This window comes from Phascolarctos cinereus, unplaced genomic scaffold (genome assembly GCF_003287225.1).
Source record: "Phascolarctos cinereus isolate Bilbo 61053 unplaced genomic scaffold, phaCin_HiC Scaffold_4;HRSCAF=312, whole genome shotgun sequence".
Taxonomy (NCBI): Eukaryota; Metazoa; Chordata; class Mammalia; order Diprotodontia; family Phascolarctidae; genus Phascolarctos; species Phascolarctos cinereus.
In genome coordinates this window covers 392,006,026-392,150,204 of record NW_027555847.1, presented here as the reverse complement: position 1 = coordinate 392,150,204, position 144,179 = coordinate 392,006,026, and the positions used below count along the sequence as shown (strand labels likewise).

At 36.5% G+C, this 144,179-nt stretch overlaps 2 protein-coding genes across 5 annotated transcripts; one reads left to right on the top strand and one right to left on the bottom strand.

Moving 5' to 3' along the window:
* Positions 1 to 22,331: 22,331 nt before the first annotated feature.
* RMP24 (ribonuclease MRP subunit p24) lies at positions 22,332 to 32,869 on the top strand. The gene is made up of 5 exons (XM_020985689.2): positions 22,332 to 22,564; positions 22,760 to 22,782; positions 28,037 to 28,236; positions 29,735 to 29,949; positions 32,267 to 32,869. Exons 1-5 carry the CDS (start codon positions 22,488 to 22,490, stop codon positions 32,418 to 32,420), a joined length of 669 nt encoding a protein of 222 aa, XP_020841348.1. The 5' UTR covers positions 22,332 to 22,487; the 3' UTR covers positions 32,421 to 32,869.
* A 14,821-nt stretch (positions 32,870 to 47,690) lies between these two features.
* RPRD1A (regulation of nuclear pre-mRNA domain containing 1A) lies at positions 47,691 to 135,451 on the bottom strand. 4 transcript variants are annotated; one of them, XM_020985691.2, is made up of 8 exons: positions 135,135 to 135,451; positions 100,475 to 100,604; positions 99,376 to 99,482; positions 99,195 to 99,292; positions 96,852 to 96,978; positions 96,579 to 96,754; positions 51,796 to 51,891; positions 49,264 to 49,342 (listed from the first exon to the last, which is right to left on the bottom strand). In XM_020985691.2, exons 1-7 carry the CDS (start codon positions 135,283 to 135,285, stop codon positions 51,817 to 51,819), a joined length of 864 nt encoding a protein of 287 aa, XP_020841350.1. In that variant the 5' UTR covers positions 135,286 to 135,451; the 3' UTR covers positions 49,264 to 49,342; positions 51,796 to 51,816. The 4 variants fall into 4 exon arrangements, with proteins under 4 accessions (XP_020841349.1, XP_020841350.1, XP_020841352.1 ...); XM_020985693.2 differs by lacking the exon at positions 51,796 to 51,891 and adding an exon at positions 82,681 to 82,720 and having other exon boundaries at positions 49,266 to 49,342; positions 135,135 to 135,449; XM_020985690.2 differs by lacking the exon at positions 51,796 to 51,891 and having other exon boundaries at positions 47,691 to 49,342; positions 135,135 to 135,449.
* Positions 135,452 to 144,179: the final 8,728 nt, after the last annotated feature.

Below are 144,179 nucleotides of genomic sequence, written 5' to 3'. Positions count from 1 at the left end.
AGTAACCACTTAATAAATGCTTGTTGACTAACTGACTTCTTTCATAGTTCTTTCTGAATACTTTGAGTCATCTTCCCTCTCTTACGGCATATCAAAGTTTCTTTGATAATACCACATCAAGGGGGGCAGAGGGCAGTATGTAGAAGGAGCACTTTTAATATCAATTTTTATAAATGTTCGTATTTCAATGCCAAAACATTCCACTCTACATAGCACATAGATGTATTGGTTAAGTCACGTATACTACAGTGAAAGTTCAAAGCCCCCAAGCATTCCCAGGGGACACATTTTCCCAACAGAGCGGATCATTTTTGGGTGTCACATAGGGAGCACAGATGTACGGCCCTCACTTTTTACTATTTGTCAGGCACTGAACTTCACTTTTAGTGCTGGAAATGAGCTGCCCTTCCACCTCCTGCCCCCTTCCAAGAAGAAAATGGCAGAATAAAGGAGAATTTCCTAGCAAGCATGAGCTGGAATGAAAGATAAGAAATATGACAAGATAAACACATACACACACATAGACATATAAATTTAAAGAACTACACCATTAGATAAGGGTGACCACTTTTAGTAACATAGCTAAAATTTCATTGGTTTGGACATGTGAATGGGCTCCCAGTTACTGGTGGGAGCTCACCCAGAGCACTCAGATAATTCAAGGACCTCTAACACTGTAACTCAAACTAGGTATCTCTACCCCTCTTTCTTTTTACCTTGTCTCCAAGTCCTTTCTGACTCTGTGACCCTTAGATTCATACTTCTGTAGAGAGGGTCACTTTAAGTTAAAGGTGCAGTCACTCACAGGTGGCATTCCAATTTTTGGCTGATTTCTATTATTCCCAACCAAGAATCTGGGTAGACAAGAAAGGCTTTTATCATAATAGGGTAAAGGAAGGAGAAAGGGACATGTCCCAAAATGGAATGAGGTAAAAGAAAGGGATGGGGAAAGGGACATTCCTGAAACACCACCTCTAACATAAAGATGACTTTTCTTCCATCCCACCCTGCATTTCTCAACTTTTAAGACTAAAATTGCTTGACTCCAAACTCCATGAAGGCAGGGAGTAGAATTATCTCTGTAGCTCCCCAAGTGTAATAGCACAGTACATTAATTATACTAAGTGCTTAATAAATGATGTTGGGTGTTTTTTTTAATGATTTCATTTCTCCTTTTTCTCTTCTTCCCATCCTCCCTCTCACCCAGGAAAGAACTATTTGGTTTTTCAAAAGCTGATCTAAAGATAGCTGCTCCTCCAAGCAGGCTTATCATTAACACCAGTAGCCCCAGGGAAGGAAGAAGAGGTAGGCAGCCCTGTATGCCAACAGGGGTGATAAATTGCCCCCTGACCAAAAAGATCTCCCTCAGTAGGCTGCAAAGCAATTGGAAATGCCTCAGCTAGATGTCACTCCTGGAGGAACCTTATTAAGAAGATGGGCATTTGAGCTTGGTTAAGATACCATGTGCTGGAACAGTAACATATGGTTAGCACAGCTTTTCTTTATCTAGTATTAACATTATCACCTACTGTCATTTTGATGATGCCGTTACTTAAAATTCAGGATCTCCCTGAATTCAAACCTTTCACAAAATAATGAGTTGGTATTCTAGCAGTTCAAACTACTTACAAGTCTTTGCCAGACGTGTGGGACCCAAAGATGTCAGTTGAGCCAATTTTAATTACCATAGGATCATAGACCTAGAACTGGAAGGTCCTCAGAATCTATATAATCCAAACCACTCATTTTACAGATGAGAAAACTAAGACCCAAGGGATGGTGAATGACTAGCTCGAGGTCGTCTAGGCGGTAAAGCAACACAGGGTCCTCTGACTCTGAAAAACTATGCTCTATTCATTATAACAGGCTACCTCCAATTACCATAAAAGCCAACTGCTACTCACCCTGCCATATCCCCTTCTTGCCCTTCTTGCCACCTGTTACCAGTTGTGTGTCTTGGTGGCAGGTGAAGACTCCCCTTCACTTGTGCAGAATCAACCCTAGGCTGGCTGAAAATCAACATTGCTGTCCTCATACTAAGCCTCATTCTCCAAACTTGAAGAGCCAGCTCCTTCTTCAGCAGATCTCTTAAAAGGTTGCTGAACCCTACCTAGTCTGTGCCAAGACTCCTAGGAAACTATTACTTTTGCATCTATTTCAAAATTATTGGTATAAATTCCCTCCCATGTTCTGAAGTATCTAGACAGGTCTAAAATAAATGGCTATGTTCCAGCAATACTCTAATGTATAATAATAGTTCTGCTGCCACAAAGTTCTATAATATTACTTCTACTTAACAATAAATAATTATGATTTTTAATATTCCAATCCAGAAGGCTAGCCATATCACTCTCTTGCTTTCCTAGGCACTATATTTGGAAGGTTCCCCAGAGCATAAGAAAATCACTAGGGCCCTTCCTTTTAGTTATCTCCTAAACCAAGTGAGTATTTGTCTTATTTCACCATCTTTATCTCAGAGATTGACTATTAAATCTCTACAGGGTTTTCATGTTTCTGCATTCATAATCTTCAAATACACATTTACTTATGAATGACTTCCCCCTGACCCAAATGGTCTTTCTAGGGTCACTTCGAACACAGCTAAGGTCAAAGTTTATCCCTGGATAATCTAAGGCATCCTGCTGCTCTCTAGCACAGCCACTAGCTTTGAGGTTTTGTTTTGGTTTTTTCCTAACAAAAATTTTTGCTGGTCTTAACTGGAAGAAAGAAAAAGGCTTTAAAAAAAAAACTTTTTCTTCCCATTGGATCTGTTAGTGAAGATGATCTCTTTTCTTTCCCTACAACTTAGTTCCTTTGACTTTTCTCATTTTTGCTTCTTCATCTTTTCCTCCTTAGTTGTCATCTCCTACTGCTTCCTTAACACTAATTGCTTTGGCATCTACTGGTCACCTTTCTACCACATTTCAAATGTGGCAGCCAACATCCCTAAATCTGCCAGTCATTTCTATCCAGGCACTTATTCAAAAGGCTTTTTCAGATCGACTCACCAATATAATAGAGCCAGGCTAGCAAGGGACCAGCGCCCTCGGGAGAATGACTAACATCCACGTGGCTCTAATAACATATTCCAATAAAACCACATACACTGCCTCATCAGCTTTACTTGTTTTTATTCTGTATAGAAGCAAATATCTGTAAGTGCTTACCCTTCTGGAGGGGGCTTAGCCTGACAGTGGATCCCTATATACACACAAAAACCCACTACGTCAATCAATTTCACTCAGTCTTTAATTGACTTGTTTCTAAACTGAGAGAGAGCAGCTGTACAGCTACTTACCTCAGGTACCTGCAGGATGTGGACCTTCCTCCTCCCCTCCCTCCTGTCTCTGAAGGAAGCATCCTCATCCGGGCATGCTCCACTCTGGTCCTGAGACCCTCCAATGCGCAGCAGTAACTTTCCGTGAAGTTATTACATGCGCCTCTGGAGATAAGAAGAAGATAGCTTTTCCACTGCTTCGGAGTATTTTGCTTTCTTGGTGATCCTTCTCAGCCTGGTCTCCTCTGGTAATTGCCTAAAGCTTTCCTCCTGGCTCTCGATTTCTTCTCCTTTCCTTTTGGTTCGCATAGAATCAGACGCGGCTCAATTCTTCAATGAAGAGGAAATGCGCATCTTTGTTGCCCTCTGCTGTTAGCTATTTAGAACAGCACATCTGGGAATACCTGGTAGCAGACGTGAGCAAAGTTTTGTCTTGGGAGGCAAAAATATCAAGCCCACAATGAACATCAAATGCCACAGAGGTGAAGTTTTCTTTGTTTTAGAAGGAGATAAATATAAAATGTTCCATCCATCCAGTCAATCAACAAGCATTTATTAAATGTCTCTGGGGATGTAAAAACAAAAATAAAAATGGTCCTCACTCTTGAAGAGCTTACTTACATTGTCAAGAGAAAGGAAGTGTATATATGATGGAATTTTGATTTCACTGATATGGGGAACTCCTAAAGGAGGAAACTCCCTCTACAATACATTTAGCACTTTTTTCTGCAACTCAAAGTCTAAACTACTTGAGAAGGTTGAATGACTTGCCCCGGGTCTCACAAGCAGTGTGTGTCAGAGGCAAGATGAAAACCTAAGTTTTCCTGTCTATTCCGACAGCTCTCTAGCCACAACATTATATAGCCTCTCTCTTATGTACAAGTATATGCAATATGCATACATACATATATATATATATATAGATAGATAGATAGATATAGATACAGATATATAGATATAGATATAGATATAGATAAATACAAGGTAATTGGAAGGGCAAAGAACAGGGATAATGTTTCATGTAGCAAGTAGTGCCTGAGCTTTTTTTTCTTAAGGAAATTGGGGATTTTAAGAGATGAGGAGGTGAAGAGGCAATGCACTCCAGGCACGGGAGAAACCCACCACAAAGGCATCAAGGCTAGAGATGGAATGTCCTGTGTGAGGAACCATGAGAAGGTCAGTTTGGCTGAACCATGCAGTGTATAAAAGAGAGTAATGCATAATAAGGCTGGAAAGGTAGATTTAAATTCACACTTTAAATTTTAAAAAGAAAATACAAGCAGTATAAAATTGACCCCAAAAATTGAATACTATCCTAGTCCAGGGTCTCACCATACCTGGATTGCCACAGCAATTTCCTAGCTGCCGTCCTTGATTCCAAGATCTTCTTCCATTAATCTGTCCTGTGTAACAAAAGTAGACCAATCTTCCTTAAATATCTATTTCATCTTGTCACTTCTTATCATGAAATACTAATTATTAGGGTAGAACAACATGGATTTTTGACTCAGAGCATCAAAGTAAGAGGGCATTTGTAGTCCTCTAACAACAAAGAAGTGATAGAGTTTAGTATCTAGTTAGTAAGAATAGTTAAAATAAGAAGCTACCAGATGGTGGGCTGGGCTGAGCCCCTTCCTGTTCTTCCCTTCCCTTCCTCCACTGAATGTTTCCCAGTAGTAGCTTCAGTTGCTGTGCCAGGGTGGAATTCATGTCATGTCACTTGCCCTGGGCATGGTTTTTCATACTTGTTCCTGTGCAAAAATTCCTAGTTTCTATTCTGCTTAGGAGCTTAGGGTTTAGAGTTGGAAGAGACTTTAAAAAGCGTCTAAGCCAACTCCTTCATTTTACAGATAAGGAAATAGAAGCCAAAAGAATCAGTCAGTCAGTCAATGAACATTTATTAAGTACCTACCATGTGCGGGGGACTGTGTTAAGTACTGGGAATACAAATTTAAAAAAAAAAAAGACCATTCTTTCCCTCAAGGAGTTTATAATCTAATGAGGGAAGAAAAAACACAAAAGGGAGAGGGGTGGGGTGAAGAATGGAAGGTATTGGCAGAGACCAATTCCAAAGGAGTTCAACCATGGGAAATGAAGAGATGGCTGGTCCATAAATGGAGGTTTGGAAAGGAACTCCCCACTCCACCCTCCATTCAGAGGTCCCAGGAGCAGAAAGTACTGATGAAGTGTGAATCCCAAGACTGAAGTGATCTTGAAGGATGATGAAATTCCTAAATTCAAAGGAGAGATGAAGTGATTCACCCAGGGTCACACAAATAATAACAGAAATGGAATTTGAACCCAGGTCCTTTGACTTCAAATCCTTCAGTAACACCTTATTTCCTACCACACTGAATCTTAAGTCAATCTGCCTGATTTTCAATGGCTTCCATAACCTGGTCTTATTCTGCCTATCTAATCATTTCTTACCTATCCAAGTCTTCAATATTCTCTCTCTTGTACAATCAGATCATTCATCTCACACCAGGCTCATAGACCCTTCATGTGTCTTTCTCTCCCTACCTAGAATAAGTTCCCCTTTCCTGACCATTTATCTATGTCCTTTGAAGGACATTCAATGCCCAAGTGAAGTCCAACTTCCTGCATGAAATTTTCACTGGCAGTTCCTGTTAACCTTGCTTTCCTCTTCCTCTGAACTCCTATAGCATTGATACCACCTGACCAGGCACTTAATCATGTACTATCTTGTATTGTACCACTGTTGTTTCAAATGTGTTAGTCTTGTCACCTCAACTACATTATAAAATCCAGGAGAGCAAGGGTCATCTCTTTTGCTTTGGTGTGTATTCGTGATTTAATAGTGAAAATTCTTGCCCATCATCCAGGAAGACCCAGGTTCAACTCTTGGTACTTTAGACTATATTAATAGAAGTATAGCATGGTGGCCAGATCATGGCACTTGATAGTCACACTGTACCCTGAGATGCTCAGATTCCATCAGCAATATAATAATAAGCACTAACAATAGCTAGCATTTATAGTGCTTTAACGTTTGCAATGTTTTACAAATATTATCTCATTTAATCCTCACAACAACACTATGCTATTATTATCCCCATTTTTCCAGATGAGGAAACTGAGACAAACAGAGGTTAAGTGACTTACCCAAGTAAGAAAGTAAGCAACAGGAAAAAATCAGGGGTGGAGAAAAGACTAAAATAAACAAAGATCTCAGAGAGAAGAAAACTCAAGGACCTTGAAAATAAACAGAAAAAAACCAACTGGGAAAACATTAACAACAGAATGAAATATGGCCTCGAGAACTAGTAAATGAGATTAGGCATCTATGAATAAACAAAGGAAAATGATCCAATACTTCATGAGACAGAGGACCCGAGGACCCTGTGAAATTTGAGAAGATGGAACCACAATGTGCTGTTCTTGAGTGGTTCAAAAGAGAAATGAGAATTATGAGAGCAAAATTTATGGTCTGCACTGCAAAAATGATGGGCAAAATAGAAAGATTGGAATCTATAATGACAAGTTTCACCACGGAAAGAAAATAGAGAATAATAGATTGGGAATGTAAATTCACAGAAGTGAAGGACAATCTAGAAGAAGAGAAGCAAAAAAAAATTTAAGAGAAAACATCTCACTACGCAAGCAAAATATAGTGATCTCAAAGACAGGGTGCATAGAGACAACCTGTGGATCATAGGTCTCCCAAAAGAACATGATAGAACAAAAACCCCCAAACCACAATGCAGTAAGTAATAGAAGAGAACTACTTAGAACTTCTGAACATAGAAAATGAAATATAAATTGGAAGAATTTATGGACCACTTCCAGAAAAGAAAAGAAAAACCAAGGCTGCAAATTCCAAGATACATAGTGGTTAAATTTAGCCATTCAATTCAGAAACAAGTTCTATAAGCCATCAGGAGAAACCGTCAAATGCAAAGCAAAGGAAATGTTCTGCACTCATCAGAAAACATAGAAGAGAAGAGAATATTGTGTTCCAAGGAGCAATGGAAATCAGTCCAGAGTGAGCAACAAAATCTAAGCTTAAACACAAATGTAACGCTCAATCAAGACAGAAGCTAAAGCTGGTAAAGATTGTAATGACCCATTCAGGAGTGAGGCCAGGGATTCCAAGATGCTGAACTTGTCCAGCAAAAATGCCACACCTTATGAAGGGGCCAGCAGCTAAGAAGCTGCCTAGAAAATCAGAAAATAAACACTCATTAAGCTCTTATTATGTGCCTGTCACTGTGCTAAGCACTGGGAATACAAATATCTGTTCCTGCCTTCAAAGAATTTATAATCTAATGTCCAGCCCAATCCAAGTAGCCACAGCCCAGTGGCAGAGCAATATTCCCAGCTGAGTCTGGCAGTAGCTGCCCAACAGGCCAGTGACCTACTCTGTCTAGTCCAGTATCAGCCCAGTTGCTGAGCAACTTGCCAAGTCCAGCACAACTGCAGCTAAGCCACCTCTCTGACCCAGGTATCCAGTTGCAGATTTGCCCATACAGCCAAAATGCTGCTCCTTATGAGGAGTCATTCCATCTGAGCAGGGGAGCAACTCGTCCATCACCCATATCCTGCAGGTACCTCCAAAGAAATGTCTGTTAGCTATTTGTGTGCCTCACAACTATTGTACTATAAACTTATACCCAACCTCTTCCATCTCCACCACAGACTCTGTGTGAATTTATAGAAGAGTATGTCCCAGTTTGGGGGGAAAATCCTTTATAACTCCTGTTCTTGCTTTACCATTTGAGCAAATGCCTTTCCTAAAAAAGTAACTGCACCTACTGCCTGATTGCTAAGGGAAGTACTACGGTGTTAGGAGGAGAGCCACCCTGAAGCTTGCCAACCAGAGTCATAACTAGCAGCCCCTGACCTCTGTGGAGCCAATTTACCAGAGCCAATGTGGATTTAGGGAATGAGCCTAGAAGGGTTGCTACACAGCTATGTACAAATTAATCTCATAAACTAATATATAAAAGCAGAAATATTAAATACAGTCTTTACTGAACCCAATGCAATAAAAATTATAATCAATAAAGAAGCTTTGAAGAAAGGGTTCAAACATATAGAAACTAAATAATCTAATCCAAAAAATGTTAGTGAGTCAAATATCAAATCATAGAAGCAATATATAATTTCATTAAAGGAAATTATAACAATGAAACAATATACTAAAACTTTTAGAATGCAGCCAAAGCAGTCCTTAGGGGAAAATGCATATGTCTTAATACTTTCACTAACAAAAGAAAGAACAAGTCAATGAATTGAGCATACAACTAAAAAAAAAAACTTGAAAAACAACAATTTTAAAGCCTCCAACCAAACATAAAAATAGAAATTCTGAAAATCAAAAAGGAAATAAAATTGGTAACAAAAAAATCTGTTTGATTAAAATTATCAGATGAATTGGTATAAATTGGGCAGAATAGTTAATAATTTCTTTTATGTTCTTTTTTTGAAAATTATCCTTTTTCATTTTTTGAAATTTACAATTTGGTTTTCCTTTCTCTTCTTTAAATTAGCTATTTTATTAGGTTTTTTTTTTTAATTATAAGCTTCTGCTATGACATGTATTCTGTGCTGTATATATGTATGTAAAAGAAATCTTGAAATGTCCTTTTAAGGAATTTCCCCTTTTATAACGAGACTTTATTTTGGGAGCTGCAGGAGCTAGTCTGGTGTGGAAGGAGCTGTGAAAGAATTTTTTTTTATGAGAAAGAGAACAATAGCCCTAGGCAAACCAGGCTAATTGTAATTTGGAGCGAGTTCACTTCTAGATTAGTTCCATTAAGAGGGTATTAACTGAGAACTGTTAAAATCAAGTTTCAAAGCCCAGGGGTTGATCATATTCCAGGGCTTGGAAGGAAAGTTTTGGAGATGGTATTATCAGAAAGCACCAGTTTATATTACCCTGGGTCCGAGGGGCACTGAGATAGAGCATTTTACCCTATGCAGAGCTAGCTAATTACAAGGTGAGGCACAGTTGTGATTTCTAGCATTTCCAAACTTGTGCATCTAACTCCCAGCAGGTGATTGGGGGATACACTCCACAGGGTGAGAAGATTTTGAAAGGAAGATGGCATGAGTGAATTTTCAGGAGGAAGTTGCAGATGAGGAGAGGAGGGGAGAGAGACAGAGACAGAGAGACAGAGAGAGACAAAAAGACAGAGAGAGAGAGAGAGAGAGAGAGAGAGAGAGAGAGAGAGCAGAGAGACGGAGAAATAGAGACAGAGACCGAAAAGAAAGAAAGAAGGAGCAATGGAACAGTGGGCTTTCCTTTCATTTATGCAGTGTTAGCACTTTCATACATTGAAGCAACAGTACATTTTGCACCATGTGGAGAGTACCCACCCATGGAGAAATTGACAGCTATAGGACCCTTCGGCATTATTGTGCTCATGGTAGGAGTCAGTGCCATTCCAGGTATTGAGATTCTAGTGTTTGTCCAATGGGCAAGTTAACACCTATTTGCCGTTTTCTAGATTACTGCATCAAACTAATAAGCCAATACTTGGAAATAAATAGCCTCATACTATCCAAGGAAAGAAGATAGGGCAAGAGGTAGTTTTGGGTGATAGAGTGTTCACTGCTTAATTTAATTTCTTGTTATATACCTTGCATTCTATTTTAAGTAAAAGTCCTTTAAAAAACTTTTGGCTGTCCAAATTTCCTCCACAAAAACCCCCAGAATATCACCTCAGAGCAGCAGAAATAAACATGAGGTAAAGTAGTTGTCCTCCTAAGACAATTTAAGAAGACCCCAGGAAAAACCTGACCTCCAGAGGTGGAGGTTCTGCCTCAGTAAAGAACACCTCCAGACTGATTCTGCAGAATCAACAAACAAGAAGCCCTGAGGGCAGTTAGATTGAAAAACAGCCTCAGCCTTAGAAACTTTCTTCTCAAGGACCGTGTGGGTGTCTGACAGCTGAGTAGGAGAGGATTGAAGGACCTTCCACTCTAGAGGGGCACCATGCATGGCTGTGACAACCAGACACATCCCAGGCTACAGCTGTGTGGAAAGGAGCTAGCACACACCTGGTGAGTGCAGTAGCAGAGGGGTAAGGACCCTGGTGACTGTGGGAACTTGCAGGAGAGTAGAGCCTCTGGTTTCACTCCCAGGTCAGAGAGGATGGCTATAGTTTGCAGCCACCAGAGGAATCACAGGGAGCAAGATCATTTGTGGGACAGTGTGCCTGAGGGCCCTACCCATGGCTTATGAGTGTAAAGAAGTATCCAAGGTTGGGCCCCAGAATAGATCCCAGAAAATAACAGTAAGAAGGACCAGAGGCTTGGGGCATCATCACTCCCCATACCTTGGGACTAGAAATTGATTACACTAACAGCTACCAAAAAAAAAATAAAACAATAAATAAATAAACAAAAATGAGTTAACAAAGGAGAAAGAACCCAACTATAGATAGGTACTATGGGGACAGAGAAAATCTGGGTTCATATTCAGAGGAAGATAATGGAGCTTTAAAAGCCACTCCTTTTTCAATGAGAAACATTAAATGGTCTCAAACACAAAAAGAGTTCTTGGAAGAACTTAAAAAGGGCTTTAAAAGTCAAATAAAAAAAATTTTTTTAAGTCAAATAAGAGAAATTTAGGGAAAAAAATAAGAGCAATCCAAGAAAATCAAGAAAATTCTGAAAAGAAAGTCAACCAACTTGAAAAAGAGAATTAAAAATTTAAGGAAAAAAATAATTCCTTGAAAGCTAGAATTGGGCAAGGGGAAGCTAATGGTGTCCTGAGACACTAAGAAAGAATAAAACAAAATCAAAAGAATGAAAACATAGAAGAGAAAGTGAAACATCTCATCAGAAAAACAACTGATCTAGAGAACAAATTGAGGAGATATAAGAATAGTCAGACTACCTGAAAATTATGATTAAAAAAAAGAATTGATACAATATTACAAGAAATTATCAAGGAAAATTGCCCTGCAGTTCTAGAACAAGAAGGGAAAAGAGAAATAGAAAAAAAAATCCACTGATCACCACCTGAAAGAGATCCTAGGAGGAAAACTTACAGGAACATCATAGCCAAGTTTCAAACCTCTTGGGTTAAGGAGAAAATATTGCAGCAACAAGAAAAAAACAATTTCAATATCATGGAGCTACAATAAGGATTACACAAGACCTAGCAGCTACTATGTTGAAGGACTGCAGGTCTTAGAATACTATGTTCCATAGAGCAAAAGAGCTGGGGTTACAACCAAGGGTAATTTACCTAGCAAAGTCAAGTATAATCCTGAACTTAAGGGGAAATTTGACATATAATATCAGGATAAATGTAAGTAAACATTAAAGACCAACTATAAGGGACTCAATAAGGTCAAATTAACTTCTTATATGTGAAAATATTAGCAGTACTCTTATGATTGTCATCATCCTATGGGTAATTTTGAAAGAAAGCTTGAGCTAAACTGAGTATGATGGAATGATGTTAAAAAAAAAACTGTGTCAGGACAGATAAAAAAGGAGTAATTCTCTCAGACAAATGAGGCATAAAAGGAAAAAGTGATACAGAAGAAGCCAGTAGGGGGAAGGGTGGATAGTGCTAAAACCTTACTCTCATCAGGAATGGGTTAAAGGAGGAAAAATGTGTATACCTAGAAGGGCACACAAGTCTTCTACATTTAGAAAGAAATAAGACGGCAGGGGAATAGGGAAGGGGAGAGGATAAAGGAGGGAATTTTGGAGGGGTGGGTAGGTTAAGGAATGGGAGGGCAAGGTAGCAGGTAGAAGTAAAGTGGGGGCCATCCACAGTTGTCCTGATTTATGCCTTGCCACTAGACCCAGATAGCTCCAGAGGATGAAGTGAAGCTGGCAACTGTTCACAGCCTCCCTCACTTAAATCCAATTCACTTGCATGTCATGGCATCATCTTCCTGATGCCATGATCCTCTTCGAGAATGAAGGACGAAGAACAAATGACAACAGAAGTAAAGCAGAGGAGTGAGAAGGGATAGGGTAAACAGGGTGGGAAAGATATTGAAGAAAAATAGGAAGGAGGAAAATACACAAGTAATTGTAGCTTAGATTGTCAATGGGATGGATTCACCCATAAAACGGAAATGGATAGCGGATTAAAATTTGAATTCAATAATATGTTGCTTTCAGGAAACACAATAAAATTGAGAGATACACACAAAGATAAAATAAAGGACTGGAGTAGAATTTATTAGGTAAAAAAGCAGGGGTAGTAATCACGATCTCAGACAAAGTTAAAGTTAAAATAGATTTAATCAAAAGAGAAAAATAGAGAAACTACACTGTGTCAGCAATATTATTTAATATTATTTTAGACAATTTAAAATAACTAGGTAATATAAAACACATAAGCATATTTCTGCCCAAAAAGACAGAGGAACTACATGCATATACATATAAAATACTTTTTATACAAACAAACTCACATCTAAATAACTGAAGTAATATTTATTGTACATGAGTAGGTAAAGCCAACATAATTTTTAAATGACAATTTTACCTAACTAATCTATTTATTCAGTGTAATCCCAATTAAATTACTTTAAAAAATTACCTTACTGAGGGGCAGCTAGGTGGTGCAGTAGATAGAGCACCAGCCTTGAAGTCAGGAGGACCTGAGTTCAAATCCAGCCTCAGACCAGACACTTGGTACTTACTAGCTGTGTGACCCTAGGCAAGTCACTTAACCCCAATTGCCTTTAAAAAAAATACCTTACTGAGTTAGAAAAAATAATAACAAAATTCATGTAGAAGAACAAAAGGTTAGGAATTTCAAAGAAACCAGGGGGAAAAGATATAAAGGAAGTAGATTCAGCAGTATCAGACCTTAAACTATATTGTAGGGTGAGAGTATTGTTGAAGTGTTAAAAAGATAATTTTGATTATTTTAAATTAAAAATTTTTTGTGTAAATAAAACCTATGCAGCCAAGAATAGAAGGAATGCAGAAAATTGGGGAGAAACTTTCATAGACAACCTCTCAGATCAGATGTGATTGGGTTGGAATATTGCTGTGGTGTAGGAAATGATGAGCTGGTTTAGAAAAGCATGATAAGACTTGGACTTAAGAATGAAGTTACTATTCACTTTCAGAGAAACAGATGATAAGTAGAAATAAACATAGTATGGTCTTACATATATGTGTATATATGTCTATGTTTATAGATATCTATGTATGTATCTATACCTATATATCTACATACATATATTTCCACACTGAATCATAGCCTTCTTTAGGGTTGGGAAGCAGAAGGGAAGGGGAAAAAAATAAAGTAAAAAGTGCACAACAGAGAACAAAAGAAAATCTACAAGGAAGAAAAGAAAAGCTGGGTGGCTTTGAAAACAAAGTTTTATTATATATATTATTTTTTATATAGATTTTCTTTGAAATGGAAATTTATTGTTTTATATTCAATCCTCTCTTATCTTCTGCTGTGTACATGGCAATTTTTTTTTCTTTTCTCATTTTGTATTTAAGTTTAAATTTAAAATTTACCAAAAAAGTTTTTTTAAAAAACTATGATGTCATATATGTAATTTTGATTGATAGGGCAGGGTGAGATCCTTTGGGAAATCACAACTAGTGTTTTGAACTCTATTCCCCTCTTTATTTCTTCCCCTATCTAGAAAAGTTTAAATTATAGTCTAATATTAATTTACCCAGTGTTATTTATTCTCCCTGGATCTTTCATACAAAGTAGGCCTTCTAGAAAAGAATGTAGGTTCAAATCTTGCCCCAGACACTTACTACCTATATGTCTTGGGGCAAATAATTTAATTTCTTTGAGCCCCAGTTTTTTCATCTGCAAAAGGAATTGAGTTCTTAATTTGTGGGGCTAATTCAAAGGGTTGGAGATGTAATCAGGCTCTCCTGCCCAATATTTGGTAACTAATGTTGACTAAACAAATAGCTTGTACAAATATTACCTCTGTGCTACTAATGGGAGAAGGTAAAACCTAACATACAATTCATTTACATTCCAGTAATACTTATCAAAAGATATTACTATAAATATAAATTACAGTAGTCTATATCTCAGATGAACAGCAAGTACAGGAAGCGTGGATGCTGACTATGGCTCTCTTGATTACTTCCAGATTCAGGACACACTCCTTTGGACCTGGAGAATTTCTTTTGGTCATACGGCAGCCTTTTCAATGCCAATACAAGCACCAGAGTCTCGTGGTTTCAAGATAAAACTAAATGATTATCCCTTCTCTCCTTGCACCCAGGCCAGGTCAGAGTGTATCTCCAAGTCCTGTCTGCTTCTTGACTACTTTTCTACTCACACAACTTTCCTCTGTGTTACTCTCTCCACCTCATTCTGCAAAAATATTGATTCATTTATTACAGAAATGATTTTTAGTCCATGGAACAATAATTCAATTCTTCCTCCGTTTCTCCTCCTTAATCTTTTAACTTCTTAGATCTTCAGCTATTGAGATCCTTTTTTCCCTTGATGATCTTTTCTGGACCTCCATCAATTTTTTTAAAGCTTTGTCTTTTCCTAGAAGCATTAAAGAATTTATTTCATTGTTTAGTATTTTCTTAACTGTACTCATTTACCTTTCTTGTATTTCTCTTGTTTGAAGTGTTCACAAATGAAATACTTTACTAACTTCTAGGCCATTGCCGGTCATCTTGACTTTTATCTTGCCAATGGACTCTGACAACTCTGGAGGAGAGAGTGAGGCTGATGACTTCCTGAAACTCTGCCTCACTTAAATCCAATTCATGGGCAGTTCAAGATATCACCCTCTTGATGACATCGGTCCTTTTCTAGAACAATGAACAACAACTCTACTAACTTCTAGTTTCTTTTGGAGAAATGGCTCTGATGCTTCTCTTTTGTGGGAATTCCATCTTTTTATATTGATAATTAGTGGCTCAGTAAAAAATGCTCTTAGTTTTATAGGATTTGTTAATTTGGGGTGTATCCCAATCTCCTTTGCTTCTTGGAATATGATAGTCCAATCTCTTCTGTGTTTTATCATAGCTGGAGAGTAGTTCTGGTCTATATAAACTTACTTTCCTTGATGGCTAAAATCTCTTGGTTGTTTGCAATATTTGCCATTAGGTACTGAAATTCTAAAACTTACAAACTACATGCTTTGGTGTTTTAAGCCTGAGATTTTTCACAGCCAGCAATTTATGGATAGTAATAATAAATACTTTGCACTCTTTTTAATAATTCTGGGAAATCATCTTGTATTATTTCCTGCAATATGGAATTAAGGCTTTTTAATTTATTGTGTTTCTCTTGGAGACTTAAGATCTTTAAATTATCTACATAAATACTACCTTCAATGTCAGTAAGTTTGGCTTCTCTAGGATTCATGTGCTCTTCCAAAGTTGCCTTTTGCATCTCTTCTGTGAATGTGTCTTCTCTTTGTATATTTTTTTAGTTCCAAATTTGTTATTCTTTTTTTCAAAGCTTTCACTATTTTGGAGAAATTCTGTACTAGATATTGTATTCTTTCTTGTTAATTTTATTGAGTTCTTTCTTGATTACTCTGATTTCCATCCTTAGGACCACAATAATTTCTTCTTTTAATAATTGTATTCCTCTTTTGAACCATTCCAGAATTTATTTTTCCATCATTTCTGGAGATCCTGAAGAATTTGTGGCCTTGCTTTCAATCTAATTCAATTTATTAAGCACATATTAAGTGAAAAACACAGTGCCTTCCAATGGTACTATAAAGACAAAAATGAAAGAGCTCCTGTCCGCAAGAAGCTTACATGCTATGGGGGAGATACAACACATGCACATTTAAGTAGTAAATACAAAGTAATTCCAGGAATGGAGAGAGCTCTAATAACTGAAATGATCAGGAAAGATGTTTTTTTTCATTTGGGCTTTTTAGTTTACTTTTCTTGACAACATAGGATTTAATCATTTAATTGTGATCTTTTCTGGAGTTTTTACATTTCTTCCTTCTTGATGAGTTTTTATATTAATATCTGCATAAGCCCAGCCTTTCTTAGCCTTTGTGTCTTTTATCCTTTCTCTTCTATTTCTGATAGGTTTTATCCCCCGTTTGCAGACCCCTTCTCCTTCTTTTTCTGTGGTTTCTCTTTTCTCCTTAATCCTCCTTCATTTGAAGCGCTTGGAGATTTCATTGGTTTCCTCCATGTGGCCACGCCATAGAGAGAAGACCACAACTGCATTTATAATCTCCTTTACCTCAGAGGGGCAAAAGTCCTCTTCTCCACATCCAGCACAACATAGCTCCACCTTCTTTCACACCTCACATTTGTATCCCCTTTGTAATACAAAGCTGAATGAGCTCAATGTTTTCCATCTGTTACAGGTTCCAGTAGGTTCAGACTGATTTAATGCTGTAATCCTGTAATGCAGGATTGAGGACACCAGAGCCAGAGCCTGTAACACATGTCTGTCAGATTGTTTGCATTGAGTACTGGGTAGGCTGGGAAGACTCTGAGCTTTTAGGCTTGGGGTCTCTCTGAAGAACTTTGGAATCAATGGTGTGGCATGGGAGACCCTGGCAAAGGACTGCCCTGCATGGCGTGCCCCATCAAAGAAGTCACTGTGTTCTCTGAATGAAGCAGAATTGCAGTAGCTCAAAAGAAACGCAGGATGCTCAAATTTAGAGACATCTCCACTCTAAATGTTCACATGGATCATTTGTGCCTCACCTGTGGTAAAACATTCCAAGTTCATATTGGTCTGATCAGTCACGGTTGAACATACTGTACCTTGATTCCAACACAGCGATGTCATTTTGGTCTTCTTTGAAAACGAAGGACAACAACCATTATTTCAGGTGATGGTTTCTTTTGTAGAAGTCTTTTCCATCTTTTCACCTTGCTTATGTTTACTTCATTATATATTTGGGCATTTCTTGTTGTTGTTGGGTTTTTTTAGGTTGTTGGAGAGCAGTATGTTGCTGAATAGAACTTATGCCACCATCCTCCCCAGCTCAGTTCTATCTTCAAGGGATTATACACGAATCCCATGGATTTTATCCATCTTCCTAATATTCCAATAACCAGAAATAGAGTGAGGATAACACAGTTATCCGCTGAAGGTATTAAATCAAACACTTTGACAACAGCAACAATTTAGTATTAGTGAGCACAGCTAATACTGGGTAGCAGCCATATTCTGATAGTATAGACTCACAGGGCTGCATAATTCATTTCTGAGAGCATATCCCAGAAGTAAAGAGTAGTTTTATTATTACTTTCATAACTTTGTTCTAAAAGGTACATTTTATTCATTGTATTTATATTGTATTTACTTAGTGTTATTTGATTACAAGTATAGATATTTCTTATAAGGTTTAAATTTTTATTTATGTTCTCTCTGAATTTATATTCTACATTCCTGAGGTCTCCACAGTGTTCAGTTAAAATTACCAAAATAGCTGGCTCCAGGGTTTTGCTGAAGCCAAATCAAACTGACTCAAGAAAGCCAACTGTTGAATTTTCAGTTTGAGCATTTGTGCTTCAGAATTTAACAAAAGATACAAATCAGGGCTTGATTTATTGTTTTGTTGGTTGTCTAAACTTAAGAAAGTGATGGAGAAAATTAATGCAAATTAAACTTAAAAGTGTCATGTGTACATTTTTTCCCCCAGAGAGCTGGCTGTTGAATATTTATCAGCACACCTGACAGTAACTTGTACCTCCTTTCAGCAAAACCCAACAGCTGAAAAAAAAAATGCCTCAACTGAAATTTGCAAAGTCTAGTTAAGTATTATCTCAAACTCATAAACTATAATTAGGCAATACCTGGGATATCACACAAGCATTCTTGAAATCCTTGATTTTTCTTATTTTTAAGAAAAAACTTTTCCTGTTCTAGAAAGTGAAGAGTATAAGGATAAGAATTTTCAAAGGATAAGAATATCATTTTGTGACATTGCCACTAAAGTGTTTTAAAATAGTGTTACAATTTTGTAATCATCATTTTTTGTAGGAAAATAAGCTGAGAACCAAATCTAACCCATAGTGTGGAGGTTCCCAACTTTTAGCCTAAGTCAGCAATGATATTCCATGACCAACAATCACTACAGACCTCTGGATTCTAATAGTATATTATTTAACTTACAAATGAAAAGGCAAAACTAATAAAATTCAATATGAGCCTGGTAAGATTTCATTTCCAAAATTAATTATAAACTGATGAAGGAATTATGGCTATCTTGAATACTTGACCTGTCAGACTTATTCTGTATCATTCCAAAGGGTAAAATTAGGACCAAAGTATGGAAGTTACAGCAAAGTATCATAGTATATTGGATATTGTACTGGATGACCTTTCCAAGTCCTGGCTCCACTAGTTACTAGTTATATGACATTAAGAAAGTTTAACTTCTCTGTGTCTCAGTTTCCTTATCTGTAAAAAGTAGATAGTCAATAGTCAATAAATGTTTATTAAGCATCACTGTGTGCCAGATACTATGAAAAAGAAAGATAGTCCCTGCTCTCCAGGAGCTTACAATCAATTGGGGGAAGAAACACGAAAAAGAGGAGAAGGGAATGCTGGAAAAACCAAAATAATACAAAATTAGTGCAGCCAGTGGGAAATGAGGACATGTTTGTCTTGTCCTCTCTCCTTAAATGCAGGAGTTCATCGCTCCTCCCTCTAATCAGAGGGACAGAGGAAACTGATGAGGCGTGAGCAGCAAGACTGATTGGACCTTGTGGGATGATGAGATTTCCCAGTGATGGGTTTAGTGGGGGCATAGTGGAAAAGCCAACTTGTACTAACTACTGCACAGGGCTGTTGTGAACATTATATGAGGTAATGTACATGAAAGCATTTTTTATAAGTTGTAAGGCACTATGTAAATGTAAGGAGTTGTTTTTGTTACATCAGGCAATATAAAGAAGAACCTTTAAAGCTATCCAACTATAGAAAGTCTAGCTTGCAAGGTAGTGAAAGAAAGTATAGTTTGGTGGGGGAAAAAAAAGGTTGAACTTGTAGTCATGGAACCTGAGTGTGAATCCTGACTCTGTAACTTACTACTACCTGTGTGACTTTAGGCAAGTCATTTATTTGCTGAACTTTTGTTTCTTCATCTGTAAAATGAGAGTGTGGGACCATATGACCTCTAAGGTCCCTCCCAGCTTCAGATCCAAGTATGGTGACCACCATCAAATCTAAGCGACCACTGATCATGGATATAGTAGAGGAATTACTGCCCGAGGTAGGAAGTTAGGCTAAATAACCTGTAAGGTTCCTTCCAAATCTGAGTTTCTGTGACCATGGGAAAATCAATTCACCTATCTGGTCCCCCGTAACTACATATGTCAAGTAAGAGGCATTACCTTAGCAGTCTTTAAGGTCCCTTCCAGCTCTGACCTTCTATGATTCAATAATTTTTTTTTCTACATGAAAAGCCACATATGGTTAAGTACTTCCAAAGGACTTACCTTTCTCAATCAAAAGAGTTTTTCAAGTCATGGACAGATCCATTTGTGGGCTCAGCTGAAGGACGAGTAGAAGAGAAAATTTGAAATGTCATTTCAAATATGAAATATGGAATGTTAAATGTAGGATGTTATACTGTCTGGCTCACTGACTAATAAACATCTTTTCTCTTCAAAAAAGAAAAAAAAGAAAAAAATGCTCCAAGTAAATTTGAATCATTTTAAATACTAGAAAGGACAACTAGGTGGCATGGTGGATAGAGTGCTGGCCCTGGAGACAGGAAGATTCTTCTTGAGTTCAAATCTGGCTTCAGAAACCTATTAGCTGTGTGACCCTGGGCAAGTCACTTAACACTGTTGGCCTCAGTTTCTTCATCTGTAAAATGAGCTGGAGAAGGAAATGGCAAATCACTCCAGTATCTTTGCCAAGAAAACCCCAAAATGGGGTCACAAAAACTGAAAATGGCTAAAAAAAATACTACAATTGTTGTGTACACACAAAAATTATTTGATAAACTAGTGCCTTTCAACACTTGTTTTGAAACAACCTAAGCATTTCCAAACATCTCAGGGGGATGTCATGATATTTTCAAATTCTCAAAACAGAATTTTATCTGACTTTAATTTCAAAAATAAGTATGTGCTAGACAGCATATTTTGGAGAGGGGTGTATTATAATATCAAACAGTAGGGTGTCATCATTCCCAAAAGGTGAGAAATCCCTCTGATAAGTATTTGATGGGGATGAAGAAGATGGAAAGAAAGTGAGAGTCTAGAAATTTAAATGAGAAGATAATTTATTTTAAAACCATCTGTGGGAAATTCACCTTTTAGAAAAGGTTATGCAAATAACTAGGGAAACCAGATTTTGGCAATGTTTCTCCATGCTAATAAAATATTCACAGATTTATTTCTCATTTAGATCTAGGTCTCTCAAAGTCATCAAAACTACTGGATGACATAGTAATTGGTCCTTCAGGTCCAAGGTATAACATCACTGGGGTAAATCTTTTGTTTCATTTTAAGATGAGATACATTTTTACTTTCTTTTGACTCTGTGGCTATGTGTGTCAGAAAGGGTGCTCTCTAACCAACAATTTCATATTTTGTTTGCCAAATGTTTTGGTTTTAACAGGGCTTACTAACTTCTTATACAGATAGCACAGGTCTCAAATGACTATGAAACCCTTTACAATCTACTCAAGTTTCATTGTGGATGCTTTAGGACCTAAAGATTACCTAAAATTTAGGTAATCTTAAAGCAAGGAGTTTCGATTTCATGGTTAGTACCTTCTGGAACAGATGAAGTCATGTAGTGAAAATGGTTTTTGAAGTCTTCTTATTGAAGAATCCAGTGTTTAAAATTATATGCACTTTACTATAATACTATACTACATTTATATACACTTAATCCACCTTATGAGAACCTTAACTCCTTCATTCCAACTACTGACCTCCTTGGCTTTAAGTCCCAACTAAAAATTCACCTTCTACAGGAAGCCTTCACCAACCTCTCCTCTTTTAATTATTTCCTATTTATTCTGTATTCTGTTTGCTTCCTATATTTTTGTTTGCATGTTGTCTCCCCCATTCATGTGTGATTTCATTTGAGAGCAGGGATTTTTGCCCCTTTTTGCATCTCCAGAGCTTTGCCCAATGCCCCTTTCCTCTCCACGAATTATTCTTTCCTTTCCATGAATTCTTACAATACTTTCCCTCTCTTATTTCCTATTTATCCTGTATATAGCTCACTTCGTATATATTTGTTGTCTCCCCTGTTAGATTTTGAGCTCCTTGAGGGCAGGAACTCTTTTGCCTCTCTTTGTATCCCCAAGCACTTAGCACAGTGACCGGTACACAGTAAGTGCTTGAGAAATGTTGACTGACTTACTACATCATATAACTCATATGGTTTATTTATCTTATTTTTTTTAAGGCAGTTGGGGTTAAGTGACTTGCCCAGGGTCACACAGCTAGTAAGTGTTAAGTGTTTGGTCTGAGACCGGATTTGAACTCAGGTACTTCTGACTTTAGGGCCGGTGCTCTATTCACTGCGCCACCTAGCTGCCCCTCTATCTATCTTATATTTTGAGAAGCAATATGGTATGGTTTATAAAAAAGAAGACTGGATCTGGATCAGGGTTCTTCGGGATCTTGGGTTCCTCAACAGCAAAAAAAAGAGGTGGACTTAGGTGATTTAGGGGGTTCTTTCCAAAGATAAATCTGTAACTGTGCAGACTTGAGTTCAAATTCTAGCTCTGTTAAGACTTTCGGCAAGACAATTAACCCGAGTCTTAATTTCTTCACCTGAAGAAAAAAAAAAAGAATCCATCTCCACTGGGTCCACTTGCCTTTTGTTACTCTGGATGATAGGTACTGGCGTGCATGTCTTAGGTTTTGCGTGTTAGCTTGATGACTGAACCAATCTCCCCGATCTGGGCTTGGGTGGGCAGGGGCCATGTCTCCCGTCTGCATCCCTCCCCTACCCCAGTGCTTGGTACAACGTAGTGCCTGCGGGAAATGAATGGAAACCCCTGACACCTCCAGCAACACTTCCATCGGATAGACCGGGCGTGGAGGGAGGCGTGACATCCCAGGAGGCGGGGACAAAAGAGGGAGGGGCTTAGCGCGGAGCCAGAGACGAGACTCCGCCCGGGATGTGCTAAGTCTTCCAGCCTAGAAAGCCGGAACTTTCCCACCTCCGGTAGTTGTTTCCGGACGCCGAGGCCGGAAGTGAGCGCGCAGAGAGATTCGAGTTCCTTTTTCCCTCTGATCGGCGTGCAGTTTGTTTTGCTCTTGTCCCGTGGCGGCGGCGGCGGCAGTTATGAAGAATAAGCATTTCCTCAGAATGGCTGCTGAGAAGCTAATGGAAGCCTGCCCGGGCCAGGCCCGGTATCTTCTGTAAGAGGAACCGAGACTTCAGGGGAGAGAAGGGGGAAGAAAGGCTCCCGGGATGTGTGGTGGGAGGGCGGAGGGAGCATGCGCAGTGACCCAAGGGGGCGTGGCCAGAAACACGTTCCCTCCCCCAATACATCTCCATTCAATTTAGTTCAACAGTAAATAAGCTTATTTTCTTTTTCTTTCCTTTTTATAAAGCTGGATGTACAATTCCTCACACGGTGAGTATATAGGAGAGTATTCAAGAAGAGGGTTGGGGAGGATGTTTTTCTGTATGAGTTTATATATCTTAAAATTAGCCGATTTTCGTGCATAGTGAAGGGAAGCAGTGATGAGGTAATCAATAACGTTTGTGCGGCACTGTCAAGTCGATTATGGACCGCAGCAGTCCAATAAAGAAGGCAGCGCAGTGCAGATAGCAACTTCCATTCCCAAGGATGCAGAGAGGCCAGGCAGCTGGGTGGTACAGCAGTGGGTGGTGGAGTGGGCGGGGGGGGGGGCACGGCTTTCTTCGCCAGCCTCTGTGGGAGGCACGGAATAACCTGACAGCTTTGTTTCTTATCCCCCTACAGACAGAAAAAGGGACGTTCTAACCTCCCCAGGACCCCAAAATCCTGGGCATTTGTCTCTGGGCCAGAGGTCCTTGTTCCCTAACTCTCACCAGCTTCTCTCTCCAGCGTGGGGGGACTAGTGCCCCCCTATGACAAGAGGGTTTCAGTGCCTGAGCACCCCTAAATCCCTTGTGCTCCGTGCCCCACACCCCCACCACTGGGCTCTGTTAGCTCTGCTTCCAAGGTTGCTTGCTTCCATTCTTCTGGTAGCCCTGTCACCTTAACCAGGCTGTAGTGCCCAGCGGCCTCCACTGGATGGCACCTCCCTCTAATACCAAATATGTCAAGAGGCTGCCCTGGTGGTGCCTGTTTCTTCCTGCCCACTCCACCCTAGGCCCACTGGGTTCAAATGGAAATTCCTTAAACTGAAGCATGGGAAAGAGCTTATTATTCTCAGGAAGTTTTTTTTCCTTCTACTACTCCTCTCCTCTGTGGGCCATCCCTCACTTTCCTTTCTCAACAGCATCAGAATATGATTATCTGATCCTTCCTGCTTCCTACCCTATGTCTGCTGATAGAGAGGTCAGGCAGGAAGAAACCAGGTTAATCCTGGTTTCTGTGTCCATTGGAGCTGGGGTCCCTTCTGGGCCATCACCCCTCTCTAGCTCATACTATCCTGCAGTAACTGGTCTTGCTGCAGCTGGCTCTAGCACCAAGCCAATTCTGGGTGCTGTGCTGTCACTAAGCCGCTGACCATCTTCACTGTACAAGGCTGCCCCAGGGGATAGTCAAGGGACAAAGAGCAGTAACAGGACCAGTACAAAAGCCATAGTCATGGGAAGGATAAGGATTTTCCTGACCTAGAACTAGTCTTTATAAAAGGGTCCTGTCTCTTCCTTTTAACTCCTCCCTGCCATTAAAGCCAATTATTCCCCCCACCCCCCAAGAGCAACCTAAACTTGGAACACTTTTTTAGAAGGGGTAAATGGAGCTTGTGCTGGGGTGCACTGTCCTTCTCTTCACCCCCCCCATTTCCACATTCTGAGACTGTCGTTCCCTAATTCCAGAGACGTCCTTTAGTCATCCCACCTCTGGGCCACATGAGGTATTGAGAACCACCCTGGGGCTGGAGTCAGGAAAACCTGAGTTCAAATCCATCTGAAAACACTTGCTTGTTTCATGACCCTGGTCAAGTCACTTAACCTCTGGCTCAGTTTCTTCATTGGTGAAATGGAGATGATAATAGCACCTACCTCCCAGGGTTGTTATAAGGATCAAGTGAGATAAAAATTGTAAAGTGTATTGTAATAAAGTACCGTACCTGGTAAGCTCTATATAAATGTTAACTTATTAAAAGGCTAGTGTTCTCCCTCTTAGAGATTTAGAGGGTTGCCTGGAGCAAGAAGTGGTTAAGCCACTTGCCTTAGGTCACATGGCCAGCATGTGACAGAATCAGAACTGGAATGCAAAGTCCAGGGACTTCAGGCACATAAGTCATGCATTAATTTATTTAGCAAATAAGAATTATACAAAGTTCAATTCAAAAAACATTTAATGTGGCTCTGTGAAGTACAAGGGTCTGTCTGGGCCCTTAGGGAGATAACAAAGATAAATAAGATACTTGATTTTAAGAAGCTTTCCATTTAGTAGGAGATAAGATATATTCACTTAACTAATAGAAAGTACAATATCACAAGTGCAGACAAAAGATATGAACCAAAATATTATTAAAATTTAAAGGAGATCAGGATTACTTGTAGCTCAGTGGAATGAAGAATGCCTTCATGGAGTGGATTTTAAAACATATTTTAAATGTAATAAGATAGCTACATACTTTAAGGGAAACCATTGATAAATTTTTGTGGCTACATTTGTTTATATATCAGGTTTTTAAGAAATAGAATATACCTTATGTAATATTTTTAAGCTGGTAGTTTGCCTTTCTAATTATGATTTGCCATTTAAACTAATTTTCATTTCTTGAGCTTACCAATATGTAGCAAGGAAGGAAGACTTAGGAGCAGTTGAGTAGAATTGAGAAACCAGTTTTTCAGTCTGGTTGTGTTTTCCTTTTCAAGTAATATGTCTTCTAAAGATAACCAGTTTTCATAAATGTTATCAAACCTGAATAAGAGCACCTGGTATTACCTCCAGGATGGAATTTGTTTTCCAGGGTGCTTTTCTGTGGGGTGAAATCAAGCTGCAGACCAAATGAGGCACCAGTGGTATAGTAGTTTAAAAAACAAAATTATAAATGCAGAATTTCAAATCAGAGAACCTGGTGTTGTATCACGGATCTAGTACTTAATACATGTATGATATTGAACTTACCCTCTGACACTCAGATTTTTCGTCTTTAAAATAAGGGGATATGGCTAGGCCATTTCTAAGATCCCTTCCAGCTCTGAATCCTATGTCCTGGTCCATAAGATAAAGATTCATCATCCCTGGGATTCTTTAAAATCTTCGTTTTATTAACTTTAGTGTAAGAGAAATGTACCAGATTAGAGCTCATAAACCAATGTTGTGACTGAGTTGTTAGCATTGCATATTATCTCATGTGTGGATGGCAATGATGTTCACCTCCAAAATGTTCTAAAGAGAAATAAGAATGATCTAGGTTTATGTTACTTTTATTTCTCAGAAGATCCCAATATGAGTCCTCCTGATCAAGTATATCGTATGTGTTAAAACACATATAAGCCCAAAGTCACACAGGTGGTAAATGGCAGAGCCAGGATTTGAACTCAGTTCCTCTAATCCCAAATTTGATGAGACCCCTTTGAATTCTCAGCTTTATTGTACCTGCTAACATGTCATTCTGTACTGCTGTCATGATCTGATGGGGAAAAAAGACATAGAAGAACATAACTATCGATTTCGAAAATCTTATTTGTGGTAACATTGCATGGTACCTTAGACAAATCTAATACCTCACTTTACAAAACAGGTAGATATAGGTAGTACTTGGTTTTGACTGCATCTGATTATCACTAATAGGGAGGAGCTGGTTGCTGGAGTGAATGGTAGAGACACTGGAGGAAAGTAACCATTTATTCCTAGAGTTTGTGGCAGAGAAGAAGAAATCTACATGTAACCAATAATACTACTAGCTAGAATTTGCATAGAACCTCCTGTCTTGTGAGCACTTTACAAATTATTTGGTCCTCACAGCAACCCAAGGAAATTATTATTAGCCCCGTTTTAAAGTTGAGGAACTGAGGCAGAAGTTAAGTGACTTGCTCAGGGTCACTCATCTAGTAATTTCTCATGTGGAATTTGAATCTGGGTCTTCGTGACTCCAAGTCTAATGCCCTATCCTCTGTGCTATGAAATGTCTTATATTTGGGTACAAAATCAACTTCTTCACCAGTATTAGATAATGAATACGTTTAAACAGCAGTTTAGGGTTTGTTTTTTAAATTCAATTTTATTTTCTGTTCTGAATTCTCCATCCTCCCCCTTTCCCACTCATTGAGACGGCAAAAAAGATAAAACCCATTACAAATAGGTATGGTCATGCAGAACAAATTTCCATTATTAGCCCTGGCCGAAACAAAAACAAAGAGAAGAAAATAGGCTTCAGTCTGGACTCTGAGTCCATCAGCTCTCTGTTTGCAAGTGGATAACACATTTCATCATGACTTCTTTGGAATTCTGGTTGGTAATTATGTTGATCAGAGTGTTGGGTGATCTCTTTGAATAGACAAGTTTTGGAAAAAGATCTGGACATTTTAGTGGACTGGAAGCTCAGTATGATTCAACAACGTCAGATGGTAGCCAGAAAAAGCTGATGCACTCTCAGATTGTATTTAGAGAGAAACCTACAGTACTCTGCCTTGGGCTGAACTCATCTATGCTGCAGTTTCAGTTCTGGGTACCACAGTTGAAGAAGGACGTTGATGTTATTGTCTGGAGGAGCAAACGCAGGGTAACAGAGGCTTTGGTTCTTTGTCAGATGAAGATTAGTTAAAGCACCTGGCGATGGTTATCCTGGAGACGACTCCTACGGGACTGAGATTTCTTCTGCTATTAGAAGAGCTAGAATGTTGAAGAGAGTTTAAACTTGTTTGGCCCCAGTGGGTACAACCAGGAGCAAGAGCCAAAAGCTACAAAGAGGCAAATTTAGCCCAGATGGCAGGAAAAGTTTTGTAATGCGTAGAGCTGCCCAGAAGTAGAGTTATTGGAAAGATGATGGCTTCCCCTTCCTTGTACATGTTCAGACTGGATGCCCATTCGTCACGTATGTTACATATAGTCAGGACGCCTCTGTTGTGTGGGCTGGACGAGATGGCCACTGAACAACCTTCCAACTCGCAGATTTTCTGATTGGAATCTTACAGAAGATTGCCATAACTGTGTATTCCTTATGACTGCGTGTACTCCTGGGTTTCAACATTAGAAGAAACTGGAATTAGTGTAAAGGATGACTTAAAGCACAAATCTTTATAAGCAGAATAACAAAAGGCACTTTCTATGCATTACTGAAATAGATAAATTGAGTCATCTTGTGTTTCAATTTTATCACCCTCTACTTTTTTTTTTGTAAAGCTAGATTTTCATTTGTTGCATGTAGTTCTTTACTGTTCATGTTACCTGTTGATAAGCCTCAGATAAATATTTTTGTTTGAATATATTTGTTCATATTTCTAGTTTTGGTAAAAAACAAATTGTTTAAGAAGTAATATGTTTGGGGGCAAGTAGGTGGTGCAGTGGATAGAGTACTGCCCCTGGAGTCAGGAGGACCTGAGTTCAAATTAGGCCTCAAACACATGACACTTACTAGCTGTGTGACTCTGGGCAAGTCACTTAACCCCAATTTCCTCACCAAAAAAAAAAATAGAAGTAATATGTTCAAATTAGGTGTGACTTTAGCTAAGCCTTTTAAGACTTCATTTTTAAGTTTTCATTTTTTTATTTATAGATGAAAAGTTGGTTTCAGAAGGCCAATGTCCATATTGTTACCAGTTTCTGGTGCTGGATAGATACAGAGTTCGCCTCAAGCCCAAGCCTAAACTACCACCAAAAGTAAAGAAACTTCTTAATCGAGAATCAAAAAACTGTACACTCACTTTTAAAGAAATAAAGATTCTTAAAAAGTACTGGGACTCCAGAAGTATTCTGGTAAGATCTTAATCTTGTGTGACTAAAAAGTATTTTCCTTTTTTTTTTTTAAACATTTTTCTAAAGGAAATATTTGCATGTTGAAGAATATTTTTATTTAGGCTTACTCTTACTGTGATTGTTAAATTATAGAAGATAAAGATAATTTTTCCTGAGACTGACTTTATCTGAAATATCAGAATTATGTTTTAAGGCTTAGGTGTTAAAAATTCTCAATGATTCTCATTTATCCAGGGTAGTTTTTATTTTGTAATTCATGATTATCTAAAGTCAAGCATCTTGAGCACTAAAAAACAACAAAATCATTTCCAGAACTGAATAGTAGAAAGTTATTTTCACATATGCTCACTAATACTAACTTTTAATTTTCACTTAATTTATTTTTCATTGTGTCTTCCTTTTCTTGTAAACAGTAACAGCTTGATTATACAGGTCCCTGAATTTTTCTGTACTTTTATTTAGTTTTTTCTATCATGCATGTGTTACCTTTTGTCCATAAAAGAGTAGAATAAGTAGATATGCTTGTTTTGACATAACTATTTTCAGCTTAATGGTTTGTTTACTTACTAGGGAACTACCAATACAAAAGATAAGGGATATAATATGGTCTAATAATAACTCTAATACATAGGTGTCTGGGATGCAATTCATTTACTTTTATAAATGGCTATGTTTATACCACCAGAAAATTTTAAACTGCCATTTGTTTTGTGTTAAGTCTCCAAGTCTCATGTATCACAAAGGCTCAAATCCTTCCGTGAGCAGTTTTCAAACTTTATCTAGGCATATAAATATTCTGTCCTGCCTTTGCCAAGAGGACAAGTTATATAGTAGACCTCGTTTCAGGCTCCCTACTGAAAATTGTAAACCTGAACAGAAGGAAACAGTGATGCCAACAGTCGAGAGAGAGTGTTTGTTAGGGTTTCTTGATCATCAAATCCTTTGCCTCTTGTAGTAATATTGAGACAGGATCATGGAAGATTTCCTTGCCTAGAAATGAGGAAGTGATAAGTTACATAGAGGGAAAAATAGGTGTCGAGGTAGATTTTTGAAGGCATTCTGACAGAGAGGCTGAGCTCTGGGCTCAGGACCAGGAAAACCTGGGTCTCTGGTCCCACCCAACATAACTTCTCAGTGTTCTAGGCACCTCTCTGATTCTAGGTTGTAAAGAACATTAGTAGTGGGAGTTCCCTGTCCCTTAAGGTAGCTTTTAATGCCATCCAAATGAAATTTAAAAGCCTGCTATGATTTTCTCTTCTCTGAGAATTGTTAACAAAGTACATTGTTAGTTTTGAGGATCAAATTGAGAGAACATGTATAAATGCTAGCTTAATTTTAAAACATAAATATGTGGAGGATAGGAGTTAAACTGTTTTCACATAATTGTAGGATAGTAGATTTGGAGCTAGAAGAATCCATCCCTTTTATTTTACATATAAGTACACTGAGGCTCAATTTGTACATAACATTGATTTTATGTGTCTTTTTCTCTTTGTAGTTGGTTACCTGCAAAGCATGCAACAAAACAGTGAGATATAATGGTAAAAGCAGAAGCTTCCTGGCAGAAATGAAAAATAATCTTAGCACTCCCAAGATCAAACCTGACATGAAGACACCAGATATAAAAGCTTCAGGATCTACAAAGAAAAAGAAGAAATCCTTCAGCAGTAATAAATCTGGTTCCAGAGACAATAGTCCAGCATTAATTTTCAGGTATCTTAAAACTTTATTTGAAGTGCCAATATTAAATATTTTAATAGACTAGATAGATTGCTTAGTCCCACAGGGCTTCTCAGAGAAATCTTAAACCTTAGCTTTTACAAAAGGGAGAATGAGAGAAGGTATTCCCTTGAGCAGAGACAATAAATTCAGCAGAGATTTGGACTATCTTCATTTCAACTCAAGGTTGAAATTTTTATGTTGATGTTTTCAAAACCAAAACAACTTAAAATGTAATTCTCTCTACACTGTAGCTTGAAGTGGGTGATAGCATAAAATGTGTATTCTGGCCCTGAAATCACTTGATTTGATTGAGAATTAGAGTATCTAACATCATTTTGGATAACATGGACCTAACAAATAAAGTCCAAATTCCTTTTTCTGGCTTTTAAATTCCTATTCAGCAAACAATTTACAAAGTGCTTGTTGTTTGAAAGACACTGTTGCATGCAAGGTCTTCTGCAGGCTGGCTCAAACCTGTCTTGGGAACCTTCACGTCATTGCTCCTGTGATATTTTACTCTCCAGTCAAATGACTGTTTGCCAATCCTGAGCACATGGCATCTTTCCTCTGCTTCTTGTCTTTGCCTGCACTATGTAGGTGGCATGGCTTAGTGGGTTAGGCCGTAGCTGGGAAAGTCACTGAGCTTAGTTACCTCCTAAGTACAATGAGAGAGTTAGAATATATGGCCTCTATGGGGCAGCTAGGTGGCACAGTGGATAGAGCACCTGCCCTGGATTCAGGAGGACCTGAGGTCAAATGTGGCTTGAGACCAGACGCTTGACACTTAGTAGCTATGTGGAGACACACACACACACACACACACACACACACCCCCTCTCTCTCTCTCTCTCTCTCCCTCTGAGTTCCCTTCCAGCTCTGGATCTGTGATTCTATGCTTCTGAATGCCTTCCCTCCCCCATTTTCCGCTTATTAAGTTGGACAGTTTTCATGTTCCATTACTATCATTTCCATTGGCAGAGAACTTGAGAAATGCCCTGGCATGTTGGGTGGACTCCATCTTGGGAACAAGGAGAAGACATGGACACAGTCTTACAGGATGGGCAGGCGCAGATGAGTTGTGTTGTCTATATTAGCGGAGGGAATGCAATTATGAGATCGTAGGTCTATTTATTATACCCAACTCACTTGCCACTTTTCTCCCAAAAGCTCTTCCTGATTCCTACCCTGCTTCTCAAAGCCAGTCATCCCAAAGCCCTCCCCAGAGCATCAGGCAGCCGGCTGGTACAGAGGATTCAGCAGTAGACCTAAGCCTGAGTTCAAATCTAGCTTCAGATACAAGCTGGGTGACCCTGGGCAAATCACTTGTGTTTGCCTGTCCCTTCAACTGTAAAATGGGGATGATATTAGCACCTAGCACACAGAGCTGTTGTGAGGAGTAAATGAGATAATATTTGTAACAGCATTTAGCCCAGTGCCTGGCATAACAACATGCTGTATAAATGCCCATTTCCTTCCCTTTCTTTGTCACATCTTACCACCACAGACATGCCTCTTGAGTTCATTCTGTTTTCTCAGTCCCAGCAGACAGCAGTGAGCTAAGGGACCTGGGGGCAGGGCCTATGCTCTATGTCAGGGGTGGGATACCACATACCTGCATCAAGTGAAATGTCAGAAGCACTCATGCATGGAGACACACGCATGTACGCGCGCGTGCGCGCACACATACACACAGATACAGCTCTGAGGGCCATAAAGATGATTCATTGACACACGACCATTTGTGTACTGTTGGTTGTATTCCCTAACATAGTGGGAGTTAGTCAGGTACTGAGCAAAGAAGGAGAGACAATGTGGTTTTGAGGTTGTCATCAAGGTTTCTCTTTCCACATTGACATCATCATATTTTCAGAGGAGATGCCGCTTAAAGCATGCTATTTATACCAGCCAGCCCTTTGAAGTGTCCTAGAGAAGCTGTAAGGGGCATCTGATTAGTTGAGACTATTAAGACAAAAAAGAAGAAAAGCATTTTCTTGTGAAGTAAGGATACCAGCATATACCTGAAATAATCATTGCTAGAATGTGCAGTACAGGGTGTCCCAAAACTCTTAGTGCAGTTTTAAAGTATTAAAGCTGAAAACTTACTAAAACTTGGGACACCTGGATAAGACTGGGGTTTTGTTTTTTATATGGGAAACCTAAAGAGTAACAAACTTCAGAGTCCATTGCCCATACACCTATGGCATTTTAGCTATGCTCTAGGCTGAGCAGAAGGTAGACTTTTAAAAGGAAAAAAAAGTCGTTACCCCTTGACCAGTAGTAATTTGCACTTTGTTCTTGTTTTCTTCAGAACACCTACATCTGCTCAGTCAACACCCGGTTCCTCCTCAAAGAGTCTCAGTAAAATGAAGCGTCATTTGTCTCAGCTGAAAATGATGCTTAATAGTGAAGAAAGCCAAAAGACCCCATCAAAGGATTTCAGAAATTTCTTGTCCTCACTCTAAGCAGTGAATTTGGTGATGAACGTCAATAGTTGTTGACATTGGAGCAGTTGCTGAAGGAAGGAGGCCTGCTTTGTCCTCACAGCAGCAAACAATTCTCTTTGACGTCCTTTTCAGTACTTTTTAACTGGCATTTCTGGAGTGCCTGGCACATAGTAAGAACTTCATAAACACCTATTGAGTTGTGCTTGGCCACCTTGGGAAAGATAACACCATGAGAGTGGGTAGCTGACATCTTTTCCAGCTAAATGAAATCACACACCAACTTTAATATGTTATATATTTAACATGTGGTAAGGTGGGGGCATTTATTAAAATTGTGATGTCAAATCAATTACCAGCTTTAGTCATTTATACACTTCTTGTTTTTAAGAAAATTGAGATCTCCTACCAGAGTGTCTACTCATTCTTAAGCAATTCCTCCAAGAATTAAATTCAGCTTTCCTCATCCATTCTACTGCATCTGTGGTTTGTACTGAAAATACACAATGTATTTGTTAACTTTGGGTAATCTCTCTTTTCTGAGTATAGAAACATACTGTTTGCACATTTGCCTTTGGAGAGAGAGATGTAAATACATGCAACTTTTAGTCATATCTCTCTTCCCACCCCCTAGTTTATTTTTGGAAAAATCTATAGTAGTATTTTACCCAAGAAGATATTTTAATTTCTAGGTCTAGACTTAATTTCTATGTCTAAAAATTATTTTGTAACATAATATAGTAACGTCTAATTTTTTTTTTCAGTAAAATTTATCCTAGGCTAAAATAGTACTGAAGCTTTCTTTTCAGGTTATTTACATGATTAAACAGCTTTGGACTGTGTGCTGCTTCTTATTATCTTCTTATGGTTCAAAACCTCAGTGCTTTTTATAATTCAAAACTTTCTAGATAGGAATTAACAGGCTTTCTGAAGGAATTTCCTGAGATTGGCTTTGCCCACAGTCAAATTTTTACAAGTTTGGGGATGTGTGTGCACCTGGCTTTTAAGGCCAAGGTGGCCGATTCTCTTACTCTTGAGATGGGAGAGGCGGCAATTGATTCTAAGTGGGAGTAAATTGTGAAGACTCCCACAACTGGAGATGAGGAAATTTTCCTCCTTTCTGAGAAAAAGAAATTCTAAAATAAGGCAGGGGAACATGTATAGATAATTAATGTGAAAATGTTATGCTGGGTTTGTGTTTGTTTGGTACAAAAGTTGGGATGTGGCAGGAGAGAATGATCATTAAACTTTCCCTTTAGTCTTTCTTGAAACTACAGCCAGCCAAATCGTCAGAGCCAGCCAAAGCTAGATAAACCCAACCTGTTGGTTTGCAGGAGGGTCTCTAAAGTGAGGCTGGGCTGCATCAGCAGGAATCTTTCCACTTTTCCCAAAAAGCAAAGTAAAGAATAACTTCCCAGGGTGTGGTTAGGCCAGGACCCAGAAGCTCTTGCATTTTAACAACTTGCCTCACCTGTAGAGCCTGAGTACATATCCCTTCATCAGAAGAGTCCTCAATCTACGTATTACCATCTGTGCTTGTCAGGTTAGATCCAAGTGAAGGTAATTGGACGTGAGTATGGGCAGTCATTTCTCTTGTTTGTCCAGACCAAATTCTACCCAGTCTGAGCTAGCAGTTCCCACCCTGTGCTTAATTTTAAGAATCCAGGATATAGGATCTTGGTTAGCTTTTATCCCCCTTGATTAGCACAGATAAGGATAAGAAAGCTATGAAGCCAAGGAATAGAAACATAGATCTTAGAACTTGGATCATCTAGTACAGTGTTTTACAGATGAAGCAGTCCTAAGTGGGTAAGTTGACTGGTCCCATGTGTCACCTAAGTTCCCTTTTTACTAAATAAGCAGTTGAAAGGGACTTCAGAAGCCCAACTTATACCTGAATAAGAATGTTATGATTTCCTGAAAAGTCCAGCTTTCACTTAAAGGCCTTGAGTGAAGGAGAACCCACTACCTCCAGAGGCATCTTGTTTTACTTTGAAGATCAATATAGATTGTTAGAGAGTTTTTCCTCACAGGCCTAAATCTACCTCTGTAACTTTCACCTAGCTCTGCCTGCTATGGCCAAGCAGGATCAGTCCAGTCCTACAGAATAGCCCTTATGATACTAGAAGTCACTTCTCTTCTCTTCCCCCCCCCCAAGTCTTTTCCAAACTAAACATCCAGTTTCTGTAACCAATTCTTGTAGCTTTAGATCTTGAGGCCCTTCATTCCATTCAGGCCCACTAAACAAGTAAGCGGCTACTATATAGTGGTCCCTAGGAATTTTTTTTTAAGGTAATTTCCTACAATGAACTTAACGTTCTTCTGGGATGGGTGTGGGAAGCTACATGTGTCCAAATATCATAATTTAGTACAAATCACCTCAAGGTAATTTGAGGAGGAAGAGGGTGTTAACCGAGTCAAGAAAAGTTTCATAGAAAATGCAACACTTAGTTTTATCCGTGAAGAAAGACAAGGAGTCCAAGAGAGATGAGGGAATTCATTCATGTCCCCTGGAGGCCTGTGTGAGTACACAGAGTTGGGAATTGTTGAATTCAGAGAACATCTAGTAATTCAGCGTGTGAAGTCTAGTAGTAGCACGTGTGAAGGGAAGTAATAATTCTTAAAAGTGATGGAGGGGGTAGGGAGAGGAACTTAATGCCAGACTGGAAAGTTTATGTTGAGTCTAGGAAAGCGAGGAGTTACTGAAAGTTTTGAGGCAAGGCAAGTGATGTCATCAGACCCATACCTAGAAATGCATGATTTTAGCAGGTGGGTAAAATAAGCACAAAAGGAGAAATTTTAAAAATCAGAGGAGAAATAAACTGGAAGCTAAATGATAGGATTAATAAAACTAAAAGCTTCTTTTAAAAAAAAGGCTAATAAAATTGATAAGCCTTTAGTTTTTAAATGATTACAAAGAAGAGGACTGAAAATCAGATCAACACAATAAGAAATGGAAAGAATAACCATAAAATCAAAAGTGAATGTAGGAAAATTATAAAGAATAATAATGGGGGAGCAGCTAGGTGGCACAGTGAATACAGCTCTGGCCTTGGGGTCAGGAGGATCTGAGTTCAAATCCAGCCTCAGACACTTAATACTTACTAGCTGTGTGGCCCTGGGCAAGTCACTTAACTCAGGTTGCTGCTTAAGCAAAAAAAAAAGAATAATCATGGCCTGAAAGAAAAGGTATGAGAGGATATTCTTAACTCATCCCTTTGCAAAGATGAGTGATCCACAGGCGTTGCACACAATGCACTTGGTTTTTCAGACTTATTTAGTGTATTGATTGATTTTGCTGATTGTCCCCCTTTTCTTTTTCTTGTTATTTTTTTCTTTAAAAAAACCACTTCATTATTTGGGAGGAAAAGAGGAAGATACATTAGGGAAAACCATAATGGTGTGGAAAATTAAAAAAAAATCAATAAAAACTTTTTTTTTTTGGCTAGGCAATGGGGTTAAGTGACTTGCCCAGGATCACACAGCTAGGAACTGTCAAGTGTCTAGACCAGATTTGAACTCAGGTCCTCCTGACTCTAGGGCTGGTGCTCTCTCCAATACACCACCTAGCTGCCCCTAAAACATTTTTTTTTAATAAAAGGCATTAGTGGTTATGGCACTTTTCATGGAATAAAGGAAACAAAAATTGGAATACATGTTCTTCCCTGTAGTTACTTTTGAGGAGAGCTCAGAGGCAGAACAAGGCTCTCGTCCTTCAAGTCAACTCTGCCTCCCTTTTTAAGTTATTTGCTGAAGAGGTCACCATCCCTGGTAGGGAGTCTTCAGTCCAGTTCTCTTAAGTCATTTTTCCATTTATTAACTCAACAAATATTTGTAAAGAGTCTATTATGTGCAAGGCATTGTACTAAGTGCTGGAGAAGACAGAAAATTAAAGTCTGCCTGCTCTCAAGGAATGTATAACCCAGACTAAATCTTAAACACTCTCCCATTGGACCAGATAGCATCTGTATGCTTAATCACATCAAAGATGGAGATTAGGCTATCTCTGTGTAGCACCCCTCTCCCCAAAGATTTAGAGATACTTAGATAGAGCCTACTGGTCAGTATGGAAATTTTGTTTGTTAAAATACACCACCATAGACAATGCTACACCACAATACATGGAAAGTTAATCTGAAGGCTTTCAGATCCATGTGGCTGACATGAAATGCATTCATTCCTTGAGACTATGAGTTCCATGTCCCAAAGAAGCACAAAGGAATTTCCACAGTCAAGGAGCTTAACTTCTTTGGATAACCTAGTGTTAGAAGGTATTATGCTATTAGTTTGGGAAATGACAAGTTTTTTGTAACAGGCCCCACCTCCAGTTGGATCCTGAGTTCTTACATAAAGGTGATTAACATTCATTTGGCAATCACATGGAGAGATGGATGAGAGACAGTAGAGACTGGAAGCAGAGAGAGCAATTAAAGGTTTTGAGATTATTTCAAGGAGTGGAGGGAGAATTGGGTTCCTTGCATATGTCTATAGCCTAGAGGACATGATATTCAAGAAAGATGCCTTGTGTCAAGTAGCCAAAATTTGCTGGTTAGGGCTTGAGTAGTCCAACCAATTTCAAATGCCTGTGAAACAAAGGTATAGGTCCATCTAAGGAAGAAACAGCTCTAAGACCAGGAGGATCACTAAGGACTTTACTTTTGGGGTCACTTTAAGAACTCCCTTATCAACTTAGGAAAGAATAACTCTTTCACAACTGTTAGTTAGGCTTTTATCAGTATGTTGCCTGATAAAAGTAAATCATTGTACAATATAAGAAGAGTCTTAAAGGAGGTCAATTCAATAAATCAACAAGTATTAAGCACCTACTATGTGCTAGGAACTGTGCTAACCCCTGGAGATACAAGGACAAAAATATCTTAGCCAATTTATAGTGTGTAAGGTGAAATCTTAGGGTTGTTTTGCTCTGTATTTCTCTTGTGATTTGGTGAATTTTATGTAATTGTGAATGCAGTTCTTTTGAGACATGTTTGTTCCTATCCTTTCACCACTTATCTATTGCAGAATGGCGTGTGTGTGTGTGTGTGTGTGTGTGTGTGTGTGTGTGTGTGTATTCTATCCCTTGTTTGGTTAAGAATATATCTCCTACCCATAGCTGAGAAGTCTGCTTTAATCTGTCTTCTAATTTTTTTTAAAAAAAAGTATAACCTTTAATACTAAGATCACATATCCATTTAGAATATATTGTGGAATATGGTCTAAGATGTGGGTCTAATTCTAATTTCTGCCAAACTGCTTTCTAGTTGTTGTAGTTTTTATCAGATAGAGAGTTCTTAACTAGGTATTAGATATTTTCTGCTTTATCAAACGATGGTTCATTGACTTCCATTGTTTTAATTATACAACTTTGCATACTTTTCTGTGTTTCTCTTGGCACCTACATTTCCATTTCCAGATGTCTACTCATTACTGGTCTTTTCATCAGGAATGCTTGGAATTCTTCTGTTCCATTAAAGATTCATTTTTTTCCCCACGTAGGAGTATAATTTTGTGGGATTTTGTGTAATTTTGTGGGATAGGTTGTAAACCTTTATCTCTTGCCCTTTGGACAATCATTCTAAGCTCTCCTCTTGTTTAAAGAAGCAATTACTAAGTCTTGTGTAATCCTCACTGGAGTTTTTTAGTACTGGAATCCTTCTTTCTAGCTGTATAGTACATTTTTTCTTTCACCTGGAAGTTCTGGATTTTGGTTATGTTATTCATGGAAGTTTTCATTTTGGCATTTCTGTAAATGACCAGTAGATTTTAATTTTCTTCTCCACTTTCCCCTCTGATTCTAAGAGTTCTAGGCAATTTTCATTTGTAATTTCCAGAAATATGGTGTCCAGACTTTTTTTTTCCCCCTGATAATAATTTTTGGAGAGTCCAAAAATTCTTCCTTTCTCTTCTTGAACTATTTTTCAGGACAGGTTTTTTTAAAAAAAAATACATATTTCCTAGATTTTCTTGGGGGTGTGTGTGTGTGTGTGCTTTGATGTTGCTTGTTTTGTTGAATCATTGTTTTCTATCTGGCCCATTCAAATATTCAGGGTGGTGTGAGCTAGGACTGCCAGGTATTGAGTATAATAAGTCAGAGCAGGCCCTGTCTTTTAAGGCTAGGGAAGCGTTGGGGCCATCAGTATTGGCCTGGTTTCAGGCTCAGTTTCCATTTTACATCAAATGAGATATTTCTAAAGTCCTTAGCCCTGTGTCTGGCACAAAGGAAGTGCTATATAAATGTTTGTTCCCTTCCCCACTCCTTTCCAGGAATGCAGTGCTGGACTACTCAGAATGGCCCAAGGTTGCTCCCTCAAGCAGAGAGCACTGGGACTGTCCCAAGAGTCTAGGTGCTACTAACTTGCTCAGCCCTTTGCACTAGGCTCTCAACCTGCCAGGCAATTTGTCTATCCCAGGAACTCCACAGCGGGCTGCACAGGACTCTGATGGCCCTTCTGTGGAATTTTGGGTTGGGTGGTTGAGCACAGAAGTGACTCTCTCCACAGCCTAATAATGTGGTACATCCCTAGGCATCAGTGGAATGCTTTCAGAGACATGGGATCCTCAGTGCTGTAACATGCCACCATCTTCCCACAATCCCCTACCACTTCATTTTATTTTTTAAAACAAAAGACTGATTTTAAAAAATTTTTGTATCACCTTTACTTCTTAGTATATCTGTTCTCTACCCCCCACTCAAAGAGCCACTCCTTATAACAAAGAATAAAAAAAAGAAAAATAGTATTTCAGCAAAACTAACCAACATATCAAGTTTGACAGTACATAGAAATGCACCCACAGTCCTCTACTTCTGCAAGGAGAGAGGAAGGTATCCCCTTCACTTTAAAACACTGTCAACAAAATTATTTCCTGTGGAAAATAAATTGCGGCAACAAGAGACAGCATGAAATAATGAACGCATATAGTGAACTAACCTCACAGTCTAAAAGATCCAAATTCAATTTCTGCCTCTGACATAGATTTCACTGGACATCTTTGGGCAAGTTATCAAACTTCTCCCTACCCCTAGGAAATTCTCTGGGTCTATAAATTGCTGAGGTGATACAGGACTGAACTGGCCAGGGGAATGCCAATGAAACAACAGGTCCAAGTTTTTTAAAAATCCCACAATTCACCATCTTATGTATTGATTCATTCAACATTAATTGAAGTTCCAAACAGGTTCATGGCATTGGGCTGGTTTTATTTCAAATATACATGTTCACGTAGATACTTACTTTTTATGGGTCAGTGTTAGTGATCATTTGCTTGCTTATTTAAATCCAAAGAGCAGGAAGAAGAAAGTATTAAATAGGTATTTTTAAGAAATGACAAACTCTGAAGGACCCTTTGCATTGGTCAGCTGGGTCACCCAAGTGATTCATTATTTTAGTCACCTATTATGTGACTCATCAAACCTTTCATCTGAAGGGAAAGTGAAATAGATACAGATTGGATCACAGAATATTAAAGTTAGCAAGGACTCGGTGATCATTTCGTATAACCCCTACCTGAAATTCAAACACCTCCCCTACCTCCCCAACATCCAGCCTCTTCTTAAAAATCTCTATGGGTGATGGGGAAATTCATTATCTCAAGAAGGCAGTTCATTCCATTTATTTAATTGCAACTTCCTTCTCTGTAATTTTTGCTCACTAGGGGCATCCCCTTGGGAGGATTTGGCCTTGTACTTCCCAGGACTGTACTGAATTGGATATAACTCATTTTAAACAGATAATGCAATATTACTAAGTTATGTTGGCATGTGTTGACAATTGCAATTGCAAATCTGCTTGGAGGGTAATATTTTTGCTTTGCTTTTCCTCATAAGAATTCTGAAGGCAATTCTTGAAACATCACTTTTTTTTAAAATTTTATTCTTTTCAATATGAAAAACCATTATACAGAAGTGTTCTTAAAGGACATGAAATACACAACAATCACAAATCCAGGGAGTAGCATATGATGAAACAATAGTCTGTACATTTTTAATATTGTGTCTCCTTTTTTTAACAACTTGAAACAAATGAGATTTGTTACAAAGAAGTTACAAAGCATTGCATTATATTTGTACAGACTGCAACCTAAAAACCATGCTATAAGTAGGGAATTATTATAATAAAGATTGAAATGATACTAAAGTCCAAAAAACATCACAATGGGGCTGAAGAGTCTTAGTTAAAAGATGCTCATAATTGGATTACTCATCTCAAAATAAAGTTAGAATTTTTTTTCTATTAAAAATTGGAGAAAAGTTTCTTTTGGTTAAAAACAAATTAAAGCCAATAAAAAACACTTCTACTAATAACCATATTAATTTCTATAGCAATAGAAAACAAGCACTTAGAGACTTCTTCATCTTCTTTGATCCCATTAGCATTTCAAGACTACAATAAATTATTACAAGGGCATCATCTGTCATTTGTTTTTGTTTTACAGTTCTCTAAAATAGGAGTGCCATCAGGTAGAGCCAGAAACATGAAGCATCAACCTGTTACCTCTTCTTTTAAAAATTAGCCATTGTCTTATTGAATAATTTCAATCTTTCAAAAGACTCATGATTGCAGTGATATGGGTATAGTCCCTCCATCAGAACAGATTGCACCCCTTTCATGCCTTAGTACATGATTTCATGATTTTTTTTACCAAAATTCACCACCTGCCAGACATTTAGACAGTGACAATTAAGTTCTTATTAGCTCAATCTTAATTATCCCATGTCACTTAGTTAATCCTTCATTATCAAGAGTTCAGTTTGCTGATGGACCCTTCTGTATGTAGCTAGCCTGGCCCTTGAATGGCAATCTATCACCAGGAAAGTACTCAGAGACTTTCTAGTTTGGGGAAAGCTGCTAGATTCACTTCTGAACCACTGGCATAGTCTTCAACAGCCTAGGTCAGCTCCATCAAGATGAGGCACTGGAGGAAGTCTTTACACAATAAATATTAAACCTAATATAAATTACATATCAACTTTTTAAAATTTTGTGGTGAAAAAAATTTTATCTCTTCATTTACAAATCCAGTCAAGTTTTCCTTTCCAAAGTTATTTTCAAATAGTTCACTCTGGAATAATTATTGGCCCTCTGGAGAAAGAGGAAGAAAAGTGTTTTGGTTTTTTTTTGCTAGAAACTGCAATATTCATAACTCCAAGAACTATACCAAAATTTTGTTTTAAAGTTTCTAATTGCTAGGGGAACACTGTACATGGTGACCCAAAAGTCTTAGTACAGTTTTAAACTATTAAAACTTAATAATTTTTCAAAGACTTTTGAGCTACCCTGCACTTATATTAAACAGTGAAGAAAAGGATCAGCAGTTAGATTCCGGTTGGAATGAAGTAAAGCTCCTCCCTCATTTAAAAGGGGAAAATTACTTTCCCCTGAATAGAAAAAGACACATAAGATCTTTTTGTAGAAATGCTACATGGATGTAATCAATCATTTTCTTTATGTTTCTGCTGATGGATGAAAAAGCAAAAAATGTTAAGGGCAGGGAAATAGGGAGGAGATACAATTCTTTCACATCACTCCCAGTTTCTTGTCAGAATACCCTTGCTAGGGAGCTTAGAGCTATCAGCTAAAAGAGGCTATGAGAACATTTGATACCAAGCTAGCACTAAGCCCTCAGTGACCTTGGATGAGTCCCAGGAAGCATGTCACTCTAAGACAATAGTTCAGCCACAATTACTGCTCACATGGCCAGAGCATATCTTAATCACAAAGCAACTAAGAGGAAATAAACAGACTCTTGAGTACTGAGCTGGCACATCTAACTATAGTGTGGTGAGGGGCAATATCATTACAACCTAAAATATTAACAGCTAGGAAAACAAGAAAATAACACCTGTTTAAATGTACTTTAATAACCTTTGAAAATCTTTCATCTCCAAATTTATACTTCTCTAAGTGAAATGCAAATGTAAATTCAACACATATGACCAAATGAAATAGCAACACAGGGAAAATTGACAGTAAAGATGATCAAAACAATACCTCATTTGCAGGGATGACCTTTGATAAGGAAGGATTAAACTACTGGCTTTCAATAATGAAGATTTAAGTTAACAAGCACTTGATTGTCATTGGCTAAAGACTTTTCATTTTCTACATTTTGACCAACTGACCATGTTCAGAAATGTGTGTGGTTCTAAAATTCATTTTTAATTCTTAGGACTAAGCCCTCATTAGCCAGTCCATCCCTGCTTCACCCCACACTCCTACCCCCCACCCCACCATTACACCTCAGTCAACAGTCAATCTACAAGAGAAATTCCAAAATATAGAAAAATATAGAATTTAGGGATGGGAATTGGGGACAATGCCACTTTGGGATTTAGCTATTTATTGTGGCTAAAATTTTTTCGAGTGTAACTGTTAATGAATACAGGGAGACTATTACAAATGGGGGGGGTCGAGAATGGAATGGGGGAAGGAGACAACAACGAACCCAGGTTGTAGGACCTTGAACAGTTAATAATTCTGTGTCCCTGAGCCAGCCCCTTCCCTACTACCAGGGGTAGTGTTATCATACCTGCTACAAAGTGAAATCTAACTACATTCCTATCCTAGGAAAAAGAAGGGTTGCAAGAATGAAGAGAGGCAAAGATGGGTTAGGTACAAGAGAAGGTCTCCTCTGGGTGCCCGGGGCTAAGGAGGTATGGCCCAATGGCAGGTATGGAGCGTCTTACTTAAGAAATATCAAATTTGTATTCCCTCTGCATCAGTATGTATCTCCCTTTCATAAAGAGATTTTTTTGAGGTACATAGTTGTATGTCTAGAAAAAATATACAAGTTAAACAAAAAGATATTTGAACTACTATAGCAGAAATTGGGCTCCTTTAGAAACTGAGGGCATTTTTAAGTCACTACTCTGCTATGTGGATACAAAAAAGTCTTCTGAATGAGAAATTCTTGTCTGCTAACGAGATGGTAAAAAAAGATGTTGTCCTTTTTGGCATAGTATGTACTATACTGTAACATCTGAATACCTGTGCAATGTTTAATTTGTTTATTATAATTTTGTTTTCCAAAAGGTTGTGTTGGTGATTTGGGGTATGTGTACACAAATATATACATGCACATACATATAAAGAGAAAGAGATGTTGAGAGTAAGTGTACTTCTTGCTGATGATCACAAAATACTGTGAATTATTTTGCAGGGAAAAGATGAGGTATGATTTGGGACTGCTGGATTTGGATTAAATGATTGGTATAAACCAGCTTTGTATAATTTCCATCAGATGGACATAAATCCCCAAATTCTGCATTTAAAGGATCATCACACTGATCTCTAATATCCCACAGAACAGCTTTGAGTCCGGTGGGTGAAAGATGTCTCCAGTCCAGCATAGGAAAAACCAGGCTCAAAGCTGAATAGTCAACATGTCTTTGTTGTTCACGTACTACGTTCCTAACACTGTGTTAGGTGTTATGGGAGAAAAAGGAAGTATAAGACATGATGCCTTCCACAAAGAACTTCCTCTAAGCAAAAGACAGATGTCTCAGCTAAAACCTCATCATCTGTGGATTCACCATTAGTAAACAACCTGAGGAAAGAGAAGGCAAGGCTGGGATGGGTAGAGACATTGCCTTTCACTATCGCCTACTGGACTGGAAGCTTCCTAAATAACTTCCAGTGAACATCATTATTACACATAATCCCCAATAGTTTATATGAGGTAAAGTACCTCATGCACTTTACTGTGTCCACAATTATGAATCTCTTTCAAAGTCACTCAAGAATGATTTAGAAAACCTTGAGTACCAACAGACCTCAAGCATCACTAGAACTACAAAACCAAAAACACAAAACCCACATCCCAACTTAGAAGACTTTTCTTCAAGTCACCAGCACATTTATTAAAAAAAAATCCACATGTAATTTTACTAAGAACATTGTATATTGCATTCATATGCAGTTATGACAGACAAGTTAAGTATAGGCAGAGAATTCATCCTCAGATGTTATTGCTTTAGAACAGGCAAAACATCTTAATTTTTTACAGCACATAATTTGTTATTGGCTTAAAATAGCATACATCAAACATTTCATTTTCTACAAATGTATTTTAAACCAATAATTAATATACAATGTCTGTCCACTGTAGCAATAGGCTTCCATCTTAATGAGGTTTTGATCTAATGTAGCAATTCTGACATCTGAAGCAGTTAAAACAAGGCTGTATAATAGGACTTACCACAGCATTAGAGAGCTTTACCTGTGGGCACTGCATAATCATTTATCAAAAGAAGTCCCTTTATTGTAAGTTCTTTCATCCTAATGGTATTTTTGACTGGAAAATCCAAAAACGATAGGGTATAATTTTAAAAGAATTGGCCAATTAGAGCTTCTGATTTTTTTCTTTACAGAGACTTCTTAAAGAAGCTTGATCCCAAAAGTGAGGCCGAATTCCTAAACTGTATTAATTACTGCTATATCATCTCTTTTAAGAAGAGTCCAGGTGACAAGGTCAAGGCTTGATGTTGGTTCTGATTAATTTCTCACAGAACTGCCCTCCCTGCGAGAACCCTCTCCCAAATTGTTGAGGAGGGAGGACAAAATGATTCCTTATTAGAAGGATCAGCTGGAAAAATTTTGTCTGAGGGGTGAAGTATTGCGGCAGAACCAGGCTAACAATTCTCTTATTCCATTCCAGAACCTCAGGTAGTATTTTTACTGCAGGGCTTCCCCCTCCTCACCCCCCAGCAGCTAGGGGGCAGCTAGATATCTGCTAGGATCACCATACTCGCCAGGTTCTTGCAATTTTCACTTCAGGATCTATAATTTAGTCTTTTGACAGGCTGGACAAAATTAGAGATGGCTAAATGTAGGGTAGGAAGAGAAATGATCAGGATCTAAAATCAATGTCTACTCTCTAAAAATTCTATTTTGGCAAATACCAAGAAGACTACTAGCTATTAGTGATTTGTACTAGTCCTAGCAGTAGTACTACAAGTCTGTAGTACTACAGACTAATGTCTCCAAACAATCTCCATTTCTTGGGCAAATGGAGTCATTAGAAGACTGTCCATGTGACACCCCATGTGCCATAACACTGTCTCCAAAAAGGAGTCTTACTGCCTTCTCATGTACAGATGCTTTCCCTGAGCAGTGCGAGGGCAGGGATTTCAAGCCTCAAAACTCAGTCTGTGGATATACCCTTGGTAGGACTATACAATAAGGACTGGGAAAGGTGGGGAAAGGCAAGGAGAATGGGGAGACATCCTTGATTCCTTAGCACTACTGCTAATCACAAGTTCTTACTTTTCCTTTTTCTCTTCCTAAAAAAAAAAAATCAGGTCACTATTGTTAAAATACAAGAAAGCAGATGTCAACATTAAAAGTCATACCTAGGTCAGAAACACATTTTGAACAAATGAAAATATCTTACTGAACTCTCCTACTAAATAACAGACTGGGAGTATTTTTGGAGTATTTTTGTACACAAAAATTTTATGAGGAAAAATTTTTTTCTAAACAAAATCACTGATTTTTAGTAAATACAAAGGAAGCTAAAAAAGTTGAAAATATGCTAAGATACATACTTTGCTGTTTAAACAAGAAGACTGTGTAAGTAAGGATTGTAAAAAGTACATCAATCTCTTTTATTCTTTCCAAAATTCCTCTAAGAAGTTTCTTTAAAAAGATTAATTTGCCTAGAATACTTTTCAATCCTCTCCATAAACCAAATTTTGGTAAAAATAATTAGTTTTTACCCCTCCCATTATGTTCCTTCATCCTAATGGTATTTTTGGACTGGAAAATCCAAAAAGGATGATGCATTATTTTAAAAGAATTAGGCCAGAAGAGCTTCTGATTTTTTTTTCTTCTCCATAAAGGCTCCTTACAGAAGCTTGATTCCAGGGGAAGCTAGGTGGCGCAGCAGATGGAGCACGGGCCCTGAAGTCAGGAGGACCTGAGTTCAAATCCAGCCTCAGACACATAACACTTACTAGCTGCGTGACCCTGGGCAAGTCACTTAACCCCACTGCCTAAACAAAAAAACAAACAAACAAACAGAAGCTTGATTCCAAAAGTGAGGCCCAGTGGCTAAACTGTATAAATTCCTGCTATATGCTCTTATTAAAGAAGAGTCTTGTTCTGCCAAAGTTCTCTGGTTAGCATTTACAGTACTACAGGTATAGCTATGCTGGGGTTAAATACATGAGGTTTCCAAGCAGGCTTTTGTGGGCTAGCCTGAACCTAAATATTTATAGCATCATTTCTATGAGAAAATGCGTACCACATCACCTTTAGGCAGTCATCACCTCACCTGGACCCCACCAACAGAACTGGATTCCAGATTTCTCCTTCTTCTAGCCATCCTTCACATAGCTGCCAAAATGATCTTCCTAAATCACATGTGACCATGCCACTCCCCTGCTAAAAAACCTTCAAAAGCTATTGCCTCTAGATAAAATACAAACTTCTTATCTTGGTATTTAAAGGCATGGACATGGTGGCTTCCAGCCTACCTTTCTAGGTTTGTTTCACAGTTTCCTTCATACACTCTGTGTTCCAGTCAAGCTGGCCTATTTGCTATATCCTAACTCTGACATTCTATTTCCCATTTCCATGATTTTGCAAAGGTAGTCCTCAAAATTTGGAATGTACTCATTCCTCATTTGCGTGTTTGTCTCCCTCACCTTCACCAAGGTCCAATCCACGTGCCACATCCTATAGGAAGCATGTCCTGATGTTCCCACTTGATATAATTTTCTCCTTCTCTTTAAATATTTCTGTTTTTGTGCTGTATCTCATCTCCTCCCCTCCCCTGATAGAATATAAGTTCCTGGAAGGCAGGGACTGTTCTCTCTTTTGTCTTTATAGCTCCAGTGCCTTACACATAGTTGGCATTTATAAATGCCAGGATTGGACAGGAAGATCTAAACACGGGACATTTGTAATTGAGGAGCTTCCTATATTTATTCATGTGCTGGGGAGAGCTCAGATTACACCAGTACAATTTCTAGTCACACATTTACTGCATGAAAGATGAAATTATTCTAAATCCCTTCACAGGTTTTATAAAAATGCACTTTATGAAGTTTCCTCACTTTAATGATATTTTTTCATAGTTGTAGCTTAGAAAATAAATATTCTCCTTCTATTATACATGCACACTATCTAGGAATATGATTAACTAATACTGAAAAAGAAATATTTACACTGAAGACACTGAGACTATGGAGACTTTTTGGTTTCTAAGATGTAAAAAGAGATGATAATTTATTGTCTATTCTAGGTCACATATACTTACAACGGAAATGAAAATGTCTAATCTGCAAAGCAATGCACAAAATGAAAAATTTCCATCATTTATTGACAATGTCATGAACAATTATACTAAAATGGCTATTACCTGGTACAAACCCATTGCTAAAAATGCACTTTAAAAAGAAAGCATGGGATCCAATAGCTCTAACACACAGTGTTACAAATAAAAGAAAAAACCATATTTGTTTTGGTAACTCTGGATATATGCAAAGCATACCAGATCTACCCTGTAGCACTGCTTTTTATTCAGAAACTTTGATGGGACATTAAAAGTGTTCCAGGCAACTACATAGAACATTGCAAGTCATCTACAATGTTCTTTTTGTAGTGTTGTCTAGATATTGGAGCTAAAAATGACATGAAAGCTTTTTAAGGTTTTATAGTTGGGAAAAGTCATAAAGTGTGTTTTTATAGTCCAACTGATTTTACAGATTTCTTCACATTAATGAAATTAATGATACTTAAGATAAAGCATAGATTTATCTCCATAGGTAGGAGATAAAGATTTATACCTTATGAAATTAGCTCCAGAACCAAGAATATCTTGAAGGATCAACTCTTTGAATTGAGGAATTCCTACAAAGCATTTCCAAGTTTGTTTATTCAAGCAATAAATTGTGGCATACTCAATGTATATACCCAATTAAGCATGCTGTTTTTCCGACACTGAAAGTTGGCGAATTAAGATAAACAAGGTTATGCTTTTAATAGGCAATAAGCAAATTAGACTCTCCTACTTTCCCACTGACTACATATAAATGGACCATAGATGTGCTCAGGGACACAGTGAGCTGGGGTGATAACTGAAGTCTATTCTGGGATACTCTGACTTGTTTCCATATTCTTGTAATATTAAACAAGTTTCCCGTTAGTTCAAAAAATTACTCTCTTGTTGGTGTAAATATTACCCTTAGAATGTGAATGTCCTCAGTTTGACTCACAAAGTGATTTCCATTTTCATATGTGTTGAGTCAAAAGCACTGAGAAGCACAGAGAAGGAGACATTGGGGTTGACAGACCAGGGTAAGCCTAGCCTTAATCTGTCAACTTTATGTCCTCTTTACCATCAAATACCTATAATATATGAGAAAAATGTCCCAACCTCCTGATTAGTTCTTTTCCTGAAGAAATTACATATTATACAGTGATTAGATATTGAAGTTACATTCACATATTAATGCAGAAACAGAAAGAGGAATTACATAAAGAAAAATAGAAAGGTTTTAGTTTCTCACAGGGCCCTGAATCAAAAAATATATAAAAGGATCTTTTTAAAATAATCACTTCTTTGTGAACATATTAACACATGGATGTCAATTTTTAAATTGTCATGTTAACTTGCCAATAAAATAGGAAAAAACCCAACATTTTAAATATTTTTAATTTTTTTTTGCATTTTGTTGGGGATATCTATGTTTCACTTTTTCAACAATGTACAAAAATAATACTACAAGACTATCCACTTAACCTATCTCCAGCTCTTGCAAAGTCCTGAGGCCCTGGAAAAAGCTGTTGTCATCAATCCTCACTGTAGATGTCTCCAGCAAATGGCAGGTGCACATGGCTGCCTGTGACATTGGGCAACCGAGACAAATCTGGCAGGTTCTGGATGCGAGACCTGAGTTCTTTTCGAACCTGGGATACTCTGGCTAACTTGCGCTTGTATTCCTGTAATGAAATAACTCTGTATAAGCATTTGCTGAAGTTACACCAAGACAAGCTACTTAGCTAACAAGCTGACCATTTCATAAAGCTTGCAAAATAAATGAACAGTAATAATGCAATTTTTTTTTGGGGACTGCCAGTCAAGACCATAAGGAAAAGCAGCACTTTGGAAATATGATTAACCAGATAAATTTTGATGCAATTAAATCAGTACCAATATTCCCATCCTGTGTGTGCGTGGGGAATTATAATACCTTAGTAAATCTGACACCAATACATAAGAATTTCATCCAATGGAATGCTATTAGAAATTAAAATTGTGTTACAAAGTGCCCTTATCAGATAGGTAACATGGATAAAGTATTTGTGTTTCTCCTGTTTTTAAAGTTGTGAGCAGATTACCATGTATCTTGAACAACAAACTATGCTGATACACATAAAATAATAGATGTTCACTTTTTTATATCATACTTGCCTCATAACCAACCTCGTTTAGTTAGTATCTTGGAAAGGGGTCAGCTAGGCAGGCTGACAGTAAACCTCCTTTAATCCCATTTTAGCTTCTTAGAGAAAAATCTCTTGATCTTGTAGAACCCATGAAGGGTGGGGCTGAGTCCTGTAGGAGAGTTCTAGCTTCACCCTGGACAGTAATAAAGACAGGTCTGGGTCCAAGTCACCCAGTCACTGCCCAACCTTTAGATGAAACAAGAAACATGGTCTAGGCTTAAAAGAGAAGTGCAGGAGCTATAGGACCTATGACTGGGAGGCGATTTCTATGGACTTCCGGGAAGGGAATGAGGAATGAATCAGGCAGTACCTCTATAAAAACCTTTGGATTGGTAGCACTATAAGGCAATATCTATATATTATATTAGTACATTACCAAATTAGATTATACAGGGTAGCCATGATGCAGGAAGAACAGAAAAAACAGCAAAGAGTAATTTCATAAGAGATAAAAAAAAAATTCATGACCTCAGATGTCTAGGTATATTTATATGAAGTATGAGAAACAAGGAAAGTCAACTAGATTTTCTAATGCAAGGAGGCAAATTTGACTTTATAAATTGTCACTGAGACTTGGTGGGATAGTCCCATGACTGGAAGATGGTTCTGGAAGGATATAACTTATTTAAAAAGAACTGAATAAACAGAGTAGGGGCCTATTAAAACGATTTAATCATACAAGAAAATCCAGGGTCAGCAATAGGAAGTTGGGTAGACAATATTTCAGTGAAGACCTACAGGGGGAGAAACATAAGGGACATTTTGATAGGTATATACCCTAAATGACCTGGAAAGAAGGAAGAAACAGATAATAAGTTTAGAAAACAGATCACGAGCCTTACACAGATACATAAAATAACAGCAGGACCTTCAATTACGAAGACATCTATTGGAGTTTTCTACCAACAGCAGAGCAACTAATGTCTTGGCTTAATCAAATGAGGGAAAGTATGTGAAGTGTTCTGCAAACCTTAAAGTGCTATATAAATGTCATTTAATAGCTATTCATGAGATCTTCATCCTCCAAAAGGTGGTGGAAACATCAAGAGAAGCTATTCTTTGGTAATTTGGGCCCAATAAGGTACACAACTGGTCCTTGTTCCACTTTAGACTAGAAATGATGGAAATTTATTTTCTTTACTGACAAAGTTATTAGATTAATAGATCAGGGAATGTCATAAAATATAGCTTACTAAGATATCTACAAAGCGTTCCTAATAGTCTCTCATGAATTTATCCTTGTGAACAAGATGGAGAAATATGAGCTAAATGAAATTATAATTAGGTAGATAGGAAACTGGTTGAATGGACAGATCCAAAGAACAGTTATTAACAAATAATATTAATAGAATTAATGGCTCAAGGTTCACTTGAAAAGCCTACAATTACAGAGTCCTGGGGATCTGTGATTAGCTACTGAATATTCTTATCAGTGACATGGATAATAAAGCATAAATGGAATACTTATCAAATTTGCTCCTGACACAAACCTTTGCTTAACACGGTGGATAAGTCAATATTCAAAAATAAGTTGATGGCCTATAAAGCTGGAACAAATTTAATACCAAACTAGGAGTCGGCAGAGGGGAATGGAGATTGGCTGTCATTTTTCCCTGGTGATTTATATTTATGTTCAACTAAAACCCCTAGGTTTAACTTTTTTTTCCACATGAATTTCTCCATGTCTCCCTATACTTATGTATTTTTTTGTTTTAAAAATTATTATACAGTTAATTATCAAGTTAAATAACTTGGTTTATTTTGCCCAGGAAAGAAAAAACTTGAGGAGGAATAAGATAGCTGTCTTTAAGTAGCTAAAGGACTGCCTGTAGACTAAATCAAGAGTTTTTAAACTGCCACCCCCAGATCCCCAAGGGACCTGTGGATAGATTTCAAGGGGTCTGTGAATCTGAATGGGAAAAAAAAATTACAGTTTTATTTTCACTAACCTTTAGCAGGTTTTGCCCTCTTCATAAAGAAGCTAGGTTTCCAACTTCCATCAAGGGGTAGATAGGGAGAGTGAATCGGAGCAAAAGTAGCTGGTCCTTCAAGTAAGAAGGAAGAAAGGAAATCATAAAGCCTCTTTATGCTCCCTTGTTTCAGGATCAGACTTTTCCCTAGGCTGAGGAGGGAAGCAATATGACCTCAGGAAGGTCCCCTTCCTCCAAATCTCTAGCTCTACACTACTTGAAAATTTTCATTTATCTCACACTGTCTGAAATTCTATCAAGAGATAACTTTGAGCTCATACATATCATGTATTAAAATACACATATCCCTACATAGTGGTAAAGAGTTAGTGTGAATCAATTTAATGTGGCTACTTTCTTCATAAAATTCATTTGAAACCAGGTTCACTAAAGGAATGGTAGAGAATAGGCCAAATATGATGCTGCTATGAGGTGCTTTGGGCAGGTCAAGGACATTAAACCCTTGGGAAAGAGAAATGGGTAGATAGAAAGTGAAGCCCATAGGGGCAGCTAGGTGGTACAGTGGATAGAGCACTGGCCCTCAAGTCAGGAGGACCCGAGTTCAAATCTGGCCTCAGACCAAACACTTGACATTAGCTGTGTGACCTTGGGCAAGTCACTTAACCCCAATTGCCAAAATAAAGTGAAGCCCTAGCAAAACTGCCTTCCTATTACAAACTTCGTCAATCTCTTTTGCCCTGCCTGAGCAATTATGTCCAGGGAGAAGGGAGAGAAATTGGAGGTTCTGACACGGGTTAATCCCCTTAATGAAAGGATTTGTTCTGTGAAGTTTGGATTCAGTCAAAGGTTTGCACTTGAGGATCAAGAGGGCCACATATGGCACAGAAGTTCCCCACCCTTGTAGCCCTCATGCCATTAACCTACTCCTCCTCCTATGACACACACACACACCCCTTTATGTCTTTTTCCTTCTCTTCTAACTCTTGCCCAATATCTCTGGAAAATTTCCTCATTCCTTTTCCTTTAATTTCTGAATCAAAAATTTCACCTAAGGATTTCTGATGGTATTGGGAGTACTACTGATTTACCTTTACTAAGTCATACTTTGGGCACAAATTTTCAAGTAAAATTAGACATAACTAAATCTTTGAAAGTATTCTCAGATCCTTCCTTAGAATATTCAAGGATATTCATTTGTCTCCTATCTTGCTAATTAAACCTGCTTTTTTTCCCCCAAGTACCAGCATTCAAAGTAAATTTTAAAAACTTGTGTATTCAATTTTCTGATCCAATTGTATTGTGTATTTAAAGTTTCCTATGATTTTTATTTTAAAAATACTCTATTTCAGTCACTCAATGAATTTAAATAGGCTTTTGTGTGATATTCTAATATTCTAACCACAATTTATAATGAGGTTTATTATTACATTAATTACATATTATACAAATATTCATCATAATTTCCTCATATATCTGAGGAAAATGTATAATGAGTTCTAAAGGACTAAATTACAAATGAACTTATGAACATGATTTTTTTTTTGACTTGGGAACTGCCTATCTTCAACTAGCATAATTTAGGATTAAAGAAGTTGTTGACTTCTAATCCTGACAAGTGTAAGACAAGTTCTTTAAAGTGAGGGAAAAATTCAGTCCACTAAACTTGAAAGGCACATGAAGATTCTAAGACCAAACTGAAGGACAGAGAAGCTGGTATCCAGGATCAGACTTTTCCCTAGGCTGAGTAGGGAAGCAATATGACCTCAGGAAGGTCCCCTTCCTCCAAATCTCTAGCTCTACACTACTTGAAAATTTTCATTTATCTTTCACTGCCTGAAATTCTATCAAGAGATAACTTTGAGCTCATATATACCATATATTAAAATACATATATCCCTACATGGTGGTAAAGAGTTAGTGTGAATCAATTTGATGTGGCTACTTTCTTCATAAAATTCAGTTGAAACCAGGTTCAAAAGCTTAAATCAAAGACTACTATCAGACATTCTAGCCCAGTTACTAAAACTAGTCCAAAATAAGCTATTAACTAAAATATTAAAATAGCAAGCAGTAAGTCAGTCAACTAGGTTTTAAAAACAGCTGAAAGCAAGTACGCTCACAATTAGTAAAGAATATGTATTTCTTTTGTGAAAGTATGATTCTTTCAAGGCCTTCCTTTTAATTCCCCAAGGGTAAATGGATAATGACCTGGGCACATTATTGAATTAGAGAAAGAGAGAAGGCTAGATTGCTTTAAGGAAACAGCAAAGCCTTTGATGATTCCAAGCTACTCTGAAACAAGTGTCCATCCTTTAATATGAAAATCCTTCCAGTGACATTGTATGATGGTTGTAGATCATGGGAATCTAAAATCTGTGAAGAATTTGAGGATCACTCAAAGGGAAATGGAAAAGCAAATTGTACATATAAGCAGGTTGCAACATTTAAGAAACAATAACTGGGCAGAAGTGGTGTCAAGGATATAATGAAAAGAATCAACAAAGCAGATGGCCTGTTTTCGTAATAGAAGTGAGGAATATACAAAAGATAGCCTATATCTTTCACTGGTATTCACTACATCAAGAGAATGTCAGGAAGGCCCCTAAGACATTAAGCCTCTCTATGGTGAATTTATAGAAGAATGTAGACAAGAATGACATAGACAGGAAAGACATAGAATCACAGATGCAATGGAATACTGAAGTGTTGTTGATGAGCAACATATCAATTAAGTATAAGACATTACATGTTACCATATGAATTGGTTGCCTGTGAGGCTAAAGATTTTATTGGATGCTGTGAGAATATAAACTAGAAAAGTAATTGATACTTCATTAATTATTGACAGTGCAGACCAAGTTAAGAAAGGGCAGGGCTAAATGGACATAAAAGCACCTGTCAGGAGCACCTAGAGTAAGTATAGATACAATATCCTTTCTGGTTTCCAGAAGCAGTTATAAAGGACTGTGGTTTATTTGTTGATCCAAGCATAGATATTTAAAGGTTTCAGAGACCTTCATACGATTTATGCTATGTGTACCTTTTCTGTGCTTGTTTCCAAATCTGTGAAAGGAAGAGGTTGGACTCAATGATCTCTAAAGTCCCTTCCAGCTAATCATTCTAAGACATATCTTTGAAGAGAATTATAGAATCCTAGAGTTGGAAAAGACCTTAGAGATCATCTTGTTCATCACTTAAAGTTTTAATCCTATCTACAACATTCCTAATGTGTCCATACAGCTTTTATGTGAAGACTCCCAGTCACTGGAAACCTCTCTCTTTTTGGACAAGTTATTGTTAAGAATTGCTCCATTAATATTAAGCTATATTGTGTATTCTTATTACTTCCAACATTAGTTCTAGTCCTAGCTATATATTTAGAGCTCCAGGAGACCTAAGTTCATACAGTCCAACCTATTACATTTAGAAGAGAACTGAAGCCCAAGATATTAAGCGACTAGCAATGAGTTACACCGCTAGTAACTTAAGTGTCTGAGAAGAGATCTGAACCCAGATCCTCTCCGACTCCTAGTCCAGCAGTTACGGTCAATGCCATGCTGCCCTTAATTTAAGGTCAAGCAGAAAGGTTTAATCCTACTTTCTCATAGAATAACTTCCTTTTTTTATTTTGTTTTGGTTTTTTTTGCCTAGGCAATGGGGTTAAGTGACTTGCCCAGGGTCACACAGCTAGTAAGTGTTATGTGTCTGAGGCCAGATCTGAACTCAGGTCCTCCTGAATTCAGGGCCAGTGCTCTATCCACTGCTCCATCTAGCTGCCCCAGAATAACTCATTCAATAACTGTAAAGAGCTCTAGATTGTTAGGTGGTCCAATAGGTAGAGAATTCAATGTGGGAGTTGGGAAAACCTGAGTTTGAATCCTGCCCTGGATACTAGCAGTGCAACCTTGGGCAAGTTGCTTAACCTCTTCTAATTTAAGGTGCCTCACCTGTAAAAATAGGGATAATAACACCTTTCTCACAGGGTTGTTCTAAGGATCATGTGAGATAACACCTGTAAAGTGCTTTGCAAACCTGAAAATACTGTATCAATCAATGCTAGCTACTGTGTTAGCCCACAGGCTTCCCTTGTTTAGGAAAAACATCTCCATATCCTTCAATCAATCTTTGTGTGGTGTGGTTTAAATTCCATCACCGTCTTAAGACACAGTATTCCTGATATGGTCTGAAAATTAAAGAGTAAATGACAACTTCTGTCTCCCTCATTATGAATGCTCTACTCTATTCATTCAGCCTAAGACTGTACCAGACTTTTTGGTTACCACAGCATGTTGAAGAGTCATAGAGAACTTTTAGTCTGTTAAAACCTCCCAGTCATTTTTCATATAATTACTCTCTGATCCCATCTACCTCCATCCCATACTTGTATAGTTGATTGTGTAAATAATATTTGAAGGGGTGGAATAAGAAAGATTTCCAAGGACAAGGAATCAACATCAATAGCAAAAAGTATTAGTGATTAACTTCAACAATCTAACTTGCATTAAGTGTCTACCACATGTGATAGGCTCTGGAAGAGCAGATGCTTCATGGCAGAAATAGTCCCTGCCCCTGCTTACAGTCTATTAAAGGAATATGACATATACTTGTACACACATATATACATATTATACATGGCAAGCGCATAACAGAAATATAAAGTTCTAGATGTGTTGCAAAGGGGAAAATCATGATAGGATAATCTCAGGGAATGGTTCCTAGAAGAGGCGGTATTTGAACTGGCCATTAAATAATGGGTAATTTTGTATTAGCCATTGTACAAAATAAGACAGTGAACAGAAGATTAAAGTTTAAAAGATTAAAATTAATAGTGTAGCAACAAGGGTCCAACTGAAAGTAGATGGTATGTTTGGTGGACTCAGAGTAGTTCTGTGATTTCTTCCAGGAGCATTTTGGTGCACAGGAGTAGGAGCAGAGGAAGGGTTACTTATGGTAGGAGTTACTTATGAGAACTATCAGGGCAAGAAAGATGGCAGGCCAAGCAAGAACAGGAAAGAGGGTATTACTGAAATGCCTGATTGTTATAATGCCACTAAAATGCCATTGCCAGGTCCTAAGTGTGGAAATTTTACATAACTTACATAGACTAAATCGAATCTCAACTCCATGAAGAATTCCCTAATCTTTTAAGACAAGAGTGGTATCTTCTCTAAACTTATAGCACACAATGTCTATAGCTGCTTTGTCACATCTCCTTCTGCTGCCTTGTATTTTTGTCTAATTTTTCAAGTGTGTGTATACTGTTACTCCAATTAGATTTTAAGTTCCTTAAGGGACTTATCTGACACTTAAAAAAAAACGAAACTACAGTACCTAGCAGTACACAAACATTTATTAGATTGAAGAGGAAGCTAGGTGGCATAGTGGATAGAATCTGGGATTTGGAGTCAAAAAACTCAAGTTTGAATCTTGACTTAAACACTTAATAAATCTGTTACCCTGGGCAAGTAACCTAACCTGTCAGCTTCAGTTTCTTTATCTGTAAAATGGGAATAATAACATTTAATTTCCAAGTTATGTTCTGAGTATCGAATGAGGTAATACAAGTAAAGTGCTTTGCAAATCTTAAGGCATTATATAAATATTAACTATTATTAAAATTTATTATTTTTACACAGCATGAGATATTTTTTGTGAAGTAGTTAAGTTTTAAAAATGGGTACAGATTGTGATCCTCAAACATTTGAAAATATTCCCACATAGCTTGAAGTTTCAGTAACTTTACCACCCTTACGATAATTTTGGTCCCATATAAAAATTAATTCAAAAGTGTCTGGATATGAAAAATAGCAATTTGATAACTATAGGGGAAATGATTCCTGATCATATTAATGGAAAAAAAGGGGGGAGGATTACAAAGTTTCTTCTCAAAAGCGCATTTCCAAATATATATCGATTCAATAAGCAGTGAAGTGACTGCTCTGTGTACCTGGCACTATGTTACGTGCCAGGGATACAAATCTATGAAAAGTAAAAAAAAAAGTATTTCAAAATGACAGATCTTTCAGTTACCATTTTCACTTCCAAAATGGTTCCCTTTCCAAATCTCTCCATTTCTTGTTTTAGTTTCCTAGCTAGAAACATAGGCATAATCTTGGCTCTTTTTTGTCCTCCAATCACCCATCAAGTTTCCATCTCCAAAATGTCTTCCAGAGTCACCCTTTATTCTCCTTTCCCACTCCAGGTTCTCAATACCTTTGCAGATATTCCTTACTTTAGATCAGGGGTTTTTAATGCTTTTTGTGTCTTGGACCCTCTGTCAATCTAGTAAAGCCTATGAAGTCCTTCTCAAAATGTTTTTAAATGCATCAAAAAAAATAGAGGTTTGCAAAGAAAACTAATTATATTGAAAGTTACCAAATACATAGTTAGATAGATATAGACATAGATACAGATATAGATATAGATAGATATAAATATATTAAAACAAGTTCACGGACCCAAGATTAAGAATCTCCAAGAGCTCTATTGTTTCCTCTTCTCTAATCTGGCTTGGTTTTCAATTCCTCCACAATTTTATAGGTACTACTCTACCTTAAAAAAAAATGGAGACAATATTTGTACTACTACCTTATATAGATCAAATGAGACGATGTATGTAAAACACTTTATGTGACAAAATTCTTCCTCTTCTCCAGTCAAACCAGTTTATCAACCCCAAAGACAATGTAGCTTCTGGCTTCTATTTTTGTCATCTCATTCCATTCCCTAATCCTCTGAAAAATCTTCAAGTTCCAACTTACATATATATCTTCCTTTAGGAAGACCACTCAAGTCCACAAGGAACTTTCCCTTCCTCCAACACAGACTAGATTGGTTGAGAATTTACATTTTGCTTTACTTTCTAATTATTTAAAGTATATTAGGCTTGTTTTCTTAATATGACTGCAAACTCCTTGAGGGTATGGGTGTGTGTGTGTGTGTGTGTGTGTGGTGTGTGTGTGTGGTGTGTGTGTGTGTGTGGTGTGTGTAAACATATATACAGAGAAAGAGAATCCTTGCCTTATCTCTCACATAGTGCTAGCCTCATAGCAGGTAAATACCTAATAACTGGTTGCTTAATTAAGAAAAATGTGTATGGAAACTGATTAAAAGAATGGTTAATTAAAATGTTGTCAGTGTAGTCTGATGTGGCCTTTTAATGTGTTCTTGGGAGAGGATTCTGGGAAGATGGCAGAGTAGGTCAAAAAATTCCAAGCTCTCCAGATTTCCCCCACAAACAAGACAAAATAGTGCCTCAGAGCAAATGTAGAGCAGTAAAAATAAACAAAAGCTGGGGCAGAACAGTGCTCCTCCTGGGACAACTGGAGAAGATCTGAAGAAAAATCCCAGGACTGAGATTTGGTCCTTCTGAAGCGTAAACACCTCCAGGATAGTTATGCTGAAACAGGAAGCAGCGGAACTCTGGGGCTAGCTGGGTTAGGAGGTCACCTCAGCCCCAGCCACAAGAATTTTTACCTCCAAGTGTGGGGAGTCAAGCATGTGGGGAGTCCAGCAGGTAAGCAGGGGAAGATTGAGGGAACCTCTGCTGATAAGGGACGCAGGGCCCAGCGGTACTGCCAAGATGTGGCCCTTGGTGAAAAGGAACCAGCACATGCCTGGTGAGTGCAGAAGCAGAGGAGGGCTATGGGCACTTATAGGAGGGCAGAGTTGGTTTCAGTTCCAGGCCAGAAGGGAGAACTGAAGGAGGATCTGAGGCTAGAGGCACCATCCCCCATACCTCAGGACTAGAGGTGATTATAACAATAAGCTGCTACAAATAAAAAAGAATGAACAGGCAAAAGAGAAAGAACCCAACTATAGAAAGCTACTATGGGAATAGAGAAGAAATTAAAGCAAAAAAAAAAAAGCTTCTCCTACCCCAAATATTAATGTCAAATGGTCACCTACCCAAAATAAATTCACAGAAGAACTTTAAAGAGGCTTTAAAAAATCAAATGAGAGAGATGGAGGAAAAATTTTTTTAAAAATCCAAGAAAAACAAGATTATGAAAAGAAAGTGAACCAACTGGAAAAGAAGATCCAGAATCTTAAGAAAATAGCTCCTTGAAAATTAGAATTGGGCAAGAGGAAGCCAGCAAAGTTATAAGAAATCTAGAAATAAAATAAAATATAAAGAATGAAAAAGAAGAAAATGTGAAACATCTCACAAGAAAAACAATTGATCTGAAGAACAGATAAAGAGAAAACATAATAATCAGACTACATGAAAGCTCTAATCAAAAACAGAATTTTGATACAATAATACAAGAAATAATTAAAATAAAACTGTCCTGAAGCATTACAACAAGAGGGGAAAGAAGAAACAGAAAAAAACCCACTGATCACCACCTGAAAGAGATCCTACGAGGAAAACCTACAGGAATATCATAACCCCCAGCTCAAAATAAAAATATTATGAACAACAAGAAAAAAACAATTCAAATATGGTAGAGCCACAATCAGAATCACACAAGACCTAGAAGAAGTGATATTAAAGACCACAGATCTTGGAACACTATATATCAAAGAGCAAAGGAACTTGGGTTGTGGCCAAAAATATCATACCCAGCAAAGTTAAGCGTACTCGCAAATGAAAAAAAAAAAGATATTCAATGAATTGCCAGACTTCCAGGATTTTGTTGCAAAAACCCCCTGAACTTAACAGAAAATTTGATATACAAGATCCAAAAGAAATATAAGGTATACATCAAAGAATATGTACAAGGGACTCAATAAGGACAGACTGTTTATTTTTCATATGAAAACAAATGTCTAAGATTGTTATTAGTATATGGGTAGTTCAAAAGACTGGGGTAGGCCAGAGTATGATATAACCCTAAAAACTAAAACTGTTTAGGAAAACGTAAAAAGAGTAATTATCCTATACAAACGAGGTGTGAGAGGAAGAACTGACAGAGAAATTAGATGCAGGAAAAGGGCTAGTCGTTCTGGAACCCTACTCTCATCAGAAATGGGTTAAAGAGGGAACAATACATATATATCTAGAAGGGTATAAAAGTCTTCTAAATTCAGAAAGAAATAAAAAGCTAAGGAAGGGAGGGAGAAAATAAGGGAGAGAATTTTAAAGGGAACCCTACTCACCTCAGATCTGAGTTAAAGAGAGAACAATATATACATTTAGAAGGGAAAAAAAGTCTTTAAAATTTGTAAAGAAATAAGAGGGTGAGGGAATAGGATAAGGGGAGGTATAAAAGAGTATCTAGATTAACAGGAATAGGATAAAGAGGGAATAACACATTTGGAAGGCTATAAAAGTCTTCTAAATTCAGACAGAAACAAGAGGGTAAGAGGAAAGGGTGGGAGGGAGAGAGGATAAGGGAAGGATCTTTGGGGGGGAGGGGTAGGTTAAGTAAGAGGAAGGCAAGGTAGTGGGTAGAAGTAAAAGCCATGAGGGACAGGAAATAAGAGATATACACAGACATAAAATAAAGAATAGGGGGCAGCTAGGTGGTGCACTGGATAGAGCACCAGCCCTGAAGTCAGGAGTACCTGAGTTCAAATCTGGCCTCAGACCAAACACTTGACACTTACTAGCTGTGTGACCCTGGGCAAGTCACTTAACCCCAATTGCAAAAAAAAAAAAAACAGAAGTAGAATTTATTAGGGGAAAAAAAAGAGCAGGGTATTAATCGTGATCTCAGACACAGTTAAAGCTAAAATAGATTTAATCAAAAGAGAAAAATGGGGAAACTACACTATATGTCAGATATATATAAGATTTGTCCTTAATTTTGCTGTGCTCTGTCTTTGAGAGGCTTAATTATTTTGTTGTTGTGGTTCTTTTGTTTCGTTTTGCTTTGGGTGAGGCATTTGGGGTTAAGTGACCTGCCCAGGGTCACACAGCTAGTAAGTTTCAAGTGTCTGAGGCCAGATTTTGAACTCAGGTCCTCCGACTCCAAGGCCAGAGCTCTATCTACTGTGCCACCTAGCTGCCCCTATATATCAGCTATATTAATCAATATTATTTTAGCTTGTCTTTTTTTTTTTTGGCGAGGCAATTGGGGTGAAGTGACTTGCCCACAGTCACACACCTAGTGACTGTTACAGTGTCTGAGACCGAATTTGAATTCAGGTCCTCCCCATTTCACGGCCGGTACTCTATCCACTGTGCCACCTAGCTGCCCCATGGTTTGAACTCACATCTTTTTTCTTTTTGAATCAATATTATTTTAGAGAATTTAAAAACAACTAGACAGTATAAGGTTGGAATATTGCTGTGGTATAGGAAATGACTTGGTAGACTTAGAAAAATATGGAAAGTCTTAGACTTATGAAGGAAAATGTTATCCACCTTCAGAGAAACTTGAAGAGATAGATGTCATCAGATCTGTGCATAAGGAAGAGTAAACCAGGAGTGTGAAAAGTGGATTGGAAAGTTCAAGCAAAGACTCCTAACTTTTTTTTTTTATGGCATAGACAGCTTTGGCAGTCTGCAAAGCCCAAAGACCTCTTCTCAGAATATTTTTATGCATAAAATGTGTTTACAAAAGAAAAATTATAAAGTTATCAAAATAATTTTTTAAAAGTTCATGGATCCCAAGAACCCCTAGATTAGAGGGTACAAGATCTGCTAAAGAAATTATTATAATAGTCCAGGTGAATCATATTAACACACATACATTAGGGGGGTGACAATAGTAACAGAAAGGGAATATTTTCTCTTAGACCTTGATCTCAAAACTATTCCCTCAAGTATCTTTTTCCTGAGATCGTTCCTTCAATTCAACTCTCCCTTCAATTATAAAAAGTGTTAACTTCATAATGTTAAACAATTTTTCCTTATGCCAAAATGCAATCTGGCCCTCTGCAACTTCCTAGTTTACTCTCTGGGGCCAATCAGAATAAATCTAATCTCTTCTTCCATGTGGCATTCTCCAAATACATTAAGACAACTATCATATACTGCTTACGTGTTTTTCACAAGGCTAATTCTGCCCAGTTCCTTCTACCAGTCCCCTCACTTTCTTGGTCACCTTTCACTGGATGTATTTCAGCTTAGAATGTATTCCATATCCTAAAATATGGTGCTCAGAACTGAAGATAACACTCCAAATGTGATAGGACCTGGGAAGAGTAGAGCAGTATTATTATATAAGCTCAAAGATCTAGAACTGGAAGACAGTTCTGATATCATATTCAACTCATTTTATAGACAAAGAAGCAGAGGTTTTACATGAGAAATTAAATGACTTGAACAAGGTCACTAAGTAGTAAGTGACAGAGCTTGGACTTATCTCAGATCTTTTGACTTCACATCTAGTGCTTTTCCCATTATGTCCATGTATGTCCATGTGTTGTTCTGGAACAAGAGTGGCTTACTTTTTTTTGGCTGGTATACATTATTCATTCATACTGATCCTACAGCCCATTAAAACCTTAGTTCTTTTTCTCACACAGGTTAATCTAACCACATCCCTATTCTGTGCATGTAAAGATAATTTTTGAACCCAAGTAGGAATTCATATTTATCTACATTAAACTTCATCCTATTAAATTTGGATGGTTTTTCTAGCCTGCCTTTTTTTGCGCCTTGAATCAATAGACAGCATGTATGATCCCTTTCATCTTAGTGTCACCTGAAAATCTGATAAGCATGCCACCTATGTAAATTTAAGTCATTTATAAAAATGCTAGCTCTTTTTGTGGTGGTTAAGAATTGGAAATCAACTGGGGAATGGAAAAACAAGCTGGAGTATATGATTGTAATGGAATATTCTTGTGCTCTAAGAAATGACAAGCAAGATGATTTAGGAAAAACCTGTAAAGACTTACATGAGCTGATGCACAGTGAACAGAACCAGGAGAATGTTGTACAGTTAACAGCAATATTGTATGATGAAGAACTGTGAATGACTTGGCTGTTCTCAGCAATACAATGATCCAAGACAACCCCAAAGGACTAAAGATAAAGCATACTATCTGCCTCCAGAGAAAGAACTGATACTGAATACAGACTGATCATGTTATTTTTTCACTTTCTTTCATTTTCCCCCCTTTTATTCAAGTCTTCTTGTACAAAATGACTAATATGGAAATGTTTTACAATTAATTGCACATGTATAAGCTATATCTGATTGCTTACAACCTCAGGGACAGGGGAGGGGAAGGATAGAATTTGGAACTTAAAACTTTAAAAACCTGGAAAATTTTTTTCCAATTGAAAAAATGAAAAAGTGAAAAAACGCTAAACAGCACAGAGCCAAGCATAGATCCCTAGGCACTACATTTCCCACCAGACTCACCAATACAATAGTGACTATGTGAATTCAGTCAGCTAGTTCTAAAACTGTATAACTGTACTATCATAAAGAGCCATATCTCTTCACAGTGTCCATAAAGGTGACCTGAGGTTGTAAAATCATTTCCTGAAATCCACATATACTGTGTATCATATTCTGCTGATCTATTAAGACTAGTTGCCCTGTCCAAAAAAAAAGATTCATTTTAATCTGCACTTTACGAAGCCATGCTGACTCTTTGTGACCACTGAAATTTTAACAAACCATTTCATTTATAATGTATTCTAGAACTCTTAGGAACACAAGCCTACAGTAAGAGATCTCAATATTCTTCAGTTTATTCAAAAACTGGGATATCCATCTACATTCAATACTTGCAGCATCTTTTCTATTACCTCACAATTTTTAAAAAATAGATGACGATTAAAAAAAAAATCACATCATTCAAGTCTTTCAGCTTCCTGGGATACAGACAGTGAAGACTAGGTGACTAGAGCTCAATATCTAAATATTTATCTTGAGTTTCAATTACTATCTAACCACTTTTTGTCTAATCCTCATCCCCCTTAGAATCATTTCCCATGGAAAAATAACAGAAGAAAAACAAAAATTGAAAAGTTCCTTTTTGTTGTTCACATCATTCCATCTAACCTAATAGTAGGCCTATCCCTTCTTTGATCTTTTCCTTTTGCCTCTAAAAGGTAAAAAAGTTTAATATTCACTGCCAGTTTCAACTCATTCTAAACCATATCACTCTACCTCACTTCAATGTTTAATTTCCCTCCCTGAATTAAAATTTAAAAGTCACCTTGCTTATTGCTCATACTTTCTGCATTTGTTTATAAATATATGAGTATTTGTAAGTATTGTGTTATAGACACCATGTATTTTGTTGCCTTTCTTCTTGGAAATTGTGTTCCAGGAATTAATGGTCCTCTTCATTGATGGGCTTTTTCCTATGCTGTATCTGTTAAAATCTGTGGTATCTGGCTTAGCAAATATATGTGGATAGTTTTTGCCCTTTCCCTCCATTATCAGTTTCAGTTTAAGGGCCAGTTGGGTAGATTTGAAAGACTTCAGAAATATATTTTAGCCATCCCTCATTAGGTTCAGTCCATACTCCTGACCAACAGTTCATTATTCCTATACTTTAGGTTGTGATCTAGAAACCAAATCCTGAGACATCATCTTCTTAACCAGTTGTTCCATTTCCTAAATCAGCCTTTCTTGATGCCTTCACTAAAGTGATAAAACCAGTGCTCCTAGGGTTTCAATTTCTTTTCCATGACTTGCATAATCCATAATCCATTCCAGGTATGTTCTGATGGAATTATCATTATCACTTGTTCCCATTTGAATCATCAGTGATTGTGGGTAGTGGTTGTTAGATTTGACAAATCTCAGCTAAATTCTCGAAGACAGAGTATCTCCCAACTACTCAAGTAAGGTCAACAGAGGGCAGCTACGATACTCACTAGGAACATCACCAGCCATTATTTGTCTCTTCTTCCTCTAGCCAGAACTCGATGGCCTCTCTCCTCATGGCATGTATGGATCTACATCATAATTACAAATTACAGAGAACCTGAGAAATAGAAGACTCAAATGCTTCTTGGTTGTTTTGATTGATTGAAGAAGTTGCTTCATCATCAAAGGGTACAGGTTCTACCCTTGATGGGGCAAATTCCAGATGTATTACCTAGCTACAAAGTTTCATTAGAAATTCATTCTTTTCCTCCATTCACTTCTTTCCTTCTATCCTCCAACCTCTAGAAACAGGTTATTATTCTCCTTTGTCTCAAATGTTTCTTCATCTGTTTTCCCTTAAAAAAAACTCATCCCATTTTAAAAAAAAATTCATTTCTGTCTATAATCCTCAGAACTGAAAATTGTTCCTCTAGCTCACTTTTCCTCTGCTAAAAGACCAACTTATACTATGTACACTGACAATAATTATTTATGGTATTAGAAGCACAAATAGCATTATCTCTGCAGGTCACTGTAAAGTCTCTTTTCTTTCCATACTTGCTGGAAATGAGACTTGTGGCTAATACTTATGGATAACTGCTCTTACAGCTTGTCTGTGAGGTTCTAAGTAGAAAATTAATTTCCAGTCATTTCTTGCCTCCTTCTTCCCTCATTGGCCAAACCTGTCACATTCTACTCTCATCCTGCCTCTTCACTCTCAATGTCTTCTGATCCCAATGGCCTCTGAAAATTTACAGAAGGCTTTCCCATTTTCAGTATCTATCCTAGGGGTTCTCAAGAACCTAACTTGCTCAGCTACCTTTTATCAATGATCAGAAATTTCCTTACAAAGTCCCAATTCAAATTAGAGTTCCCCTTAGCTTTTGATTGTGAAATCTTAACACCGAGTCTGATCTAATTTTCAGAGCTAATGACCTAAATATTCCTCTTGAATCTCTTAGAACTGTCATCTAACAAAGTAGGAAACCTAGGGCTGAATGATTAGTATGGTACCCCAAATTCAGTCATAACAGGAAGAAAATATTATCTTTTGAGTCTAGCTAGAAATTTGTAAAAAATCAACGATGTTGTTCAATTGCATGGTGGTAGGTAGTGCCACAAAGTTTGACAGAGTATTTTGTATTTTACAGATATATCATCACTAAAAAAAAAAATGGTGTTAAAGAGACGTATTTTTTTTTGAGGGGGAGAAAGGCAGTAGTAAATAGGGATCATTGAAAGCACTGTATTAATTCTCAAAGTAAGATCCAGTCTCGTTTTCTATTATTCAACTCTAAGCACAAGTCATTGTATATCTGGAGTGAAAATCCAAGATACAATACTGATAATTAAATGGGCCCATCATTTCAGCAGCATTACAATTTTGTATGTATTTTTCATTCACTTTTTCTGTAGATGGTCGTATGATTTCACTGCTGTAGGTTTTGCTCAAGGGAGTGTTTTAGGCTTCCATACAATTAAGATAATGACATCAAAGAAAGACATTTAGAGAACTTCGCCAAATAGGGAATTCTTTTGTTTTGGAAATTATCTTCCAGGCAAAACCATCACATTGATTACTACACATCTCCCATATGTAACATCTCATCTGATTATAATAACTGTTTGCTAAACAAAAGTTGCAATCACATTATAGTTTTATATGATCTTAATGTACAAACAGGAGATCTTGTCTGAGAAGTAACTTTAAAGCTGCATTTGTCAACTGTCTTTTGAAGGGAAAAGGGATTTAAATCATTAAGTTATGTGATCATAAATATGTAGTATGTTTTAGGGGAAAGAAAATTTGCACAAGGTTCTCTTTTCCTTTCACATGTTTTCATGAAAGATATCCTTAAGAAATAAACAGGCTATTCTGAGAGATTTTATTGAGATGAGAAAGCAGGCTTATAAGTATTTACTGATGTCTTCTCAGTTGCGCTTAAGAGTTTTACTGATGCCTTTCATTTTTTATGCTAGTTATTTATAGACTTAACCCTCTTATCCCGCATATTTCACACACCTCAACTTCATAAACAAATACGAACCAGTACCTTTTCTGATTGCTCACTGATCTTTTCCATTCTTTTGGATTCTCTTTTTGAGATACAAGAAGAATCTATTCTCGAATGCCCTTAAAATTGTGTCATTTCCAGCGTGAACTTCTTCTATATGTATTTCAAGGTGTACTGGAAAGTGTGCTGCACTTTGAGTCAGAAGACCTGTGTGAAATCTTTGTTTTACTGCTCACTGTGTGAACCTTTGGCAAAAAACTTCACCTTTCTAGGACTCGAGTCTTCTGATCCATAAAATACAGGAGTTACATTAGATAATTTCTAAGGTCCATTCCAGCTTTAATATTCTGTGGTTCTTTTTTGTCTTTCTTTTCAATCTTATGTACAATTACAGAACACAGTGATGAAGCTGTAAGAAATCTTATAATTTCTAGTTCAACCCCTTAATTTCAATTATAAAGAAAAAGCAGCCTGAACAGATGCAATTACTTTCCCAACAACATTCAGTTCACTCCAGTTTTCTGACTCCAAATCCACCACTCCTTCTACAACATCGTGCTGGCCACCTTATTTCCAACATTTTTACTGATGGTAACAAACTCCTATAAAACAGCAGCTAATCTGTTTTGCTGTGTCAGTTTGTCTTCTTTCCAATTTAATCTACAGATTCTGAGAAGATATTGTAGTTCAGTTGAACTTCCTATCAAGCATGCTACAGCCTGATTTTCTTCTTAACCTGTTTTCATTGTTCCCCAACCCCGACCATGCACTACTGTTTACTCAAGTTCTTTAGGCATTCTCCTCAGTGGTATTTTCCCCAACAAATTTGCCATTGGCTGCCATGCATCTCTGTTAGGTCAAGAAGTGATGATTAGCTGAGATAGTTTCTCCTCAGTCCTTTTGGCCTCTTCATTGTGACTATCTTGCCTCTGTTAAACTTCTCAAGGAAATAGTTGTGATTCAGAGTCAATGCTCTAATTTTTTTCTAGGCTCCATTTTTTAAAAAAGTGTAACAGCTTCCTTTAGATTGATCAGATCATTCAGTGCTCCCCAGTTTCATTACTATTCATCAATTGTCGTCTTGAATAAAGTATTTGTGATGAACCAACTTGAAGCTTGTAAGTAAACCTTTGGTGCCTTTCTTTTCTTGAACACAAACCATACCTTCCAGGAGTTTTGATGACTTCCCCATGCCTTTCACATCAAAGTAATAAGGACATTAAAGTACGTTTTGATTTAATTAGGAATATCTTTTCAAGTGACTGGCAAAACTTCTCTTCATTCTCTGTAACACATATACCTATTACTAAAAAATGCACTGTAGTGGAAAAAATACTAATTCTTCAAGTCAGGGTAATTGGGTTAAAATCTTTCCTGATGTTTACTCCCTCCATGATTATGGGCAAATCAAAATCTTGCTGGGCCTCAGTTTCATCTGCAAAGTGAGAATTAGACTAGATGGATTCTGAAGATCCCTTCAGCTCTACAGCTATGATCCTATGATCATCCTGTCATTCTCTTTGCTTATAAAATGTACCATGAAATTAATGTTTTCTTGAGAGGCAGTATGGTACAGCAAAAAGTATGGAAGTTGGAGTAAGGAAACCTAACACAAATTATGTCACCATAGACAAGATACAACCTGTTTCAGTGTCCTCATTTGAAAAATGCAGATACCAATATCAGCTACCCTTATAAATCTTAAGCCACTAAATAAATGTGAATTAGTAATTGGTGCCTTTGGACACACGATGAAACTAATGTATGTCAGTTCCTTGATGTTTTCGCAAGCTCAATTACCTCCAACTTCTTTAAACCTTCTGGTTTCATTTACCACAAGAAAGCCAATATGCATGTAGTTCAGTTCATTTAGTATGTTAATTCACTGACAACAAAGATTATATACTAAAAGTATAAGTGGTTAAAAGACCATTTGTAGATGGTCTAAGGACTATGTGATTTCTAAACACCCTTTGTCTCCTTTTTGGCTATTATGTCCCCGCACAAGTATAGGCAGTAGAGTGCTATATGAGACTGAAAGTCATTTTGTGTCTGTGTAAGCTTGAGTAGGGATTGTTTGTCTTTGCATTTGTATCCCCAGTCTTCGCAGTGACTGATATATAGTAGAACTTTAATAAATACTTGGTTTAAATGATCAGTGCAATTCATTATCTGGTAACCCGTTTTTGATCTCTCAATAGTATTGGTGTGGTTCACCACCACGCCCTTTTGAAACCTCACTTCCTTGTTTCCTATGATACATTACAACTAGTTCTTCTATCTGGCTGCCTCTTCTGTTTTTCCTTCCTTTTTTCCCATTCCCTGTATGCTGGAGTTTCCAAGAGTTCTAGTCTCACCCTTCTGTCCATTTAATGATTTCCTGACTTAAAATAACAGCCTTATGTATATGGCTCAAAAATGTTTAACTCTATGTCAATTTTTTCTCCAGAGTGCCATACTCACATTTCCAACTGTCTCCTGGTTACCATCACTACACTTCATAATGTAACTATAGTTATCTTCTCCTCTTAAAAAAAAAAAAAACAAAAACTTGCTCTCGCTGATTGCTATTTCTACTTATGGTACCACACATTTATCATTTACAAAAACTCAGCGTAATAATCTGACTACTCATCTACTCTGAAAATATCTAATCAGATGTTATTGATTACTATTCTCCCTCCACAATCTCCCTCAATTATGTTCTCTTCTCTTCATTTACACTGCAATTATGCTAGCTGAAGTTCTCATCACCCCACATAGGCTATGCTTACTATATAATTTTTTCAACTGGCTATATCCTCCTACTTCAATCTAATTTACCTACTGTTTGCAAAATTAATGTTCCTAGATTTCAACTTTGACAAGATGATCCTCTACTGTTTAACAAACTTAAAGAGAAGTACCTACTTCTTAGCCCATTATTTAATATCCCCTAAACTTCTGCCCACAATGAGTCTGATCAATACTTAACCTAACACTTTCAGGTCATATGCCACGACTTCCATAAAGCCTCCTCTAAACCCCCAATTTAGAGCTATAAAACTTTAAACACTCTTTCTGATATTATACTACCTTCACAAATATCCTCTTATTACCTACAAGATTGCAAATTTAATCAGGGCTAAGGCCACATCTTATTCTTCTCTACAAATTTTAATGTCCATATACTACCTTGCACACAGGTCTTCAAGAAATTTTTTTTTAATATATGCTCTAATACTACCTAGAATGAATCTCTAATTTCACTGGATAAAACTCAAAACACCGAGTAGCCTATGAAACAACAAAAAAAAATTGTAAACACAACTCTATTAAAGAAATCAAGTCAGGGATGGGAAACCTTGTGTTTAAAACTATCAGAAAACTTGGTTTTTTAACTTAAGTTTTATTTAATCAGAGGCAACTTTTATTAATAGGCAATGACTTTATTAACAGTTAAATTTCTCTCATTTGTGAAGATTTTTTTACCTTTTTATATGTCTTAGGCAATTTTATTTTTTAAAATACACACTGATTTCACAAGTTTTGTTTTCTATATAAAATTCTAGGGAAACATTTTTTTCTTCCACTCTAAATTTTTTCTGTTTAGCTAGTCACAGAATGAGAGAATCATAAAATTTGAAAGTTGGAAGGGACTTTGGCACACACTTAAGTCAACAAATTTACATTTATATTTTTACTAAGCCTCTTTCAAAAGCAATAACAGCAAAATTAATGACATAGCTGTTAGACCAATGATTTGTTTTGGGAAAAAACAGAAACATCTGCTCAATTCCTGTTAGTAAAAGCCAAATTTTTGCCATATTTCCTACAGATCTAAAATATAGATGAAAACTCAATAAATATAAGTAAGCATACCTGAAAGAATTAAGATGAAAAGGATGAAGGTTCCTATGAGGGTCTTCTTGCACTAGGCTGTTCCAACTAAAAGACTAAAAGGTTGAAGCTTTATCAATTAGGCTCAGGCCACCCAGGGAGGGCTAGGGCAGAGATTTTTTTGCCTGTAACTCAGACCTGGCCTGCTGTCTCCCTTTTCTTCTCTCCTTTTCTCTCTTGACTTTCCACAATACAAAACTGAAGAATACTTGTAAAATATAATATTTAATTTTGAAATTCTTTGTACTTAAATTTGTTTCTTTTGTGATACAAAAAAATTGAGTCAGGCATGTTTACTAAAAAGTAACGAAATCAACATGAAATCAACTTTAAAAAATACTACAGCTCCATGACCTTTGATTGAAAAAACAGAAAAACAAAACAAAAACAAACCCCAAAAAAACCCCACCTCAACAGAGGGTGATGAAATTATGTAGCTTCCAGGATGGACTGCATCTGGAAACTCTTAAAGTTTTATATTTAAAACCACAATAAAAATGGCTCTATTTAATATAATATTGAGAAATATAATCTCAAATCTTTGTGTGTAACTTGACATATTTAAGTATGCTTTCTTTTTAGAAGAGAAAGGAAGAAGCACTAAAAGGAAAACAGTCCACAGCCAGGTTAGGAAACTTTTTTCCTCATCTTAATCTTCAGAAGAGGCAAGAATAAATTTTGGATTGGAAGGCTAATGCTTTGAAGTTCCAAAGAGAATTAAAGATCTTTGTATTAATGGCTTCTTAAGGTTGATCTTATCAAACTGACCCTTATGCCATAACTACTGTTATGAAATCAGTTTTTATGTCTGAGTATTCACTTCACTTTACTCCCTACTTCAGTCAGTTGCAAATTTGATAGAATTAGTCAAAGTAGTATCCATCTGGTTAGTCAACCCAATTCCATATATCTCTGCTTATCACAAGTCTTCCTTCTCCAACCTATTTACTCTAGAGCTTTAAAAATTAGACTTCTTTATAATCTTAAGCTTAAAAAGTTTGCTAGGGCCAGCCAGGTGGACACATAACACTCACTAGCTGTGTGACCCTGGACAAGTCACTGAACGCTATTGCCTAACCAAAAAAAAAAAATTTCCTACTTTTCTTGTTCATTTCTACTTTTTAATTTTCACTATCAGAATATCATTTTATGGATACGTACATGTCATTATCAAATTCTGAGCAAACTGTCCAGCAAAAACTGGTACAAAATGTACTAATGCACTTAATAAAGATTATTCCCCCCAAAAAAGAGTAGTTCTATTAAAAAAAAAAGTTCAAAATTTACATTTCAAGAGCTACTTGCAAATAACTGATGTACTGTTCATCACAAGTATAACAGAAAAAGATAACTTCAGTGTCCAACATGACACTCTTTCTGACGTCCTTCCTATGACCATGCTTGCCCTTTGTATAATACTAAGAAGCAGGGGAAGGAAGTTTAGAAGTATAGGATATAAGAGCTGGGTAGGATCTGAGTAACCATCTCCCAGTGAAGAAGTAACAGAGGTCCAGAATATTGCCTAAGGTCACACTAGTTAACAGCAAAGCTGCAACTAGAACCAAGCTCTCTTTCTGACCCTTATTCCAATGTCCTTCCACAAACCATGCTCTACTTACACTGGGACAGCAATGCAGTTCAATTCCAAATATGTTCATACAATTTGCAGAAAACGCTTGAGAACTGAGTGACCAAGTTCACTTAAGATATGATCCATGCCTTCATAAGAGCTTACAATCCAGCAGTGGAATGAACAAGTGGATTTAACATGCAGCATGAGGGGACCAAGATTGATCTTGTTCATATCCAATTCTGTAATTTTACAGATGAGGAAACTGAGGTCTAGGGATATTAAATGACTTGTTGAGGGTCATACAGCTAGTGCCTAATGTGAGAATGGAACACAGCTTGTCCTGATTCCAAATCTAGCACTATAATCATTGCACTAGGCTCAGAAGAGTGAAGTCTGAGAGACATTCTATTTTCAAGCAAAAGGAGATGTCTAGAGTGACCAGCCAAAGGATTCTGAGATTTTCAAACAAACTTATTAAGAGCTGAAGAGGTGGGCCTCCTTGCCAAGGAGGAAAATTACATTCTTCCATTACAGGTTGCACAGTGCTTTTTTCAAAGAAATCAGAACTGCAGTGAGGAGCACAAGAGGTCATGGATGCTCTGATATAAGTAGGACCAGAGTATGAACTGATAGTAGACATTACACATCGAGTAAGGAGAGCCCAGGGTCAATCCCTGGCCCCCAGGATGCTAAATCTAGACACCTCCACTCCCCCAGAGCCCTCATACATCCAACACTAGTGGCCTGTTTGAGAGACCAGGCAATGGACTGAGAAAATGAAGCACATTTATCAGGTACAAAGGCTTGAGTGTTAAGTACAAGGATAGTTTTCAATACACTATTGGAATATCAACAGCTGCTCACTTCTGTCTTCTCGTTTTATTTTTTTCCTAACACTTTTCCTTCCTTACCCCACAAACACAGTATTATTTCAGTTATGTCACTTCTCTGCTGAAAAACTTTGAGTGGCTTCATATGATCTACTCTCTTTTGGCTGGTGGTAGGGCGTGGAGGGTTGGTGGTAGAATACAATAGGTAAAAGGTTTTCATTTGCAAAGGAAATAGTTAATTTGTGTCAACTCCTGAAGCAAAATCAGTCTATTAATATATGGATTTAGAAAAACTGATAGATAGGGGAGCCATAATTTGCTTGAGAAAAAAATTCCCTCATAAAACTTCTTTGAATAATACATTCCTTTAGCGTAGCACTTCTAGAGTTCATGTACTTGGGCATTTAAAAAAAAAAAGCTGATAATTTTATTTTAATCTAATTGGTTTTCTTTGTAATTACTTTATTTCATACATTTAAAAATATTATTCTGTAAAGGCATATACAGGCTTCACCAGAATTCTAAGAAAGGCTAGGACATAAAAGTCAGGGGGGGCAGCTAAGTGGCGCAGTGGATAAAGCACCAGCCCTGGAGTCAGGAGGACCTGAGTTCAAATCCAGCCTCAGACACATAACACTTACTAGCTGTGTGACCCTAGGCAAGTCACTTAACCCCACTGCCTAACCAAAAAAGAAAAAGTCCAACAAGAAAAGTTAGGAATCTCTGGCTTAATGTGACTCAAACTGGATTCAATTTTTTAAATTATAATTTATATATTGTTTTAGAAAGCACTCCAGAAATACCCAACCTCTCCATCCCAACAAATTACTAAAAACTTTTCAAGGTTCTTCCCAAAAATGAGCTCTGCACTGTAATAAACACATTCCATATTCATGCCTGCCTTCATATTCTTCTTCTTCCCCTTGCCTGGAATTCTCCTTTCCACCTCTTTAAATCTAACACAAACTTACAAGCACTAGATCATAAATCAAATGTAGAATCGGGCTACTCTAGTCCTAAAAGATTTCCTCCTGCTCTTTATGCCAGAATTTGACACCATTACATATTGCTTTGCATTAACTATTCCATGTGTTATCTTCTCAGCTCCACCATAGAAGTATTCTAGGCTAGGGATCTCTTACAGTTTTGTACCTTCTATGGCAAGTGTTGAACCCAGAAGATGGATGCTCAGTAAACATTAGATTATCTTCCATGCCCCCAACACATGTTTTCTCTATCTTCAAATATTAAAAGTACATTCTTTCTAAACATTATGTCTTCTATGCCAATAGGGTACTATTTACGACATTAGGAGTAGAACAAGGCTTAAATTTTTTTTTTTAACAAAGAAGTAATATTTATCATTCTGAGAGCTGGAACAGGAAGGTAGAGTTACCTGTCTGCCTCAGTGTCCTTTCATAAATAATGGAGCTCAATCAGGTTTGAAATCAATGATAGGACAGAAATAATTCCGTATTTCTCCAATTCTTCTAAGATCTAATCAAACCAACAGTTTCAAAGGTATTCCCATGACCTTATGTGAATATTTAATAACAATGAGTTTTCACAGCTTTGAAGGGCTTTATTAAGAAATTCTGATCAATGGCAATGATATACCAGATTTCAGAAAACTCATGATAAAATATGCTGACAAAGAGGTGACAGACTCAAAAGTGCAGACTGAAATGTATTGTGTTTTGGGGGGGAAAGGACATGGCAAATGGCAGGATCTGACTGATTATACATGTTTGTAATGGAGTTTTGTTTTTCTTTCTTTTCTCAGTGGGGTAGGGAGGTGGATAGAGAGGTGAATCAATTTATTTTTTAAAAAATTTAAATGAGTTTTTAATAAGAAACTATAAAAATGTAGGTTTAGAAAACAAATTTCAAGGAACTAAAAATAGTATCTGGGAACAGAGCTACATCCACATTGATATTCTTGTTATAAATTAAAATATCGGTGTTTAAATGCAGAGGTCCTCCTCACAAAAAAAAAGGCAAAGCATTGTCAGATCTAGTTTCATCATGTAGTCAAAGGAGAGAAGAAACATTTCATCAACTATTTAGTCATCTCACCTTGAAGAGCTTATGATGAGCATAAGCAACAGATCACTATGAATATAAATGCAGTTTATTTATCAACTTCTGCTACAGAGGATCAAGTAGAGAAATTCAACAAAGAAACTGACAAGAACCCTCAATTCAAATACACATATACTTTGATATATGGTAACTTTAATGTAAAGCTGAATACAAGGGAGGATAACAAAAAACAAGTTGGAAACTGTGAACAGGAATTAAGAAATTAAAAAGAACTGAAGACTTGTGCAAAAATCAGAAGCCTCACAGCTGCATATCATGAACACTTTCTTCAAGAGCACTGGATAGGGTGACAACTGAAAAATACCACCAAAAAAAAAATTTCAGAGGAAGTATACCCTAAAAAACAAAAAAATGGGTGCCAACATAAGAGATATTTCAAAATAAGCTGTCTGTATGCCATCAGATTACCAACTGACTGGAGATCAAAATCAAGGACAAAGATGAGTAAAAGATGCTACACTATAATTGCAATAGCTCCAACTTGAACTACTTGAACAAGTTATTGCTTCTGAAAGATCACAAATAGATAAAAGTAAAAAATAACAATTCTGATTATGACTATTTCTTGGAAAATTTTAACCAATGGTAAACAAAGAAATCGGCATAAGGGTCCAACAGGAAAGCTTTTGGCCTTAATCAGCAAGTACTTGCACTCCTTCCTAAGTAAGAGGTATGTTATCCACTAGCATCACAAGCAGAGAATAACCTCATTTGTAAAACCTTATAGAGGTAGATGATAAAATATTATGAACATTAGTGCCTCACACAAAATCAAAAAGAGGAAAATCTGTCTAACAGAAAACTTGGCATCAGATCCAACTCAGCAAGATCATTTCCAGGAATTTATAAATGAATCTAGAAGGAAAACTATAAATGGATGTGAATACATTTTACCATCACTAGGCTTTCTTCTTATTGAAGATGGAATCATTTAATTTAATTTAAATTCTACTACCTCAGGGTAGGTAAGCAGTGCAATGAATAGAGCGTGGGGCCTCAACTCAGGAAAACCTGTCATTCCAAGTTCAAATCTAGCCTTAGACAAGTATTATCTCTGCAACTCTGGGCAACTCACATAATCCTATTCGCTTCAGTTCTGTCATCTGTAAAATAAGCTGGAGAAGAAAGCGGCACCAATCCAGTATCTTTGTCAAGAACCTCAAATGGGGTCACAAAGAGTCAGATACAATTGAAACAACTGAATATCTCGATATTCAATGTGCTATATAAAGTAAAAGTACCTTTTAAAAATGGGAAAAGTGAATGAATCTGACCAAAATTTATACAAAATAAATCAATGTGTAAGATGACAATTTTAAAGGCACAACTGTCAAGATATCCAAGAAGAAGAATTTCCCCTCAAAGAATGGAAAAATTAACAGACAAGATTATTATTATTATTATTAATAAAGAAAAAAAAGTTCACTAAAAATACAACTGCAATTGCCAATCCCAATTCAAATGCCTACTTTTTCATCTTGATGAGTATGGTCTGTAACAGCATCCAGGGCATCCCTGATGAAAATATGACAACACAAGCAGTCTTTCAAAGAGTTTATCCTTACAGGTACAAATAACTGGCAAGTATATACTTCACATTATACCATAATTTCTGAAGCTGCAAGAGATCCACAGGTCAATGGGAATTCATGAAGTAGGCTTAAGTAGACTGCAGCAGATTGTCAATAACTAATTGAGTGCAAGTAAGAGCAAAGAACATTAAAGACATGTATGACCTTAAAAAAAGATATAGTGGTTATGTAAGAACAGCAACTAATAACAGATGGGCAATACAAGCACTATGATGGTAACCACAAATTGTTCCAAGAAGTAACAGAAAGCCTCCAGCACACATGAATAATTTATTATGGGAGGATGTATGTAAGAATCCTAAAGAATCATTTTAGAGTATTAGATCCTTAAGAATTAGGACTATTTTTTGCCTTTCTTTGTCTCAAACACTTTTCACAATACCTGGCACACAGTGGGCAGTTAATAAATGCTTAACGAATGAATACTTGAATACTTGGTTATGAGCTGCACTGGTGGAAGAAGGAACCACAGAATGATGAGATCAAAGAATATTATACTCTAGGTGATATCACACAAATCATGAAACAACACAATTTCATAAAAATAAAAACGGCAATTAGAACTATCCAAAACTGGAATACACTGCCTTAGGGACTATTTCACCTCATTCAAGATCATTAAACAAAGGTGAGTGAACCAATTTTAGGTATATTAAAGATGGATGTTAGGTATATCAAAGATGTTCAGGTGTGGGTTCTTGGAGTGGTCGTTGGAGTAGACCTCTCCAACTCTTGAGATTCTATGATTCTAGGGGCAGCTAAGTGGCACAGTGAATAGAGCACCGGCCCTGAATTCAGGAGGACCTGAGTTCAAATCTGGCCTCAGACACTAACACTTACTAGCTGTGTGATCCTGGGAAAGTCACTAGCCAAAAAAAAAAAAAAAGATTCTATGACTCTCCAACTTCTGTTTTTTGAACTACTTTCACTTAAGTTAAAAAAATATTTTTATAGAAATTTATGGTTCACTAATTATAAGTAGTAATGGTTTATGCCATGTAAAAACGCAAAGGATGTTTAAGGACATATTCCTCCAAATTGGCAATGTTTCTCTTGCAAAAAGGATAAGCTATTGTTAATGAAAACTAATGACAAGAAAAAATTATATTTGTAAAGAATCATTTTAAACCTTAAGGGCTATAATATTTTTCCTGGAAAACATATGACTGACTAAGAAAATGCCAACTAACATGACCCAGGAAATCTTTTTCAATTAAGGTACCAAGACAATAACTGAGACTGTGTATTTTTGTTTTCCATGAATCAGGAAAAACTTCTTTCATCTCCATTTTGTCATATATTACACACAATACACCAAAATAATCTGCTCTTTAATAAATAAAATCTAGCAGAATATTGTCTTGAGCAAAATCAAAATTCAAATCAATAACTTCACATAGTGACATAGTGGTAAGGTCACTATCAAATAAAAATACAAAGTTAAATATTTTTAAAACATACAATGCTCCATTCTTGTGCTGTGCTGGATTTACAAATTGGAAATCTGATTAAGGCAGCAAATACGTGACAGAAGAAGTGACAGGCTACTATGGACAATGATTAAACAGGCAAACTGCTACCAAATTAAAGAACTGCAATAATTTAAAGGTTATACCTCAAACCCTATTGCTGTTATAATTAAAACTGTACAATAGCAACTTTAATAAATTTGGTAGCTAGTATGAGCATTTTTTTAATCCCTCCAAAAATAAAATAAAATACCTCAAGCCAGAACCAACAGATCCATCTAAAATAATATTATCCACACATATATGTTATCTACTTTGGGGAATTTGTTAGTCACACTACTCAGGATCTATCTCATCATCCTGGCCATCGTGGCTTTCCGAGTGCAGAATAAACATGAGTAAAAAGACCTCCATTAAAATATAGCACTTTATGCACAAACATTAATTACTGAGATTGAAAAAGTAGAGTCTATGAAAAACTTAGCAAGATTTCCAGAACCAAGACACCATATATACTGATATTCTGTGATTCTAATGAAAAAGTGGGTACCAGAAAAGCAAAGAAAAATTTGAGCTGTAGGTGACAATTTTTGAAAGCACTAAAGGATAAATTACCAAAATTCCTGAAAGAAAAAATACTGAAAAAACGTGGGAAAAAAAAACACAAATTATATCATTACCAAAATAAGACAATTATTAGGATCTCAGTTACTGAGCCATAAAACTTTCTCACATTTACAAAATTTTTACATGAATTATATATATATGTATGCATATACATATATGTATGTACACACACACGGCAAGTGTAGCCTCACCAAAAATGAAAAGGGAACAGACAGGCTTTCACAAATGCTTTTCTATAATGTAACATATCATTAATGACTGATTACCTGATGAACTAAAATTAACTAATTAAAAATCACAGAAATTCCAAAATCACTATTATGAGACATGCACATCAAAACAACCCTGAGGTTTCACCTTAGACCCTGAAAATTGGCAAAGATGACAAAAGATGGCAATAGTCAATATTAGAGGGGTTGTGAGAAGACAAAGACATTTTGTACATTGTTTGTGGAGTTAAGGATTAGTGAAAACAATTTGGAATTATGCAGAGAAAGTAACTAAAACGGCCATACGCACTGAACCAAAGACACCACTCTAAGAAGGTCATTCATTGATTAAAAGCTCACATGGGGGCAGCTAGGTGGTGCAGTGGATAAAGCACCAGCCCGGAAATCTGGAGGACCTGAGTTCGAATCCAGCCTCAGACACCTTACTAGCTGTGTGAAGCTAGGCAAGTCACTTAACCCCATTGCCTAGCCAAAAAAAAAAAAAAAAAGGAAAAAGAAAAAGAAATCCACATGTATAACAGGAACAGCTAAACAAACTGTGTAGGCAGCTAGGTGGCACAATAAAGATAGTGCCAGGCCTAAAGTGAGAAAGACCTCTCTTCTTGAGTTCAAATCTAGCCTCAGATACTTACTAGCTATGTGACCCCGTAAAAGTCACTTAACTATTTACCTCAATTCCTCATCTATAAAATGAGCTGGAGAAGGAAACAGTAAAACATTCCAGTATCTTTCCCAAGCAAACCCCAAATGGGGTCACCAACTGAAAAATGACTCAACAAAAAGCAGTCGTGGCATACAATGTAATGGAACACTACTGTGTTTGTAAGAAACAACGAATACAGATTATTTCCAGAATGAAAATGCATACAGAGTAATACAGAAAAGCATGGATTTATATGATCTGATGCAGAATGAAGTAAGCAGAGCCAAGAAAATAATATACACAATGACTAAAACAATGTAAATGGAAAGAAATCACCATAAATGAAATCAATAAAAAAAAATTACTTTTAAAAAGTGAGGAAAAAAATAAGTACAGAGAACACATGACTGCCATGTTCTCACTGCTTGGTGATTTTAAATAAGTATGTGAATTTGTAGGAAAATACAATCTCTGAGTCTTGATAAATCTCTCTTCTAATAGATTTCTCATGTATATGTTAAGATCATAAAATAATACTTGACAAATACAACCACAGAAATCATTTCAGTCAAAAATCCTTTGATTATCAATATCAAATGAAGCATAAAAGAGTGAGATGGTTACAATATTGTTAACTGTTAAAACATAAACTAGACTCCATCATATGGCCTTATTTACAGATTATTGTGTGTTAACTACACCAATCCAGGGAATGCCACCAGGCCTCTAATAGATTGCTCAAGAGATAAGACTAACAACCAACATAAGAAAAGGTAAGTTGAAGAATGCCTATTTTTTTAGACTATAAATGTGTGTGTGCATGCGCATGCTGTCTCTTATAAAGGCAATGGGCCAGGCCCAGAATTGAAGAGATCAGGCTGAACTACAATTTATTACCTGTTCAAAGCTGTCAACAACTGTATTATGTGTCCTCATATAAAAGTCATCTTTTTAATTAAAATATCTATCTTCTCCCTTTTGCACCATGGCTGAGAATCATGGGAAAACAGCATGTAAAGAATCAAAAAGGCATGGGATCCAAAGAGCAACATTTGGTAAAAATGCAAGAAAAGAATAAGAAGTATATAAAATATCATCAAGATGATTTGGGAGCCATTAAAAGAAAAGAGCTGATCCAGTCACATATCACACCTGAGATATAAGAAGCAGACAACTGAAGGTTACACTAAAACCCATGAAATATTCAAAGACCTCACAAAGGCCTCCAACCTCTCTGGAGGATTAGGGAAGATGTGAATAAAATAAATATGAAGGTAACAAATAAAAAAAAGGTAAACTAGGTTACAACTGATACCAATGGAAGAAACATTAATGTTGATAAGATCAAAGATCCAGTGAAATATTTGGAATTTAGGGAGTACAAACTGAAGGTATTATTACTCCCCATTTTCAGATAAATTCTTATGCAAGATAACTTACAACCCTCTAATATTAACATTTAGGACTTTTTTTTTTACAAGTTCACCAAAGGTTTACATTATCGTGGATATCCAGCAGAATATCTAAGAGCTTTTTTATATAAGATATTCTTTATGTACCTAAATGCAGGTAACATTACGCTACAGTTCCAGCATATTATCAATCTCCCAAAACATTGCAGAGATCCCTAAATTTGATGATCACTTAAATTATACCAATCCACCACAGGTGAGACAAAGCAGATGAAGAATGCTTACTATCCAGATTATGACATACAGCTAGACAGACAGCCTAGCAATAGATCAGTACATGTATCGTGGATGGACACCCTAAATGGACAATGAGCAGGGCTCAGAATTGAACAAAAGAACAGTGCCTTTTCAAACTGCACAGCTCTTTTAGCAATGTAAAGATTTTCCCTGAACCAGAGGTTTATTATTTTTTCTCATACTAATGTTCTTTCGGTCAGGTATACAGCAAGTCAAGTAATTCCAGTCTCCAAAGAAATGAAGTTGAAAATTCCCCAAACAGCACTGCAAGTGTACTGTGGGTATAACTAAGCTCTAAAATACTACAGATGAGAAATTATGGGTCATATAGTAGGAACAAGGGCACCCTGTATGTGCTACTGGTATTTGAACTATGTAGAGAATACAAACATTTGTGTACATTGGGTGAATCACCAATGGTGGATTTATATGAGCACATGGACAAGTCACAGAAGATATAAACACGTATAGATAAATCATGAGTAATCACTGGAAGAAAAACTCACATTGATGAAATCATTGATCCACTTCAGTACTGGTAGCACTCTGCAAGTGAAAAATGGGACTTTTTGGTTTTAGGACTACTGTAAACTCTTAAAAATTAAGAACCTCAAAGACCTTTTGTTTATATGGGTTATATATTAACAGCACATTAGAAATTTAAACTGATATTCATTTCATTAAAAACTGATATTCAATGTAAACTAGCATTCAATATAGTGCAATGTTGTTTTGATTGAAACAGATGAAGAAAATCCAGTCTCAGTTATGTAGTTGGAAAAAGGAGTGTTTTAATGGGCAAAAAAAAAAACTATTATGAAAATAGTTTCGACCTCATACAGGCCTTAAAAGGGTGCTCAGATCAAATTTTGAGAATGACTGCACTATATCTCCTCCCTTAAAATACTTAAAAAATAAAAAGATTCCCAAAGATCACAAGATATCGTGGGCAGAACTTTTACTTGAAAAAGGCAACTGAGAAAAAGAAAAAGGCAACTAAGGAAATATCAACAACAAATTGAAAGCAACACATAAAGAGAAAAATCATAATAATCAAAGGTGTTTGCTGGGAGGTACCACACAAAGTATATGGCAAAAGGCTTCACTAGCCAAATTGAGAAGCATTTATTAAGTGCCTACTATGCTAATAAATACTATATTAACAGTATGCTAATAAATTGGAGACGAAGTTCTCCAAACGCTCCTATTTTTAAATGACGCTATGCACTGATTGCACCCAGAACACTGCAAACCCACCTCAGTTAAATTCAAAGCAATGAAAAATAGATTCATTTCACTATCCACACCAGCCAGACTATAGTGTACTACTTGACAATACACTGGATTACCCCACTAGTATTTGAGACATTACAAATGGAAAATGAAGCTGATCCAAGACTGAATGGAAAGAAGAAATGGACTGGATCACATTTGGAATAGTACACAGGGTTTTTCAATAATCTCTTCCTACCACAAAAGCCCATCTCCTTGACACCAGTACTCTCAATAACTATGCTATGAACCATACTCTCAGCATAATAAAAATTACAAAAAACCCAAAGGGCACTGTGAAGCCATATGCATGCATTAAGATGTAAAAATGAAAGTACATTCTTCAATGCAGATATCATAAAGACAAAGAAAATGAAAAACAGTTTCTGTCCACAAAGAACTTAAATTCTGAAGTACAATAGTATAAAAGGGAAATGGACACAGCACTGCACCTGAAGTCAGGAAAAAATAAATTAAAGTACAGCCTTTGGCAATTACTAGCTTTGTGACTTTGGGGGAGTTACTAATTTTTTAACTGCCCCAGCTTCCTCATCTACAAAATGGGGACAATTACTTTATCTCCCAAGATTGCTGAGATAAAATAACATTTGTAAAATGTTTTGCAAACTTTAAAGTACTATATAAATGTTAGATTGTTATTTTTATTAAGAAGTTTTGATTGTTAGGGAGGAGGTACTTTGTAGACAGTTTTGAGTATGTGCTTATATCTTACGTATTAAAACAAAATCTACTTTTCCCAAAAAGTGGCATGAAAGACATTATCAGAACACTATGAACTGACATGTTAAATAACACCATAGGTGAGCTTCTCATGTAATAAGAATAAAACACAATAGACTGATGTAGACCAAGTGGAACATTGGTACCTCAAAAATATTCAATAACCAAAAAAAGGCCTCCTGCTGTTAGGCAAGTCTTTTATATTTATAAATGATATGAACAAGAATAGTACAGGGTGAATAGAATTGCATAGAGAAGCTAGTTTCTGTGTCAGTAAAGTACCCATACTAATGAAATAACAGGTCTAGTAAAGAACTAAATATCAGTGATTGGTTCCTTCCAGTATTAGATCTCTTATCCCTGAAAGGAAGTGGCTAAACTAACCACATATTAACAACCTACAAGAATGTCTGCCTTAATTCCATATGACTTTACACAAATTGCTAAAATAAGCCATAGACTGAACAAAGGCTAAGAAAACACTTAACATTAAACTTTGGGGACAGTACAGATAACTACTAGCATTATTGTCCATTTTAAGAGTCACTAAATGACCAAACTGACATTGAGAGTTACATATACTTAAGATACAAAATAAAAAGGTAACACTTTGTTTTACCTGATGCTAACATGAGTTATGATGTACTAATTGCTGTCCTGCTCTTTTACAACTGTTTTGCCTTGGAAAAAAGCTTTTCAAATTCTGTTTTACTTGTTCCCCACACATGACATTCTACCTCCTGTTTTCATGTGTTTGTACACATGCTCTCCCTTTTCCCATTTATCCCTTGGAACTCTTATTTTCCTTTAATATTTAGATTAAATGCCCACTCCAGAGGGCTTGTCTGATTTCCATGACTGTTAGTGGCTCTGCCCATCACTATTTTGTGTGCGTATATAATTTACTTGTCTGTTAACATATTGCACCTCCTGCCCTCAGAAACAAGTTAGCCCCTGAGGGCAAGGAGCTATCTCACTTTTGTATTTACATTCCTAGAGTCTAGCACAGTACATACTGCCATAGAAGAGACATTTAAATTTTTATGCATTTGTCTATAGTTGATGAGTTACAAAATAAGCACAATAAAATAGTTTAGCAATTCCTTTTGATACCTTTTGATATCATTTGTATAACAGAACATCAAGGAGCTCTAAGGTTTATTTTCATATACAGAAAAGGCCCTTGTCTAAAACTGCAGACTGGAGAACGGAACTGAGAATCATAATGGAAGCAAAACAAAATTATAATTTCTAAATACTTTTTAATTCTACATTGCCTTCATAAAGAAATACACATAGTAAAGCTTCTCTCGAAAAAAAGTATAGGAACTATAAATACTGGTTGGAAATAAGAATCTGGAAGCTATTTCTTAAATTTAAATATAACCTTGCAATTATTCACACCAATGGAGAATATCATTGACTATTACACAACAAAGATTATTTCCCTTCAAAAAACCATTTTGATTACATTAAACATGAGTGTTTGATATTTGCAAGACTTCAAGGTGAACAAGAAAAAACAGTGGCAGTGTTAAAAATGTCAAAGAAAAGACTTTATCAAGTCTTGTTTTCCTCATACAAATTACTTAACACCAGCTATCTTTTTAAAATCTTTTTTTCTAAGAAAAAAGGTAATTTCAGAAAAAACATGGAATCAAATTTTAATGCTAAATAAGCAAGTTGCACACAAATAATTAAAGAGTCAGCAACAGATTCACTTTGGGACCAACATTTCCAAAATGAATACGCAATTTTTTACTTTAACATAAGAGATGAGTAGGAGGAAGAATGTCTACGTGTAGAAATCTATCTGATCAATACTTAAGGCCAAAATGGTTACAAAAAATATTTTTTTCTTTTGACACCTATTAAAAGTTATTTTAAAAAACTTTGGGCAGTGATCATTTTTGTAATAAAGCCAAGAGCAATTACTAAAAAGTCTAAATTAATAAAAATGTTTAAAGAAAGGAAGTTTTACTACTTTTAAGTACATACAAAAAAATCTGATTAGGCTAAAAAAGTACTGGTTAATAGTGTTTTGTTAAAGACATTCTGTATTAAGGATTACTAATTGGAAAGAATGGTTTCTAATTAGCATAGCAATTTATCATAAATAAGTATGACAAATTTTGTCCAAAACAGATGCTTTGGAAGTATTAAGTCCATGAAATACAGTTTAGACATGTCTGCTAAAGCTCAGCTCATACTATTAGTATAAACTTAAGCTTAGCTACCATATGAATTCTGAATAAGTGCTAAATTAGCTTTTTAAAACTATAATTAAACTAATATTAAATTTTGTAACTGCAGCAGTACTTATTTCTCTTTGAGAATTTTGGACACATGGTTATCTAAAACCTATGCGCCAGTTTGAAAATTTCACTGACATGCTTACTTAGATGTTATCTTTAGATATAGGAAAAAAGGAAAAACTAAAAAAAGAGGACTCAAGGTTCTCACCACTAGGATAACCACTCAAGAGAAATACTGAGAAAAGGAAAAGGAATAGGTTTAAGGCAGGGCGACTAATGATGAACACTGATCTTACAGGCTATCAAAATTTCAACATCTTTTTAATCATCTAGCCATGCCTCCCAAATCTTGTACTTTGATTATGTGTATGACTTTACATTTGTCATCATTAGATTTTTGGAATATGACAATGCAAAGTGTTAGCTGCCACTGTGTTGCCTGAATATTAAGTAAGCATATTTTCTATGATCTTAAATTATTAATAAAAATATTTAGTATCATAGATCTAAGGACAAATCTTTGGAATATTCAACTAGATACTTCCTTTCCAAGTTGTCCCACTAACTACGAGTCCCACTCCTCAAAAAGTTCTGAATCCATCACCAGCACTACAACCTCACTTACATCTCTTTCATATGAAGACAGAACCTTCTGTAACCTCAACATTTAACAGGCATGATGTGGAAGATGAGCCAGCAAAGAAGCCTAAGTTGTAGTGACAATAACATTTAAGAAACGTAAGATAAAAGCATTTAATAACTGTCATACATGATGCTATTTTAAAACTATTACCATGTGGCAATACTTTCCAAGTTTCAAAAGCTCCTGTAATAAAACTACATTTATAAGGACTGTTAATACTTCCTTTAATGACATCACCCTGAAATATTCTTAGAACAGATTTCTTAAAATGTTATGTTACTATTAAACTCACTGAAATTACTAGCATAATCTTATAATTCCACTGGAAGATGTTCATTTTAGCTTCTAGATGTACACATATTCCTCAAGGAAATGCAATCATTGAAACATGATTGTTAAATAAGGAAGAAGTTACACACTCAGTCACCTACATATCTATGATTACCCAGCTGAATCAAAAGATTAAATTTCCAATGACTGAAAAATAAGTGCTTTCATTAATTTAGTAAACAAGATAACAAATTATTCTTTTCTTATCTAACTAAAAAACTGATTTCCCAAATATGAACTGAAATAACTTCTTTAAAAATGTATGTACAGGGGCAGCGAGGTAGCACAGTGCATAGAGCACCGGCCCTGGAGTCAGGAAGACCTGAGTTCAAACCCGGCCTCAGATACATAACACTTACTAGCTGCATGACTCTGGCCAAATCACTCAAAACTTGTCAAAAAAAAATGTATACTATATACCTTCTGAAGAATTATACCTTCATATAATATAGTTGTCAAAGAAATGCTATTAAAGCTCTATCAAATACATATAGTGGGAAAAATTGTCTTAATTAAACTTATGTTGCTTCAGTATAAATATTCAACAAGAGGAAGCAGTAGAAAACCAAATAAGCATAAGACACATGATAATCCCACTTGGCCAATCTGTTTTTATTTTATTAAACACCCTCTCCTTAACCTATCCTATTCTCCACGAGAATGAACAACAAAAATCTTTTCTGGGGATTACAATACAGAAAAGTAACTTGGGAGCCAAGATGACAGTGTAGCAGTAAAGTCCCTCCTCCTTCCCTCCTGGGTACACATGGGTACACACCCCTCTTCTACAAAGGAATCTAGGAAATGCAACAGATCAAATCCTTACTAGAAAATTTAAAAAAGGGGGGCAGAGGGGAGGTCACTTTTTTAGGCCAGGTGAAAACATGGAACCAAAGAGCTTAGCAGACACTTAGAGAAAGGATCTGGCCAGATGCATGTCGTGGAAATCATTTTAGCACAGAGAGAGGCTACACAACGGGGCAAGTAGTCTCAGATCCAGCACACAGGGGTTTAAATTTATGCATGGTGCAAGAAAAGGCTAGAAGTGGCAGTTTTGACGTTCACTAACCAGTTCTGTGTCACAAGAATGGCCCTGGACCTAATGGTATGACATCATGGTGAAGAAACACAGCAGGTCCTAGGCTATGGAAAGGGGTAAATTAAGAAATAAACAGCAGTTGTATAGCTTGAACCCCAAGAGTGGGGTACAGGTCTCAGTTTCAGCCTCCAGCTCAGCCTGAAGTCTGCAGCAGAATAACAAGGGGAAGAATACCAGAACAAAGGGGAGCTTCCAGTTCTGTCCCTTGATTCAGCAGAGTTTTCCAGAAATCTGATACTGGCACAGAGTACAGCAGCAATCTACTAAAACTCCAAAGGAGGTAAGCCTATAGACTTATTGATCAAATCCAAAACCAGGGGAGGAACTTGAAGAGATTAGTTTATGGGGGCAGCAATGAGACTATGCCCTGGATCAGAACATCTGGAACCCACTGGAAGTTTACAGGTCCCCAGCCTGAGCTGTCCCTGAGATCATGGAATAACACAATACTCACTACCACCAAGAAAGCAAAAGCAGGACCACTCAAGAAGTACACGTAGTCTAGCCCTAACAAAAAGTTTGAAGTCAGAGAGCAATCTGTAAGAAGTAAATATAGAAAAATCCCAATATAAAAGGCTATTATGGTAACAGGGACACTCAAAACACAAACCCAAAAGAATGACTACAAATGATCTACAAGCAATGCTTCAAAGGAAAACATAGCTAGAGCACAGAAATAACCAGAATTTTGGGGAGAAGAAACAAGCTTTTTAAATGTTTTTATAAATGAAAAAATGAGAGCTGGGGGGGGGGGAATGCAAAGAAATCAAAGCTGTGGAAGAATAGGAAAGGAGAAGGGGGAGGGAAGGAAATACACATGTATTAAGCAAATACTGTATTGCTAGGCATTGTAATAAGTGCTTTTACAAAAATTACCTCAGTTTGACAGGAGAATACAAAGCCTTGCCCAAGAAACAAACTCTGAAAATTAGAATGAACCAAAGAGAAATTAATTACTTCAGCAGACAAGAAATATTTTAAAAGTCAAAAGAATCAATGTAATGGAATACTATTGTGCTATAAGAAATGAACAGGAAGACTTCAGAAAAACCTGGAAAGACTCAAATGAACTGATGCTGAGTGAAGTGAGCAGAATCAGAACACTGTACACAGTTAACAGCCACATTGTGCAATGACTAACTTTGAAAGACTTAGCCCTTCTCAGGATTGCAAGGATTTAATACATCTCCAAAAGTCTCATGATGGAAAATGTTATATGGGGAAGCTAGGTGGCACAGTGGATAGAGCACCCACCCTGGAGTCAGGAGGACCTGAGTTCAAATCCAGCCTCAGACACTTGACACTTACTAGCTGTGTGATCTTGTGCAAGTCACTTAACCCCACTGCCTACAAAAAAAAAAAAAAAGAAAGAAAGAAAAGAAAATGCCATCTACATCCAAAAAAGTACTATGGAGTTTCAATGCAGATCAAAGCACACTATTTGCTGTTTTTTTTTTTCTGTTTTGTTTTGTTTCTTCTTTCTTGTAGTTCCTCCTATTGGTTCTAATTCTTCTTTACAACATGACTAATGTGAAAATATGTTTAATACGAATGTACATGTGTATCAGATTCCACACCGTCTTGGGGAGGGAGGTGGAAAGGGAGGAGGAAAAAAATTTAAAACTCCAAAGCTTATGGAAGTGATTGTTGAAAACTAAAAATAAATTAATTTCAAAAAATAAATGATTAAAAAAAATCAAAAGAATGAAAAATCTAGAAAATGTAAAGTATCTCATAGCAAAAACAATTACCCCAGAAAACAGATCAAGCTGAAAGTTTTAAAAATCATTGGGGTAACTGAAAGTCATTACAAAAAAAGAACCTAGAGAATCAAATTTTAAGAAATCTTAAAAGAAAACTGACCACATCTTTTAGAACCAGAGGGCAACGTAGTTATCATCTATCGTAAGAAAACCCAAACAGAAAACGACCAGGAACATCTTAGCCAAAATCCAGAGCTTCCAGGTGAAAGAAAAAAAATACTTCAAGCAGTTACAAAGATTGAATTCAAGTACAAAGGAGACTCAGTCAGAATCACTCACTCTAAAAAGGAGCAGAGAACTTAGAAAACATCATCCCAGATAACTTACTCCCCTACATCCCCCCCCCAAATACAACAGTTTATTCATACCAGGAGGAAATTATGCTTTTAATGAAATAGAATTCCAATGAGAAGATCAGAGCTGGATAGAATCTCTGAAGTGTAAACAAAGGAATAAAGAGAAACAAAGTAAAAATGAAAAGAATCATAAGGAATAAGGATAAACTTTCATTCAAATAAAGGGAGATGATTCCTGTGCCCCACTCTGGACCTTATAGTCATCAGAATAGTCTAATTAGACAAGGACTGGGAGTGGACTGTTTTGTCTTAATAATCTTAAGAATGGAAGCAGAAGAGGAATACATTAGGTGGAAGGAAAAGGGAGGTTAAAGAAAATTATCTTATGTAATCAGGGCAAGAAAAAAAGTCTTACGTACATGAGGAAGGGTGGGAGAGGGGTGATACCCAAACCTCACTCTCATCTGAACTGGTCAAAGGAGTAAAGAATACACACACACAAATGGGTACAGAAACATATTTCACTCAAAAGAGAAATAGGAGGAGGAGGAAAAGGTGGAAATCAGAAAGAATAGATTAAGGGAGGGGTTCGTCCTAAGTAAAATCAATCTAAGTAAACACAAAGGTGGCAAAAAAATGGGAAACTATGGGGTGTCCATCAATTGGGAAATGGCTGAATAAATTATGGCATATAAATGTGATGGAACACCTCTGTGCTGTAAGAAATGAGAAAGGGAACTGTTTCAGAGAAACCAGGGAAGATTTGTATGAACTGATGCAGAATAAAATCAGTAGAACTAGAATAGTTCATAAAATGATAACATGGTTAGATCAAAGAACTTTCAGAGTGTAGAATAAGACATTTTAAAAATGGCCAACTTAGAAATTTGTTTTGCTTAACTATACATATTTGTAAATTTTGTTTTTCCTTCTTTTTCAATGGAGGGGCTACAGAAGGAGAAAAGGTGGATTTTTACAGAAAGATTAAACTTTTAAAATAAGAAATCTATCTCTTTGAGTTCATAGTTATTCAATACAGTAGTAAGTTTTGGACATACTTTAGAGAAGAGGAATCTAAAGGATGTGGGCAAGGCCATTCTAGTGGAAACAAGTCAGAAGACAATATGGGTTTAAATTTTGGTTCTGCTACTTTTTAGCTAACAGCGTGGCCTATAGCAAAATATTTACCATCTTTGGGCCCTTGGTTTCTTTATCTAAAAACAGGGGATTTCATTAGACAATTTCTAAACTATTTAAAATAGTTCTGTCCATGGTTTCCTTATTCAGTCTCCTACTCTAGGCATCATACAATACAGACTTTAAATATATTTAAGGAACTGCTAAAGTAGCCCAGTAAATAATGCTGGACTTGGAGTAGGGAAGACAAGAGTTTGAATCTTGCCTCAGCACTTACTAGCTGTGACCCTGATCAAGCTACTCAAATACTCTTGAGCCTGTTTCCTCATCTGTAAAACAAATAAGGCTATACTCCAGGCCCTAAAAGCAGTTCCAGGGGCAGCTAGGTGGCACAGTGGATAGAACACCAGCCCTGGATTCAGGAGGACCTGAGTTCAAATCCAGCCTCAGACACATAACACTTACTAGCTGTGTGACCCTGGGGCAAGTCACTTAACCCCGCTGCCTAGCCAAAAAAAAAAAAAAAAAAAATAATGATAATAAAAGCAGTTCCAGCTCTAAATTTATAACCCTATGCTATTGAGACTTCATAAACTGAGGAAAATGAAAAAACTCAATATAGTTATTCCCTTTTAAACCTGTTAGCCAATTTCCAAAATAATTTCTGAATTTAACTCAGTACACTGCTCCTATTAAGTAATAGATATTCTACATGCTATACTGCATGCTCTTTGTAACAGTAACCTTTTCAACATTTTAACTGTTTGGAACTACACTAAAACATTAACAGATAAAAGTTTAAATCTCTATTTTTAAACTCTTATATTTTAAAATGTTCATTATAAAAATCTTGGACAGGTTCTAAATTTCCTTGAAGTTACAGAATGGGCAAATATCACTATTTTAATCAAGCAGCCATCTTTTCAGATAAATCAAATTCCTATTTTCCCAAAACTCCGGTCATAAAATGGGAATTATCTTTTTGTTTAATTTATTGAAATATGTAGCAAATGTTCATCAGTTAATTAGTCCATGAACAATTCTAATTTTAAGCTAAGGAAGAACTATAAAGTGGTACAGTATACTTGGATAACAATCTAAGAGTTAAAAACTCACATATAATGATGGCATATATATAATAACCTACATTAGACTATTTACCTTCTCAGGGTAGTGGGGGGATTAGGAGGGAAGGGCAGAGTTTGGAGCTCAAACTTTTAAAAAAATGTTAAAAATCATTTTAATATTTAATTGGGGGGAAAATATTACTTAAATTCCAAAAAAAAACCCCAAAACAAACTCATGTATACCCTTTGACTAAGTAAGCTTATTAATAGTACTATACCCTAAGAATGTAACGGGGGTGGGGGGGACACAGACGGATGGGAGGGACAAAAGCCTCTCTAAAAACTAAAATATACATAGCTGTTTGACCTGCAATAGTTAAAAAAAAAATGGAAAAATAAACTATGTGTTTAATGGTTGTAAAAGACTTGAACAAAGTGTGAAATAACAATGCAGTGGCCTATTACTATGTTAATAGTAACCAATAAAGAAATACTGAAAGGGTCATATGGTATGCAAATTAAAAAGGTATACCGTTAAAAGAATAAAAATTTATATGTATTCAAATGAAAAACACTAATGGGGAATACAACTAAGTTGTTTTCTTAAATATGTATTTTTTAATGTAAATATTTCTGACTTTTTACAGCTTTGAATTTTTTAAATTTATGCCAAAGATTAAGTTTATATTTTAACTTTGAAAAGAAATTTTAGGCCATAAATAGATGAGCAGAAGGACCAGAGGATTCATGATGTGAGGCATCTATCTGGAGGAAGTACAGGTATGTGACGTTCAGAATGACCCCACCCAAAAGACAGACTCGGGTTTCTCTCTCAGTGAACTGATTTCTGACCTTGGAACTAAAATGTTTTCCTCTTGGAGCAACTAATATAGTTACTGAATATGTGCATTTTAAGTGTATGCTTTATTTTTTGCCATTTTATTAATTTTCTAAAATTACATATATACAAAATGACATGCTAAAAAAGTGAGCAGCCCAAATCTAGGGTGTTTTTTAAACCACATATTTATATTTTGGTGTTTTTTTAAAGGTATTTTGTTAAGCGTATCTATTAAAATGGATGTTTCCTTTTAAAGTTTTCATATGTATATGTATCTTTATTTCAATTGCCACCACCCCCTCTTTCCAAAATAGAACAGTGAAAAACACTAAACTTTCCTCAAGTGAAAAAAGTTAAATGGTAATACAATAAAATAAAGCACTTATAATTTCAAACATGTCTCAAAAGTTCAAAAAGTAATTTTTAAATCCTCTAGCTACTGACTTCTTAACCTAAAACTGATAAACACTGCCCTGATACAATTTCTAACAGATACAAAAGAATTTTGAACTAGAGTCATGTCTAGATTTATGTCTTTAGGGTACTATCTTGAACTTCTGTATAACGTAATAATTCTACTATTAGAAACATCTATATTTACATCAATAACCTGATTATTATACAACTTTTAGTCATGAATTTTTTTAAAGACTGACAATTGGCTGGTAAACTTTAAGAAATATTTTAAATTCTCTTTCACGGTAAATAACAGTTTTTATACTAAGTTTTTTGGGGGACCTAACATGCTACAATTTGATAATCAATTTTCAGATATCTAACATGATTCAAGTATTTTAAAATTATATGCTATCAAAAGCTACTTCTTAGACCAGATAAGCACAAACGATACAGATTTGAGTTTCTCTTGATTTTTTAAGACAAAAAACCCCACCTAATTGCTAAAATTTTAACGTTTCTGTAAAGTCTGACCAAAAATAAATCTTCAAACAGCTAATATGTCTAATTAATTTCTAGGATGTTTTCATCCTTAAAAAAAAATCCTATGTTTTCATTAGTTACAATATAAAGTTTAAGGGATATAAGGTTTTTCTCTAACATGATCAATTATAATTCTACATTAGGTAGGAAAGTCAATGCTAATAAAAGTGAATTAATGTGTTGAAGAAATTCCCTTATGTTGCTAATGTTAAAATCCACCATGGGATATAACTAGCTACTGCGGAAAAAATAAAGAGTGAGACAGTGGTATAAGGTAATCGAGGAAAAATTCAAAATATCTTCTTCCATTTTTTTTTTTAAAAACATGAGACAATACAGGATTTTGAGTTTGATATTTATTTTTAGCAGGATGGTGTGCTAATGGATGACGACGTCATTAGAAGATACGCCCTTGTCCAACACCTGCAATAGAAGCTAGATAGAAGTTAAAGAAACCACACTTAAAGTCAAAAGCTGTGCATGATACTACTTACCCTCAATTCTGTTAAGAAGAAAATAAGCAAGAGCAAAATTAGCTTATGGCTTAAATCATATTATGCTATCAATAGCTGTTAACTTATCAGATTTATCTTTATTTTTCAAAATACCACAAATAAATAAATAAATGAAATGTGAGTACGTAAAAGCTTTTAAAGGAGATGTACTAAAATACCACAATTCCTTTCCTTTTCATGTGGTGGACTGGTAGTGGAAGAAGAGAAGTACTACTGAATGAATGGTGACTGGAGGAAAGCCAAATGATTAAGGGAGATACAACATATTCTAACCATGGTGAAATATAGGCTGGCTGCTCCATTTAATTTTTCTGTCAGTCTACAATCAGCCAGGGTATAAAGAGTTGGTGGCCTATATGTGTCTGTGAGCACAGTGGGCCTAAGACATAAGAGTGAGTATCAGTAGAGAGGTCAAGTGAGGCCAAGAGAAACAATGCAACAGCATGTCTGGTGTTTAAATTTCCATATATTTCATCCATTGTGTCTCATATGTTGTAAGTACAAAATTTTACTAGTAGTCTATGTGGATTCTAGGTCATGTGTGCATGATGCTGCTGCTGCTCTGAAGACTAGACAATACACAAGAATGCAGAGGATTGAATGGGCATGATGCTTTGTTTCAGATCCTGAGACTGGCAAGCTGATTATACCAACTAGCATATTCTTCACTTCTAATCTGGATGATGACAAGTGGGAAAGTTCCCATCTCCTACTGTCACTGAAGAAGGAAAACTCAGGTAGTTATTTTCATTGGCAATTGGAGAAGATATATAACAACAGCTGGCCCTCATCTAGAATATAAAATCAAACTGACAATTCGGGAACTGTCAAGATAAATTCAAAAGTTTACAGTTAACTGCTCCTAAATCTAGAACTTTGGATACTGGAAAAACTCAAACTACGCAGTTGCTAAAGCAGAAAACATTTTACCTAAGCCTAACCACTAAAAGATTACAGATCATGTCCAAAATTTCCCCACCCCATCCTGGGGAGTTCTGATAATATGAACTAGGCCACTGTATAAATCATAATAAAATTCACGGCTAACAAGTTGTTTTCATTTCTAAATCAACTACATAAAAGACCACCAGTTGATAAAAAAGCAGTAATTTAAAAAGTACTACTATTAAAATAAATATTCACAACAGTCCTGTCTTTCCACTGCTTTTTGTTCCAGGAGAGAAAAGGAGATGCTCTTATTTAAACTGATAATGCTAACAAGTTGTTTTATTAACGCATGGTCTTCCATACAGCTACCTGTAAAAATGAACAGAATACTGCTAGTCCAAGTTTTTGATTATTCCTTTGGCTGGCTTGGTCCAAGTAGGGAGAACCCAATTAGTGGAGGAAGAGACAAATTTAGGGCATGGCCTATAATATTTATATACAAATAAAAATAAAAAATTCACAGAATCTACAATAAAGGCCTTAAAAGCTTAAACAGGGAAAACGCCATGAAGCAAATATATTAATTTAAAAGTTCCAAATAATTAAAGAGTTACGCACTTCCAGCTTATGTTCTTTCTCTGCAAGGGCTTCTTTTTGACAACGAAGAAAATCTGACAACATTCGGGTAAGTTGCTTCCTATCATCTATTTCTGCTGCCAATCGACCGTTGTAATCTGCCAACAGCATGCATGCATCATCTACCATCTTGGAAAGCTGTTCTCCTGATTCTTTATCTACAATGCAAGAAAAGGTAGTAAACAAGTAGGTAACACATTAAAAACAAAGCCATGACTTGTATTTTATTCAAAAATCAGAATCATTCTTTCTCACCTGTTATTTTGTCTAGCAGAGATACATCTTGGACTTCAACAGGCAAAGAAGCTATTCTCTGATGAACTGCTGCATCACCAGAGGCTGCATTTTCAAGTTCTTGTAAGGCTCTAATGAGATCTATAGTCTGAAAAAGCAGACAACTTCAGAATCAAAATTGTCAAAACCAATAGGGTTAATTAAAATTAATTTAACAGTCAAGCAACTTCATGGTATGTCTGCTAGGTCAAACTCTTTGTAAAGTTCCATCTGTAAAGATGTAAAAATCATAAATCTTTAACCTCCAAAATATTTTTTACTAGTTTTATTCTTAAAACAAAATCTCACCCTCTGTTCCCCTACTCTCACAAGACCCCAAAGCATACCTGAAAAAAAAATCAGATGATTTGCCCTTTGTAGTTCTCTATTTTAAAGCAACTATTTTACTTAAAGCAACCAGAATTTGTCAAATTTATGAGATATTTCCAATACAATAATTAAAATTACAAATCACTTGCATGCTTGCAAATAAAGCCAAACAAAGCTTATCATGGGCGTTGTGAGTTTTTCTTTGTTTTGCCCCAGCCAGCACACAGATGCATACAATAAGGCATCTTTCTTGTACCAATTCTAGGATTTTCCAGAATTCTGGAAAGAATATAGATGTCAGAGGGTCTTATTAGGACATGGCCCAATCAGGAAAAAGGTTACTACTCCCAAATCCTAGAGAGATCAACTGAGTCCTATACACTGGACCAATCTAACTGGTTAGGAGGCAAAGTCAATAGAGGTGTCTAATCTAAAATTTGCTAGTAAGAATTTATATCAGGGATTATATATCGTTAGAGAAACAAACATATTGATAAAAGGAAGTGACTCTCAATTCACCAATTTAAATATTTTTTTCAATTATAATACAATGGCTAAGTAACTAGCAACTAGTTAAAAAACATGTCAAGTTGATAAGTTATCCTACATTAAGGACAAATCAGGCTTCCTGATAAAAGGTTTTGATACAAGTGACTGTTTTATGAAAGTACAGAGAAAAAACAAGTGGTCTAGGGAGAGTCCTAAAAACTACAAGTCATGTTCATTCTGGTAAGGTGACCCCAAAATAAGATGCCATACTTTTAGACGAGGGTAGGGTCTAATTTCTGACATGAGAACAAGCTTCCTAAAATTCTTCATATCAAAAAATATAAGGAGAAAAACCTTGAGAATATACTTAGGGCTATATATGAAGGTGTAAACCAGGGAATCTAGGTTACAATATTAAGTACTTTGGTTAGGGCTCTGAGTTAGTACTTTTAAAAATGAAAGGAAGATGAATAAATTAAGAGGAAAATATCCCATGTAAGATTCCCTCTATATCCAGAGCCTGTCAGGTAGAATACAAATCTACTACTTCCTCTCCTTTATACAATACTTACCTCAACTCAAAATCAGGCAAGCTAGAATTAGAAAGCTGAAAGAATGGAGAAAGACCCCAAGAAAATTAGTCTCTTTAAAGAGGAAGAGATAACATTCCTCCGACTTAGATCATAGGTTAACAAATTTAAAGCTGGAAGAGACCTTAAAGGTTATTAAGTCCAATCCCCTCACTTTTCAGATGAGGAAACTGAGATCCAGAGAGGTTAAGTAATTTACCCAGAGTCACACAGCTAATAAGTGAATCCTATATAAACCCAGGAAACAAAAATATTCTAGCGCTCCATATAAGAAAGATGCCATAATGTACAAAATGGAAAGGATGATACTAACTCATCTTTGGAGAAAATGAGGAATGGAAACTTAGAACTGGAAGGGATCTCAGAAATCATCACCACAATCCTTTACTTATCATTATAGTAATTTTTAAGAGTCCTTTTAGAAGCACAAAAAATCACTTAAAGAAAAAAACAGAATAAAAAGCAACAACATATATCAATAAAAAACATGAGTTTGAGAATCTCAAAGGTACAACCCAGCAATCTAATGAAGCATCATTTACTTAGAAGGAACAAGCTGTCTCAGAACATCTTATTTTTTCCAAGAGAAGTCTAACAATTAAGAGACTGGAATCCTATTTCAAATAAACATAAGCAACGTGGTAAAGAAAAAATCCGAATGGTTATATGTGACATTTATTTAGTTCAGAGGATCTGTCTTTACCCTTACATTTATAAGATCAATTTACCAAAGCAAAATTCAATGAAGAGTTCGACTAACAACAAAAATGCAGTAATACTAGTAATTTACAACCACATACAGGCAGTATCAGAAGTCTCAGACTTACAGCTTTAAGCTGTTAAAGCTTAAAACTGCACTAAGACTTGTGAGACCCCCTGTACATTAGGATTCTCTTTTGAAAGAGATCATTTCTACCTGTGGAGGTTCACTTGGTGATCCTAGTGCTGAACAATTTTCATTCTCATCCACCTTTATCTGTTCATATGAACGCTTTCTAGACTTCTTATCGCCATCTGATTTAAAGGAAAATGTAATTATTTTCATGAAAAAAATGCTATTTTGTGAATAAAATAATCATAAATTTACATATACTTACAGAGAGCTTGCCTAAGTTGTTCTAACACATCATTTTCATAAACACACCTTTCTTCCCAAATAGACAGCACTCTTCCAAGATGCTTTTTACAATTTTCATCGGTCTCGCTGAAGGAAACATAAACAGAATATTAACAGTTAAAAACCTGGAATTCTGGGCCTTTAAAAAAGGTACTTTTAAACAGAATCAATAATATCTTGAACGGAATTTCTGAACTGACCAGTAATTCAGAACAGATTAAAAAAGCAATACAAATAGCAGCATCTCAAACTATGAATACACAAGTGCCTGCTATTCTACACCAAATTTTAACTTTTAGAGTGTATGATGTCTTCTTTCCTTGTTTCATATGACTTATCTTGGCAAAAGACACAACTGGACTTTATAATTTGTATTAACTCATTTGAGCTATCCTTATCTAAAATCACTTGCTTTGTTATTTCTTAGCTTCTGGGGTTTTTTTCCTTCATACATTTGCTCAAGAACTTCAGGAAAGAGTATAAAATCCTTTATACATACATACGTACATGCAATTAATAGCTACTATGAAATTGCCATACTTAATTTAAACTGTGATAAAATTATTCAAGATTTATAATCATTTTAAGATAAGACAATTCCACATTTCAGTATACATATCTGGAAAACCATTATGAGGTACAGTTAAAACTAAAAATCATCATAACACATAACCACCATATTCAATATTTTGAATAGCAAATAAAGGGAGAGGAAAAAACTAAAGAGAATACCAAAAATCATTAGGCAAGGCAATACTTTCTGCTCTCAAAAGGTTATTAAAAATCTACAGATTTAATATTTATATTTAACACAAATTACTGTTTTCTTTAAAATAAGCTTGTATACATGTATATACATGTTCTCTCTCCCAACAGTATATAAGCTTCTTGAGGGTTAGGAATTCTTATGTCTTCATTATGGTATCTCCCGCACCTGGTATAGTGATTAGCATACACTTGGTATTTTTTAAATGCTTGGTGTTTGACTGACTGAAAAGGAATCTTTAAGAGAAATATTTTATAATCTGAAAGGGAAAATTCTAGGGGGAAAAGTCTCATTTTAAAATATTTTATTATACCTGGAAACATGTTTAAAGGCTTCAACTATGACTGGTGCAAAATCTTTTGTGAATTCTGGCCCTTTTCTTTTGCTGTTCTGGATGACATCATTGGCAAGATAAAGAAAAGTCAACTTCCTGTTTGGTTTGGCTGAAAAATAAGGAAAAATTAGAAAAGGTTTAAAATCCACAGTAAATAGTTTAACAAAAGAACAAAAACATCTGAATGCCTTTAATAATGAAATAGCAATACTTATTACAGACAAATTGTCAGTTCTACAGTAACGCTTTCTGGGGAAAACATGAATTTGTTCCAGCTTGACTGATATATTAGGCAACACTATTCTCTTGAAAATTATTATTTCCAGCAAAAGTTTAAAAAAAATTACTCATAGTGCTTCTGGAGAGTCTAGATAGTATTATCTTCTCCTCTAGTAGCTGCCTAACACATCCAGGATAAAATACAAAACTCTGCAGGTTGACAAATCAAGCCCTTTCATAAACAATCTGGCTCCAGCCAATCTTTCTGGGCTTGCAACAACACGGCTCCCTTTCAAGCACTCTATATCCCAATCAAACTGGCCTAATGGCTATTGCTCACATTTGACATTCCATCTCCCACCTCCATTATGTTTACATAAGCTGTTGTTCCCCATGCTTCTTGGAAACCAAGCAGAAATACCTTCCCTGGATCTCCTCTGCTCCCCTTATGTGAGCAGTGGGCTGAGTAGGATAGGCTGGCTCTTCCAACACCTGAGTACAGTGAGGGTATGCACCATAGGACCTGGGTTCTTGCCACTTTACTTTGTTCCACAGTAAAAACTGAGATCAATTAGTCCTAGATTTCCTTACTGCAACGGTTCCTATTTTTTTTTAAAGGCTTTCATCACCTCTTGCCTGGACTATTGCAATTTCCTACTAACTGAACTCCATACAACTGGCGGTCGTTTTCCTAAAGTGCAGATCTTACTATGTCATACCTCACTACTCAATCAACTCCAGTTCTAGAATCAAATATAAACTTCCATTTGGCATTTAAAACTCTTCACAACCTGGCCCTATCCAATGTTTCCAGTCTCTTTACACATAATTCCTTTCCACGTACTCTGAGCTCTATGGATACTGACTTATACTCCTCATATATAAGATTCCCATTTCCCAACTCTTGTTTTGGTACTGGCTCTCCCCCACAGCTGGAATACACTCCTCATTCACCTCTACCGCTTAGAATCACTCTTTTCCTCCAAGGCTCAGCTCAAATGCCTCCACTGATATGAAGCTTTCTAGCATCTAGGGGCTAATATCTCCTTATCCCCAAAATTATCTTGTATAAAGATCATAAGATCATCAGCTTAGAACTGGAAGAGATATTAGAGGTCATCTGGTCTAACCCCTTCCTTTATAGATGAGGAAAGTGAAGCCCAGAGAGATTAATTAACTTGCCTAATGTCACACCAAGACAGTAAGAGACAAAGCTGCTTTGTATATATGTTCTTTTCTCCAACAGAATGTAAGTTCTTTGAGGGAAGAAACTGTTTTGGCTTTGGATCCTAGGAACCTAGTACATAGTAGGGATTTAATAAACATTTGATTGACTGATTCACACATAACCATGAAGCCATTTCATAAAGAGACATAACAGAAAATATTTTTTAAAGTATCATTTAATCTTCATGCAAACAGCTAACGTGGAAATTTGTTCTACTTCTCTACACACATTTATAAGTGGTTTAATTTTCCTTGCTTTCTCAATAATGGAGAAGGGAGAGAAGGAGAGAATTTGGAACTAAAAATAAAATTTAATTTAAAAAATAAAAGACATAAAGAAAAAAACTTTATGTAAACTCTAGCATGTGATCAGTACTTACATTTTTTTAAAGTATCACCAGTTTATATGCACACAAACCTTTCCAATTTGCCTTAAAAAATTCTCACATTTTGCCTGCATATTAAAATATTCAATATCCAAGTTTACCCAATCATTGAGAGGCAAAAGTTTTACTTATTCTCTAATTTTGCTTTTTAAAATCATTATTATTTAAAGATTTGGATTAAAAGGAAGACAATCAAATGAAATTTTCTATCAGCGAGTTTTAAGTCCTGGTGGTTACAGCATCCTTTAGTTTGCTTTTACTATATTGAAAAACTTCACTGCCTGCTCTGGAAAGTGGGCAACATGATATGCTAATTTTGAACTGGGATGTATCCTCACCTTACTGACTTTTAGAGTACTGTCACAAAGGACCATTTGTGCTAGGCTATGTTTCTGCACGTAAGAGAGGAGTCACTAAGGAATGAATTAAATAAGCACATCTTCAAAATATTTTATTTCAGAAACATGAATGAAAAGGTTGATATTTATGTGAGAACTATGAATACCCATGTGTTATTACTGAGTAATAAAAGTGTGTAAAAATGTTTTCAAAGTCTATGAAACCCCTTTTTATTTATTGACTCCTATATGTGAATACATGTTAAAAAATTGTGGCATAAAACAAAATTACAATATGCTGGAAAAGATATATATAATATCCTCCTGGATTGTTCTTCTTTGGGTCAGAAAAATTTCAAAGAAAAGGCTACAAATAAAACACTGTTTTTTGCTATGTTAAAGTATTGTTCAATCTCATATTCTGAAATTTTAACTTAATTTGAGGTAAATAAACATAAATTAAGCTGTATTTATGATCATTACAAGAAACCTGACAACCGTAATTAAAAATAGTACAACAATAATGAAGGACAGAATTTACTATCTCACTCAAAGTCCAAGGGAAAAATTATTAAATTATAATACTAAAAAACTAAGGTGAAAAAAGATTAACATTTAATTAGCTTTAAGTTTGGATCAGGAATGCTGGAACTCCTATACAACAAGGAAAATAACTTAAGATCCAAAGGAAAGTAAAATTTAACTTAAAAATTTAACACTGAACATTAAAGGATTAAACTACCCTATTCAAAGACTTTTATAACATCTTTCATCATCCCCTAAAAATTAGTATGTACTTAAATAAAAAAGCAATGTATCATTCAAGAATCTATACCATGAATTACAGATGGATAATTAGAAATTGACTCTTCTTTTATGCAGAGTAATGATGCATGCTTGTTTGAATTATTTTTTAAAAATCAGTTTTACTAATAACTCAAAAAAAAAACCTACCTAGATTTTCCACGCAGTCAGTAATCAATGTGAAACATAATTTTTATCAAAAAACCAAACCCTTTTTTGGGCATAGGCAACCATAAGAATCCCCAGGTTAAATATCCACAAGTCTTTCAGCATGACAGTCACAAAGCTAAGAATCCACTGTGCTTATTTTTATAAATTTTAAGACTACATTTAAATGAATAAAGCAAAATAAAATTTTATATCTCTTCAGATGTCACTCTCACAATACTTCAAAATTATATGAGACTAGATAATTGCCATGAATACAAAAATGACTCTGTTCAACAATCCACTAAGTGTTGACATGTTTTGTTTTGTTTTTAAACAAGGAGATCATGCTCACCAAGGCATTCCCCGGTGTCACAGGAGATCTGCTGCTAAAGAATAAAGAAAAATATCTAACAAAAAATTATCTTAGTGATAGTCGGGTTCTCCAAATTAACAGATGACATCACATTAACTGCCTCAAATCAAGTCAACAATCATTTGTTAAGCATCCACTTGTTAAGTAAGGCACTCAAGCAAAAAAAAAAAAAAAGATAGTCAGCAGCCAAAGCATTATCAATGAAATCCATGGTGATTTTTTAAAAGACTGAATTAATCCTCCCTAGAAAAAAAAAGATTAAAAAAAAAGTACATCACCATTATTGTGACCTGTAGTTGGACGGCAAGTCAACCAAGTTAGTGCATGTTGAACAAATGACATAGACAAAACAGATACAGTTCAACATAGAAGAGAAAAATAAGATAAAATAGACTGAACTGTACCGAAGAAACTGCAAGTGCTTTCAATGATTCCAAATGGCTGTCTACTGAAAAAACCCATGTCTAATCCAATATTCTACTGCTGGTAGTATGCAACTGCAAATTACAGAATACAACAGTGGCTGGTGAACTAAAATTACCAAACCCAGGGGCAAGATTAGTACACATGGTAGACACAGGCAGGTTGACACCATTATCACTGAAAAAGTGCCTAACTGGCACATGGTGCCTTCCCACTTCACCATAAATGTGATCAACAGCACCATGCTGAATACACAGTATGTATGAATAAGAATTACAAAGACCAAGAAGAAAGGGGCTGTTATCTACATGAGTAGAACAAAGAGTCACACTGAACATCATATCTTAAATATCTCAGAAACTATGACATTTTAAAAGCTGATGTCAAGTGGCTGAATTCCTGGAATAATCCACAAAAAACTATTTAAACTAAAAAATGTGCCTAACCTACAATATTAGCTGGAGTTCGAGGGGTCCTGAGGAGCAGGGACATATGAAGAAAGTCATCTCCCCTGGCCCAGATAGGTTCCAGAAAAATTATAAAGCAACCAGCCAGCTTTTGCCTCTCATATCCCTTTCTGTAATTATCCAGGGCTTCCCCAGGCTTTTATATACCCTAAAATCCACACTGGAGCATCTCACCTAGAAGTGTCCTCCCAGAAAAATATTCACAATTACTTCATTCTAAATCACCACTCCTTGGGTGGGCGCTGATCTTGGCTAGATAAGACATCAAATTCACACTAATTCACAAAGCCTTAAACCTTCCCAGAGGCTTTTTACTCTTAAAGTATTTTTTATTAAGTGAAATTCATCTTGTCCACCCTTTAGCCACCATGCATTACACATCCAGCAAATATAGCTGTATAAGACCCTTACAAATTTTGTCCTCTTTTTTCCAAATCTCCTTAAAATGAAAAATTAATTTGCAAGGTAAAGACTACACCTACCTTCCCTTTCTCTGGTAAAGGTCTAACCTCCTCAGAGCCATTTACTAAAATCCTTCATCTGCATTTAAACAAACTTCAACTCCCTTTTACCAATTCCTTTTTGCCCAGGGAGTATTCCAAATACAAACCTCCTTAACTGTGAACCTATTATTTCTCCTCAGGTGGGAAAAGTCTCTAAAAATCTATCTCAAATATTAGTGGGACTTCTTCAAAACGAGTTATGCCTGGAACACCAGAATGACCTCTCTTTCGCAGATATCAAATGCAACATCAGAAAAGAAAGAATACTGTAAACATAAACACTTTCCTATCAAATGCAAATCTCTGCACTTCGCAGGAGAAAAGCATGAAAGTATAGTTCAAATCTGTTTTATGAATGAGATTAGATACTAAAAGGGAAAATTTTGGGAAATGTTTTATTTTTGTTCTTGTAAAATAGCGTGAGATTCTATTTCTGAGTAGTAAAGAGGGGAAAGTGATCAGAGTAAATGCATTACTTATATTATTGTAATACAAATAATAAATTTTAAAAGCATAAATAAGAAATAAATATATAGCCAAAGGATAGGAAGAGATTTTTTCAAACAAGGAAATGCAAGCTACAGCAACAAAAAGAAAAATAATTCAAATCACTAATAGTAAGAAACACAAATTAAGACAACTTTAAGGTTCCACCTCATGCCCATCAAAACAGGAAAAGACGACAAATGAGGAAAACAAGAACTGCTGCTTGGGCTGTAGGGAGGATAAGTACACTACTGTACTGCTGGAAATGCAAATTGGTTCAACCTTCAAAAAATATATATTTTTTTGGAACTATAACTTTGAATACCTAGGTAATATATACTTCAAAGAGATCACAGACAGAAAGGATCTTTCTGTACCACCACCACCATCCCTGAAAATGTACAAGTATATTTTTTGTCGTAACAAAGAACTAGAAACAAGGAGGTACCCGTTAAATTGATGAATAGCTGAACTATAGTATACAAATATTATCACACTGAAAAAAATGACAAATGACAGATTCAGAGAAGTAAAAACTAATACAAAATGGCACAAGATTCAGAGGAACAATTGATATGACTGTAGTAAAAGAAAATAAATTTGAAAGACTTAAAAATAAAAACTGGTCAATTCAAAGACAAAGCTATTAGCAGTGAGATGTTGGACCAGAAGTACTAAATGATAGTGTATTTTCTGACAGGGACAATTAGACAAAACAATAAAATTCACTTGGACGAATAAAAGTTCTAGCATCTCAAGGCAAATAATGAAAAAAAGTAGGAATGAAGGAGGAATAACACTTCCCATTCCCAAATTACATTATAAAGCAGTAATCATAAAAGTGTTCGGTATTGGTTAAAAACTAGAAAAGTAGATCTATGGAATTAGAAAAGATATGCAAAACCTAGAAAACAGTAGCACCTCCTCCCACCCCCACCATTCTCGCTTTTAGCCAGCCCTCAGAGTCATCAGGAATACTGTTGTATTCATGTATTCATGCCAAATGAATGCCTTGCACAGGGCAGGCAAACCAATATAGCTGAAAGAGCAAAGCACCACAAGGGAGAGACAGGAGGTGACATGTGCCAGACCTATCAAACTACCACTACCACCTTAATCACTATCTCCCTTTGGACCCTGATGAGGAAAGTCCAGGATCCTAAAAAAACCAACAGCATTGGGAATGGCAATGCTTCTTGCCCAGTGCCCACAGACATCATCCTAAGAAGTAAGAAGTAATCCACAGCCTGGGCTACTGAAGACCCCCAAAAGAAAGTTCATGCCACCAAAAAGTCCTTGGCACTTTCAAATGGTTAAACAAAGTGATATGATTTTATCCATGGAAATAACATTAAAGCATCAACTCACTACATCCTAAGGACCATGGGACTTACCCATCTGACCTGCAGCTTCCCTATGAGTTATTTCTTCCATTAGAATTGAAAACAGGGATCGTCTCACTTTTATAACCAGAGCACTTAGCAAAGTGCTTTGCAAATAAGCACTTAAATGCTATTCATTCATTCTTCCATAAGAACTACAAAGAAAAATGGTAATTTGGTAGATATTACAAAATATTCCACAATAAATTCCAAATTAGGGCCTAAATATAAAAGGTCACATCAGAAGGAGATACCTTTACAACAACAGCTATGGGGGAATTTTTTAAGCAAATAAGGGATAAAAGTTATCATAAGATAGCCAATATTGACAGGACTGTAGAAAGCCAGAAACATGTGGTCCAACTAATGAAGAAAACAATTTGGAATTATGGAAGAAAAGTCACTGAACTATTCATAACTACCAAAGCATGAACCTCCCCTACACCATCCCCATAAATGATTGTCCAACCCTGACAAGGACAACTGTATATTCTGGACAGCTGTTATTACTAAGAAATGTCTTCCTTTGTAAATGAGTTGAAATCTGCTTCCTTGCAATTTCTTCCCATTGTGTATTAGGAAATTTTGCTTTACAAGTTATCTACTCACATTTTAAAAACACAACCTTCCCTGTATATAGAAGTAGAACTTCGACAACCAATCTATTGTTGGAATGCAAAGAATAAGCTGTTCATAAAATTCGATGTTCACTAAAACCCAGAATAAGCAATAAAATTTTTTGTTATTTAACTGCCAATCTTGCTACAATGATGATGGATGCTTTCGATGCCTTGCCCTTAGAAGGAATTTAATTTAATAAATGTCTGTTGAATTCAACGTACCAATACAGTCAGCAACTAAAATATTTATTGTAGCAGGTGCTGGCAAGGTCCCTGTAGTTAAGGAATCTAGTCAGGGAATTATGATATATATATATACAAAAGGAAACAATTAGACAATCATACAAAAAAAATTATTTAGTGCCAAAAAGTACAGTAACTACACTACTATAAAAGGAAATATCCACTTTAAATAAAATTCTGGGGAAAGGACTCAGAAATCACAACGGCAGGTAGTTTGGAAGAGAAAGCATGCAAGCAAAATGTCTAAAGCCTAAAATTTTCTTTGACCTTTCCTCTTCTCATCAGCTACACAGCATAACCTCAATTCACTAGACTCTTCCCAGCCCCAAGCAATCTTGGATATTTAGTTTACACCAAGAGGCAATTCCTTCTAACAGAAAAATCAAATGTTAAATCACCTCAGAATTATAAGCATGCCAGAAGATTACTTATAAAGACCACATTTCCCTTCCATGAAGAGGAAGGGTGTAGAAACATCTTCAGGGTATTTGGATTTTCAATCTAGATAGTTCATATGTATTAAAATGGAGATGGAAAAGTTGTATTTTGGTAACCACAATTACAATTTAAAATAAAATTAATGAAAAACTCACTTAACTGCCAATTCTCCCCTACACTCAATTCTTTCATTCGTTCAATTCAGAAATGAATTATCACTACACAAACTTAGAAAAGTCTTTCTTTTCCTCTTAACTAGTAAAATATATTACCTCTTCCTTTACTACCTTATTAAAGATAGTATTGTGTATGTTACAAGAGAATAACTATGAAGAACCAAATTTGGAGACCCAATAAAGACTATATCCAAAGATTAGCTACATTTTAGCAATTCATTTCCTTGAAGAAACCATCATGCACGGCTCATTCTTTGCTCTCTAGATAAAAGTACCATCATAAAAAACCATACTACTACTAAGCCACCCCATTCTGTCCTCTCTCATACCATGTTTCACGACACCTGCCTCCCAGAAAAATAAACACCTGAATGTTCATTATCCTGCTTCCTGCTCATTGAAGCTTAGCACTTGCAAGATTCATAAACTTCTGAACTCAACAGCTCTTGGATACCCCAAATGCTCATTCTTTATGAGAACAACTGACACAGCACTTACAAATTTGCAAAGTACTTTGCAAACATTATCTCATCTATGCCTCACAATAAGAGCATGGAAAGGATTTTATCACATTTTAGAGACAAAAGAACTGAAGTTCAGAGAGATAAAGTAACTTGACTATGGTCACTAGCTAGTAAATGTCAGAGAAGATTTGAACCCAGGTTCAAAGGATCATAGAGTTAGTGCTGAAAAGGGATGTGAGAGGCCATCTAATTCAACTCTTTTATTATTAGAGAGATGAGGCAACTGAGTGACTTGTCTATGGTCCAAGTCCAGTACTTATCCACTACAATGATACCTACAAAAACATATTACAGTTTACCAAGTGCTCAGCATCTTTTAGCTCATTTAAGGTTCCTAACAGCCTTGTAAGGTTATACTCAGAGAATCACAAAATTTAACTGGACAAAGCCAGCACTTATCTACTACAGTGCTATCTACAATAACACATTACAGTTTAGCAAGTGCTTAGCTTCTTTTATCTCATTTAAGGTTCATAAAAGCCTTATAAGGTATACTCAGAGAATCACAAAATTTAAGAATTGGACAAAGCCCATAAGTTTTTCTTGACATTAAACCTAGTCTCTTTGCAATTTGTACCCATATTTCTCCAGATTCTGCCCTCTGGGAACCAAGTGAACAAATCTATTTCCTCTCCCTTCTGAAGGCATATTTAAAGGCAGATATGTTGTTCCCCAATCTTCTCTTCTCTTCCAACTTTCTCCAACAACTCCTCCTATGACATGTAATTAAGGCCCTTCACCATCTTGAGTGCTTCCTCTGAACAGTTTTCTGATTATCAATGTCCTTCTTAAACTATAGTGTCCAAAACTGATTAGATCTAAGAGCCTGTCAAGATTCTTCTGGATTCTGTTATCCATTGTTAAGATTTCTCCCAACTTTGTGTTGCCTGCCAGTTTGATGAGCACACCTTCAATGTCTTTATCCAAGTCATTGATGAAAACATTAAATAGCATGGGACCAAGGTACACACCACTGCAGACCTCCAACTTCTGAAGCCTACCCAACATCTGAATCCAACTGATTTTAATATTGTCTAGACCACTTCTCTTTACTACCCCAATTTAGTATAAGACACTTCATCAAAAAGTTTTGCTAAAATTTAGGTAAACAATAAACACAACATTTCCCCAATCCTCTAATATTCTTCTGATCCTTTTGAAATCTACTTTCTCAGAATCTACAGTGTGCCAGACTGCACTCAGTTTTCACTTCTCTATCTCAAACTCTAGGATGGGGTGATCACTTCACCCCAAAGTTCCCATGATTCCCACCCAACAACCAGCTCCCTACCCTATTAATAATAATCAGACCTAAAGTAGTATTTCCCCTTTTTATTTCGTCTACCTTTTTAAGGATGAAATTATCACCAAGGCAAGTCAAATTATTTTCATCTGTAAAATGAAGGTAACAGTACCTACTTCACAAAACGTTAGGATCAAATGAGAGAACATATGTAAAATGTCTTTCCAAGACATTAAGGGTTATATAAATAAATGCTAGTTATCATGAAGCTAATTAGTGGATAGCTTTTGGCAGAAGAAGAGTTCCAACAGATTTCTGAATAAGTTCCTCTTCTCTACCAGGCTTGTAACCTATTTCCCAAACTCATCTATTTCTTCTTTCTGTCTAGGTGTTTTGTGGCATACTTCAATGGTATAATTATTTATTTCTTCCTCCTCTGATCACCCAAATATTCTCCATCATACTTTCCCCCAGATTTCTTATACCTTCCCGTTTTATCTACTTTCTTTTAAATAACTAACGTCAGAGACAATGGACCTGTTGTGTCACATCATCAAGTCACAGTGATAATTACTTGCCCCTTGCATTAAGACCTCTAGTTACTCTTCTTTGTTGACTAAACTTTGAGCATCTGTATAAACACCTGTGAAGTCAGGGTTTTGCTACTGGCTTCTTCCTGGAATTTTGTCTCTTGTGCATTTCCAGGTATCTCAGCTGCTATTTTTCTCCTTCACTGTTACTCTCTAGAGCAGAGGTTCTTAACATTTAGCAGTCTAGTTAAGCCTGCAGGCTCCTTCTCAGAAAGGTTGTTTTAGTTTTTAAATACATAAAATACACATTTTTAATACATAAAATGAAATACACAGTATTACGAAGGAAATCAATTACATTGAAAGTTATCAAAATAGTTTTTAAAATGACAGTAACGTGTTTCTTTATTAACGCACTAAATAACAAGACAATTCATTCAAAATATAGGCATGTTAAAGTTAAATTTTATTTTTAAAGACATATCAGTGTTCAGGAAGGCTGTTGTTGCCTATAATCATAACTGAAAGAAATGTTAAATTTCAGTTACAGGTCAGTGAAAAATAAAGATGTAATTGTTTTCTCCCCTTTCAGGTTCACAAGATCTCCTTGGTGGTTCATAGTAAAGAACCCTTGCTCTACAGAATCTAATCTGGGAGATATACAAAGGAGTCTTCTCTCTTCTCCATTCTTTTTAAACCCCATTAGAGTAGATTAGCATAATACCTGGCAAATACACACTTTCCATGATTTGTCAGGAATATTCCATCTCTGGCCAAGAAAAGCCATCCTTAAATTGTACACCATGGTCCAGGAAACAAAATTCACATCTTAGCTAGAGTTATTCACTTTCCAAGTTAATTTTTTCTTCTACATCCCTTTCCTTTAATGGGCAACTGCAAACAGCGTGTGCCCCTATGATCATCAATTTCTTGTCCTAAACCTCATAACAAGCAACACTTTTAAGGTTCCTTCTAAAAGTATCAATTATACCAACACGAAAAGGCCAAAAATGGTAATTATTTATTTTACTAAATCTCAATTTCTGTTATGTCTTGGATACATGATTGACAAAAGACAACAGATCTCTCTAACACTTTTATAATGTCCACAAATAACTACCTCAGTACTCAACAAAGAATCACCAATTACTATTATTTTTATCTTCTTCCTGACCTTTACTTGATCTTTCATTTGTTATTATTATCCCCATTTTACAGATCTAAAAAATGAGGCACAGAAAGGTTAAATAACTTGCCTACAATAATATAGCCACAAATGACAGAAACAGGAATTGAACAAATAGTGTCTTGACTCCAAATCCAGTACTTACTAAACACAATACAATATAGCTGCTATATCACAAAGCACCTAGCAAGTGCCCTATATAAAAAGAAGGCCCTCAATAAATATTTCTTGGCAAATGAATAAATTACCTATTGCTACAATCAATCAACAAGCTTTATAAAGCATCTGTTACATGTATGCACTGTGTTAAGCAACAAAAATGAAATAGTGCCTGCTCTCAAGGAATTTGCATTCATATGGGGAGATGTGTACTTATACTGACACTTGGAATATTGACAAAAGGAATACAAAGTATTTTTGGGAGGGAGGCACTACACAGGGGGACTCCAGAAAAGTCACACATATTAGGTGGTATGTGAAACCAGGGATTCCAAGAAGTAAAGGCAGACATGGGAGATGAATTGTAATGTGAAGAACAGAAACTAAAAGATTTAACGGAAGAGAATAAAGAATTTTTTAAAAAATGGAAAGGTAAGAAGGAATCAGGTTGTAAAGAGCTTTAAATGACAAAGAAAGAGTAGATTATATTTGATGCACTAACTTTGCTAATCTATTCATTCTTATTTTTCTCTTCAAAACATTCCTACTTTTCTATCCTTGCATTCCATGTCACCACGCTTCCAAAAAACACCTTCCCTAAAACATACCCACATTTTTTCTCACTATAATACTACTACACAAAAACCATATTTCACACAAATAAAGTTCCAGATCCCTGAACTCATTTTCAGATGCAAACTAAAAAGCATGCCTTTCTAAATTTTTATCTTAGCAGTCACAAACAAGCATTATAATCAGAAGTTAAATAACAAATTTCCATTCAGTAAAAGATTTCTTATTTTCTATCCCTCATTTACCCCTACAGAATTTATATACACTACCTACTGTGCACAGCAGTAGGAAAGACAATGGTGTCTAAAAACAAAATAAAATTTCTAAAGTTAGTGACTTTTAAATAAGATTACAAAAATTAACTACGCTTTAGTTGCTAAAAAAAAAAAACAGGATGGTGACAGAATTTCAAAGCCAGAATCAATTATGTACTTGTTAAGTATTTATTTGCCCAACATTTATAATCTCTTCACCCAGAATCAAATTTAAAAAGCTGCATTACAATTCTGAGTCCTCCTATAAGCATAAAAGTAACTAGTAATTACTAAAGAAAAAGATCACTAGATCCTATTTATAAAGTGGAGGAGGGTGGGAAGAAAATGCCAAGAGGTTCTGAATTTGAATAAATATTTTTTGGAAAGGAGGTATTTCTGAATTTATTGTAATTTGGAAGTTATCCACAAGCAGCTCAGGTTTAAACTACATAGTCTTCAAATTAGAAAAAGTCAAAGGCTTACTTACAAAAAGCTAAGAAAACAAAAAATTTTGACACTGCTTAATCTGTCAAACAGGATTGTTAAAATCCCACAAACACTAGGATTTCAGCATTTGTAGAGCAGATATATAATATTTTTACAGACTGCAACTGACAAGATCAGCTGTATTGTCAGATTCAATCAGAAATGTAAACAATTAAACAGTGACCCATACCATCCCAACCTGTTCTAGATATGAATTTCTTTCCTCTCTTCAATAAATGAGAGAATTATGTTAATCATGATACATGAGAGCAAGGAGGAAGAAAAGATGAAGTATCTACAACCTTGGAAAGACCAATAAAATCTTAAACCAAACTATAGAAATAAATGCATTTGCTAATATATTTTTAATTCTGAACATAATTCAAACTGTCCATTCCCTTCTATTCATTATTCAGTTTAACCATTGCTATTTAAGTTATTTTTCCAGTCTTTCACTAGAGCAGCGTTTATTACCTTGAAATTAAACATTCTGAAGAACCTTCCTAGCTCAGTTCTACAAAGTAAGAGGCTAGCAGGATTACCCGCCTACTATTTGTATTTTCTATTTCAGAAACAAGAAAAATTCAGAGACTACCCCCTCTATTTTTCCACATCTGAAACACGTCTTCTCTTTGGTGTAGATGATAATTTTTGTGGCAAAGTCAATTTTTATAGATTATCTGTTCTGACCTCATTTTACAGAGAGGAAAAATAGGCCCAAAGGGTATAAAGAAAACCTAGACCCAAAGGGTTACATTAAGAGAAACCGAAAATTATACCTATCAAATTAGGTCAGGTATAATTTTCTATATTAAATAATTCTGTTAATCATATAAAGCTTCCATGATATTAGAATTTCTGATAATTAAATTTAAGCTTTCAGGCACTCCTTGTCACAATAGGTTGTTTGTTTCTTAATAAACTTTCACTTTCAAACAGGAATATCATTTTATTAATGCCTTCCAACTCTGAGAGGATATAAGTGTTTTAGATTGACAAAAGCTTAAAATGTAGTTCCAGCACACCATATATTGCAATAAGCTCAAAATGGATACATGCCTAGACATAAAAGTTAGCATCAGAAACAAATTAGTTTACTGAATTAAAGGATTTTCAGACATTCTTGAAGGGAAAACCATAACTGAAAAAAAGTTTGATTTTCAAATACAAGAATCAGGAGAAACAGGGTAACACGAAAGACTAATCATAAGGGATTTAATAAGGTTAAACTTTTACTGTCTTATATGGGAAAATTATATTTGTAATGCTTAAAAATGTTACTGTTAAGGTAGTTGGAAAGAATATAAATAGATATAGGGGAGTCTGAGTTGACTATGATGGGATGATCCCAAAAAAATAAAATTTGGGGGACAGCTAGGTGGCGCAGTGGATAGAGCACTGGCCTTGGATTCAGGAGGACCTGAGTTCAAATCCAGCCTCAGACACATAACACTTAGTAGCTGTGTGACCTTGGGCAAGTCACTTGACCCCACTGCCTAACAAAAACAAAAATAAAATAAAATAAAATAAAATAAAATAAAATTTGGCAGGGAGAGGTCAAATGGAGCAAATTATCTGATACAAAAGAGGCACGAATGGAAGAACTATTACAGTGGAGGGAAGAAACAGGTCAGAAGGCAGACAGCACCAGAACTTTATTCTCATCAGAACTGAGATAAAGAGAAAATAACAAACATCTAGCTGGGTACAAAAGTCTTAACTTGCAAAGAAACAGGAGGGCAAGGGAATAGGATAAGGGATGGATTCCTAGAAGGTGGTACAGATTAGGGAAGCAATGGTCAGAAGTAAATTAGACTTCTGAGGAGGGATAGGGGGGAGAGGGAGAGAGGGAGGGAGGGAGAGGGAGAGAGAGGGAGAGGGAGAGAGAGGGAGAGAGGGAGAGAGAGAGAGAGAGAGAGAGAGAGAGAGAAGAGAGAGAAGAGAGAGGAGAGAGAGAGAGAGAGAGAGAGAGATAAACAGTGGCGCGGGGGGAGAATAGGATGGAGAGAAATACACAACTAGTAATTATAACTTTGAATATAAATGGGATGAACTCACCCATAAAATGGAAACAGATAGCAGAATGGATTAAAAACCAGACCCCAACAAAATGGTGTTTATAAGAAGCACATTTTAAAAAATGATAGACACACAGACAGTAAAAATAAAGGGCTGGAGCAGAATTTATGTTTCAGTTGATGTAAATAAAGCAGTGGTAGTAATGATCTCAGATAAAGCTTTTTGGGGGGAGGGCTTTTTTTTTGCTGAGGCAATTGGGGATAAGTGACTGGCAAGGGTCACACAGCTAGTGTCACATGTCTGAGGTTGAATTTGAACTCAGCTCCTCCTGACTGCAAGGCCAGAGCTTATCCACTGCGCCACCTCGCTGCCCCTTAGATAAAGTTAAAAGTAAATCATTTAATTTAAAAAGCTGGTAAACTACATTATGTTAAAAGGTACCATAGATAATGAAGTAATACAGTAATAAATATATATGCATCAAACTCTATAGCATTCAAATTTATAAAGGAAAAGGTAAATGAATTATAGGTGGAAATAGATAGCAAAACTATAATAGTGGGAGACTTCAATGTTCCCTTCTCAGAATTAGATAAATTTAAACACAAATAAATGAGCGAATGAATGAATGAATAAATAAATAAGAAATCATGGAGACAAATAGAAACTTAGATAAGCTAGATATAGACATCAGGAGAGAACTGAATGGAAATAGAAAGGAATATACCTTTTCTCAGAGGTATATGACACCTTTACAATAAATGACTGTATATTAAGGCATAAAAACTTTATAGTTAAATACATAATAGAATAACTATTAAATGTATTCTTTTCAGATTCTAATACAGTAAAAATTACACTTAATAAAGGACCATGAAAACACAGATTAAAAATAAATTGGGTATGAATGTATATGTAGAGCCTATATCAAATTGCACGCCATCTTGGGGTGAGAGGAGGGGAGAGATGGGGAGAAAATCTGGAACTCAAAATCTTATGGAAATGAATGTTGAAAACTAAAAATAAATGAGTTTAGAAAAAAAGAAAAGATCCTTACACTGCCATATTTGGGAGTATTTACTGTAACTTGGCTAACACACATGGCTTTGTCTAAATCTATGAATATGCTCATATGTTTTTAGCATTTTGCTCTCAATGTGATTTATTATACCAATTGTTGTTACTTTTTGAACCATCCTGGTATTCCTAAATAAATTGAAAATAGTCAACATATTTCTTTCAATAAATCGTTGGAACCTCTTTGTCACTTTTTTTCCCATCAATATTCATTAGTGATATTGGTCTATGTTTTTCATTATCTGTTTATACTGCACAGATTTGGGCATTAAAATATTTCTCTGAGAAAAATATAATAAATTAGAGACTAAATAACCTAATCTTAAAGAATGAGTAGGTCATAGAAACAATAAATTTTATTAAAGAGAATGATAATGAGACAATATATGAAAACTTACAGAATGCAGCAAAAGCAGTAATCAAAGACAAATTTATATCTCTAAATGTTTACATCAACAAAAGAGAAAAGGCAGATCAATAAATTGGGTTTGTATTTTAAAAAACTAGAAAAAGAATAAAATAAAAATTCCCAGTATCCTGAAATCTAGAATTAGAATGCTTGAATTAGTAATCAGAAATCCTGAAAATTAAAGGTGATGAATAAAATTGAATGTAAGAAAAACCACTGAATTAATAAATAAAACTAGGAGCCAGTTTTACTAAAAAAAACACACATACACACACAATAAAAATAAAATAGATAAACTATTGGATAATATGATCAAAAAAGAAAGAAGAAAACTAAATCACTAGTACCAAAAATGAAAAGGGTGAATATACTACTAATGAAAATGAAATTAAAGCAATTATCAGGATTTATTTTGCCCAATTATATGGCAGGAAATTTAACAATTTAAGTGAAAAGGAAGAATACTTACAAAAACATAAACTGCCCCATATCAGCAGAAGAGGAAATAGAATACCTAAATAAACCTATTTTAGAAAAAAGAAACCAAACAGGCCATAAATGAACTTCCTAAGAAAAAAAATCATCAGGACCAGATGGATCTACAAGTGAATTCTACCAAACATTTAAAGATCAGCTAATTTCAATATTAAATAAATTATTTGGGAGTAACAGGTAAAGGAGTCCTACCAAACTCCTTTTAGGAAACAAATATGGCGCTGATACCTAAAACAAGAAGAGCAAAAACAGAGGAAGAAAATGATAGATCAATTTCACTAATGAATATTGATGCAAAAATCTTAAAAAAAGAAATTAGAGAAGCAAAGAAAATGTCTTTTGTAGCTTTCGACATGGGAAAAGTTCATGACCGGACAAGGATACACACAATTTTGATTACATAATATAGATTTATTAATCAGATATTTCAGTTAATTAACAATTAACTTCTTTGATTTATTCAATCAAGAGATAGGTCATAGGATTTGATGATTTGCCCAGAACAGCTAATTACAAAATAAAGCTGGAAAGATTTTGTCTCTATCAAAGACATTCTCAATTTTATCCTATTAAAGAGGTCACTGGGTTGAGGGGAACTATGAGAGGAGATAAAAGAATCCTATTCTCATCAAATCTGGTCTGCAATTATGGCATTCCTTACTCTTTCCTGACAACTTGTAGCGTTTTGTTGCTGGAAAATAACCTAAACCTATTTACAGCTTTCTCCATGGTAAAATTACCTAATTTCAAATAGCTATAGCATCATTTCCCATTAATAGATAAAATAAAATCTATCTGACAGGGAATGTGATAACAATCTTCTACAGAACTCCATGTATTAGATAAGGTTGTTTTTATTTTACTATGATCCAGTTGTCACAACATTTTATTAATTTTTTTGTTCATAAGTGTGAACACAACCATCCTACCATATGAGCTACAGCTTTAAAGGTATTTATTAGTGTGAAAGAAAATTAAAACTTCTGCTGTGGCTAAAGCATTTTGTAGTACCATAGTATTCAACAATTACACACACCCTTTTCTCTGGGTAAGAGAAGAGTCCATATAAAGACTCCATACTGCTGTTTTTCCTCCTTGATCCTAATAGACTTCCCTATTGTGTCTCCCTGCTGACACACCTGCTCTTAAATCCCTCAGAATTATCCTATATAGGCCATGTGCTCTGTGCAGGATGGAGATATCCATGGGTGGCACTTCAGTTCCTTGTTCAAGTTTTACTGCTTTGGTGAAACAGGAGGTTCTTCTCTTTTAACTAGCCCTGAGTGATCCTTCCTTACTCAGTCAAATCCCTTCTGATGTAAGGCTAAATCATCCCCAGGCTATCTGGGAACTAGAGGTTTCTCGTTGGATTCCAGTAAGTTCTTGTTTGGTCTACTCACACTCCATCTACTCAGTCAGTTTAACCCCTTGGCTACCATGACATTTTTAAATGCTTAATAGATTTCCATGCAATTCTGGAAGTGATTATGCAATAAAATAGATGATATATTATCTAAGAGTATGACAAAAATCACGATTAAGATTATGATGACAAAACATAAGAAAGGCAGGATATGATAGCTAATAAATTCAGCTTATAAATTCATATTATAATTAGAAATGATCACTGTTAAACTCAGGTTTACCTTCAAAATGTCATTTGCATGGAACAATCTTCCCCCCCCCCCAAACCCTGGGGAATGGCAGTTCATTACTTATCTCTACTCACTTAAGGACCTTGAATTCCAAAATCTATCATATTAAAAATTACAATGACTGCAAGTGTTTCTCCATATTTGAGACCTAAATGAATACAGATGCCAAGAGAGCCTCAAGGTTCAGGGATTAAGAGTAAAGTCAAACTGTACGGTTAAATGTAATCCTGAAAATACAGTTTCAATTTTACTAAACGCAGTTAAATAATGTGAGTAGGAAAAAGGACCACTACAAATTATGACTAAATAATATCTTCTGGGTGGTCTCCAGTTTCCAAGTTCATACAACTGTTTCACAACTAAAAATGATGAGAAGTGATGTTCCAATGCATCCAAACGGGATGCATGATAAAAAATGAAATAAAATAATTAAATCCTACTTTCAATTTATTATTTTGATAGTTTTTACAATCTTTGTCTAATCTACATTGTCAGGCATAAAGACCTTCTATGGCATAGATACTGCTTCCTACAACAGTAACAAATCAGCCTGCAGACTGATGCTACAGGAAGAGAGAAATTAAAATTGAACACTTGACTGCATACAAAGGACTAGAGAAGGGGACAGCTAGGTGGCACAGTGGATAGAGCACTGGCCCTGGATTCAGGAGGACCTGAGTTCAAATCCAGCATCTGACACATAACACTTACTGGCTGTGTGACCCTGGGCAAGGCACCCACTGCCTAACCAAAAAAAAAAAAAAGGACTAGAGAAAAAGTAAATACTCCTTCAACATAGAATTAGAAGGAAAAATATGCTTCCTTCTGCTGACAGTCAAAGGACCCCCTCTAATTCCTCCTCAATTTTTTTTTCTGCTTCAAAACCCTATGCATTAACTTGTGGGTAGCTTCTGCCCTAAAACTGGGCTGAAAAATCAAAGCATACTATTTTTTTATATGTTCTTGTTAAAAGTTTGGCTTGCTTTTCCCTGCTAAATTAGTTTCCACCCTCACAGCCAAACTAGCTTGCTACCGGAAAAAGTCTGAACATTTTCTCCCTTTCCAAGCTAATGCTGTCACTTGCTGTTGCTGTAGAAGTTATTTGTGATGTAAAAAGGTGAGGAAATGTCTTCTTCCTAGAAAAAGAGGAGAAAATTAAACACAGAATGTTAAAAATAAAAGATCAGAATTAGTATTATATAGACAATAATCAAGTTTAATGTCAAGGAGGATGGGAGGGAAGCCCATTCCTTTTAACATCTAAGATGAGTACTTAAGTTTTCTCAATCACTAGCTTATGTATTTATCACTTTAATATTCAAATACAAAACATAATAAAATATGAAGTAACAATACTGTATCACATTACTGAACTTTTATCTAAAAGAGGCAAATAGAAGGAAATAAAATTTCCATTATTTAAGTAGCACCAGAACCAATGTATTTACCTGCCTCAGTAAGTGATCAACTTATCGCCTGAAACAGTGTTAATAACTAGTATTCTTTATTCCTCACAAATCTGAGGGGTGGGGGTTAGGAGGCAGTGTTCCCATTCATGTTTTGCTACAAAAATGTTAAAAATGATGATTTAGTCCTCTAGACATCCTACCAGAAGCAAAATGTTATTGAGACTAGCAGCAAATGCCAAGTCCTTTTAAAGTTTACCCATTTTTGACAGAAAGGATGGATGCATACTTAAACTCGACAGTAGAGTACCACTCTCAACCCAAGCTCTGTGGCCTCTAAATGTTGTTCTCCTTTATACTGCTGTACTATATTGTTCTTCTGGCTATGTTTCTTTCACTCTGCATCACTTCATAAGTCTTCCCATGTTTCTTTGAACTGTTTGTATTCATCATTTAATAAGATCATCAATTTAGAACTGGAACAGATCTTAGAGGTCATATTTCTTAAAGAGTTCCATCAAATTTATATCAAGTAGTTTGTTTAGTTATTTCCCAATTACTACACACAAAATTATCCTGGTCTTTTTGTTACCACAAATCAAAACATAATATTGTTAAAATGCTGTCATTAAAATTGTAGAGATGAAAGGACCACAGAAATCAGTTAAATTAATACAATTAAATTACATAATGGATTAAGGAGGCATTTATGGACTGACTTGGAAATCTACGTTGAAGGAAAACAGCACTACTATCGTATTGCATTTTATTGTCAAGTTTGTCAGAAACAACTTTATTTGATGTAACGTTAATATAGGATCCAAGGATTTCTATCTTGGAGAGAGATGCTCAAACTAGCATAATCTCTCATGCACTCCTATAGGACTTTCTGCCTGAAGTTGATTTCAAGTAATATTTGTAAGAATCTCTGAAGAAAATTACAATGTGTAAAAACACAATATTGAGTTAACATTCCAAAACTGTAACTAAGTCCCAATCCATTCCATCCTATACCATTCAAAAAAAGATCAATATGGAGAGTCTTTTCTAGGTATAAGGCTGTGAGGGTGCCTCCCTTTCAACAACAAAGAGGTCATATCCCTTGGCTAAGTTCTAAAGTCAACTGCTTTCAAGACTAGGAAAGCAGTGAAGTTAAGCTGAGTTATCTTTGTTAAAAGGTTAAAGATCATCTTTAATCCAATTCCTTAAGAAAGGTCTTTTACTCTTACCTATCATTCATCCATCTTTCCAAAGTGCCTTTTCCCCATAAGTCTAGAAAAGGCTTTGGAGGAAAATATTTGTTAATACTTTTAAGTTTTACTAAAAAAGTGATTTTAAAAATGTGTTCACATACACACACACACACACACACACACACACATACATATGTATATCAACAACATTATCAGTAACTGTTTATAAACTTTTGTTAACACATCCTGTTTGTAACTTGTAGGCTGACTATTTTTCTTCATTCCAATTCTTACAAATTCACTGGAAAAGTCATGTACATTTATTAAATGTCTACTACATGTCAGTCACTGTGTTAAGCACAAGTGATACAAAGAAAGGCAAAAACAGTCCTCCAAGAACCTGATAATCTAACGGAGGGGACAACATTAAAACAACTATTTACAAAAGAAGACATACAGGATAAATTGGAGATAATCCCAGGGGAAAGGCACTAGCATTAAGGGGGAATCACGGTTTCTTGCAGAAGGCAGCATTTTAGCTGAGACTTGAAGATCAAGACAGAATTCTAGGTATGAGGAACAGCCAGTAAAAATGCATGAAGTCAGGAGACTGAGTACCATTTTAGAGAAAACAGTAAGAAGGCAAGTATCCCAGGTATATCAAGTGTACATAGAGTAATAGGGTGAAAGATGACTTGGAAAGGTAGAAGGCCAGAGACACGTCATTTTAAAGCAAAGAATACAAATCTTAATATTTTTCTTGTTTTTGATATTAGACGATTGACAGCACAAACTCATTTTGCCTATTAAATCAGTAAACATATGCTGCTTAATTTGCAAATATAGAACTATATAACAGTTGACAGAAATGTGTGTACACTTTACAGGTATCTCCTATGAAAATCTTGGTTTCACAATTCCTGGCTTTTAAAAATGTATTCTGGAAAAAAAAATAAATAAAAATGTATTTTGTTTACTGATATGATTAAGACTTTTGTTTAGTGCGGTGTAGCAAGATCTATAAGAAGGCATCTTAAAAAACGAAATAATTATTCTGATCCTGCTTCTAACTTAGATATCATCCAGCAAACAGAAAAGCCAGTTGCCTTAGATGACACAGTTCACTTCTAGCAAAGTGTCAAATACTTTATCAGTTGGAGAACTTCTGTTTTGGAAGTCATACTTTTATAATATGGGTTCATTATTCAAGTATTTTTACTTCCCAGAAGGTTAGACCCCTACAGTCAAATATAAGTACCAAAATGTGTTCCAAGCCAAAACAAAAAATCTTTTAACCCTCACAACTGAGTCTGAGTAACAACTCTTAATTTCAGCAACATAGTTGGCAATTTGTGTTGATGAAATAAAGTATTTTAAAGATATGCTTAAATTCATTTTAGTTACTGGATCTTTTAAACATTTTCAGTAAAAGACATTTTAAAAATTTTGTATGTATGTACAAATATAAGTCAAATATATTTATATGTGCGTGTATATGTATATGCATACATACATATTTATAAGTGTTTTTTAGCGCTTCACTTTACTGAGTTTCAAAGGTAGTGCATTTTTAACAAATTGAAGGTTTGTGGCAACCTTGCATGGAGCAAGTCTATCAGCACCATTCTTCCAAACAGCATGTGCTCAGATCATGTCTCTGTCATATTTTAGCTAATTCTCACAAAATTTCAAATCTTTTATCTGTTATGGTTATCTTATATATATATATATATATATATATATATATATATATATATATATATATATATATCTGTTATATTATACGTGATCAATGATCTTTGATGTTACTATTGTAATTGTTTCAGGGTACTATAAACTGTGCCCTTACAAGTGTATCTGACTGTGCCAACTGAATCTGCCTTCCTGGTCTATTTCCCTTTTCTTAGGCATCCTTATTTCCCAAGACACAATAACAGTGAAATCAGAGTAATTAATAACCCAATCATGGCCTCTAAGTGTTCAAGTGAAAGGAAGAGTCAATCTATGTGGCAAATTTCATTGCTGTCTTATTTTAAGAAATTGCCACAGCCATCCCAGCCTTCAGCAACCACCACCCTGATCAGTCAGTAGCCATCAACATCGAGGCAAGACCCTCGACCAACAAAAGACTCACCGAAGGCTCAGATGATTAGCAACTTTTTTTTGGCAATAAAGTATTTTTAAATTAACATGTGTACTTTTTAAAAGACAATACTGTTACACACTTAACAGACGAAAGTATAATGTAAGCATAACTCATACATGCACTGGGAAACCAAAAAACTTGTGTGGCTCGCTTTAATTGCAATATTTGCTTTACTGCAGTGGTCTGGAACCAAATCTGCAATATTTCCAAAGCATGCCTGTATGTAATGTTGGTTATCAGACTGAAGATGTAACCAGGGTGGGAAACCTGTGGCCTTCTAGGTCCTTGGGTGAGGCCTTTTGATTGAGTTCAAGTTTTACAGAACAAATCCTTTTATTAAAGGCGTTTGTTCTGTAAAGTCTGGATTCAGTCAAAGGGCGCATTTGAGGACCTAGAGGGCCACATGAGGCCTCAAGGCCACAGGTTCCCCACCTCTGGAAACTCTACATTTTAAAAATACTTTTGGTAAAAAGTAATTTAGTCATTTTTCAGTAGTGTCCAACTCTTTGTGACCCCTTTAGGGGGTTTTCTTTGCAAAGATACTGGAGTATTTTTCCATTTCCTTCTCCAGCTCATTTTACAGATGAGGAAACAGAGACAAACAGGGTTAGTCTAAGGTCACAATGCTAATATCTGATGCCAGATTTAAACTCAAAAAGATGAGTCTTCCCGATTCCAGGCCCAGCACTATATCCACTGCACCACCTAGCTGCCCAGTAAATAGTAGGACTTTATTTTCTCAGTTGTAGCAGTTATTATAAAAGAGCCCAAAAGAAAAGCTCTAGACAACAGCCACCCACCCCTTCATACACACTACATTCCAGCCAAATTGGTGTGCTTTCTGCTCCCAAACTGAACATTTCATCTTCTAACTCTGTACCTTTGCACAGGCTGTTCCCCATTCTTAAAATGTACCTCTTAAATAAATACTTAGCTTCATTCAAGACTAGCTCAACATCATAACTCCACTGTGAAGCCTTTTAAGACCTCCTCAGTCACTGGTTTTCTTTTCCTCTACAAATTATCATATGTATGTGTATGTATTTCCATGCTGTGTCCTCCAAATAGAATGCAAATTCTTGAGGGAAGAGATTTTGTGTTTGTTTAGGGCTTTATGTCCCCAATGCAAAATAGGCCCTTAATAAATATTTGTTGAACAGAAAGACCAGAACAATTGGTTAAAAGCCAAAATGAGAGCCAATAGGCTATATTCACCTTTTTATTTTGTAAATAAAGGTGTAGTTGAAAGAACTGTGTCAGGAAATCCATTTTACACCCCTTGGAGAAAGGGCCCAGACCAGCCAATCTGCATTACACCACCAAGACTTTTGAGACTTCAAATTCTCCCCAAACCCCACTGCTTTTCAGCTCCCTTTGGTGTGTTTGTTACACCGCCCCCCCTTAGGCTGTAAAAGTTCTTTAGGGTTTTGAAAGACAGTCTTTATTTTTTGCTTGTATTTGTATCCCCAGTGTTTAACACAGTGCTGGACACAGTAAATATTTAATAAATGCTTTTGACTTGCTTGTTGCCCAAGGTGTCGTCCAAGGCCTGTTTCAATATATGTGTGTGACCTTGTGCAAATCATAACTTCCCTATATCTCACTTGTCCCATCTATTAAAAAAAAAGAGAATTAAACTAGTTAATACATAAGGTCCCTTCCAAGTTTGTTAACTGAACCCAAAGGAGCCAATGAAGTCACATAGAGAGAAGAGTACCTATCATAGACCCTTGGGGTAGAACCACAGTTAGCCAGGACACGAATCCAGTGAACTCAGCTAAGTATGAAAATCAAGTTATATCACAAATACTCAGAGAAGTAAGAGTATCTAGAGTAGAGAGAGCAGCCAAAACTGTCAAATGCTGCAGAGATCAAGAAACTCACTGGAGCTAACAATTAAAAGATCACTGGTAACTTTGAAGACAGCAATTTTAGCTAAATTATGAGGTTAGAATGGAGACAAAAAGGGGCTTGAAAAGTGAGAAGGGAGGAAATGGAGGCAATAAGGATAGAGTTTTTTTCTTTATTTTTTTTAAAGATAGCTTTTTCTAGGAATCTGGCTATAACATGGAAAAGAGATCTGAATCAGTTAGACAATAAACATTTATTAAGCACCTTGTATGTGTCAGGCACTGTGCTAATCACTAGGCACACACAATAAAGGTAAAAAACAGGTAAAAAGCACCTGCTCTTGAGGAGCCCACAATCTAGAAACAACATGCAAGTAACTATATACAGACAAACTATATACAAGATAAACGGGGGGGGGGGGGGAATCAATAGATTGAAGGCACTAGAATTAAAAGGAATTAGGAAAGGCTTCCTATAGAAGGTGGAATTTAAGCTGGAACTTGAAGGAAGCCACGGAAGCCAGGAGGCAGAGATGAGGAAGGAGAGTATTCCACGAATGAGGAAAGCCAGCAAAAATTCCTAGAGCCAGGACATGGACTTTCTTGTCTGAAGAAAAACAAGGAGGCCAGTGTCATTGCATCAAAGTACATTAAGGTTGGTGTAAGGTAAAAAAAAAAAAAGGACTGGAAAAGAAGGAGATGCCAGGTTATGAAGACTCATCTTTGAACATGAAACATGATTTTATATTTGATCATAGGGGTGATAGGGAGCCACTAGTGTTTATTAATAATAGCTACATGGCATTATCAAGGCGGGGGGAGGGGAGGTGACATGGTCAGACCCGTACTTCAGGAAGGTCACTGACAGCTGAGTGAAGGATGGACTGGATTAAGAAGTCTTGTTGTAGGCACACTAACCAGTGGGCTATTATAATAATTGACCATGAGGTGATGAAGGCCTGCACCAATGGTGGCAGTGCTAAAAGAGAGAAGGAGGCATAAAGGAGAGATGTTACAAAGGTAAAATCAACAAGCATTAGCAACAGATTGGATGTGAAGGAGGGAGAAGGAGGGGAGGGATAAAAAGAGGGGGGAAAAGGTAGAGGGAGAGAAGGATGCAGGGAAAGGGGAAGAGGGATGAGAGAGTCAATGATAATACTTAGACTATAAGTCTGAATGACTGGGAGAATATCAGCGTCCTCAACAGTAACAGGAAGTTTAGGAAAAGTGAAGATTTGGGGAAAGGGCAAGCTTAATTTTGGACATGTAGAGTTTAAGATCATGACACTGAATTCAAGTCGTCCAACAAGCAGCTGGAGATTCCAGTGTGGAGGTCAGCAGAGAGAAATAAATATATTTGAAAACCATCACGGAGATGATAATTTTAATCTATGGGAGTTCATGAGGTTACCAAGTGGAACAGTACAGATGGAGAAAAGAAGAAGGCCCAGGACAGAGTCCTGTACCATACTCACTGTTGGTGGGAGTGACCTGGATGAAGATCCAGCCCTGACCTAAAAGACCTTCATTCTACTGAGATAATACACACATAAAAAGTAAGTATATTTAAAGCAAACACAAGGTAATTTCTTTAAAGATGGGAGTGGGGGTGGGGAGAGAAGACACTATCAGCTAGAGTGATCTCCAAAAGTTCTCTACCATGTAGGAAGCAGCATTTGAGATGAACTTTGAAGGAAGTCAGGGAGTTTAAGAGGCAGATGTAAGTAGAATGTGTATTCCAAGCCCACAACGGGCCGATGAAAAAGCAAAGAAGTGAAACACAGAATGGCTAAATAAGAAACAGCAAGTAGGCCAGTTTGGCTGGAGGTAAAGTACATCAAGAGGAATGATGTATATGTAAACAAGGCTGGAAAAGGAGGCTGTAGCAAGACTGTGAAGGGCTTTAAATTTCAAATGGTGGAGATTATATTTTATTATTTTGATGCAATAGGAATCCAGTAGAGTTTTTTGAGTTAGGAAAGGAAAAAGCAACTTTCCAGACTTTCTAATTAAATAACTAATTTGAGTAATCTAACAAAAGAAGCAACTTGCAAGATAACTGATTTCCATGAGCACTTTGGCCTTCATGTTTTAATTAAATTAATTAATAAGATCATTAAAATAACATGAGAAAGACAGTTTTTCTTTGTTACAAGAAAGAGTTCAATGGGGGACTGACTTGATTAAACAAAAGGTATAAAAATATTTAAAAAGGTAATTATGATTTCTAATGAGTTACAGAAAATTAGTTGACACACATTCAACATGTTAAACCAGTTCTACTTATAACCATCTAAACCAAAATATTAGATTTAAAAGTCTATAGTGTATAATTTCAAAAAATGCTTTTTAAAGTCACGGCTTACCTGTTATGAATGACACTGTTATGGATTAAGATCTTTCACTGGGATATACAGACATATATCAAAATAATTTTTTAAATCAATGTTTTTAGGGGAAGCTAGGTGGTGCAGTGGAAAGAACACCGGCCCTGGATTCAGGAGGACCTGAGTTCAAATCCAACCTCAGACACATAACACTAATTGTGTGACCCTGGGCCAGTCACTTAACCCTAGCCATAAAAAAAAAAATCAATGTTTTCACAAAACACAAGATTAAAAAACTGAATCTAAAAGGAAAATGCACTTCCAAATCAAATCAATAAGGGTTTATTAAGTAATTAACTATATGTGCCAGTCACAAGTGACAGAAAGAACAGCTTTTGCTTTCAAGAGGATCAGATTCTAATGGAGGAGTCAACATGAAAACAATTATGTACAAACAAGATATATATATATAGGATATGAATGTCTGAACAAGCTGTGGTATATAAATGTAATAGATATATTGTGCTATAAGAAATGATGAGCAGGCAGACTTCAGAAAAACCTGGAAAGACTTGTATGGACTGATGCTGAGTGAAGTGAGCAGAACCAAGAGAATGTTGTACACAGTAACACAGCCACATTATGCAATGACTAACTTTGATAGACTTAACCCTTCTCAGCAATGCAAGGATCAAAGACATCTCCACATCCAGAGAAAGAACTATGGAGTTAGAATACAGATCAAAATATACTATTTGCTTTTTTTTCCTCTTCTGTTTTGTTCCTTCTTTTTTGTGGTTCCTCCTATTGGTTCTAATTCTTCCTTACAACATGACTAATGTGAAAATATGTTTAATAGAGCCTATATCAGATTGTGTGCCATCTTGGGGGGAGATGGGAAGGGAGGGGGAGAAAATTAAAACTCAAAAGCTTATGGAAGTGATTGTTGAAAATAAAAATTAATAAAAAAAATTTTTAAGAGAGATATATATACACACACACACACACACACACACACACACACACACACACACACAGGATAAACTAGAAGCACTCTCAAGAGGAAGGCACTATCATTATGGGAGTCAAGGAAGGTTCTTGCACAGGTGGGATTTTAATTGAGACTTGAAGGAAGTAAGAAGTAGCAATCAGGATCAAGAGAATCCCAGGCATGGGGGACAGCCATTGAAAATGCGTTAAGTCAGAAGATAAAGTGTCTTTTTCAAGGACTAAAAAAGAGACCAAGTGACACTGGATTGTAGAATATATGAAGAGAAGTAAGGTGTAAGAAGACTGGAAAGGTAGAAGGGATCAGGTATGAAATGCTTTAAAAGCCAAATAGGATTTTATATTTGATCCTGGAGGTAATAAAGGAGCCACTGGAGTTCAATGAATAGATTGAGGTTAAGTGACATGGTCAGCTCTACTTTAAGAAGTTCAATCTGACAACTAAAGGAGAATGGATTTCCCTGACTCCATTCATGCCTTTGCACACAATAACTTCTATACCTGGCATGCTCTTCTCTCCCCACTTTGCCTGAATTCCTTACCCAACCTTAAAATTCCCAATGCAAGTGTTACTTCTATCCCACCTCCACACAACAGTCTGTTTCATACCTTTCTGATATACTTATCACATATTACTGTATACTGTGGACAGATATTATCTTTCAATAAAAGTTCCATGAGGGTAAAGACCTTCCCACCTTAGCTAAACATTGTATGGCCTGTGCCTAACATACAGCTCTGCAACAATGTCATTTTTTAAAAGCTTTAAGACATATCTCATTCATTTTAACCAAGTCATATGTACTGGTATAACATCTTACAATAGGCTTTTGTTTATCTATTCTAATGAAAAAGATCAGTAAAGAAAAACTGATCAATTCTGATCAATGCAATAACCAACCAGAATTCCAGACAACTGATGATGAAGCGTATTACCCCACCTCCTAAAAGAGTATGTATCACCATAGAAGATGCAGATATGAGAAACACATTTTTAGAAATGGCCAATGCAGGAAATTTTGTTTCACTATACATATTTGTTTCATTTTGGTTGTTGTCCCCCCCCCATGGTGCTTGCTAATTTTTTTTTTTAAGGAAAGACCATCAGCCTAGGGCCCCAACTTCTGCTTCCCCGGATGTCTGAAGTAGATATTATTGATACAGTATCCAGTGCCCTGTCTCACTTAATTTCCACACAGGGAATCTATATTGCAGCCTTCCCTGCTGTAGTCAATTTCACTAAACAACACTTAAATAAAATATATTTAACTTCTACAAGTACTTTCACAGCTATTGTGCTAGCCTCCTCAAATATTCCAAGAATACTCTGACCTCTCCTTTTCCCTCTTTTACCGCCTACTTTTTTTATTATACTTAACTGTGTACATGTCAAATCCCCCAGAGGGAATATAAATTCCTTCAGAATAAGAAACTGTTTTTTTTCCTTCACTTCATAAAACAGTGCCTCATACAAAGTAAACGTTTAATGTTTGTTGAATTGAATGTGGTGTCTATGCTTCTGAGATAAGGCAGGGAAAACTTAACATGTAAGAAAAATGTTATAAACTTTGAAAGTAGCTGGTTTTAAGGTTTGTAGTGAAAACTCTCAAGCTATTTTTATGGTACTCATGGCTCCAAGGTTAGGGATGAGGGTAAATTTTACATTAATGACATTACTTCAGGGTACTAAACATTGGTAATGGATTATTTCTATTATTGAATGCTGAAATACTGAAAATCATCTTTAAAAGGCCTACAACAGATGGATCCATTGTTGAAGACCTATGAAACAACATGGGAAATAATTGCAAAAGATAAAATATAGACAGATTGTGATGCATATCCACAGGAAGAATACTCACCACAGGTATAATGAGGTAGAACCAATCAATAACATACAAAATTTAAGTAGAGAAACCTGAATTTCAAGAAACCTTCCCAACTTCCAAAGAAACAACATATTAAATGTTATGCAGAAAGAGTTCACTGCCATCTTCAGTTGATGAAAGTATAGGCAAAAAGCTGCAGCTGCAGATCTCACTGTCCCTTGAAGACAAGGTTTCAGTTACAAGATCACATACATTACACTATTCGAGTAGCTTTATCGGAAGGCTTTCTCCTCTACAAAGACCAATGACAATTTCTCTCCTCTTTTACCCAAGGAGCCACCAGTTTCCCTGTAACTTGACTCAAATGAACAAAGTTGTTACTCCTACTGCAGTAGTCATCCTTGGTAAAGTTTTCTGTCTTACAGTAAAACCAATTCCATCAAGTTCTATCAGTTCATTAGTTGGAGTAATTGAGAGCTAATAAAACTCAATAGGCAAGTCAAAGGGCTGGAGGAACAAAGAGCTCTAAACTGGGATGGCAGTGTGGAAACCTGGAGAATTGAGTGACTTCAAGGCTGAAAAACTGACCAGAGCACTAATGAAAATAAGAATGTATCCAAAGATAAACCCAATAATGTGCTTACTGAACCAGGCAGGAGAATCCAAGAAAGTGTACAAATGATACAGTGAATTAGTCATGCAATTCAACATGACTCCAGTTTGTGATTTTGAATGTATCTTATGGAAATGTGAGTTGTTATCCCCTACAGTCTCTGTCCACCCAAAAACTCCAATAAACACGCCCACCCTGATTTCTCAGGAAGTGCCAGCTTCCATTTTAGTCACTATCTGCACTCTAGGTACACTACAGTGATGACAAACCAAGAACAGCTGCAAACCCCCGGAAGACATCTCTGTGACAATCTGGTCTAAAGGCAGGAAAGAAGCAAAGGCTACAAAAATCATCTCTTCCCTTTACCAACACCAATCATTATTTTAATACAAAAAATGGCAAACTGAGGAAGTTACAGCACGTTATGAGATCACACAATTAATAAAAAGGAACCATGAGGGACCCAGGTAGCCCCGATTTAGGTGGGTGACAAGAAACCCCCCATGTTATGGGGCAAAAGTATTTCTGGTTACGTAATCTGCCCCTAATATGGATAATCTACACAAAGATAATTAAGATTTAACTGTATTTCACGAAGGTTATGCCTTTACAAGAACTGACAAACCAGACCAAAACAAATAAATTAGTAACCCCATTACCAAGTTGCCAATGCAAATGGTGAAACTAAGTGCTTTCAGATCCCAGTTAACACAAGGTCAACTATGACCCTCAGTACCCATTTACTGAATGCTTACTACAAGTATGACATTATGGAAACACACCACAACAAACAATGAGGAAACCAAACTTCCTGACGTCATCTAATTCACCAAATTATATAGCTCCAATCTCTGAGATGGTACGGTATCGTAGATAATTGTGCTAGATCGGGAAAACCTCAGTTTAAGTGCCATCTCTGACACTAGCGAGCTAAGTTACTTAACCTCTGTCTCCCTCTATGTTCTCATCTGTTAAGGAAACCTAGAAGGCTGTTGAGAATTATGTACAGTATCTTATAAGTGTTAAACAGCAACATCATCATCAATAAAAGCTAGCATTTATACAGCACTTTTAGGTTTGCAAAGCATTTTACAAATATCTCACTGGATTCCCACAACCCTGAAGGTAGGTGCTATAATTATTCCCATTTAAAAGATAAGGAAACTGAGGAAGACCAAGGTTAAATGATTTGCCCAGGGTCACACAGCTATTAAGTGTCTGTGGCCACATTTGAACTTGGGTCTTGCTAACTTCAGATCCAGAGCTCTATGCTTTGCAACATACCTACTTGTCTCACTATCATTAGACTGTTTTATAAATCTATTAGTATTACCACTAAGTAATACATGTCTCTGCCAGGAAAAAAAAATAAGCTGACAAGTAACAAACCCTCATTTACCTGAAAATTCCAAAGTGACTAAGAAAAGTTACACAGACAAGCTACATATTTTTCTAGCATATGGACTAAGTAAATACTGGCATTGTGTTATATTTCCTTGGTCTCAAAATTATTCTAATTTCATTAACCACCACATCTCTGATGCAAAACCATGGTCCTTGAACATTTTATGCATAAAAGTAAGCAACTTTTGAGGGTGACAAGTCATATGTAAGAAAAAATGCATTCTCACCAGACAAAATGTAAACCAAAGTATACAAAAACAAAATTGTCCACAGTGAAAGAGAGGTAAAGCCAGGGAGACAAATGTATGAAACAACTAGCATATGAATCTAAAAAAATGTATGCACATTTTTTCAATCAAAACAAAGAAACAAATACAAAAGAAAAATGCAGAATGTTTTGAAACAAAACAAAACAGCTTATTTAGCTCATACATAGGAACTAGTACATTGTGACCATTTTAGGTCAAGTAATAACTACAACAAAATCATATAACTTCCATATAAGTAAATGAGCATTCACTTAGACAGTTTTATTAAAAGTTTAACAAATTTTTAAAACAAATTTTAAAAGGATGCTTCCTCCAATCTTAAAGAGATACAGTGGAAAAGAGTACTTATTGGGTTTGGAAAACAGAAGACAATAAGGCCAAGTTCTGACTGCAACTTATTAATTGTGTGACGTGAGGGGAGTGACTTAATCTTTGCTTTGTATATGTTTGTTTGTTTGTTTGCTGTCTCCCTCATTACACTGTAAGCTCCTTGAGGGGAGGGACTCTTGCCTGCCTCTTTTTGTATGCCCATTGCTTAATACATTGCACAGCACGTAGCAGACATTTAATATTTATTAAAGTGAAGTGAAAATTAATCTATATGGCCTGTTTCCTCATCTGTAAAATGAGAGGGGCTGGACTAAACGGCCTCTAAGTTCCCTTAAAACTCTGAAGCTAAGAAACAAGTAAATTTGTTCAGCAGTCATAATTTTGGTCAATGTCTATCAGAAACAAACAATTATTGGAACCAATCTAACCTTAGGACCTAACATACTCCTCTACCCAAAGAGCTAGAAAGAATAAGGCTCAAAAATTATATCGTACTCGGATAACTTTTAATACTTTAATCAACATACAACGAATTCTATCGAGCTAGTTTCTTTCTGCAAAGTTGAACATAGCTTTTGACCCTTGTGCTGACCAGAGAAACCCCGCTGCTTTACCTAAAACTTTGGGACCAGTTTTGTAAAATAAGGCAGCTGGACTAAATAACCTGTCCAGCTGTAACTGTGGCTGGGTGTGATATTAAAGAATTGGAAATATAATGTAAACAACTCACCACCGCAAGCTTCCTCCACTCCAATACTACCCCCCTACCCCTGCTCCCTCTTAGACCTTATGGTCCAGTTCTGCTTGGCCTCGCCACAGAAAAAGGGGGGCAGGGAAAAAGAAGTCATGCAGCCTAACTCCTAGAGCCCACGGCGGGGTGCGGCTTCCAGAACCCAGGCTGTGCATCGCTTCTGACCCGAGTATTTAATCGAACTGGCCCCAATTTTACCGGGGCCCGAGCAAGATCGTGCAACGGGCAGCTCCTCCACGTAGCCACATGCGTGGGGTTTATAAACACTTCGTCCTCAGGGCCTCGGGGCTTCGCTGCTCCCAGATGCTCGGGCAGGAGGCGTCTGCAGCGCACCTTCCAGTTCTCTTGGGGACCCCGGAGAGAAGCCGAGGAGCCCGGGAGGGCAGAAGAGGGAAGAAGAAAGAGGAGGACGGAAAAGGAAGGAGGGGAAGGATGAAGAGGAGAAGGGGGAGGGGTAGAAGGTAAAGGAGAAAGAAGAGGAGGTGGAAGAAGAGGAAGGAGAGGAAGGAGGGGGGAGGAGAAGAGGAATGAAAAAAGGAGAGAAGGAAGAAGAGGAGAGAGAAAGGAGAGGAGGAGAGAGAAAGAAGGAGAGAAGGAGGAGGAGGCCCGGGAGGCCCGGAGGCGGCGGCGGCCCGGCCCGGGGCGCCTGGCGGCCGGGCCTCACTCACCCTTGCGCAGCTCCCGCTCCCACACGGTGACGATGGGGCGCGAGTGCTTGCGGTGGTGGATCAGCCACAGCGATAACGTCTGCACGCTCTGCTGAGAGTTGCTCAGCTCCGACAGCTTCTTCTCCAGCGCCGCCTCCGAGAAGGCGGACATCCCCCCAGCCCGGCGCCCCCGCCGCCCAGCGTCCGGCGCCCGACACGCCGCGGAGCCCGCGGGGAGGAGGGGCTCGCCAGGCCCGGGCACCAGCGCGCCGCCCCCTTACCGCCACCGCCGCCGCCACAGTCCCATCCAACCCCACCACAGACGCAAGCAAGAGCAAGATGGCGCCCCAACCGGCAGTGACATAGGCAGGCTGGTCGCTACCACCCTCTTCCCAGCATGCACTGGGCCCTCGAAGGGGCGGGGCTGCGCTCCCTCCGAAAGGCGGGACGCGGGCGCGCCTGCGCGGGGCGCGAAGCCGGGAAGCACGTGGCGCTTCGGGTACACCCCGCAGGTGGCGGGAGGGCGGAACCTGAGGGTCCAGCTCGAGGGGCTGAATAGCACCTGAGGCATTCACCTGGAAATTTTCAGGTCAGTTAGGGTTTGAGCAGGCTATGTAAGCCCTTCGACGCCACACATCCATTTATGCATTTAAGTTTACAAAGGACTAGGCTCTGAATTTTTTTTAACCAATCACGAAAATTAGTGAGCAGTTTGAAAATGGAATAGCTTTCAAGGAAATATGAATGAAATGGTGTCTGATGTTTCTTAAATACTTAATTTATAATCAAGGTTTGGAATGTAAGCCTAGTAGTGAAATCTTTGAGTCAAGTGATATGGATAAGTTTAGTCCATTAATAAGTAGGAATACACCAAAGTATTTATAGCTGGAGAAATTTTGGTGCTGTCAGTAATCAATAAAAATTATATGTTACATCAATAACAATTTATTTAAAGAATTCTTAAAAGATTTCTTGGATATGGTCACTAACCAATGCAGATTGCACATCCTCTGAGGACAACAGACTCATTCATAATCAGAAACTCTCCAGCTTGGTCAGGCTTGTTATTCTAATCAGCTGATTTATAAGAACTTTCTCAGACTAGCTGTGTGACCCTGGGCAAGTCACTTAACCCCATTGCCTAACCAAAAAAAATAAAAATAAAGAACTGTCTCAGATCGACAATAAAACTAGTTCTTGGATGATTCTGATGGAAGTACTTCAGAATTCATCTTCAAAACAATTCATTTTATCCATGGGATTTTAAGGGTTGATACTGTGTGAAGCAAAGACTATAACTTTAGGAATTCTGTTTAGAATCTTTTTTTAATAGCATTTCCCCCCAATTATATGTAAAGGCAATTTTTAGCATTCATTTTTACAACAATTTGAGTTCCAATTTTTTCTCCCTCCTCTCCCCTCCCCTCTTCCTAAAATGGCAAACAATTTGATATAGGTTATATGTGTACAACCATGTAAAACATCTTTCCATATTAGTCACACTTCTGAAAGAAGAAACAGACCAAAAAGGGGAAAAAAATGAAAAAAGTATCCTTCATTCTGCATTCAAGGTCCATCAGTCCTGTATCTGGATGTTGTAGGGTCATATCCTTACCTGTGGGTGCTCTGCCCAAAAAAAATATATTTTGATCCCTGAATCCTTTTTTTTCCCCCGTTAAGGACCATGTTTTAAACCCAAATCACTCTGACTCTCATTGGTTGGCCAACAAAAGGTCCTCACTTGGTTATTATTTGGGCCCTGATTGGCTCAGAGTGAATGTAAATGGCAATTATTTCTCTTTTGGCCAGAAACCTTGAAGATTGATTTTTTTTAACTAGGTAAAGAGGCCATTCTCTGCCTAATTTCTTACTTAACCTTAATCACTAAATGGGTGTTGCCTCAGTCAAACTGGAACTTGTTAAAGACCTTAGTTTAAAAAGGCTGAGGTCTCCCACTGCATCCAGGGCCATCTTCCATCATCCTGATCTGTATCTTGCCACTGGACTCATATGGCTTCAGAGGAGAACCTGAGGCTGGTGACTTTGCACAGCCATCTTTCACTTAAATCCAATTCACTTGCATGTCATAGCATCATCTCCCTGATGTCATGGTCCTCTTCTAGAGTCAAGGACAAACAACAATCTGGATGTGAGTAGCATTTTCCCTCATGAGTCCTTTGTAATTATGTTAGATCATTGCGTTGCTAAGAAGAGCCAAGTCACTCATAGTTGATTACCACACAATGTTGCTGTTACTGTGTACAATGTTTTCCTGGTTCTGCTCATTTCACTTTGCATCAGTTCATAAAAGTCTTTCCAAGTTTTTTTCTGAAATCTGCCTGCTCATCATTTCTTATTGCATAATAGTATTCTATTACATTCATCTACCACAACTTGTTCAGCCATTACCCAATTGATAAGCATCCCCTCAATTTCCAATATTTTGCCACCAGAAAAAGGCCTGCTATAAATATTTTTGCACATGTAGATCCTTTTCCCTTTTCTGTGATCTCTTTGGGATACAGATCTAGTAGTGGTATTGCTGGATTAAAAGATATGCACAGTTTGGTTGCCCCATGGGCATAGTTCCACATTACTCTCCAGAATGGTTGGATCAGTTCACAACTCCACCAACAGTGCATTCGTGTCACAATTTATTTTTTTAGACTTCACTAGGTGATAGTGAGAAAACTTTTTTTTTAACTGCCTCTTTTCACAGTGGATAGAGCTCTGCTCTTGGACTCAGGAGGACTTGGGTTCAAATCCGGCCTCAGACACTTGAAACTTACTAGCTCTGTGACCCTGGGCAAGTCACTTAACCCCAAAAAACAAACAAACAAAAAACCCTCACCAAACTGCCTCTTTTGAAAAATAGGTCTTATTTGTTTAGTTGTGTCTGTCTGATTATATCCTAGTAACAATAACAGAGTGAGGTTTGTTTTGTTTTTTAGGTTTTTTTAGTCATTTTATTATTCCTAAGTTACTGTTAGTTCCTTTTGGTACTATGACATTCATTCTTTTTCCAAATAAAATTTCTGTGGCATTAAGTAGCATTTACACACTGAAAGAAGATAAAGAGCTCTAATGGCAGTTAATGATTCTAAGAATAAGGCACCCAGATCCTTGATCTGGGGGGAAAAGATGGTCACTTTTTTCCCATTCCCTTCATATTTTTGTGAAAGGAACCTAGCTATTTGGAAAAATAGGCTGTCTCTGCTATAAACTTTACCTGTTTCAATAGAATCTGCTATTTCTTTTTGGTTTTGTTTTTTGTTTGTTTGGTTTGGTTTTTTGTAGGTAATGGGGTTAAGTGACTTGCCCAGGGTCACACAGCTAGTAAGAGAATCTGCTCTTTCCAGATTTAGAGGTTACAGCCATCTAGTCCAATCCCCTCATGTTACAAAAGCTTAGAGATATTATGTGACTTACTCAAGGTCACATAGCTACATAGTAACAGAGGCATGATTTAAATCCAAATTTTCCTGACTCCAGGTTCAATACTTTATGCACTATACCACACTGCTTCCAGCTTTCTAGCTAGCTGGCACCTACTGCTCAATAACAAGGCGAGTAACCTGGTTAAAGCACCAGGAAAGAAAGGAGTAATCAAACAGGTAGAAGACCCAGTACAAAAAAACCTAGAGAAAAAAGAAAGTATCAAGGAAGAGAGAGTAACCAATAGTGTCAAAAAGCTGCAGGGAGGAAGAGGAGGAGAAGAATTGAGAAAAAACCTTTAGATTTGGCAATTAAGGGATCATTGGTAACTTTTATTACAAGACAGGATTCTACTTGGGAAGTAACAATGATGCTAAAAGAAAATACCATCAACGAAAGTTTTTTTTAAAAGAAAAAAGTAAGGGAATTAGCACTGGTAAAAAAAAATTTAAAAGAATAACATTTCCCATTTTTATGATATTTTCGGGATATAGACCTAGAAGTGGTATTGCTGGGTCTGTACCCGAGACCATAAAAAAGGGAAAAGGACCCACATGTACAAAAGTATTTATAGCAGCTCTTTCTGTGGTAGCAAAGAATTGGAAATTGAGGGGATGCCTATCAATTGGGGAATGGCTGAACAAGTTATGATATATGAATGTAATGGAATACTGTTGTGCTATAAGAAATGATGAGCAGGCAGACTTCAGAAAAACCTGGAAAGACTTGTATTGGTCTGATGCTGAGTGAAGTGAGCAGAACCAGGAGAACATTGTGTACAGTAACAGCCACATCATGAGATGACTGACTTTGATAGACTTAACTCTTCACAGCAATGCAAGAATCTAAGACAACTCCAAAAGACTCATGATGAGGGCAGCTAGGTGGTGCAGTGGATAGAGTAAGGCCTTGGATTCAGGAGGACCTGAGTTCAAATCCAACCTCAGACACATAACACTGATTAGCTGTGTGACCTTGGGCAAGTCACTTAACCCCACTGCCTACCCCCCCAAAAAAAAAGATTCGTGATGGAAATTGCTACCCACACCCAGAGAAAGAAACATGGAGCCTGAATGCAGATGGAAGCATACTATTTACTCAGCTTTTCTTTTGTGTTTTATTTATTGTTTCATTCTCATGGTTCCTCCCTTTAGTTCTAATTGTTCTTTACATCATGACTAATGGGAAAATATGCTTAACATGAATGTATATGTAGAGTCTATATCAGATTTTACACTGTCTTGGGGGGGAGATAAATGGAAGGGGAGAAAATTTAAAACTCAAAATCTTATGTAAGTGAATGTTGAAAACTAAAAATAAATTAATTATCAAAAAGTAACATTTCTCTGTAAATGAAATACTAGAACATTTAGGAAATGCAAGAAACATGAAAAAATATTGAGTTATTAATGACTATTAAGAATAGAATTTGAGATTAATTCCCCTCCCCCCAAAAAAATTTTGTATATCAATCACTCAACAAGCATGTATTAAGAGATTACTATGTGGCAAGTTGTGTTAAATGCTGGGGGGGAAAGAAAGTAAAAAAGATAATCCCTGTCTTCAAGGAGCTTTCTGGGATAAATTTATAGAAGAAATGCCATTTACTTATCATCAAAACAAAATTTATCAAATATTTGCCATTAGCCTAACAAAATACATGTGAGATGTAGCTAAAGTTAGCTAAGTGGTGCAATGAATAGAGCTTTCTGCCTGGGGTCAGAAAGAAAGGAGTTCAAACCTGGCCTTAGACACTTACTAGCTGTGCGATCCTGGACAAGTCACTTATGCTGTTTGCCTCTGTTTCCCCATTTGTAAAAGTGGGGATAGTAATAGCACCTACCTCCTAGGGTTGTGGTGAGACTCAAAAGAGATTAAATTTGTGAAGTGCTTAGCACAGTGCCTGGTTCATAGTAGGCACTATGTAAATGTTAGCTATTATTATTATAAAAACAGCCATAAAGCAATTTTGTCAGAAGGGAAGAACTAAGTAATTGGAGGTGATTTTGCTCTCTGTACAATGTAGCCAATAAAAAAAATCAATATTTTCCAAGTTAATGTATATGTAATATTATTTGAAACAATACCAATGGGACAGTTTGTAGATTTAAGTAAAATGATAATAAAATTTATATGGAAAAATAGGGGCAGGGATATCAAAAGCAATGAAAAGCTTATTCTGTGAACAAAACAGCCAAGAAAAGCAGAGTTGTATCCAGAGAGAAGAGCAGAGAGGAGTGGGTAATTAGAAGAGTTAGAATTACCCTTCTTGTTAATTGTAGGTAATTGGAGTAATTAGGTAATTGGCTATGGCTGATCTTCCAAAGACACCTGAAGCAACTGTTACTTGTGTTAGAGCTTGACAGGAATGTACTAATTATCTCTGAAAAGCAGTTGAGCAGATAGCATCTTCATAATGGGAGAAAAGATTAGAAGGCAGCCATAATGAGTTAAGCCTGAGCCTATGAGGAACAGGCTTATCAAGCAGATTGTTAAGGTTGGCTGTGGGAGCTTCCAACAAGAATGAAAATGCTTTGTCAAGAATAAGCGCTGGAGAAATTTTGCAATAACTTGCACAAGCTGTGCTGTTTTTATTTCTGCCAAGACCAAGTTAACAGTTTATACACAGAAAGTGCAAGATGAACTCTATTCTAAATGAGAAGGTGAAAGGCATGAAGGAACCCATCTCAGTTGAAGTTATCAGGGAGAATGAAAGTTTCTTTGAAAGACAGGGATAGGATATAACCAAAGCCTGAGCAAAGGCAGACCACTTAGTTCCCACATACAAATTCCAGCAAAAACCTGAAATTTGATCAAGACTAAACATTGATTAAGAAATCCAATGAGAAGCTACAGTGACACATTCCCTCTGGAACTGCAAAAACAGCCAGAAATCTGTGGGCATTAGGAAAAAGGGCCACCATAAGCCAGCTTCAAAGATGTCTGAGAATCTGAGACACACACACACACACACACACACACACACACACACACACACACACACACACATACACACACACACACACACACACACTGCAAACAGAGAGGGGCTAGAGACATACATTTGAGGGGCTGTTAATGTCTTTTGTTGATGCCACCCTTCCATGTGTATAAGGCCCTGTATAAGGAGGCAGAAAGATCAGAGGTCCACCTTAGAAAGACCTAGGGTAGTCAGAAAGCCCCAGCGTGGGGACCTTGGAAGCCCAAGAAAGCAGTAGTGACCAGAGTGCTGAGGCAATACTTGGACCTGTACAGCCCAGACACTCAGGAGCTCAGAAGTCCTGAGATGTCATAGAGGGCTCTGAAGATCCAGTACTCTTAATGTCAGTGACTATAATAATATACAAAAAGGAAGCCAAACTCTGAGTAAAGGAATTAATGTACTCCAGAGGTACAGTGAAAAGAGCTCTGGTTCTGGAGTCAGTGGTTCTGAGTTCAAATTCTGCTTCCAATTCTTACCACCTGTGTGGTCTAGGGCAAGCTCCTTGAGCTTCAGTTACCTCAGCTGTAAAAAAACAGGGATATGACCAAATATCTCCTGAAGACCCTTCTAGCTGTAGATCTATTTTTCTAATAGTAAAACAAATCTTGATACTGGAAGAACATACCTCTTTCCAATCAAAAGAGAGGTGTAGGAATATAGGAGCGGAGTGTTGCATTTGTTGTCAGATACAATTGTTTTAATTGCTTGTTTTCCTTTGTCACCAGGGAAGATTCTGCTTGGGAGCTATAATGGAGAGGATGCTATATCCAGAACTGAGAGTGATAGGGAAAAGGGGAGGCATCAGTAAGATCTATTAACAGCCCTCAAAATGTTCATGGAAGTATATCATGTTTCCTTAAAATAAAGCTTTTTAAAAAAGGTATCATTAGAGGCAGCTAGGTGGCACAGTGGATAGAGCGCCGGCCCTCCCTGAAGTCAGGAAGATCTGAGTTGAAATCTGGCTTCAGACCAAACACTTGACATTTACCAGCTATGTGACCCTGGGCAAGTCACTTAACCCCAACTGCCCAAAAGAAAAAAAATATCATTAACTTTAAAACTAATTTTAATGTATATAACTTAAGCCTATATTTAATCAAATGTATAGTCATAAAGAATTCAAATCTATTAAATCTAAAACCTAAATTATGCAAAATAGAAACTATTATAAAACATGTCAATATTTGTCAAACCATCTCATTCACAGATACATTCACAGATATCATATCTATTTATTGTAAGGAAATTAATTAAACAAAACCCACAAAAATTAGCCTGCATTTTACCAAAATTTATATTCCCCAATTTTTATAAATATGGACTTGAACATATCACACTAATTTTTACCCAAAGTTAAGGTAGCATGACAAAATAAACCTTAAAAAGTGACTCGTTCAAATATGCTCTGATTCTTTCTGCCAGTGTATCTTCCCAAGCTCTATCATACTCTAAACAATGACTTATGTACACTTGCTCACAAACATGCAGGGGTATCCCAAAAATCTTATGGCAGTTTTAAACTTAATAAAGCACATAAAGCATTTTACCAAACCGTATACACTTAATAACACACAGGGAAATGTCGCCCATCTACAACAGTAACTACAATGCAAAGACCAAAAGAACCCAAGATACACTTTAGCCAATAAATTCTTGATTTCTGGGTTAAGCTAGAGATGTGGCTGCTAAAGGCAACATTGTTTTAAAGTTGAAGGTCATTTAAAAAACATTACGGAGGGAGGCAAAATATTATAAACAATACAATCTCACAAAAGAAATAAAGGCAGTTGAAGACAAAATGAGCCTACAGACAAGAGTTTGTTTCTCAGACAGCTAACCCAGATCCTTCCAAGGACATCTGTAGATAAAATTGAAAAGAGGACATCAAATAAAAATAAAATGAATCAGATTTGCCAGTGATGACATAGTGAACTATTCTCATCAGTGACAATCTGAAATAACTTAAGGAAATAAAGGTTTGACCTTCCAAGCATATCAATATATTAAGCAATGCATGCCAATTGCATAACAAATCTGAATCAGGCCTCCTCAGTTTGGCAATGGACCCCTGTGGACAGCTTTTTATGCATTAAAAAAAAAAATTAACAGGATATAAACCAGATACAAGATTAAGTAATCTAATTTCTAATTGGAGGAAAGATCAGGGATTTTCTGAATTGGGGGGGGGCGGAGAGTGAACAGGTACAAATCCCTGAAATCAGAAAGAGAGGTGTCCCACTCCCCTGCCAAATGGTGTATTCAATCAAAGGAAGAAGGAAACAACAACTGATTGACTAGTGCAGGGCCAGTTTTCAAATAAGACATATGGATGGCTTAAAATGATTAGTTGTGACAAAACTCCATAGCATTTAAAAAGGTTTGAGAAACATACTTTCTGGGTAATTTAATAATTTTATTCATGATGCCCACATTTGAATAAAACGATGATCATTTGGCTGTCTCTCTTTTAGACTAAAGAAAATCATGTCAGCCTCACAGTTTTTATGCCCTTAGAAGAGCATTTCCCAGGGTAGCAATTAATCCTGATTGGTTAAAAATTAATAAAAGAATGAATATTATAATGAGGGGCTGGAACTAAACTTTGATTATATCATTTAGTTCTTGTTACTCCCAACCTTCGGCAATGT

What these genes read in the sequence shown, in the direction of transcription:
- RPRD1A (XM_020985690.2), bottom strand. Translation starts at nt 135,285, where the DNA reads ATGTCCGCCTTCTCGGAGGCGGCGCTGGAGAAGAAGCTGTCGGAGCTG. An exon ending in GGAGCGGGAGCTGCGCAAGG is followed by an intron (nt 100,605 to 135,134) that starts GTGAGTGAGGCC and finishes CTTATTTTTCAG; the next exon opens with CCAAACCAAACAGGAAGTTG. An exon ending in TCTGCTAGACAAAATAACAG is followed by an intron (nt 96,755 to 96,851) that starts GTGAGAAAGAAT and finishes CTTGCATTGTAG; the next exon opens with ATAAAGAATCAGGAGAACAG.
- RMP24 (XM_020985689.2), top strand. Translation starts at nt 22,488, where the DNA reads ATGAAGAATAAGCATTTCCTCAGAATGGCTGCTGAGAAGCTAATGGAA. An exon ending in GATGTACAATTCCTCACACG is followed by an intron (nt 22,783 to 28,036) that starts GTGAGTATATAG and finishes TTTTATTTATAG; the next exon opens with ATGAAAAGTTGGTTTCAGAA. An exon ending in AGTCCAGCATTAATTTTCAG is followed by an intron (nt 29,950 to 32,266) that starts GTATCTTAAAAC and finishes TGTTTTCTTCAG; the next exon opens with AACACCTACATCTGCTCAGT.